Raw genomic sequence first — 144,179 nt, 5'->3', positions numbered from 1 at the left:
TTGGGGACATATGATGGGTCATGTAGGCTCACCAGTTGAAATAAATGTACCACCCTTGTGAGAAATGAGAGAAGTTAAGTGGAAATTTCTGTACCTTTCCCTCAAATTTACTGTGAACATAAAAATGTTCTGAAAAAAATTAAGTCTTCACAAAATAAGAAGAAGGAAGAGGAGGAGGGTGAGGGAGGAGGAAAAAGAAAGGAAGGAAGGAGGGAAGGACGAGAGGGAGGTGAGAGGAGGGGAGGGAAAAGTAGGAGAGGGGAGTGGTGGGGAGGAAGGAGACACAAATACATATTAACAAAAAATGAAAAAGCAAATATGTTTCAATTAACAACTGAGGAATGTAAAGGTTAATCATGAGTTCATAGTACTATTCTTGTAATTTTTCTGTAAGTCTGAAATTATTTGACAGTACAAAGTAAGTACTTTTAACTCTATACCCTTTTGCCTCTAGGACTTCTCACTTCATCTTTACTCCCCTGCTCTGCTACCTCACATTGAGTAAGAGTCTTCACTTTTGACCCTCATTAATCTGTCTCAAACACCATTGACTCCATGCTCAGAAGCTGGGGATAAGAGGACCTCTACGATGTACCAAGAAATTGGAGAGCAGTTTTCATTTGTGGAGTAAAGTTCATAGTAAGACAAGGGAACATGAGTCTTAATTTATGACCATATTTAGAAACTTCTTAGCTTCCTGAAAACTAATTCTTCATGATAATTCTACAAGTAAACTCCTTCAGCATTTGTCAACATTTGTTGTTGATGGAAAGCTAGAAGATCCACTCTCAGCAAAAAGGCTGGATGGGCCCATCTTGGACTTTCATTACAGAAGACAATAAAAGCACATATTAACCTGGGTTTTCTAGATACACTGAAGTCATGATATCTGATCTTTATGAAATGAGAACATCCTGGCAAATTTAATGAATGTAGATGGTTCACCCAGAGGCTGAAATGGCAAAAAGCAATAGCCCCCAACGGGATTTATGGACAGCACTGCAGAGCTGGACTACTTCATTTGTCAAAAAGAGGCAATCAGCATTCACTGAAGATATCCAGAGGTTTCATCATCTCCCCATTTTTTTTTTTAAGATGAAGCCAACTCTTCAATGTGCTCAGTCCTTACCATTCAAGAATTCTCTAGCACTTTCTCTGATTTCAGTCTTATGACTTTGATTCCTTGGAAACCGGTAGGAGTTTGAGGAGAAAAGAACCTATGCCATGATGCTATTTGACAGAGGACATAGCTTTGAGCTATCTGCTGCCCACCTCAGATCAAAAACCTTGCCAAGATAACTGATACTTACACTGGATGGCTTGAAAATCAGAGTATCCATTCCTCAGTATAGCTCATGCTTCATTTGTAGGTTAAGTAAGAGAGAGAATCAGAAATCTACGTTAGTTTGCAGAAAACTTCCCAGGCTCTCAGGACCCCTTTTACTAAATCAGACACTTGTATTATGCTTCAGTGTTCCCTGAAAATGCCACAAAAGTGGGGTTATTAAAGCCAGTATCATCTTTATTATAAAGCCATTGCTTCACACACTTCATGATACTTGGCTCCTATACCATGTAGAGCAAGAGATGGTAGCTTTCAGAACAAATGCCAGGAATATTTTATTTTTCTATGAAACTGGTACATGTTCGCTTTGTGGTCAAAGGGATGCATACAACTGAAGTTTTGTTCTGTTTTGTTTGTTTGTTTTTTTGCTTTGACCACTGGGAAGCTCAAAGCCAAATTTTCAGTTCAACTTTAACAATATAAGCATCAGTGAGGTTTCCTCTTTTGGGATCTTATATATTGCTCTTGTAATTTGTCTTTTCATTGGTTGTGATTTTTTTTTTATTCCTATGTTTCTAAGGAAGGAAAGGAGATAAGAGGCTGGGGAGAGGGAGGCAATTCATTTGTTGAAATGGGATTATACTGCTTAAGGAAACAAGAATGATCAGTGTGTCTTATTCCCCCACTTGACAACACTGGTAAACAAAGAAATTTGGTAAGAAAATTGGAAGGATTCCTGGGGTATCTGGATCAGGTCATGATTCCAGAGTCCTGGGATCGAGCCCCACATTGGGCTACTTGCTCAGTGAGGACACTGTTTCCACCTCTCCCTCTGCCTGCCACTACCCCCTCCTTGTGCTGTCTGTCAAATAAACAAACTCTTTTTTAAAAGTAGGAAGAAGTTCTCAGCACAAGCTACACGGCTTGTTTTCATCAAATGGTAACAGAGGGCTTCACCCATACCAAAGAGGAAATTTTAAATTAGATGACCAGGACAGGGGACCATGGCCAAAGAGACAGATGAGTTATTCAGTTTTAAGTAGAAGTAACTATGAAGCTCTTCATTTGGCATGCTTGAGAGACAAGTCATGGAAACAAAAAAACACTTTCACTCATTCTTAATTCTCAAGCTACCAGCTCACACACAAGCCATGGAGAGTGAGACAGCAACAGACCAGGCTACCATGTAGGGGACATCTTGAAGCTGCCTGCAACCCCCCACACAGGGGTTATCCTGGGTGCCTCGCTCCCACCCTGCCAAGAGCTTGTCCTTCTGGCCAATCCTCCACAATGTCCTCACAAGTTTAAATAAAAGCAACCGAACTAGAGTAGAGCATACTAAAACATAGATTTAGAAACATATTAGGGTAAATGAGACATTAGTAGGCTCCTGAGGGACATAAACAGAATAAATAGCATACTTTTCTTTTTCTTCTACTTTTTTTTTTTTCTTTCCCACAGAGCTGGGGTTGAGATGGGCATGAAAACCCCCATGGAATTCAAATAATATCCCTTTGCATGTAGGATTTCACGGGAACATACCCACAGTTGTTAGAGTTCTAGCCAGATTAGGAATGAGCTAATAAGTTATATTTTGAAAAAAGAAAAAGCACCCTAGTCGCCGGGTCCCGTTGTTGGCTACCATTTTGCAAAGGTGGCCCCAGCTGCAGGATGCAAATGCCAGGAGGAGAGTCCAACCCACAACAATGCTATTCCCCAGGGTCCGTACTTGCTTGTTCCTTCAGCTGGTGTGTTATCTTCCTCAGACAGGAACATAAATAAATGTTGCCTCAGACAGGAACTGCAGCAGCAAATATAAAAGCTGCGTATTTGCAATTAATTGTTTTCTGGAACAATTCCGTTTAAAAAAAAAAAAAAAAGACTTGCTTTCAGCTGAAGCATTTCCATGTAAAGCCAATTAAGCAAGAGAAGCAACAACTGGGCCAAGGTCAATAAAGGATGTTGGCTATTGTTCAGCAATGAGGCAGGCCGTGCTGGTCACCATCTGTGGAAGCAAGTTAGGACACCGTTTTCAATAAAGGTTGTCGGAACCTGCTGGAAGCAAGATAACAGGTGGAAAGAAATTACACCTTCAGAAGAAAATCTTCCCTTTCTCGTAGTCCTGTCCCCTTTATTCGTCAGCATCACCTCCGTTCTTACCTAGTCCTATTCTTGGGGGAAGAATTGACATTTTGACAGATGGACTTTATTCTGCTCAGGGATGGAGATCACTAAGCCAGATCATAAGGGCTTCCTTGAAGTATAATTTGCATAATTTTAGCATTCATTCACTTTAAATTGTACATTCTGTCATGGTAACATCACCACCACAGAGTCGAGGACATTTCCATTGGCCCCCAACAGTCCCCTATGTCCATTTGAGGTAGTTGATCCCATTCCCCAGCCCACTTCCTAGCACCAGGCAATGATTCATGTGTCTACATATTTATGTGACATTTTATACAAACACAATCATGCCAGGAAGGGAAGCAGCGGACAAATATTCAGCGAGTGCCAGGTACAGAAAAATCAAACTTATTAAAGATTTCTCCTTTCTCTTCTCCTTGAGTTGTTATGGATTTCATTTTTCATACTTAAATCTTGGGTCCATTTTAAAATTTATCCAGAGTAAAGTTTCATTTTTTTCTTTTTCCCAGATAGTGACTGCGTTGTTTCGATCCCAGGCTGTAAAGAGCCCACACTTCGCCCACTCTTGTGAGATGCTACCTGTATTACATAGTAAATTCTTACGAGGTCTTGCTTTTAGTTTCTTATTGTATTCTAGCTTTTCCCATTCCACCTATGACTTCCTATGCCATGAGCACACCTTTAAAATTACTTTCCTCTCTGACAGGAGATGGTCTCTACAGTTTGCTCTTCTTTTTTGAAAAAAATTCCTTGCCATTTTTGATTGCCTGTTCTTTCCCAACAAACTTTATCTTTGGTAGGAAAGACCTTTATAAATCCAACTCAAACTGCAGAAACAATTAAAAGATTGGCGCATTTGTCGACATGATAACAAGTTCTTCTGAATCACAAAACTAAAAAAAAGAAAAATCTGTAAGGGGACACAAAAGATAAATGACCAACTGGGGAACACATATTTGCAACTCATGTCACAGATAATGGGTTAATCTTTCTAATGTACAAGAAGTTCCTAGAAATAAAAAGACCAACGGCTCAAGAGACACAGGCAAAATATATCAATAATTCATGGGAAAGAGCTGTTGACAAGCCACTCAGTCCTACTCTCTTTCTTACCTGGAAGTGGCCCTGTAAGTGAGCAGAGTAAACAAATTCAACACCCTTTGGAGGAACACTTGTCCCCAAATTAAAACCAAGCTTTGGGGTCTCCTGGGTGGCTCAGCCAGTTAAGTGTGTGCCTTCTGCTCAGGTCATGATCCCAGGGTCCTAGGATCAAGACCCACATCAGGCTCCCTGCTCAGGGGAGAACCTGCTTCTCCCTCCTCCTCTGCCATCCCCCCTGCTTGTGCTCTCTTGTTCTCTGTCAAATAAATAAATGAAATCTTTTAAAAAATACTCTGTGTTGGCTAATTGAATTTAACTTAAAAACTAAGTGAATAAATAAAGAAATAAATAATAAAACTGAGCTTTGGAAGAAAAATGCTTCAAAAGGGAAGTAGAAAAGACAATATTGCTATTCTGGGGGTCCTTCAGAGTTATCGAAGCAAACACACAAAGACTACTAGGAAAATCCATGAATCACAAAAAATTAGGAAGAGAAATTAGGAAAAGAAAGTTATAGACGGGCTTTAGGACAGTTATTAAAGAAACCTGGGCAGGGACTGATCAGAACCTGTAAACTAAACCAATTTCTGGCACAGTCGGTGGTCTTATCTTTGGAACACATGGGTCCATACTGAGTCCTGGGAAAGTACTTTCTTACGGTCTAATCTCAGAACACACTGCTCCAAAGGAGCTGGTATTTGAACGACTTAAATTTTAATAGTTTTGTTGCACATCACCGTTTGAGATATTTTATCTGTTTGTGAGTTATAGAACAAGATTAGGAGTTGTGATTTTTCTATTTTCATTTCTCATGGTTTATATAGCATTTTGATATCCTCCATAACTAATCCATTAGGTATGTGCTATAATATTCATTTTATCAATGAGAAAATGTGCTATGATTTTAAGTATTTTGTCTAAATTCCCACAGTTATTAAGTGACAGAACTGAGTTTCAGAGTCAAGTTGTCTAACTGCAAAGCCTGGGCTTTGAACTTCTACTTCAAATGCCTCTGAAGCAGGGATTCTACACTTGGTGTGCATCAAAATAACTTCAAGAAGATTTTTAACCCCTGCAAACTGTATGCTAAATTTTGGATATATGTGTATTTGTGGGGAGAGAGAAGAAAATGCATCAGATCCTCCATGGGTAGGTAGGCGAACCAGCAAGATAAGTTAAAAATCTTAGCCCTAAAGGAATTGTCTCCTTAAACCAGGGATGTGTCAGTCTCACATTAAGGTGGAGAGAGGACATCTATTTATTTTAAAGATTTTATTTATTTGACAGAGAGAGATCACAAGTAGGCAGAGAGGCAGGCAGAGAGAGAGGAGGAAGCAGGCTCCCTGCCAAACAGAGAGCCCGACGCGGGGCTCGATCCCAGGACCCTAGGATCATGACCTGAGCTGAAAGCAGAGGCTTTAACCCACTGAGCCACCCAGGCGCCCCTACATCTATTTATTTTAAAAACAAAATGGGCAGGGTGACCTCTTTCGGAGCCATTACATGGATTGAGTTTCTCATCTGTAGCTTCTCTGGAATTTAAATAAAGAGCTAAAAGGAAGCAGACAATTACCTTGGATTGAGAACCCATGGAAAAGAGAATCCATGAGTTCTCTTTAGCCAGTGCAATTGCCTTGGAAAGTCAAGCAGGGCATCTGAAAGTCATCAAGTGCCTTGGGCTCTCTAAATCATGTCCATTTATTCCAGACAGTTCCAAGAGGCAAGTGATTTCAAAAGGATAACTCTATTCTCTACACAGTACATGCAAATTTGAAATAGAAATTAAGCTTTCAGTTTCTTCCCAATACAGCCTCATTCCAGAAGGGTTTAAAATCGAAAACTGAAACTTGATTCATAGCATAATAGGTAAGTTGTTTTTCTGAGAACAAGAAAATTTGCTCTAACTCGTTTGTTCACGAGACTGATTTTTCAAATACAGATAGTGAAGGAGTTTGGAAACGAACAAAACGTGATCATTCATTAAAAAAACAAAAAACAAAAAAACAGATAACAGAACAAAACAAAACTCTGTGAGTTTCTCCTTATGGCTTGTTGCAAACTATGCCCTCCAAAACAGATTGAATAAAATTTCTTTGAGAGTAAGATCATAAGCTAACAGCAAGAACAAAAATTCCTCTACAGACACAAGGATTTAGCATCATATTTTGAAAAGACACAGAGACAAAACAAGCAAGCAGCTCACAAGACACAGCCAAAGTGAATTGTGTCTACTTTATGGAGCCTGAGAATTTCATCTTTTTTGAGCACTTCACATTAGGCACTTTTATTTTTTGGATGCTTATCTTTTTTTTTTTTTTTTTTTTTTTAGTATGCTTATTCTATTACAGGCAACCTGCAGCTGTTATGCACATTTCTGAATAAACATTAATTTATAATAAGGTATTGTTTGTCACAGAAGACAAGGGGGAAATTGAACTCTTTCTGTCCATCTGGAGATGGTGAGCAGCTGGTTGAATCAGGGATCTGATGTATTTCTTTTTCTAGGTATCTCACCACCTTAACACACTAGCCCAGCCATAGCTGTTCCCTGGAATACATGTTGGTCTCTATCATCTAAACTTCCCCATTATTCTGTGGCCATCTGGCTGGGGGTTTGTTCTAAACCTTGGAAGTTTTGCCTTCTGTGAAACAAGTGTCTGAGAATTCATGAGAAGAGACTCTGTGCCACACTGGGGCAGAGGTTTCTCCATAGTCAGAGTCTGAAATTAACCATAACCAGGCTGCATGCATGCCTGAAGTCAAATTATTCATATTATAGGGGAAACACAACAGCAATTTTGTGGCTGAAAAAGATTTTCTCAATCACGCCTGTGGCAAAACCATTAAAACACATAAGAGACAAACAAACAGAAAAGGCAAACACAAATGTGCTTTATATCCCTCTGAATAGTCAGCTGGTGGAGGGTCACATCCAGATTATATGCCACGGAGAAACTCTGAAGTGGATCTTCACCAAAAGCTCTCTGTGAGGGCCAAGAAGTGAACCACTAACTTTAGAAGTGTGCAAATATGTGTCAAGTGAGAGCATTCTAAATCTTGCCAGAGGAAAACCATTAAACTGTACATCTATCTTCTCTTAAAGCTTTTTGACGTGTGCCTGGGTGGCTCAGTGGGTTAAGCCTCTGCCTTTGGCTCGGGTCAAGATCTCGATCCTGGGATCCAGCCCGGCATCGGGCTCTCTGCTCAGCAGGGAGCCTGCTTTCCCCTCCCCCCCACCTCTGCCTGCCTCTCTGCCTAATTGTGACCTCTGTCTGTCAAATACACAAATAAAATCTTTTTTTAAAAGAAAAAGCTTTTTGATACATAGTTCATTTATTTTAAATTACTGTTACACTAATATATGTAATTTACATTTTCCCTAGACCCACTAGCCGAGGCAACATAAAATTAGTGAATCTGGACATAAGGAGTAGTCACGGGTTGTTTCCTCAACATCAAAATTATTACATTGTTAGTCCATAAATTCCAAGTATTCAGAATTTAAAGTCATTTCTTCATGGTCGTTATGGGCTTCCTGATTTTTTTTTCTTTTCATATTAGGTTTGTGGTCCATGAAGTTATGAGACGCTGTAAAATGACTAAGAATCGTAGCCTCAGAGACCACAATCATACAAATATGACCAGACTTTGTAATTCTGGGAAGAATTACTAGACTATCATTCTAAGACTAGCTTACCAACTTCTGGCAAGTCTTAGAGTGAAAATAAAATCTCAGGGCATCATCCAGAATTAAGGTCAAACCAAAAATGGACTAGGCCTGGATCATAATAGACCATAATTGGATCATGATAATTGTCCAATGTCCTAACTGACCAACAGAAAGCTTAAATTCTGTAAGAAGTTTACATCGTCCAAGGCCTACAAAATAGTTCATAAGCAATTCCTAGCATTCAATCAAAAATTACTAAGCATGACAGGAACAACTGACAAAAACAGACAATAAAAACAGACTTACAAATGATGGGGTGATTATACTCATCAGACAAGGTGATTAAAAAAAAAGAAGAAGAAAAGAAAAAAGAAACTATAATGAATATATTAAGAAAATGAAGAAACAGATGCAGAATTTTATCAGGCAACTGAAATCTATTAAAAAGAATCCAAAAGAAATTTCAGAACTGAGAAAATGATTTCTTGAAATTAAGAGCTCAGAAGGTGAGTTTAACAGCAGAACAGAAAACTAGTGAATTGGAAAACAAATCAGTAGATAAATTAGATTGAAGCACAGAGAACGTGAAAGTGGGATATTTAAAATACAGTATTAAAAAATGTATGGGACATAGTAAAAAATTCTAATGTACATGTAATTAGAGAAGCCAAGAAAACGGAGGATAATGAGGTAGGATTTAAATAGATAACAGCTAAGAAAATTCTAAAATAGACATAAGACATCAAGTCATAGATTCAAGAAACTTCATAAAACAAAGGGGGATGAATTCAAAAAGACAACCAAACCTAGGAACTTTGTTGTAAGAGCTCTCAAACCAAAGACAAAGAGAAAATCTCAAAAGCAGCCTGATTACATGTTTCTATCAAGAAAACAAAACAAAAACAAAAACAAAAAACAAAACTACAGATATCATCAAACAGAAGGATCAGACTTCAGAATTTTCTTTAATAACATGAAAAACAAAATTAGACAACCCCATGTTTTCAGGTGTTTGGTAATTCCAAATTATTTCTTTAGGCCTATTATGGCTTTTGAGTTTGTATTTGTGTGTGTCTGTGCGCGCATGTTTTCACATTTGGGATATGGTCCAAGAAGAAGTTAGAATATCTAAAAGTCTCACCTCCGAATCCATAATGAATAAAAACACAAACAGATATTGTTACCAGCCATAAAAGTACAATAAGACAAAGAAATAAATTTGAAAAATTTGAAATTTGAAGAATTTGAAAAATTTGAAAAAAGTTAAAAGATTGAGATTTACTCTCCTTATTTAGAGGTTTTTGATTATATATATATACTCTTTTATATATATATCTTGTTTTGATTATATGTATATTTTTATATATAAATCTCTTATGTGTATAAATCTTATATTTGGAAAATCATGCATATATAAATAATAAATATTATCTATAAATCTAATACCAAATTATTAGACAATCTACTGGCAAAATATTAGAACAATTATAGTGGGTAAGATCAGTATGCAATTGATATAGAATATGCAAACTGATATATAAACTGATCAAATAACAACAAAATTTTTGTGAGGCTTGACAAACTGATACTTAAATTGATATGAAAAAACAAAGGCCAAATATCACTAATATAATTTTACAGAAGAAATACAATGTGTAGGAATCTGATAGCCCAATCTTAATTGACACTACAAAATATGATGATTAAAGTATGTGCCATCAATGAATTAAATATGGAAAAAATAGACAGTATTAAAACAAATCCATACACACATTAAAATTTGATATGTGATTGAAATTAAAGTAAGAAGGCAGAATGATAGCCTCCAGTTTCTAGAAAAAACCACTGTGAGAGGATCAGTTGGCCAGGAGACGGACTCTTGATTTCAGCACAGGTCATGGTATCAGGGTCTTGAGATGAAGCCCTGTGTTGGGTTCCTCACTCAGTGGGGCATCTGTTTGAGAGTCACTCTCTCCCTCTCCCTCTAACCCTCCCCCAACCTGTGCACCCTCTCTCTAAAATAAATAAATCTTTGTATCAAAAATTAAAAAAAAAATAAAAGTTTAAAACTTTTTACAAATGTGGTGGGAAAATAACCAAAAAATATGGAGACATGCATGTGTATATAACATACATACGCACCAGCATACACTCATATTTAAACAAATCACTTTATTCACAAGAAGGCAAACAAAACAAAACAAAATAAACAAGCAAACAACAACAATAACCAAACAATTCTTCAAAACCAAACATGTAGGAAAGGCAGAAATCCAAAAAGGCAGAAATCCAAAAAAGGCAAATAACTTCTGAATTTAGTTCTTCTGATGCAAGATTGATGAATCATAGCTGTCATCTCCACACTTATATGCAACATGGACAACAGGAGAATAAGCCCAGGTTTTCCCAAATATTGGCCGTCAATTACAAAATGTCTGCATAAATTTGGGATTCCTGAGACCTATCCCTTTAGTTTTTGGGTGAACAAGGGGAAAAAGTCATAAAGCAAAGAGGAGAGCAAGAAATGGGAGGAAAATAAAGCTTCTATAATTATTCTAAGTCTTTTTGGGAATATGCACATTTTATTTCTCCTAGGTAAATACCTAGTAGTGGAGGGGCACCTGAGTGGTTCAGCGGGTTAAAGCCTCTGCCTTCAGCTTGGGTCATGATCCCAGGCTCCTGGGATCGAGCCTTGCATCAGTCTGTCTGCTCAGCAGGAAGCCTGCTTCCCCCTCTCTCTGTCTCTGCCTGCCTCTCTGCCCACTTGAGATCTCTGTCTATCAAATAAATACATAAAATCTTAAAAAAAAAAAATACCTAATAGTGGAGTCATTAGGTAAGGGCATGTTTAAGTTTGAACTACCAAAACTTTTTTTCCCCTTCGTTTTTAGCTTTATTTTTTAATTAAAAAAAATTTATTGTGTTATGTTAATCACCATAGAGATACCGTTAGTGGTTTTTTTTTTTTAAGATTTTATTTATTTATTTGACAGAGAGAGATCACAAGTAGGCGGAGAGGCAGGCAGAGAGAGAGATAGAGGGAAGCAGGCTCCCTGCTGAGCAGAGAGCCCGATGCAGGACTCGAGCCCAGGACCCTGAGATCATGACCTGAGCCAAAGGCAGCCGCTTAACCCACTGAGCCACCCAGGCACCCCAAGATATCATTAGTTTTTGATGTAGTGTTCCATGATTCATTGTTTGCATATTACGCCCAGTGCTCCATGCAATCCATGCCCTCCTTAATATCCATCACTGGGTTCACCATTCCCCCATTACTATCAAAACTTTTTTAAAGTAGTAGTGTTTTCTATTCTCAACAGAACTTCATGAAAGTTACAGTTCTGTGAAATCTTATCAATAGTTTGAGTTTAAGTCTTTAATCATTCCAGGGGTTGAATTAAGAGTATCTTGTGGTTAGTTTGTATCTCCCTGATTCCTAAAGATATTAAGCCCATTTTCACATGCCTTTCAGTCTTTGTCTTCTTCTTAAGCCTTTTGGCCATTTTTAATTGGGTTATTTGTCTTTATTATTGAGTTGTAAGTGTTATTTATCTATTCCAGATACAAATCCTTTGTCAAATGTGCAGTGGTGAATAATTTCTCCTGGCCAATTCATGTTCTTAGTAATGCCTTTTGATAAAGAAAAATGTTCTAAGGTTGATAAAGTCCAATTTACCAATTAAAATAATTATTGTGAGTGCCTAAGGGTGTCTTAAGAAAGTTTTGCTCACATTGAAGTGGTAAAGATATTGTCCTGTGTTTTCATCTAGAAACTTTGTAGTCCTAAGTTTTACCTTTCAGTGTCTGACCCATCCCAAATTAACATATACCAATGCTATAAGAAATGAGTTGAGGTTGATTTCTTTTTTATATAAATATCTAGTTGTTATAGCAACACATGTTCAAAGGTTTTACTTTGCTGATCTTCATCAGCCACATTATCATTGTTGCCAAAAATATTTTGCTCATATCAGTGTGGTTCTATCTCTGAACTGTGTAATCTGTTCCACTGATCTATTTGTCTATCTTAATGCCAATACTAACCTGCTTCGATTAATATAGTTTTAGGTAAGTCTTGAAAATCAGTATTGTAAGTCCTGAACATTCTTCTTTTGGGGGGTTATTTGGACTATTATTGTTTCTTGTATATTAACATAATTTTTTTTTTCATTTTTTAAAGGTTAATTTATTTGAGGGAGAGAATGAGAGGGGGGAGGGGGCAAAGAAAGAGGGAGAGAATCTGAAGTGGGGTCCCCACTGAGTGCAGAGCCCCACATGGGGCTAGATCTCACGACCCTAAGATCATGACCGGAACTAAAATCGAGTCAGATGCTTAGCCAACTGAGCCACCCAAGCACCTCTCCATATAAATATTTTAATCAGTTTGTCAATTTCTACAGAAAAGCTTGCTGAAATTTTGATTAGGAGCATATTGAATCTCTAGATCCATTATAGGGAAAAGATTGTTAAAATGGCCATTCAAAATTATGGATTTGTCTGTTCTTCCCTTCAGCTCTGTCCCTTAAATTCTTTGCATTTTGAATCTTTAAAATTGAATGTTTATGTACAATTCCATTTCACTTCTTCTACTGGTTTCTACCTATATCAATGTGGGTTTCTTTTTTTTTTTTTAATTTGTTTATTTGCTTCCTTTTTTTGCAGTTACTCAGGGGATTACAGCTGTATCATTAACTTATCTTATTCCACACAGGATTAATGTTACATCCCTTCATATATAATATGAGACTCTCCTAACATACTTTCATTTACCACCTTCTGTCTTTTGTGCTATTTTTGTTCCATAATTTTTCTTTACATAGGTTATAAACACCATAATACTCAATAATCATTTTCACTTGAAATAGCAAAATGCCTCTTAAATAAATTAACAAAAAGAGTTTTTTAACATCTTTACCCACATATTAACAATTTCTCACACTCTTCATTTTTCATGTAGATATGAACTTATACTTGACATTATTTGGAACTTCCTTCAGCATTCTTTATAGCGCAAGCCTACTGGTGATAAAGTCTCAGTTTTTATGTCTCAAAATATCTTTCCTTCATATTTTTGTATTATAGGTTGACCATTCCCACTCACTCCCACAACATTAAGGAATCATTACTTTAGAGACTCCATTATGTTTTAAATGAAGTCTTTAGAATTTTTATTGACTTTCCCATATATTAATCTCTTCCATACCCCCTTACTCCCCACTCCCAGACTGCTTTTAAAAATTTCTCTTTATTTGTAGTTAAGGCAACTTGACTATATTTTAGCTACAAATTGTTTCTTGGAGTCTGTCCTTCTTGGTGTTTGTTGATTTTCTTGGATTTGTAGGTGGATATTCTTTTTTAAATCAAGTTTGGTGGGAAAATATGCTCCTATCTCTTCAAATATTATTTCTGCCCCAATTTACCTTCTCTTCCTCCAGGTCACCAGTATATCCTCTGATATATTTTCAGCATTTGTTTCTCTCTTTACTATACTTTGTATGGTTTTTGCTGTTCTTTATTCAAATTAATTGGTTTTTGATCTATAGTAGCCAATCTGTGTTGATTCCATCTAAAAATGGATATTGTATATATCAGTTATATTTCTGTTTGGTTCTTTTTTATGGATTCATTTTTTCTGACATTACTCCCCATATGTTCATTCATTGTATTTTCCCTTAAATTTCAAGCATATTGTAATTGTCCTAAAGCCTTTGCCTACTAATGCCAACCTATGTCTTGTATTTGAGCCTATTTCCACTCACCTGACTTTTCTTTTGGTTTTGGGTCACATTTTCTTGTTTCTTCTCATGTCTAGTAATTTTTCTTTGTATACTGGACATTGTGTATGTGAAGAAATTGAGATTCTGGATTTGACATCTTCTAAAAGAATGTTGAGTTTAATTCTGGCAGAGAGGCAGTTTTCTTCAAAGATAAGCTTGATCCAGTCATGGTTTCTTTTTAGGCCTTCTTGGTAGGATCCAGAGAAACCGTTTTCCTAGGCAACGTGTAACCATACTCAAAGGCAGGTTTTGTGGTGGTGACATCTCAGCTAATGACCTGGCTGAGATGTCCAGCTATTCAGAAACTTAACATCTCTCAATACTGTGGTGTGATCTCTAAAATCTTGGCTCAGCTTTTCTCCACCAGGATTCAAGAAATAGCATGTGCAGCTCAGTATTTGGACAAAACTTGAAGGAGTCCTCATGAAGATTTATGAAATCCCTTCTCTGAGAATATCTCTGCTCTGGTACCACACTCTTTACATTCCAGCCTCGTAGCTGCCCTCAACTCTAATCTTGGTTAATTCTACCCAGAAAAAACTTCTAACTCTGTTTCAGTTCCAATTCCCTGTGTGGTAGTTTGGAACATGCCCCAGGCAGAAATCCAGAGTCAATGTGGTGTTTCCTTGAGTGATTTCATTCTTTCAAAGAGTCAAGTCCTGCATTGCTGCTTGTTCAGTATCTGAACCATTTGCTTTATATATTTCATCTAGTTCTATAACAGCTTATGGTGGAAGCATAAGTCTTTTAACTCTCCCTCCATCAAAGCCAGAATAAGAAGTTTCTCTAATGTTTTTGCCTTTTCTACATTTACAGTTTATATTCATCTCTCACTGTTGTCCTTCCCATTATATCTGCTTTTCCTTGAACACCTTTTAATTTACTCTTTAAATCTGAGATGGATGTTATATTTTTCTTTTGTTTCTTTTCTGAGTTCTATCAACTCCTGTTTCATAGCTTCCCGTTTTTCATCTTTTCTATTCTGTGCCTCATACCCCTTCATATGTGCAGTGGCTCTTTTAATGATATTTAACTCACAATAGAGTGTTTTGTTGCAAAGTTCCTCATTTCATGACTTTTTTTCAGTATCTTCATCTGCCAAGGTTTTTGGTATTAATTTATGTTTTCTTCTTATAACAATATTGCACAGGTACTGACTTCTTATTTGTTATTGTAATTAATAGTATTGAATTTCCCCCCGATTCACAATAGCAAGAAATTCCATGTGGAGAGACACTTTTCTCTCTTCCAGGGAAAGGAAGCATAAGTATTGTCATTATTTAGAAGTCAAAATTTCCATATTCTGTTGCTATAGTAAATAACAGGGCTTTTCCCCCCTCTTTTGTTTTTCTTATTCTGTTTTTTAAAGATTTTACTTATTTATTTGAGAGAGTATGTGAGAGCATGATCTAGGTGACAGGCAGAGGGAGAAGCAGACTCTCCATTGAGCAGGGACCCCAACATAGGGCTTGATCCCAGGACTCCAGGATCATCTGAGCCAAAGGCAGTTGCCCAACCAACTCAGCCACCTAGAGGCCCCTGTTTTTCTTATTGTTAAAGGCTATTTTGTTTCAGTAAGTTCTTTATTTTGGACTAGTACCTTCATTATCCAATAAAGGTAGAACCCTAAAGAGACACCACTTATACACTATGTCTCCTTTTCCTCGAAAAGGGACCTTACCAGAACCTCCTTTTCCCTTTGACTTTCCATGGCTCTGATTCACTTGATCTAAAACCTTTTCACAACATTTGCCCAATCATGCCAAGACCATCCAAAAGGAAATTTTTAATTTTTGTAGTGAAGTACTCACATCAAAGATTTTTAAATATTGGCATTTTTTATATGACATTCCCAACCAAATCCATTAGCTTAGTGTTCAGTAAAGTTTTGATTGTTTGAAGTAGTATCAAATCTTAGACATTTTTTTCTGTAGAAGAATATGAGCACATTGCACTGAACAGTATTAAGAGACTTCCAGACTTCCTTCAAGTGAAAAACAGTGAGTAGAAATAAGAAAATGACATGGAGTGTTATATAGCACAAGTACGTGGAGACATTTTTCTATCAATGTGTTCTTGCTCCCTATCTCCACTACCATGAAGGAAATATAATTTGAGGTGGTTGAAGAAGTTGACATGTATGTTTTGAGATAAATAAAGCAGGGGTGGGGTAGCAAGGAAGGAATGAAGGAAGAATAAGAGGGAAGAAGGGAGGAAGGAAGGAAAGGGAGGAGAGAGGTGGAAGGAAAGGAGAGGGGAGGGAACAGAAAAAGGAGGAAGGAAGGAAAATACTCCCTGGATATTTCTGGAAAATTCTCAACCACTGGCATTATCATGAAAACAAACACCAAAATGGAAAGAATGGCAATTTAAAAAAAATTGTTTTTTTTTAAATTCAACTTAACATATAGTGTATTACTAGTTTCAGGGGTAGAATTTGGTGACTCATCAGTTGTATAAACATCCAGTGCTCATTACATCAAGTTCCCTCCTTAATGTCCATCACCCAGTTACTCCATCCTCCTACTCACCTCCCTTCCAGGAACCCTCAGTTTGTTTCCTAGAGTTAAGAGTTTCTTATGGTTTGCCTCTGTTTAAGTAACCCCAGAAACACACGGGGGGAGTTGGACATACATCAGTAGTTAGGGACCAGTCAGAGTTAGAGGAGAAACTGGATGATACTAGAGAGCAGGAGAGGTCTTGTGGGGCGGGGCAGTGGGTGGGGGCAGCTGATACACCAGAGGAGACAGAAAGGGAACCTGGAAATGCAGACAACACTCACCTGACAAGAAACTACATGTTCTTCTCCTTTTCCAGAAAACCAATGCCTGACCTCCCTTAGCTCAACTTGTCTTTGAACTAAAGGGAGTTACGTGCTCTAATGAGGGAGGCATGCTTAGCTTTTGGAAGAGTTCACAACCAACTGCTAGGGAAGTGGTGTTAATGCTTGATTATGAGGCACACAAGCAAACTGAGGGGGTCCAATGCAGAAGTGCAGCTTTGTAAAGGCCTTTGACATTCAGATATACACAGACTAGATGCACTAACTGGAGATCAATTAGGGTTAAAAAAAAAATAAGTCTCAGAGGTTTTGAAGTCCATGCCCAGGAAGAAAAGTTAGATGATCCTCCATGATCCACGAGGGCAGAACTAGCATTTCCAAAGGCGGCAGGCTTGGCTTTGACATAAGGATGGCCCTTCCAACAGGTGAAGGTGAACCAGCATAAATAAAACAGATATTCACAGGTAAAATGGCCACCTGGTGGGAATGTTGGAGAAGCAATTGAAACATGGAAGAAAAGTTAGATTCCAAGGCATCTCTCACTCCTCCTGGGATCCCACGACTTCATGTCGGAGGCAAAAATACCACGGTGAGTGAAATGGGCTTGTTCCAGCTTCTCCCACTCAACCTGAAACCTGGAGAAATGTCCTTAAGTACTTTCAGCCTAGTTTCCTCCACTGTGGATGGAACAATGATAGCCCTATCTCATAGGTTGTGAGCTTCTTTAACGAGATGATAAATGTCCCATGTTTATCCGGAGCACAGTCAGACCCTAATGGCATTTGCTGCTGCTATTATTGAGAATGAATGTGACACTGGGACACAGCACAGTTCATCTACTTTGCAGATTCAGACAAAGGAAGATTCAGCAGATATTCCAACAGGCCCTTGTGTGTGTGGACACAGCAAGGTCAAGGACAGAGAACAGAAAATCGTCAACAATGATACCACATGGCATGTGGTCTAGAAGAGGGGAAAATGTGTCAGTCAATGATCAGTTGATCATTGAGAGGAACAACTGCCAAGCCTGCCCCCCTAAGAGGTAACTATTTGCAAGAGGAATTAAATAGAAAAAGTGCCATCTTAAAAATAAGTATACAAAATATGATCCGGGAAGAAAACTTTCCTCATTGGCAGTCTTACGAAGAGAAGTCATGTGTTGGAATTCATGGAGAAGGAAAGAAGCAGAATAATGAACTTTTCCCTGGTATCATGACATGTCAGAAATGCAAAATAAACTGAAACTTGGAACTAGAGGCAGTGAGGACGTGATTTGGACCAGCACAAATGTATTTTAGACTTCTTTCTGCCACTGGGTATCATTATTTCTCAAGGAAATTGCCAGGAAGACACAGACTGTCTTAGATAACCCCTTGGAGTGTTCATTCATCTACTACAATGTAAAACAGTGCAACTGGACGGCCTCCTTGATCACTTAAACCTATAAACCACAGCATATCACCCTTAAGTTTCCGATTCTGCAGGAATCTCATTTCGCATGGAACAGCTTCTAAAATCCCAGCAAAGAAAGTGTGTTTCTTTCTGTCTCTGACATGAACGGTTGGCACTATCCTGGATACAGCAGGGGCAAAATATGTGTGAAATTGAATCATTCCAGTATGGGGAGTTAGATTATAGGAATATACCAAGAGGATTAAAAAGGAGTTGGATGCTGAGTAAAGAGCCTTCAATACTTCTCCCGAAATCTTGTCAATTGCCTGTAATTAAACATAAAATAATTTTTGTTTTATTTACATTTTCTCTTTTCAAATGCATAATAGATTCTATAACTTTGGCTGAACTGTCAAACCTGCTTCAAATTTAATTATACTATAAATAAAAATGCCAGAAAGAGGAGCTTTTACTTAAAAAAAAAAAATCTAGTATGACTTCATTCCTGGCTTCTGTTGTCATTTGTGACGTTCAAAGCTGTGACTGTTGAAGGAAATGTGCTGTGTCATGATCCTCTCTGGCCTCTTTAATTACTGGGATCACACCAATAATGAGGGCTGGTGGACCCCGAAATGAGACTCACCAGAGAGGGAAAGGAAATCATTGATTTAATTCTGCTGGAAGCATTAGGTGAGGCATTTTTGGTATTAGAAGTGTCTTTACCGCTTGGGCTGTGGTGGGTGCTATCCTGGGAGTGACGGGATTCGTATCTGAATGCCTGTTCCACCATTTAGCAGCTCTGGGTTAATGTGAAAGCCAGTTAACCTCAGTGAACCTATAATAATTAAACTGCAAAATCAGAATAATAATTCAGACTTCACAAAGTTGTCATGAATATTAAATGGGGATTTATACCAAAATGCTTGAATAATTATAAATCAGCTTATAAAATTAAAGTAACAGTATTATTTTGCATAAATTAATTTTGTTACTTTACATAATAAACAACGCAAAGAAGCACAAAGCCCTGCCTTCATTTCAAACTTCGGTTAGGAAGTTTATTTTATTCTTGATTCCAGAGATGCCGCATACACCTCATTTGAACTTTCTGGAAGGGACTTCTGTTGATTTCACTTGAGTCTCAACTTTAGGGATATGCCATTGAGAGGGTCACTTGTGGGAGTGGGACTAGGTAATCCATAAGGCCCTTTCCAGCACTGATTCCTGTGATCCAAAACCAAAAATGACCTTAACTATAAAATGTCATTTCTCCCTTTGCTTTTTTTCAGTCCTGCCCTTATATCACCCCTGGCTTGATTTTCCTGCAAGCCCAGAGGAAGGGAAGGTCATGGGAAGAGAAACAAGCCTGGCAGAAGCAGGACACCAACTGGATCCAAGAACCTTGCTCCTTGTCGTTACCCTCAGTCCATTCCCTGGGTCTCTCCATGTGTTCTGCACGTAAGAGCGCCAAAAACTTTAGTCGATGCAAATATACAGTATTGAGCTAGCAGGACTGTTCAGAAGGAGGGGCATCTGTGGAAAAGGAGGGGGCAGTATGCGTCAAGGTACGTTCATAGAAATAAAATGTAGACAAAGGTACCAGCTAAAAGAAACACACAACGCTGCAGAATTATGATATGCTTCATTTCAAGTGCAGGAGAGGAGAGTGCTGAGAACCCAGTGGGATCGTGATCAGGTAGCCTTAAGTTTGCTCTGTGGTCAGATGCTATTAGCCTCGCCATCTCACAATAGAAAAGGGGGGAACTATGGGGTTACTGGGTGGCTCAGTCAGTGAAGCATCTGCCTTCAGCTCAAGTCATGATCCCAGGACCCTGGGATCGAGCCCTGCAAAGGACTCCCTGCTCTGTGGGGAGCCCGCTTCTCTGGCTCCCTCTGCTGCTTCTCTGCCCCACCCAACCCCAGCTTGTGCTCTCTGGCTCTCTCTCTCTCTCTGTCAAATAAGTAAATAAAATAATTTTTTTAAAAAGAGAGGATAACCTACATGAAATTAAAGCAGCAGCACAGAACAGCATAAAGCTGGTCTTTCCTGATACATAGAGTTTTTCCTGGTTTGAAATTTTCACATCAATAAAGAACAGATACTTGTATCTATTCCTACATGGGCAGGTATTCCTATAGGATTAATTATTAGAAGCAAATTGCCAGATCCAAGGTCAAGTACATTTAGAATCTGAATAGAGTGTTATTCTGTCCCAGTCAATGGGCCAAATCAGATTTCCATAGGCCACAGGAGACTGCCCATTCTCCACATCCTCACCAGCCCTGTACCTTGTTTTAAAATATTTTGCTGGTATAACAAGCAGTATCACTTAAGTTGCATTTGTGCAATTGATAGCAGAGGTGAATATATATATATTTTTTGCAGGTTTCTTGGCCATTCTTATTTTCTCAGCTTGCCCATGGTATTTGCTCCTTTTCTCATGCAGCTGTTTGTCTTTTTCTCGTTGATCTATAGAAATTCTTTACTCCGAATGTGAATCTTTGTTTGTCATTTTTGGTGCTGATAAAAATATCTCAGCCATCAGTTTATCTCTCATCAATGAGGTTTTTTTCATCATATAAATGTTTTTGAGTTTTCGTGGTGGTAAAATCTTTTTATCTTTTTCTCTATACAATTTCATTTTTATTTTTTTCTTAGGAAAGCTTTTCCTACTCGAAACTGTTTCAAGAAAAATCATTTTTTTTCCTCCTTCTAGGATTGCTACTGCTGTTTGCTTATTTTTTTTTTTAAAGATTGTATTTGAAAATGAGCTAGATTAGGTTTTCATATGGCGTGGGGTATTTTTTGTCAATGGATAACGAATTGTCCCCAAAATATTTATATCAATTCAGGATTTTTCCTCCTAAGGCACAAATGCACAAATTCTTCTTATACATCGAATTCCCATAGACATATGGGTTTATCAGCCCTCTTGTGAGCCCTGGAGAAATTTGAAAGGGCACAGAAATTCGGCATGTAGCAATTACTTTATTCTACCATATTATTAAAACAACAATAATATCTACCTCATCTCCTGGAATTTTCTGTTTCCTCTAAGTCAATGAAATGTCCTTTAAATAACTTCGACCAGCCATAGAGAAGGCAGATTTCCTGGAGACAATTCAGCTGTGGCGTCCCAACCACCTAAGCCCCCCTGATGGAGTCAGCAGAGGAGAAACAGGTCCACAGGTAACTAAAAGGCTGTTGAGATATTTGTGTGGGGTTCAGTAAGGTCAGAAAGCTGCTTCTCACTCAAGCAGCCCGGAGCCAGGCAACTCATCTGAAGGTGCACGCCCCCCTTTTCCTTCTGGGTCTGCAGGTGCTGGCTGAAGCGGGCTCTTACAAGAGCGTGCTGAGGCTCTCCTGATAATACAGTTTTTCCAAGTGGGAATATTCCCAGCCAAAACTTTCAGATTCAGCTCTTCTAAACAGAGAACTGAGCCAACCGGGTTGCAGCCTCCTATATGATCCGAGGTACTGGGCTCTTTGACAGACGCAGAACAATGTGCCCTGGGAAAAAGACCCCTTGGGAAAGCAAAGCCCAGCCTCCAGCCCGGGCTTGCGCAGCCAAGGGGTTGCGGGAAAGGAGAGGGTGAATATTCTTTTTGACTTACCACCTACTGAGTTAGGCTCAGAGAGGGGCCAGGATTAGCAAGTACTGTATGGCCAACACAGATCTTTTTATGCTGCAAGATAAACACACACTCTTTCAGGTTATAGCACGTTAGTATCTCCTCCCTGTGTAGGGAACTCACCCGGTGAGGATCTGCCACTTCCTGGTGACTCAGGGGACCACAACAGCATACTTGGACTGAGGACAGTCTCCTTGAGCCAGAGGTGAGCGGGACCCTGTGCAGGGGGGAAACAGAGCTGAGGCTGAGCTTTCCCTGTTCAGCTGCAATAGGCATCACCTTGTGTCAGAGAAGACAGCAGAGCCCATTTGACAGGCGACAACCATCCTCCTCCTGCATTCAGACTAGTTTGGCTGGAAGACACCAACGTTGTGTGGATGCGTGTCGATCAGTGTATATCTTGAGTATGAAAAATGCAAAAATATCCCCTTTGATGGCTTTGACTTTCCTTTGCTTCCACACCCAAGCACTCACCTCCCCACCTCCACTCCGTGACGGTGGTGTTCCATCCATACCCCTCTAACTGAGTTCCCAGGCCGCACTGTCCAGCACAAAAGCCACATGAGGCTATTGGAACTTAAATTCAAAAGAATTAAAATTAAATAGAATTAAAAACTCTATTCCTCTGGCCACATTTCAAATACTCAATAGTTTGTGTCCACCATAACAGAGAGCACAGATTTAGAACATTTCCACGATTACAGAAGTTCTATGAATCTCACATAGTCCTTGCATACCCTCAGTCTTTCTATGTTTTCTTCTATGCTCTGCCTTCAAAGAGCATGGGACCCACTAAGGAAACAGACAAAAGCCAGTATTCTTGCAAAGGAATCAGCGGTCCCAGTTGGTGATAGGATATGAGGGAAGGTGCTGGGGGCTTGGAGAGAGGGCAGTGTGTGGTCCAAGACCTTCCGGGAGCGCCCCAGACTTCACTTCAAGCCGTCACTTTGAGAAGTGAAGTTTCAGTGGAGAAATGAAGAATCCACGGACGTGAGTGTGTACATATGGCATAGAGGTTGGAGCAGGTGTAAAGGTGTTCACCCTACAGAGACAGACAAGGGGAGAGAGCCAGAGGAGGAACAGATCCCAGAACGTCTCTGGTTTCCCTGCATTTGTTTTGTTTCCAAGCCCATAGAGATGCTGCGCTCTGATTTATTCTGTTTCCTTCTCTATCACCAGGCTCCCAATCAAAATTAGGTTCTACCCAAGGTACCTCAGCCTAAAAACAAGATAAGAACTTTCAATTCCTAAAATGCATATTAAAATTCCCACCCTTTGCACACCTGGTGGAAAAAGTCAGGCCCAGTTTGCACTGCCCCCCATCCAAGCTGAGCAAGAAAGGCCAAGTTTGCGCCACTGTGCTGGTGGCTCTTGGCGAACGTACATAGGGAATCGCCGAGTCAGCAGTGACTTAGAGCCCCTTGGAGGGAGGAAGGGGAGCATTCGGAAAACTCAGATTCCCTCAAAAAGAGGAAAGTTACAGGAGGCCAAGATGCAAGTGAAAATCATTAAGCAGAATATTTGTAATGTGGCTCTAAAATTAGGCTGAGCTGGCAGTTTTCATCTGAATATTATTTATGGAATTCTTTTATGACTTACATGCTTCCTCCTTAAACAGATGCTTCAAGAACAAAATTGTAAGGGAAAGCCAGCATTTAAAACAAAATTTCCAAATACTATGCTAGGTTGCCTAATTGAAGGAATAAATACAAGTGTGGAATCACGTGTCTGATTTTAATAAGCAAATAGCTCAAGTTGGAAAAGAGCTACTACTCAATGTCCCTTTCCAATGTAGCAGAATTAAAATGAACTTTAAGCTAGCTATTTTAATGATGGAAACAAAAGGACTGATTAAAAGGGGATTCCTAAAATAATCCAAACTTTGAATTATTGATTTAGGGAAGATTTACACATGGAATTATTGAGCAAGAAAACGAAGAAGGGAAACATGTATAATGTGAATTTTTGAAAAGCAAATATTGAGAAAACTCTTATATAAATATGGACAAAAATTTCAAAAGTTAGGTACCACTTCATGATAATATGTTAAATACAGATCCAGTGTCAGTAAAATCAAATAGAAGCCGTGTGTGTGTGTGTGTGTGTGTGTGTGTGTGTGTAACTGGCTTATAAGACTTTCAGTTCTCTTTTTTTTGCACGTCCCACATGGTGGTGGTTTTACCATGTTTAGTTAACCTCTTTCTTGAGACCAGGTTTCTGCTCTCAGCTGTGCATTCCTGGTGCCCTAGGACAGTCTCTGGTATGCATTAGGCATGAGATGAACTATTGTTGCATAAATGACACCAGATAGATCAAACAGCATAGTTGGTCGAGGATGCTTGGAAACAAGTAGAAAAGCACAAGAGTTGAGGTCAGAGAACTGTAGCCAAGGTATTTCCTGGGAGAGGCAGGCACATGAAACTTGAAGACTCTATGGACTTGGATTCTGCACCAAAGACATAACCTACTGATGTAGTTTGTGGAGCCCAGTGCAAAATAAAATTTCAGGGCCTCTCCCTTAAATAATTATTAAAGGGGGTCCTGGGTGGCTCAGTCAGTTAAGTGTCTGACTCTTGATTTTGGCTCAGGTCATAATTTCAGGATCATGAGATGGAGTCCCACCCAGGGCTCCTCGCCCAGCAGAGAGCCTGCTAGTTCCTCTCTCTTACCCACCGCTTTCTCCCTTTTTCCCCCACCCCTAACTCATGTACACATCTATGCACTTGCTCTCTCTCTCTCTCTCTCGAATAAATCAGTATAAATAAATAAATAATTAGTAGAAGAAAATAAAGATTTGTAAGAAGTTCAAGATTGTGACCACAGAGCATTAAACCCATCAGGGGGCTCTGTGCCCCTGCACGGTCACAGACCTGTGACACCAACCCCAATAAAGGTGATCAAGGGTCCTTGAGAGACGCATTTAAGAAAGATCTTTAAGCAGGATCACTACAGATGTAGTGGAGGCAACTGTTGGCAGAAGGTCTGGGGAAATTGCTTGGAAGAAAGGTGCACCAGCAGTGCAAGAGGAAGAGGAGGGCCTGAACAAAACAACCAGTGGCCGCAGGGTTGGAGAGGTGCGGACACTGTCCAAGAGGAAATGAAGGAACGGGGAACTACTATCCTGATTGCACTGGGGGTGTAGACTCCAGGTAAATGGAGCTGCAGCAGGTCCAGCCCGCCAGGACTCCAACATGCTTCTGAAAGTAATAGTAAACCAGAGAATGTGATAACAGTGATAGAGCTATGAAATAGTAGAAATAACCCACTAATGATCTCAGAGGAGACTGACATCATTTCCTTTATAGGACCTAGGAGAACAGGACCTGCTCCATATTAACACTGGCATGGGTGCTGCATCTCAAAATATTGTTCAGATGCCGGGGGAGCGGGGAACAGTCAGTTGACAGACTGCCTCCTGGTTTCAGCTCAGGTCATGATCTCAGGGTCATGAGATGGAGCCCCACGCTGGGCCCCGCACTCAGCACAGAGTCTTCTTCGGAATTCTGTCTCTCCCTCTCCACCAACCTCCCTCCCCAAAATAAATAAATAAGTTTTAAAATGTACATATTGTTAATTTTTGAATAAAAAGCAGCAGGGAGGAGAGTCCAAGAGTCCAGGAGTCCAGTCAAGTGAGTGAGGAGGATATATACAAGCAGCGTATAGACAAGGACCCCGTGATGTTTGGGATCACAGCACTTTTCTGAGCAAGTTGAGTCCTATTTACAGGTGATAAAAGGAGGTCACCTGGAAGCAAGGTGATACTTTCAAGGTTACAGCGAGAGCTAGAAAATTATGTCACCAGACTCCTTTTCCAGGGTTTTCTCCAACAGACCACACTTTCTTCCCCAAGACTCTTCTATGGTGTAGACTGTTAGTCACTGATTGGATTAGCAACATGGCAGATTCAGTGGAAGGCAGGATAGATGCCAGATGTTGCAACCACTAAGGATTTGAAGGGTAAATAATCAAACGGTTGGAAATGAGCTGGGCACCAGGGTTAACCCATTCAGGGTAACAACATGCTCCTGGCAAAGACTAGCTTCCTGATCTTTAGGATCAAGGCAAACTACTCAGCCAAATTCAGTGCACAAGTGCTCATGAAATGGCAGATTTGTTTTTTTTGCTTTTGTTTTTTGCTTTTCTTCAAGTTATGCTTGAATGCCCAGTATTGTCATGAGAAAGTGCTGGTTGGAACATTTGCTTCTCTCTTATTGATGGGCAGCTGTGGTTGACAGAAATATAAGACTCAGAAGTTTCAGTCCCTTGGCCCCATCCGTCCATTCTGGCTTAAGATGATTACACAGCTATTTTGTATAACAAGAGCCAGACAAAAGAGAGACAAATGGTTGTATTTCTCAAACCAGCTCCATCAAGGATTACTCAGAGCATGGTCTCCTTCGTCTTTGCAGACTTATACTCCCATTATGGCTTGGAAATGGTAAGTCATTTTTCACAAGGCTGATCTTTAACTAGTTAGCAGTGGAACTGTTAACATTGGTGCATCCTGCAATACTGGACCTTTGTTTTCTGACCCTTCTGGCTTCAGGTGTCCTGTACATTCCCATCCATCACAGCAACCTCTTGGATAGCCTGATTCTGCTCTTCCAGGGCCCTTCACAATGGGAGCCCAGAACCTGAAGAAGGGGAAATGGCCAAGGAAACAGCTTCCCAGAACCTTTCAGAAGGAGCCACAAAACCACTGTTCCTGAGAGAAGACCATGTAATATATCATCTCCTGGAATACTTTAGAAATTAAGAAATGTTTTATTATAAATTATATCAAGTCCACAGATATAAATCAATTGTAAGTGAGAAAAACTAAAACATATGTCACTCTTACCCTTATCAATGTAAATTACTAAGTAATTTAGTGAAGTAACTAAAGAGACCATTTCCATGATGGGCTACGGCTACGGGATTCCACAACCCAACCCTCTTCCTTTCCCATTAGGGATAACTCCAACAGTCACAGATCACCCAAAGGAAAACCCCGCATTACAGAAGACATAAGGGAATTACAGTTTTAGAAGGAGGAGAAAAATCAGGCAGAAATTACATGCATATGTACACAAAACAAAAAAAAAAATGTTCTCATTATTTTAGGGTCTTAGAAAACCTATGTGTCTCAATATGCCTGGTTGTCTTCATCAAAGAGCATTTATCAAGGGGGAATTCTCACATGCTCTGCTGTGTCATTCACAAAAGGAACTATACATCCCTTGCTCTGTCCCTTGAGGGTGGCATCCCTTGTGCACTGGGTCCATGAGGGGGAAATCATTTCCACAACTCACAAAATGTCCTAATTGAATGGTGAGAGGAGAGGCCATTTGAGGAGAACTAAAAGTAAAATGGTCTCAAGAGTGTCCCTGTGGATTTCTACAAAATCTTTTAATAAAAGCAGCTGGAATTTCATCCTGGCTCACTCGCTTTCGTTATGTGTCCCAAGTACTTCAATCTAATTTTTTTTTCTTTTTTCTTTTACTACTTGTGCCAAATATCAGAGTCTTGAAAATACTGGAAAGATTGTTTGCTTTTCATTTTGTTCCTTTCTCAGGTTCCTTTTGAAAATGGGTTTCGGGCTCAACATTCCTTAGACACATTTCTTTGCAGTGAGTTATTGAAATGAGTGTTTCCTTGTGGCAAAGTTTAGCTATGAGTGCCACTAGGCCATTAAGCTATAAGGCATAGTGCAGTCCCCCTGAGCATCCCTGCATTTCCTTACATACTGCAGATTCAGGGGAGGGAGAGAGGGGAACAGCCACATCCAAGGTGGCTGATACTTTGGACTCACTCAAGGCTTGCTCTCATCATATCTCCTAGAAAAACCCAGGCAGCCCCTAAAGCCCATCCCAATGTCCCCACAGTGTCCATATGCCAGGATTCTCTCAGCACCACTATTTGCCCGGTGAAGCCTATTGAGCACTATCCGTGAACATCAGCTGGCCCAAAGCTGACGTCTTTCTACAGACCATGAAGCAAATGGGAAAATAATGGGACTTGGCACCCACAACCTTGACGTTCAGTTCCAGTTCTATCTTTGGTAGTAATTAGTATCATAATTAGCTGAGAAGGTTGTTTAGATTCACTGAGTCTCTGGAGGGTTTTGTTTGTTTGTTTTCTAAAATGGGCTATTCATATAAAACTGTAGGGAAAACTAACCAAAAAAGGACATTACTTTCCATTAAAAAAATAAAAAATAAAACTAGATTTAAAAAAAAATACCTAAACTGCAGGTTTGGGTGGCTGGCAGAATGACTCTCTGGGGGACTTAGAAAAATGCTCAGTCTGGTCTTGATCAATCATTTGGGATTGATAAAGATGATAACTGAGTAGACCAAGACTTGGGAAAATCCAGATTTCTAGGCCCAACAATGTATGAGGCACACTAGCAGTCCCCACTAACCCTGCACCAGGGAAAGAGGTTTCAGAAATGGAGAGAAAAGAGGGAGGGACCATAAACTAATATCCACCTTGTAAAATTTCCAGGAAAAGAATTATATATTTCCAAGAAAGTTATTAATAAATTAAGTATAATTAGCATCTGTATGGTTCCTCACAATTAGTTTTCATATCCTTTTTAATCTTACTTAATTGTAGTTGATTCTACCTACCTGATCTCATTCAATTCTTACCACAACCCCAGTGGTATCAGAAGTGTTGTTAGGGAGACTCAAACCCAGGCCCCCACATACAGTTTCATTATATTGCAAGTAAGGTGGTATCTTTTGGCAGATTTGCCTACTCTTGATATACCCATTAACCTCTCCAACCTCATGGGAAAACTGGAATAATGGCACAAAATTAAAAGGAAAACCCCACAAGAAGTAAGAGTCCGTGGACTTGAACTTTGTCCATTTGCTTTCCCAAACCCACATGTAGTCTGCTTACGCTCTCCTTCTCTTTCCATCTCTGTTGGCCTATGTATCTAGCCAGACTGGGGCAGTTATCTCTGATCCTCATGTGAAATAGTGAGACCATGATTCAGAAAAAAATGCTTCTCTTTGGAAACACCCTCTGAAAATAAATCAGACATTTCTTCTTTTTTCAGTGAATGGCTTCATTTCCCACCCTTTTCTGTCTTCTAGAAGTATGAGTTCCATTTGGGGTGTGAAATCCACCATGGTTCCTTGGGCAATGCTCAGATGAGACTTAAGCTCCCTATCGTAAAATCTGCAAGAAACAAGAGGGCCTTCTGCATTCCCAAAGAGCTTCAGATCTGGATGGCACAGGAAGGCAAGCACCTAAACCTGTCATAATTGTGCCCAAATTGAAGACCTCTTGTCGATGACAGGAGGGATGCCACACGGTTTTTTAATGTCATCTAATTTGGCTGAGCTGCTAAAGAGAAGTTGCAAAAATGTACGTGCTTTCTGTCATCCAAAGGGACAGCATCAATGCCTTTGAACCAATAGGCTTTTCAGCTAAGAGAAAATTAAAAGCAAATAGCAAGGCTCTGTGTGCACCTGTGTCCTTGTCTAGCACATGGATGGTGAGTTCCAGCATGTTTGGGCCTGGCTTTGCCTTCTTATCGACAAGAGAAGGGGAAGGGGGTCAAGGACAAAGCTGACGGGCAGACTGCAGGACACTACTTGCTATAGTCCTTGCATTCGCCACCTTAACAGTCAAAGAAATTAATCTTATCTCAATGGATTTCAAGATTCCAGCATGGCTGGCTGGCCTGGTTGTGAGAGAAGCTGGATAAATACAAAAGTATCCCCCAAGTCAATTTTTCTCAAGAAACTCATTCTTTATCTGAGGTAATCAAAAAGCAGATAAATGGTAACTTGAGCAATAGGCTCCATTTTAGGCAAAGCAAATGATGTATACGAAAAATGAAAATAATTCCTCTGCAAAGAATAATCAGGGAAGGAGGGAGAGAGGGAGGGAGAAGCAAAGACAGGAAAAGAGAGAGACAGATTAGGTGTAATAACCACACACAGATAAAGTTTTTCCCTTAACTCTGTCCCCCTGCTGACTGCATGACCATTAGTATGTGTGGACGACTATGACTATGGGGGCATCTGAATGTATCAATGTATCTGTATGTCTGTGTGGACATGTGTGGACATGGCGGGAGGGAGAATGTGTATGGGCCTGAGGTATGTGCAGGGGGCAGGTGAGAGGGATGGGCACAGGCAAGCAGGTGTGTATCTTGAGATGTGGGCGGGGTACCTGGGGGGCTGCGAGCTTAGACATATTAGAGAACATGTATATGAGAGTATGTAGGTGATATGTGTAAGCTATAAGGGGGATTGTGTTTGTTAGGTGGTAAGTGGTGTGTTTGTGGACATCAGGTGGGCACTGTGTGCACAGAGCTGCGTGTATGTATGTACATACATACGTGTGAGGGTTGAGGGCGTGTGCATAGGGAGTGTGTGTGGATACGGTGTATTAGAGGAGGATGTGCATCTGTGCAATTAAAGTGAAGTATGGGACCCGATGAAAAGCCAACTGAGCTTTCCTTTTGCCTCAGCTGCCCCACCCATGGATCCTGGTGCAACACCTAGAGTGTCTTGTCCCAGAGATGTCTCCGCATGCTTCTTCAGTCCCCTGGAACTGCTTCAGAATCCAAACCACACTTGGAAGCCCACACCCATGTCTCCTTTGCTGCAACTCAGAAGACTGCCTTGCCATGATTTATGTGACAACAAAGCCTTTATTCCCCCACTGGACTGATTTGGGAAGAATACTTCTGGGCCACAATTCCTGCTAATAAATTGTCTTCCTCATCATGACCGCCATCACCATCGCCATCGCCATCATCCCCATGTGTGGCAAGGTGCTCAGTGGTGATGATGCATCATCATCTCCTTGCTCTGTTTCCTAAGTCAGCTAATGACACATTATCCTTTGTGAAACTTAATTCTGTGGTATGAAATACAGCTGGATTTGCTCATGACTCCATGTTACTAGAGGGAAAAAAAAAAATCTTTGAAACCCTAAGACTGGGGAAGCTTAGAGATCTTCAAATCAACATACAATCTCCATTTCTTGGCCAAAGCCTCAGTCCATCCAGACCCCTTCTTGTTTCTACCCCAACATGCAAATTCTCTCACTACAGCTCCAACTTCTGTACCCCTTCTACCACCTTCTAAAATACAAAATTAATAATCCATACTATTCCCATGGATGGTTGCATGGAGAAATATTCCTTTTGTGGCTATTGTCTGTACATGAATAGATGTGTCACAATACCGCTAGTGACAATGATGACAGCACTATTCCTCCATTTTCCTGCATGGAACTTCATGGAGAGCAGTTAGTTACAGCATTTGTCCTGGGGTAAGAGCATTTTCACAAGCCTCCATATTTCCATTTCACAAACACCCATTCCCAGAATAGTTGCCGAAGAATTTCTCAGAGACAGCACAACAGGTGCAGTGGCAGAGATATTGCAAGTGTGCCAAACTGTTGAAATTGAAGGCAGAGCTCAGTCTAGTTAGGAGAAAATAGCACCTGGTATTTTCTCCAAGGAAGGGAGAGAAGGAAAGAAATGCCAGGGAGGGATGCACCCTACCTCTATCCCGGCAATGAGATTTTCTCTGATTGCACTGGAGGGAACAGTGGAGAGGTTACTCAAACATGCAGAGAATTCAGTTCTCATTTTTCTGGCCCAGTGAGTTCTGTATCCTTCTGCATGAGGAAAAGAAGTGACAGTGTCCTCAGAACTTCTATCTGGATCCAGGCAGAAGGGAGAGTGTGTCCCATGCCTGGAGGCAAAGATCTGCAGCACCCCATGTGGCTGCTTGTCTAAGTTCTTCCGAAAGCCAGATGGTTGTTAGGTCTTCCAGAGACCCAGATGGCAGATCATGCCCTCGCTCTCCTCTGGCATCGACCTCAGGCCAAAACCAGGGAAAGCACAGATGTCCCAGCATCACCAAAATTGGGCTCCTCCCTGCCGTGGGACTGGGGCCGAGAATATTAGGACTTAATGGAGAATGTACATTCACTCAATTATAATGTCAGGCAACCTGCTGATGTATACTATTTTTCCCTGATGGAATTGTTTTGAAGACTGATTTAGACTTCAGAGAGTAATGATATTAGTTTCAAGTGTACAATATAGCGGTTCACCAATTCTATACATAGCTCAGTGCTCATCACGGCAGGTGCACTCCTTAATCCCCTTCACCAATGTCATCTACCTCCCAACCATCTCCTCTCTGCTAACCACCAGTTTGTTCTCTACCATTAAGAATCTGGGTTTTTTTGTTTTGGTTTGTTTTCGTTTTGCATTTGGTTTGTCTCTTTTTCTCTTTGCTCATTGGTTTGTTTTCTTAAATTCCACATGTGAGCAAAATCATAAGGTATTTGTTTTTCTCTGACCAGCTTATTTCACTTAACATTATACCCTGTAGCTCCATCCAAGTTGTTGCAAATGGTGATATTTCATTCTTCATTATGGCTGAGCAGTATTCCATTGTGTATAGATATACCACATCCACTTTACCCATTCACATAGACTAACAATAATCAGCTCATCCATGAACATGGTTACAAACATAATGTGGACACAAAATGTACCAAAGTCCATGTTTTAACAGCATCCATCCATTTATCTAGCCACTCACAAGCCTCTGTGGGAAGACTGCAATGGCCAAGCATAGGGCTTAGAGCTGAGCACACAGGGACAACTATCACAGACCCCACACACTCAAGAAATTCAAAGTCTGCAGACAATTCAACCAACAAAGAACAGACAGAGAGGTCAGTGCTTCAAACGCAGCTAAAGAACAGGGTGAAGGGACCCTGGGCAGAGTCTGGGTCGGGGTTAGGATTTCTTTTGAAGTCATGACACTTGAGCTGAATCATGAACGATAAGCAGGAGCTGTCTTGGGAGATGGGAGCAATACTCCATTTGCAGAGTAAGTGGTCCCAGATGATCCCCTTACGTGATCAGTAGAGGGAGCAGGAACTAGGAAATGTTAGGCCAAATGCTTCACCCAGGAATCAGTGAGACCTCAGAAGAAATCTGACTTCCCCATATTGTTCTATATAACTCATAGTAAACACCTTCTCTCTCTCTCTTTCTCTCACACATACACACACACACACACACACACACACACACACACACACACACCAGTCGTGTGTTTTACTCCCTCTTCCTAGAAAGCAGAGAGAGAATACTGTGGGAAACTTGAGGCAAGATTACAGTTTGTGCAGTTTGTTCTTTGGGCAGGAACTGGTAGATGGAACTTTTGGAGGGGAGGGGGATTGGTGTGTTAATGCCAATCTGAGGGCATATAGCTGCATAATTTATGTTGGGCTTCCCTGGGAAAGAAAATCACCTAAAGACTGTAAAATCTTGCCTTGTATTACTTTCCAAGGGATTAAGTACCATCCTGTTTACAGGGGCCTAAATCCCTCCCAGTCTCACACTTTGCATCTGTCCTTAAGCTAGCTACCCGGTGCCAGCTACAGTCCCGAGACACAGACCCACTTCAGATGTAATGTAGATGGAAGTACACACAACACCAAAATAGGCACAAAGTACGGAAAGGCAGAACTCTATGGGGATCCCACACCTGCCCTTCAGCAGGGTAGTTATCAAGTCTTCCATGCATGCTGACTATGTCATATAGATACGTACTGATTTTACAAGATAGCGACAATGTCAGCCTTCCCAGCTCTTGCTCCCAGCTAAAACCTCCCATCCATCAAGGCCAAGGCAACTTTTCAATGTTTCTAAAAAGTCATTAATTCTCTTTTCCCCCTAAATTCTACAGCAAACGAGGTGTGTCACACCGATTTAGCCCTGAATTATATTCTCTGCATTACCTTGACCTCTCAAGTAGATTTTAAGCTCTCTCAGGAACCAAAAAATAACAAGACCTTATAAGGCACCTGGACCCTCATACTATGACCACGGGTTGTCCCTTCCCCAGAAACCCCGGGTCTAATACCTGGTTTCTGCCTATTGGATTTCCCCAGGAGGATGGTCTATAAGAACCAGAACCTCAATACATGTGAAGGTAAAATCATCTTTCTGCCACAATAAAGTCAGCTTGTTGACTGTCCTCTATCTCTTTAAGCTCTGACTTTTCCTTGGGTTAACCTTCCACCAGCCATCTTTGGTATTACGACTCTCCTAACTTCTTCTGCCTTTCTGTTCCAAATCCAGTCTCCCATATGACTCAGTCAGATTAATTTTCCCACAGCATCACATGAATGGTCCCTCCTATGCTTCTCACTGTCTGCTTCATAAAAAAACAAAGACTTCTTGATGTAGTGTTCAAAACCCTCTAGATCCTGGCACCCATTTTGTCAGCTGCATATTTTACTACATCTTAGTCCATACCTTTTATTCTAACAAGGCCATGCTTGCTACCTGAACCTCCCTTGTGCCTCTCTAGCTCCACACCTTCACTCAAGTCACTAATTCACATTAAATGCTTTTTCCAGCTAGCATAATCTGGCTCTGTCTTTAAGGAATACTCAATGTGTATGAGATCTTTGTAAGTGAACCCATCAAGATTCAGGCATTGTGTTCTTTGCTGAGGGCATTTTCAAATTAAGTGACTTTACAATGCATCTGATACACTAAAGGCACTATGCTCAATGCTGGAGGATCAATCTAGATAGTCCTACTTCCATTTAGTAAGAGTTTTAAAACATAAAGACATGAAAAGAAGAGACTCATTAATCAATTAATAGCAGGAAAAAAAGTCCTTGATATGAAGAAAAACATGCCTCTTCATACTGCAAAAGCACACTGAATAACAAGTTCATGAATTTATAGATGACTCACATAAAATATATCTTAGTAAAATGTTGGAATTCCATTCCATGGATAGCAACAAAAGCATAACATTTTTTTCCTAAAGATTTTATTTATTTATTTGACAGACAGAGATCACAAGTAGGCAGAGAGGCAGGCAGAGAGAGGAGGAAGCAGGCTCCCCGCTGAGCAGAGAGCCCAATCCGGGGCTCGATCCCAGGACCCAGGACCCTGGGATCATGACCTGAGTCGAAGGCAGAGGCTTTAACCCACTGAGCCACCCAAGTGCCCCAAAAGCATAACATTTTTAAAGAAATGTACAGAGAACCCCTAGAAAAATCTACATTTTGCTTTTCATCAGCACCACTAGGCAATCACTACAAATCAGAAGCAATTATCTTTGAAGTTTCGAGGGTAAATTTTTGGACCCTAGTATTCTATACACTGTCTAATTAACACATCCATGCAAGGGTCAAAAGTATATATGTATTTTAAAAAGCATACACATATATATACACACACAAATAAAAGGCCAATAAATGAGGGAAACAAAAAAAGAACAGCGCATATAGAAAAAACACAGGGGCACCTCAGAGACACAGTCAGTTAAGCAGCTGCCTTTGGCTCAGGTCTGATCCCAGAGTCCTGAGATCAAGCTTTGCTTCAGACTCCTTACTCAGTAGGGAACCTGTTTCTCCATCTCCCTTGGCCTGCTGCTACACCTGCTTGTGTTCTCTCTCTGTCAAATAAATAAATAAAATCTTAAAAAAAAAAGAAAGAGAAAACATAAAATATGAAACCTGCGATATTAAATGTTAATGGCTTAAACTTTCTCATTAAGAAGTGATTATCAAAATAAATTTTTAAAATAAACAAAAATCTAGCATTATGGTACTAATGACAAGTCTAAAATAGGATGACATACAAACCTTAAAAATTTATAAAAATAGGAAGGGATGAACCATATAAAATAGGAAAACAAAATAGACACAGAGAAACTCTATGTGAGACAAAAGAAATACAAATCAAAACCACAATGAGATATCACCTCACACCAGTCAGAATGGCTAAAATAAACAAGTCAGGAAATGACAGATGCTGGCGAGGATGCAGAGAAAGGGGAACCCTCCTAAACTGTTGGTGGGAATGCAAGCTGGTGCAACCACTCTGGAAAACAGCATGGAGGTTCTTCAAAATGTTGAAAATAGAACTGCCCTATGACACAGCAATTGCACTATTGGGTATTTACCCTAAAGATACAAACGTAGTGATCCAAAGGGGCACCTGCACCCGAATGTTTATAGCAGCAATGTCCACAATAGCCAAACTATGGAAAGAACCTAGAGGTCCATCAACAGATGAATGGATCAAGAAGATGTGGTATATATACACAATGGAATACTATGCAGCCATCAAAAGAAATCTTGCCATTTGCGACAACATGGATGGAACTAGAGCGTATCATGTTTAGCGAAATAAGTCAAGCAGAGAAAGACAACTATCATATGATCTCCCTGATATGAGGAAGTGGTGATGCAACATGGGGGCTTAAGTGGGTAGGAGAAGAATCAATGAAACAAGATGGGATTGGGAGGGAGACAAACCATAAGTGACTCTTAATCTCACAAAACAAACTGAGGGTTGCTGGGGGGAGGGGGTTTGGGAGAAGGGAGTGGGATTATGGACATTGGGGAGGGTATGTGCTTTGGTGAGTGCTGTGAAGTGTGCAAACCTGGTGATTCACAGACCTGTACCCCTGGGGATTAAAATATATGTTTATATAAAAAAAAAGTGATACAAAGTCAAAAGCAAGAACTGAGGCAAAAAGAGAGATTCTATGACAATAAAATGTAAAATCAAAATGATGTTATAATATTCATGAACTTTATTTAACTAAAAATATAGAATCAAAATACCTAGGGCAAAAATTTGGAATTAAAATGGAACTGACAAATTCGGTTTCAGAAATTCTTCCCTTGGTAAAAATAGATTAAAATGAAAAAAAAATGAATAGACTTACAGGAAAATTTAATAACTCAGTAGACCTATGTCATCTGAAATTGTGTGTGTGTGTGTGTGTGCACATGTGTGATGGGAGACAATAGTTTGTAAAACTTTGTACTTAACAAAATATGCTTATTTTATAATACATATAAACATTCCAAAATCTTATGTATTAAGCCACGAAGAATTTTAAAAGTTCCAAAAGACTGCATTTACTGAATATAAAGCTAATAATAAAAAGGGATAACCAAAAATGTATCCAGTCTTCTAGAAATCAGAAAAATGAAAGAAACTTCCAATATGCTCTTTGATAAAACAGGAAGACAGGACTAAAATAATATATTTTGAAGTGAACAACAGTGAAAGCATCACATTTACAAACTTGTCAGATGTGCTTATTCAAAATAATAAGTGTAATCTTGAACATCTTATAAAACAAGTAATATTAAAGTAAGATTTACATATTAAACACCAGAAACTAGGAAATAAGCTGCAAATTGAACCCAAGGGAGGTATCAGAAATAAATAAATAATTATTAAAAATTTAACTTGATTTAGGTTATAAAACAAACACCTGATTAATAAAACCAAGAGTTGGGACGCCTGGGTGGCTCAGTTGGTTAGACGACTGCCTTTGGCTCAGGTCATGATCCCAGAGTCCCGGATCGAGTCCAGCATCGGGCTCCCAGCTCCACAGGGAGTCTGCTTCTCTCTCTGACCTTCTCCTCACTCATGCTCTCTCACACTGTCTCTCTCTCAAATAAATAAATGAAATCTTTAAAAAAAAATAAAACCAAGAGTTCATTCTTTGAAAAGGCCCTTCCTCCCCAAAAATGAATCAATCTTTGACATATACACTAAGTAAAAATGAGAGAAGATAAAATTAAAAGCATGAAACATGAGAAAAATACCATATACACTAAGTAAAAATGAGAGAAGATCAAATTAAAAGCATGAAACATGAGAAAAATACCATAAATAAATAAAACCTGAAGATATTTAAATTATAAGAAAATGGTAGGTACAATACTCCAACAATACACATAAAATATAAATTAAGTCAGCTATTTCCTAGGGAATATATGTTATATAATACTGATCTGGCATATTAGAAAACATGAGTGAACTTACACTCATATTTCTTAGAATACCATTATCATAGAAATTCTTCAGAAAAATAAAACTAAGACCAGAGTTTCAATACAAATTTGATAAAACCTGGAAGAAAGGAATAGTTCCAATATCACATAAGCAGATATAGTCTACTTTTTAGAAAAAGAAAAAAAAAGTCCTCAACTCTTTGAGTCCAGAAAAGCCCCTAATTTAAGAAAACCCCCAGAACAAATATACACAATAGTGGTCTTAAGTTAGGGAACAATCATCATAAGAACAAAAATAAAATGTATAATCTTCAAACTAGTAAAAGGAAATAAAATCTAGCCAATAGAAAAGAGAAAAGTATATATATAGAGAGAGACAGGGAGGGAGGGTAGGGGTGCAATAAATGGAGAATATGAAATAAAATGGCAGAAATAAACACTAACAAGGTTATTTATGAGAAGTATAAATAGGATAAACTTATCAACTAAAGACAGAGACTAATAAATTGGCTAATAAAAAAAGGTCAAAATATGTCTACAAGAGACACACTAGAAGCAAAAAACACATAGGTTCAAAAATACAAGGTCTCAATTAATTCCAAAGAATAGATATCATACATACTATGTCACTGATCTTATTCAGTAAAATTAAAAATAAGCAACAAACCAAAAGATAAAAGATCCTATACATTTAGTAACATAGTCACAATAACAAAATAATTCAAAAAGTTAACTAAGAAATATTTAGAAAAGAGTGTGAATACAAATGCCCAAAGAGCTAAATTACAGAGGGATTTATAGTTATAGATATCAGAAATTCACCTCCATACCTAAATGAGTACTGGAAACACGGAAACCACCTGTTTCTGAAGACTCAATTTAAAAAATCAATCCTCTATAAATTAATTTATCTATTCAAGGCAATCTCAATCATAATTCTCCCAAGGATTATTATTATGTAACTTCAGAAAAATTATTTCAATTTTTACCAATATGCGAATATCTCCTCAACATTTTCAAGTGATGAAAAGGGCTTTCCTCCATCAAGGGCCAAAGAATACTGAAAAGCCCTGGTAATTGAAACAATGTTGGGTAGGTTTCAGAAAAGACAAACCTACTTACCGTTATAACTTGGATTATTACTATTACATAAACTAGACCAGACAGAGAGAAAGTGGTCTTTACAGTTATCTTTTCACCTTTATATTCTCTTATAGCACTTTATATTTCAAAGAAATGTATTTAGATTTCCTTCTAATATTAGAAAAAAAGGGGCACATAGGTAGATCCGTCTGTTAAGCATCTGCCTTGGGTTCAGGTCATGATACCAGGGTCCTGGGACTGATCCTGCACTGGGCTCCCTGTTCATCAGGGACCCTGCTTCTTCCTCGCCCTCTGGCACTACCCCAGTTTGTGCTCTCTCTCTCTCTCTCTATCTCTATCTCACTCACTCAAATAAATAAATAAAATCTTAAACAAACAAACAAAAAAAGACAATTGTCCTGTGTTTGACTCCCTGCTCAGTGGGGAGCCTGTTTCTCCATCTCCATCTGTCCATCCCCCCCACTTGTGTGTGCTCTCTCATGCTCTGCTCTTTCACTCAAATAAATATTTAAAATCTTTTTTTTTATTTATATTTTTTTACAAAGATCACAAGTAGGCCGAGAGGCAGGCAGAGAGAGAGGAGGAAGCGGGCTCCCCGCTGAGCAGAGAGCCCAATACGGGACTCAATGCCAGGACCCTGAGACCATGACCTGAGCCGAAAGCAGAGGCTTTAACCCACTGAGCCACCCAGGTGCCCCTAAAATCTTTTTTAAAAAATTAAATTAAATCAAATTTAAAAAAAAAGAATTGTTACCAAAAGCTAATTAAAAACAATAAAAAGAAGATACTAAGAAGAGGCTATTCATATATTACTATAATTCATTTTTTTGAGTTGAACTTCTCCCAATGTGCTTGACAGAAATTTAGGGACTTTTAGTAATTGGAAAGATTGAAAGAATCTCTTATCCCAAAATAAAATAAGCAATAATCCTATTTCCCACCCAAACTTCTTAAGATGGGGGGATTTTAATAGATACCAGCTGACCAGCAGTGGGGAAGAAACATAACACACAGAATGGCATTTCATCTATGTTGTTTCAGATAAGCAATGGGAATAATTATGAGCAGCATCTTCTTTGCTAAACTGTCACTTTCAGAGCAGAAGTTAAAGACAGTGGGTTGACAATAATAGCCAATTGTCTTTGGAATCCCCCCCCCGCCAAAATGGCCCATGATGGACCTAATCGCTGACCATCACTGAAACTTTGTTTAGAAGAATTCTGAACATTACCAGAAGTCAGGAATTTTTGTTTTTAGTATCCATATCATTGTGAAACTGAACAAATTATGGCCCACAAGTTGCATAGTGCATGCAGTTATCTTAGAACTAAATCTTTCTTTGTATAGTCTCCCATTCAGTTATTCTTTGGCTTATCAATATTAATATCTCAAAGCCACCAGTCGCCAACCCATATATTTAAAACCCAGCTAGACGGTCATTGTAATATAAGTGAACCAGCCACAATGCATGGATATGGATTTTATGATGTGCAAATATTACTACAATGCATACAATACAATATATACAATCAACTGAAGGTAAATTCCGTTGAGCAAAGAAATCCGATGTACCTGCTCATGACCTGTTTAGGTAAAATAACAAAAATGTTAAAGAAGTCTAGCTCTTAGCACATACCATAAGAAGTGGAAGGAAGCTGGACATATCTAATCTAACTGGATCTAATCCAGTTAGATCCTGACTCAAGTATTTTGTGGATTCTTCATTAGTACACAGATTTAGTGGTTATTCCTGTCATTGTACAGAAATCATCTGAACTCTCAGTCAGGAGAAATAGAAAACTAGGCTTGATATTTCCTAGGCACGATTCTCTGGAGATTCTCCAAACAAGACTGTGAGACCATACGCAGGACCCTTCCAGAAAATTCTGTTCCATCTATTTATTCATCTGAGTTGATTCTAAAGCCGACATCATTTCTCTTTGTTTGGTCACTCTGGTTCCTTCACAGTTAATTAAGATAAGTTACCACGAAAGCCTGAAGAGCAGCAAAAGTGCTCATGGTAGAGACATGAAATAAGATTAGAAAAATGAACGTTCGAAATGGCCATTTAATCTTGAAGTTACACTACAGGGGAAATGTCTTTGATTCCCAAGTGATATTTCACAGATGTCTATGTGGGATAATGGATGGGGTAAAGAAGGCAGAAATGACTAAAATTAATGGAGTTGTTATCACAGAGAGCCAGCTCTTTGACTGCAGATATGATTTTTCTTTCCCTGTGGCATATGAGGCAAAGGCAACCGCACAGAGGGGAAGGAATGGAATTCGCAGTCAGAAGTTTGAGTTGTTGAGACTCTGAGCAGGACAGTTGTGCACTTCTTGTGCACTGGTCCTCTCCTGTGAAGCTCAGGCAGTGACACGACCTCAAAGGCAGTTGCACAAGGGATGCCTTGGTGGTGCAGTTGGGTAAGTATCTGACTCTTGGTTTTGAAGTAGGTCCGCCCTCAGGGTCCTTGGGATGGAGCCCCACATTGGACTCTACACTCAGTGCAGGGTCTGCTGGAGATTGTTTCTCTCTCTCTCTCTCTCTCTCAAATAAATAAATACTTTTTTTTTTTAAGCAGCTGTACAGATTGAACAAGGCAACAGGCAAAATCCTTCATCAATGGTGAAGTGTACCCCATTCACCACAAGGATCTGGTGAATCTAGGAAGAATTCTAATGGCACGAGCTGTTCCACGCTTGAGGCAATGATAAGTTAGACAGATGTTCATGCAGAAAGAACAGATGAGTGAGAAAAAGACCAACTTTGAGTCCCCTGCAAGCTGATGCAGTCTCTCTGGCAATGCAAGAAACAAGCCAGGCAGTCTAGCACATTCTGCCTTCAGAAGTCAGAAGCAAGGCCAGCAGAGACCTGTCTTCCTTCAACACACCCGGCCTTGGCCGGCAGTGTTCAACCTCACTGGTTCTTATTGATCCTTCCTTGGCCCAAATTCATTTCTCCCTTGTTTTCCCATTTCACATCTTACTGCTTTTCTGAATGATTTGATTGGTAAATTATTCAGTAAAGCAACCATCAATTATTCTATTTCATCAATTTCACAACCGCTGAAGGAAGCTGTTCAAAGCTTCTACATCTCGGTGGATGCTTGCTGTGTACCTCTACCAGAGCTCAACTTCACTAGGGGGTCGGCCATGCAGGAAGCCTCTGTTCGGCTCCAGCCAGTTATCAATATGATATGAACATCTAATCAGAAACCACATTTACTGTCTGCCTTGGCTAACAAACACGTCCTAGCTGTGTGACCTCGGCAAAGTTATGTAACCTTTCTTTGCCTCCATTTCCTTGTCTATAATACAAGGCTAATAATAGCACTTGTCTCCTAGAACTATTAAGGATTAAATCAATGTATACAATGAATAAAGCACCGAAAATAGTGCCTGCACACGGTAAGCACTGTATATATACTTATAAAGTAAAGAAATACATTATTTGTGGGAAAAATTATATATGAATCCAGAATAGCCATTTCCAGGTAAACATATAGCCACTTCCAGGTGAAGATGAACATATAATAATTTTTATGGTGAAACAATATTCCCTAGAAAGAAGATACTATGCATTTGACAAAACACATAGAACTTTATAGCACAGGGAAACCTTAATGCATGTAAATTTTTAAAAAATCATTTAGGAGGTCAGGGGATCCCAAGATGGAAGGCAGACTGTGGCAAGTGACTCTAAGTATATGATGAATGTATGAGATGACCTCAGCAAAGGGGACGAAAGATAGAGGTGAGCCAAGTAACTTTGGAAATGAATGAAATCAGAAGACTAAAGGCTAAAGAAACTATACATGGCCCCACATCTAGTAGATAAAGCCATTTTCCAAGAGAGAAGGTCTTGATCGTGCTCATACCGTTAGAAAGGGACAATTCAATAAGCACACAGGAGGGTGGGAACCAGGTTTCTCACTATTGAGTGAGATGTTGTAGACAAGCACAGAGAGGAGGTTCCAATGACCCATGTGCTAACAGACTGTAGCTGGAGATACAAGTATGAATGCAAATGTAACTTAACATCAATACAGATGATTACGTGCTGCCCTGTGTTTATACATACAAGTATCTCCTTGCTCTGTCCATGGAGAGGGCAGCCCAGTAACAATAAGGACACCGAGTGCCAAGATCAATATTTTTAATAATATTCTCGATTAAAGAACCAGGGATCCTTGAGAAATGGCTGATTCTAGGACTGAGGCAGAAAATGCTCAAAATGAACCTGGGCCATTTTTTAGTGCCAGAAAAGCAGGACATGGTTAAAGAGAAAAGAGCAAGAGAGGGCAAAACAAGTGGTAAAAGACAGAGGAAGAGAGAGAGAGAGAAGTTGCATATCAAAAGGACATCAAAACCAACTGAAAGCATTCTCAGAAACCAGTTAAAACAATTTGATTTGAGCAATAAAATAAAGTAGTATCAGGTGTGATCAGAGCAGGGGACATACCATGAGAGACTGTGGACTCTGAGAAACAAACTGAGGGCTTTTTTTGGGGGGTTGTGTGAACCCAGTGGTGAGTATTAAGGAAGGCATGTATTGCATGGAGCACTGGGTGTGGTGCATAAACAAGGAATTTGGGATCACTGAAAAAAATTTAATTTAACTTAATTTAATTTAATTTAAAAATAATAATAAATAAACTAGTATTGGATTATAACCTGAAGTATAAAATAAATATTCATGAGCTGATATAAATAAATGATTAAATAAATAAACAGAGGTGAGGAGAAGAGATAAATCTCCTGAAATGAACTCCAAATAGTCTATGTAGATGCTGTATGTCAAAGGGGTAGAATAAGGCCTCCTAGTCCTTACTAGTGGGCTCTACATCAGGACATCTTTCCAAAGCAGACAGCATGGAAAGGGAGGAAAAACAATAATCTTACAGTGAGAAATCTGAAAAACAAGACCTAGGCCAGTTCATCAAAGCCAACATCAATAGTGACGAGCCATGCTGACAGTACATACCTTTGATATCATGGGATGAAAATGACTTTACCTCTGTGGTCTTCCTCCCTAAAACCCACCACCCAGCTCCAGCCCAGGACCTCAACACTGTCAAAGTCATCAAACACAAGGAAAGTCTGAGAAACTACCATAGCCAGGAGGATCCTAAGGAGACATGATGACCAAATGTAGGTAGGATCCTGGAACAGAAGGGGAACATTAGGTTAAAACTAAGGAAAAGGGCAGGAAAGGGTAATGGGGGGAGGCAGGAGTGACCATTAACCATGATAATGGTGTGCTGTGGGTTGAGAAGAATGTTAACTCATCCCCCTGCCCCCGAGGCAACAAATCCAACAAACCAACTAACAACTAATGCTTGTAAAACTGAAAGGAAGTAACTGAAGAAGTTAGTTATGCTGAGAAGAGAAGCAAGAAGAAGGGGCAGTTATATCTAAGGTGACTGGCCTCCCTTGAAGGCAGCTTCCCTGGGGTCACCATGGGGCCACCAAGCAAGGAGCGAAGGCCGTGGGTGAGACCTCATTACATGCAGTCAGTCCTGGAGGGAGTGGCAGACGGGATTTACGTCATGGGTGGTGGGCCCACGCATCAGCATGTTTGAGGGGACCTCCAGGTGACAGTAAAATTCAGCCGTGGTTGAAAGCACACCATCGGACTGTTTCAAGACACTCAAGGGGGAATTTGTGAAGTTCTGTAGCTTTCAGCATTTGGAGTTTATGAGGTCTTGTGGCCACCAATCCCATCTATCTTGTCAGGCAAGAGGCCAACAACTCGGAAATAGATAAAAGAGAAGATGAAGAATAAAACACAAGGGCTGGGGGTTGAGGGGAGTAGAAAGAGAGAGAAAACGAACAGCCGGACTGTTTAATTATTTGTTATACTTGCAGCAAATCCCTCCAGAAGATGCCACGGATCCCAGTTTGGAAAATCATGGAACAGATCATACAGGTAACTGTTTACAGAAAAGCTGAGGAACCACCAAAGCCTCTCTGTTCTCTGGGTTAATTTCCTCCAAGAGTAGAGGAAAAAACAGCAGTAATGTTGGCCACCCTCCGGCGCCCACACTGAACAACTTAAAACCACTATCACAAAAGCAAGCCTTGGAAAATAATGAATTGTTCCTCGAACGGCTCAGACATCCAAAGTGGACCCTTGGTCCACGGGCTTCTCAAAAGGAGCCCCTTACTCTGGTTACAGTTGAAAACTACAAATTTGCTTTCAAGATGGCAGTCCAGATTAAAACTGGTCCCAGGCACGCACACCCTGGGACTAGGGACACTTTTATTTCAAGGGTGACCTGGTATGAGAAAATCTTTTAATAAGATTCTCCAAGGTTTTTTTTTTCTTTTCAGAGAGAAGTACTATAAATAAATAAGGTCATCTATTAATATAACACTTGACACAAGTAGATTAAAAAAGAAAAATATGATCTAAATATACATAATATCTGGCATAAGTGGATTAATGTTCCTAGTACAAGTAGGAAAAATGTTAAAAATTGGTGACATTCTTTTGATAAAATACTAAAATACAGGAATAGAGGAAAACTACTTTACTATAATAAAGTCCATATTTCAATCTAAGAGCTATATCTATGGTAAAATAAACGTGTCCGGTTTCACTGTTATTAATATTATAGATATACTGTTCACTGAAAGCAAAAGTGAGATAGCATGAAAGGTTAGATTATTGAAAAAGAAGTGATAAAACATGTGGGACAGTATGATTTTATTGTCAGATACCCCAAGAGAATAAGCTGAGAAACTGTTTTAATTAATAACATTTGATAGGTAACCTGGAAGAAGATACACACACACACACTACTTCCCATTGTGCAGCTGAAGTTGTAATGGGAAAGAAATCTCATTCACCTGAGAACTATGTGTGGTCTACATGAATAACTCTGCAATATTTTAATAAAAGACACAAAGACTTGACAGTGAAAAAGAGCAGGTGGGAGATAATATATTTTAAAAGGACCAATTTTCCCAAATCATTTACATCTCATATAAATTGAATCTGAATCCCAACATGCCTTTTTTCTTGAAAAATTGCTTTAAATGTCACCAGGAAGGAAAGATTACAGAGTATATATAATTTTGAAAATGTATAATGAAGAAGGAACAATCTTTTCAGAAAGCAATGCATATTACAGAAAAACAGTACTAAAAATTGATACTGATACAAACTGGATGAAAGAGTCACTTTGTAGCAAAGAGAAATGGTTAACAATTCACACACACACATTTTGTCCATAAGAGGTTTTCAGACTGATAACAATGTGGAGAAATAGACTTTCAAGTCATGCTTAGACCAAAATAAATATAACACTATACTCAAAACATAGTCAACACTCAATATTTAATAATTGTAAGACCTACAGACAAAATTGAAAATGGCATTAAATAAAAGGATTTTATATACAGTTATCTATCAGATCTCTGGAAAGGGATAATTCTCTACCCTAGAAGAAAAGAAGAGATGGACGGATCTCCTAGGAACAGAAGCAACATAGTGATAGGGTTTAGGTCATACCTATTTCTGGCTTTCTCTCTGTCCTCAGTGAATGTTTGTTAAACTGAATCAGCCTTGGATAGCATGACAGCAGTGAAAATAGCAAAGGGCCACGGAAGGTGAAGCAGGCATCATAGGGAAATCATGAACATGAACTTCTTCTAGGTTAAGCCTTATGCCAACTGCGGCTGGTCTGGCTAAGCAGGGCATGCCTGGGCCTTGAAGATGTGACTGCTAGGACACAGGACCACTGCTGTGGAGTCTCAGCTTGGCTACTGGTTGCAAGAGAACTCGGGCCACCAGCTAGTCACATTCCTCTTGCCAATGACTGGCCAGAGGCCCTTCCTTAGCCATTTACTTCTGTTCACATTTACTTCTGTTCACAGCAAGGTTTCCACCACTAATAATAAAAGTCACGATGCTAGTTCTTTAGAACAAGACAATATTTTGCAGTTTATAAAGTGCTTTGATATGAAACAGCTCATTTAATATTCACTCTAACCTTGCCAAGTATTGTCACTATCATTCATCCTTAATAAGCCTGAGGGGACTGACAACTGTGGTCTCCTGAAAACCATGCCCAGTCCTTGGTACAATCACACGTCATGGCCCAGGTCAGACTGCATGTCTTCCCCTCATTCATTGCTCCCCCTTTTTTTTTTTTTAAGATTTTATTTATTTATTTGTCAGAGAGAAAGAGAGAAAGAGCACACAAGCAGGGGGAGCAGCGGCAGGCAGGAGGAGAAGCAGGCTCCCTGCTGAGCAAGGAGACTGATGCAGGCAGGTCTTGATTACTGGACCCTGGGATCCTGACCAGAGTCAAAGGCAGACACTTAACCAAATGAGCCACCCAGGCATCCCTCATTCATTGCTTTCAAAAGAGTCATGGGAAACAGTGTAGTCAACTGAACCAAATGTGTCATTCAAAGAACTAGTGCATGGTGGCCCAAGAAAGAGCACAGGCAGATGCCCTAAGACATAGTTCTACCTCTCCTCATTCAAGAGAGTTAACATATATATTTAAAAATTGCAGTGCTGGCAATGCACAAAAAGCAGTCTCCACTGCTGTGAATGGGATCTACCTCTTAGATTTCAATTACCAGTGGATAAAACAGGCATTGCATCACAGAAAAGGGACATGTCTGTAAGAGCACATGAACATATGTGTTTCCTGAAATGAGGCTGCCCCACTGTCTCTGACAAATGAGCTTTCATTGATTCCCACTCTCATCCTTTGGCAAGTATCTATTGGGACAATGGCAGTGTGGCACACACTGGGCAGCCTCTCCATTGTGCCCATAGCTCCACAAAGTTCACAGACTCCAGTTTAAGAACCTTTACCTAGAAGGTGCAAGTATCTTGTCCTCACTGAAGTGATAGAAGAGAGGATTAACTAAGCCCTGACGTTAGGTAACAGCCTCAGACATTAACACATGGGCTTCTCGGTAGACAGTCTAAACATCTGGCATCAGTTGATTTACATAAGTGATTCTGAACTGAATTAGCTAAGGAGCCCCCTTGCAGGGTTATGATGGAACCGATTCCAGGTCAGGTACAGTATGTAGAAGGAAGGAATTAATTCAATTGCTATTCCTATGACTCGGTGCTGATGCATAACCACCAAATTGGATCCTTAACATACCTGCCTCTCCCACAGGAGAACATCAGTTCTCTTTGGTTAAGGTATCCCAAGTACCACCATCTGAAATCACAACCTGACACTCTAGCGATCCGGGTTCAAAATTGCTTACTGACAAATGTTTGGTCTCCCATCGCTAATCATCAGCAGACGCAAAATAATGGCTCTTACCAAGTGGGATTGTCTGTCCTTGTATTTCACCTTCAGGACTTGTCATTGCTAACATTGAAAAGCAAACCCTGCATTGCAGACTTCCTCCAAAAGTGTCCTTGAGACCATTGCCACCTGACCCCTGCCCTATGAACTTTTCCCAAAATTGATGGGCCTGGGGGGGCAAATTTGGAAGGAGTGAGCCTGGGGGGTTGCTGACTAGAAGTCAAGCAAGAAAGAAAAATAAACCCAAGGGAACCTAGGAGTCAGGATGCAGGTGGGAGCAGAGCAATTCCCAGGATTCACCTGAGTACAAGGGGACAGACCAGAATCCCTACAGGGGTGGATTAGGGGAGCAACTGGTAGAGAAGCTCTAGTCCCATGAGCCTGATGGAGAAGTGGTAACGGAAGTCTGGGGCTCACCATTGGCGACCAACCTGTTCTGAGTGTGGCTCAGCCTGAACCAGGAAGAGGTGGGGGGAAGTGACAGAGATATGGAAATGAAGGTCAGTCCATCCCAAGATGAGGACAGAATGTAGATAAAATTAAGACTGCCTTCCACTGAGATTAATTAGAGAGAGAGAAAGAGAGAGAGGAGATGTGTTGGAAAAGACTGGATTTAGAAGTTAAACCAGAGGCTCTGGCATGAAAGAATCACTTTTTAAGATCTAGCCGAGTGGACGCAATTGCCCTTTGAATCTAGTTGGTTACGATTTATGATCTGACAAATATTAAGCTGGAATGAACGGGCTTTGTTCATTCAAGACAAATGCACAGAGAGAATGGCTCCCGTTGCTTCATGCAAAGTCTCAGATTTGGTACAAAAATATACCAAGCGTTCATTAAATATTTATTAATTAATTTTTATATCTGTTAGAAAGGACCTGTCTGTCCAAATGATTTTTACCTTATGGTGATCTGACTCTCTCCTATTTAGATATCAGATAGGAAGGGAATAAAAATTAAATCTATGTCTCTTTTATATTTTGACCTATCTAGTTTATATTTTGTTTCGTCTTTCTTCTTCTAATTTTTTCATTGATAACGTGGCATGCCACCTCATTTCAGACATATCCAAATTATCCTTTTTTAGAAATTATAGATCAAAATATTCACATCCCCAACATCCCTTGCCGGTCAGGGTGATCATGTCCCTCAGGTAAATGCAGGGGAAATTTCTGGGGGTGGTGAAAGGCTATACCATTCTTGAGCCCTGGACTGCCACCTAGTTCTGGCTTTCTGACAGCATGAGAAACATTGACCCATTTGCTAATGTGCCTCATTGTCAGGGTGTCTATACTTCTCAGCTCGGGGTATCCCCAACTGTTACAGATAGCGTCTTAATCAGCTCAGGCTGCCCTAGCAAAACATCACAAAGTAGGTGGCTTAAACAACAGAGATGTAGTGTCTTGCACTTTTGGAGGCCAGAAGGCCAAGATCAGAGAGTGCCAGCATGGTACAGCTCTGGTGAGGGGCCTCCTCCTGGTTTGCAGATGGCTTCCTTCTCACTGTGTACTTATGTGTCTTATAGAGAGAAAGAGAGTCTTGGTATCTTCTCTTATAAGTACAATAATTCCATCATGACCCTATCTAAACCTAAAAACTTCCCAAAGACCCCATCCCCAATAGCACCCCACTGGGGATTAGGACTTCAACAAGTAAATTTGAGGGAAACAAATATTCAGCCTATAACATTCACTTCTTATGGCTAATTATGTGTGTCAAACTGGACTGGGCCATGAGGTACCTAGACCTTTACAAAACATTATTCTGTGTGTGTCTGTAAGGGTGTTTCTGGATGAGAATAATACTATGGACTGAGTAAAGCATTTTAGCAGAGTCCCCTCATTAGTAACAAGCTAAATAGAATCTCTAATACTTGTTCATTTTATATCCACATAGTAGCCATGATGTTACCATTCTTTTAAAAAAATATCCTTTAATAAGGATATGTATGCTATTTCATTCATCTTTGCATTCCCTATGCCTATCCTAAAATAAGATGTGTAGTCAACGTTCATCAAATAGGGGTGCCTGGGTGGCTCAGTTGGTTAAACCTTGTACTCTTGATTTCAGCTCAGGTCATGATCTCAGGGTCCTGGGATAGAGCCCCCCCATCGGGCTCTCTGCTCAGCGGGGAGCCTGCTTCCCCCTCTCCCTCTGCCTGCCTCTCTGCCTACTTGTGATGTCTCTCTCTGTCAAATAAGTAAATAAAATATTTTTAAAAATATTCGTCAAGTAGAACTGACACTGGATTTAAAATATGTGGGGAGTTCGAGAGAAGGGATCTTGCAATCTGAGATGAAATTAGAACTTGATCTACCTATTGAAGATCTTAATAGAGCAATAAAGAAGGCTGAGTACCAGTGTAAAGTCAGCAGTATTTTGTCTGCGGGAGGCACCTGTGGCCTTATGCATTAATACCCAGACCCCAGCTGATTTTTGCTTAGGAGGAAATGCAACTACTTCGTGGCTACAAAGCCAGGAGCAATTTTCACCATTTACAGGATGCTCAGGAGGCTTTCATTTCAGGTGGTTTATTATTAGCGTTAGTAATCCTTAATGCACGTCTACTAGCTCCCCCAGATAGTCGGAGAGCTCATGTGCTCTCCAAAGGCCAATGTGAAATGCTTCAGACCACTTTTTAGATTCAGACCAATCTAGGTTGAAATTTCAGTATGTACTGGCCACATGACCTTGGGACTGGGGACGGTTATTTGCATGGAAAGCTGGGACTAGTGCACAGCAGGACTCAAAAAAGAGTAACACTTCCATTGCAATCACTGGACAAATGAGACAGAGTTCTTTTTTTTAAAGGAATATTTTATTTATTTGACAGAGAGCGAGAGTGCACAAGCAGGTGGAATGGGAGAGGGAGAAGCAGGCTCCCTGCTGAGAAGGGAGCCCCATGTGGGGCTCAACCCCAGCACCCTGAGATCATGGCCTGAGCCAAAGGCAGATGCTTAACCGATGAGCACCCAATCTCCCCCAAAGTTCTCAATTTCTGATGACTCAGAAATCCCAAGGAAATTCGAAAGAGAAGACAAGATAGAGTGTAACTGGTTTATTTGAATGCATATTCTAAAACTGGTTTCATTCATTGCTGTAGTAGTTTAATGTTCATTCGGGCCCCTGCCTCCCATTTCCTACTGGAAAGCTGATGCCATGAGGGGTCAGGGAGGGGCTTTTCCAGCATGGCATGGTGAGTGAATGGCAGCGGAGACATCAGAACTTAGTGCCCCAGCCTCTGCTCTAGATCTCCTTCTGAAATATGGCATCGGCTTCCAAGTCCCATATGGAGGGCAGCAGAGCAGCTCTCTGCTTTAAACACCCATCAGAACACACAACACTCCTCTTAAAAAAATAAATAAATAAATAAAAATAAAAACACAATGCAAGCAGATAGGAAGATGTAGGTGTCACTATAGTGTACCTGAGACCAGCATTCTGGATCTGAAGTCCCTAAAATTCTGTACAAGGCCACTGTCTGTGATGGCCTCAAGAAGCTGACCTCTTCTCTCTTTGTCAATTACAGCAACTACTTTTTTTATAAATTTATTAATGGAACAATGATTCTACACCATCATGTTCAGTAAAATGAGGGAATCAAGCTCACCCAGTTCATTCCAGGATTCAGGCTGCACTTTTTTTTTTAAGGTTTTTTTTTTTTAAGTTTTTAATTAAAATATAATGTATTATTAGCCCCAGGGGTACAGGTCTGTGAATTGCCAGGTTTACACACTTCATAGCACTCACCATAACAGATACCTTACCCAATGTCCATAACCCCACCACCGTCTCCCTACCCCCCTGACCCCTGCAACCCCTCAGTTTGTTTGGTGAGATTAAGAGTCTCTTATGGTTTGTCTCCCTCCTGATCCCATCTTGTTTCATTTATTCTTTTCCTACCCTCCAAACCCCCCACGTCGCCTCTCAACTTCCTCATATCAGGGATCTCATATGATAATTGTTTTTCTCTGATTGACTTATTTCACTAAGCATAATACCCTCCAGTTCCATCCACATAGTTGCAAATGGCAAGATTTCATTTCTTTTGAAGGCTGCATAGTATTCCATTGTGTGTGTATATATATATATATTGTGTATATATATATATATATATATAGTGTGTATATATATATATTGTGTGTATATATATATATATATATATACATACATACATACATACATCTTTCATTCATTCATCTGTTGACAGGCATCTAGGTTCTTTCCATAGTTTGGCTATTGTGGACATTTGCTGCTGGACATTTGGGTGCATGTGTCCCTTTGGATCACTGCATTTGTATCTTAGGGTAAATATCCATTAGTGTGATTGCTGGGTCATAGGGTAGCTCTATTTTCAACTTTTTGAGGAATCTCCATGCTGTTTCAGGCTGCAATTTTAATGCCATTTCTACTAGGGGTGTGTGTGTGTGTGTGTGTGTGTGTGTGTGTCTGCACACACATGTGCATTTCAAACTTCTCTTTTCAACATTACAGTAGGTATTTGGGGAATAAAACAGAAGGGAAAGACTTCCAACCCCTATGAACTAAAGACCTAATAAAGAAACACCTTTGTCCACAAAAAGGTCTGTTCAAACAGGTTTATAGCAACTTTATTGATAACAGCCTCAAACTGGAAATTGTCAGGTGTCTGTCAACAGACTGGATAAACATATCAGTTTATATCAGTCATATAACAGAATATGACTCAGCAACAAAAGGACAAATGACTGACACAGAGGAGAATGGGTGAAACCCAAAAGAACCCTTCACACAAAGAGTGTAAATATATTATCCAATTTATTTGGAGTTCTAGAATAAACAGAACTAATTTGTGATGGACAAACTGCTGGAACTGAGTAACCTGTGTGTGTGTGTCTAAGACAGGGAAGCATCAACTGGAGAGAGACAGGAATTATGGAGGGTGAAGATAATGTCTTATATCATGGTTGCCCAGATGTACTTATTAATCAAAACTCAGTGAATTTACACTTAAGATTTGTAACTTGAATATATATAAGATTTATATTGAAAGAAAAAAATCTAGCTAAACTAAAAGGAACTCTAATTAGAAGTATGCATGGGGGGGGGAGTATAAGAATGTCTGCAGTTTACTTTGAAATGTGTCCCAACTTTAACAGATTGGTGGAAGAGAGAGATACAGAGTTGTATAGATATGTAACAAAATGTCTGATGGAATCTAGCTGGTAGATATACAGGTTTTCATGGTTTTACAGGTTTGTTGTATGTTTGAAATTTATCATAATAAAAATATTGAAAAAAAAAACCCAGTGAATTTAAGGAACTTAGAGGGAATGAGCCTTATCACCATCATCACTATCATCACTACTATATCCAAATACTCAATTTGTTAGGAATCCACTTTGGTTCAGATACCTTCAAAATATTTATTAACCAAAAATGAATCTTGGGCTGTAGATAGTATTTCCAACTCACATAGAAGGGAAATTAATTTGCTTTAAGTCACCGACTACCAATGGCTGACCTTGAGCTTATAATCTATACCACGTTTGTTTTATTTGCCTATTAGCTTATTGTTGCTTTTGCTCTCCTTAGGGCCATCCTACTTCCCAAGTGTGGGTCCAAAAACAACTCAAATATCAGCTTCTACAGACTCAAATTTGAAGTTTCGTTGTTCAGATTATAGGATACATTGGATTAACAGAAAAAGGAATTATTAACTTGTATACTAATGGATAGTATACAAGTTAATAGATGGATAAATTAGCAAAGAGAGCTAATTTGAATTGGAAGTTCACATGACTGATCTTATTTGTTCTGCAAATGGCTCTCGAAGTGTGAAGTCAACCAGAGGACAGGAGCTGCTAAGCTGGATTTGGGAGGCACGGGAAGACTGTTAGTCAAAGATAACTTCGATATATTGCAATTACCCACTGGAGTATAATATAGAGAGCCTGTCATTTTTAGAGAAAACTTTTGATAATACATTTGCACCTTTGTCAGGCTGATAGATGAAAGATACGTAAGGGTGTTTTGGATCATGAGTCATATCTTTGCTAGCTTGCCAGTTACCTTGGAAGGCAAATTTGCTCAGTGACTTCATGCTTGATGACTTCACTTCCCAGAACTTTAGGTTCTATGAATCTAGAATGCAATGAGTTCTTGTCCAAGTGCCTTGAGGAAGAAATCAGCATGTACTTGGTATAGTTCAAAGAGAATGAGGAGCAGTGTCCTGACCTAGAAATTTTGCTAAGTGTCATTGATACCTGGGAATTTGCTGGGTTGATATTCAGAGTTGTAAGCCCTGTGTGAAGTTTTTTTTTTAAGATTTTTTTTTATATATTTGACACAGTGAGAGAGATCACAAGTAGGCAGTCAGAGAGAGAGGGGGAAGCTCAGCAGAGAGCCTCATGTGGGGCTCAATCCCAGGACCCTGAGATCATGACCTAAGCTAAAGGCAGAGGCTTAACCCACTGAGCCACTCAGGTGCCCCAAGCACCTGTGTGAAGTTTTAAATATCATCTCTACTTATGCAAAGGTACTATTTAGTACTGAGGCAAAGACTGATTAAGATTCAAGCACTGGGCTCATAAAGGCTTATACTTAATGCAAGTAGGCTGTTCCTCAGAATAAGATGTCACAGGTGGTCTAAGTCGCTGCCTCTTTGCAGTCACTAGAATTGATCAACTCAGAGAATCAATACTGATGATGTCATGGTTATGAGCCCTCTGACTGCATGCTAATGAAGTTTTTGTAAGAGGGCTGGACCAGCTTATCAGAGCTGCCAACAAGATATTTATTGTAAACAAATCAAAAACAATAGTTATACAGTGAACTTTTGGGGTGAAAATACTAAGAACCTTTGTTCTGGTCCAATCGGTCTTCAGAAAATTGACTGCCTGAAAAATGACACTATAATCTGATGAAGAACTAAGTTATGAACTCAGATATCCTGAGTCCTTGTATATTTTGCTATAATTAAAATATTTTTAGTATGTTTCTTTTCTCATAGAGAATATATGCTATGCAAGTCACTGAGAGGCTATATGTTTGAGATCCAAATATTTACACCATGTGAACTCAGCTTCTGGCCATGATGAAATAAAATAAACTAGTTTTACCCTCCCACAGCTAAAAGAGAAAAAATACAACCAATATATATGTGCCAATGGTTTTCACGCATTAGACAACTGATAGCACAGTACTGCAATCCCAGAGAAAAGGGACAAAAATGAGGTAAGGTCGGTGATTGCCCTAACTTACTCTCTGGAGAATTTCCAGTCCACAGCCTGGGGATGGGGAGACCAAGCAGAGCCCGGTGGCTTTTCTTAGTTGAGGAAAGAGTAGGGAGACCAAAGTAGCCATAATTTGTGTGCATTGAGGGAGCAGTATACAGAGGAAAGATCTTCATACAGAGAGACAGGAAGAGAGGAGAGATACAGAAATCTACAAAGGATTCCCCTCAGGTGTTGAGCTGAATGCTAATTAGCTCACGTGTACAAGGAAACCACCAAGATCAGGAAAGAATCACTGGAAAATGCAGGTGAAACAGTCCCTCAAGTTCATGCTGGGCCATAAATAGTTCAAGTTTCCATAAGACAGTAAGGCAAGATTTCCTAATACAAGGGTTAAGATCCTTAGAGAGTTTAACCCCAGATGAGAGATTGTTCCATATCTACCCAACAAAGCTTAAAAACAACCCTCAAGAGAAGCAAACTATTTCCAAGCAAACTTAATCTGCATTCCAGAAAAAAAGATCCCAAAAGTTTAAATGAATAATCATTTAAAAAATTCAGCACCCAGCAACATAAAGTTTATATTGCATAGCATTTTATCAAGGTTGACAAGGCAGGCAGGGAAGCAGGAAAAATGACCCATGGCAAGTAGGGAATAATGAGTGAATAGAAAAAAAAAAAACAACCTAGAAGCAAAACAAATGACAAGAATAAGTAGACAAGAAAGATAAGCAGTATATCAATAAATCCCCTACATTTAACAAAGTGGAAGAGAGGATGAGCAGAAAGGAAAAATAAAAGATACACAAAGAACCAAAATCAAAATTTTCAAATTGAAAAATTAAATGTCTGTTGAAAAAAACCATTCAATAGGATTAATAGCAGGTAAGATATTGGAGGGAGAAATTAATTAACTTGACCACATAGAATGAAAAACACGGAAAATAGAAGCCTAAAGAAGGGGAAAAAATGAGCAGAGCATTTGTGAACTCTGGGGACAACTTTAAGTGGCCTCACATATATATGTGTGTGTATTACTATATATGTGTATTATACATGATTATATTAATTGTATATACATATAGTTCTCAAACTGAAAAAAACAGGGTCATAAAATATATGAAGAAAGTATGTTTGAAAATTTTATCTTAATCAAATTCAATGTAAACCACAAACTCACAGGTTCAAGAACCCTCAACATTTTCTTCATCACACACTTACTGTGTGTGGTAATTAGGCATGCTAGGAGGTCTCTAGATTTATAACCCTGGCCTCCTGGTGTTCATGTTCTTGTGTAATCCTCTCTCCCTGCATATGTGATGAATTTATTGGTTTGCATCTAATAAGTAGAATATGGCAGAAGTGGTAAGATCTCATTTCTAAGATGAAGTTACAAAAACAATGGTGGCTCTATCTGGGTCTCTTCCACTCTCTCTTTGATCACCGTGGCCATAACATGGGAGTGCATGGGCCACCTATGGAGGAGCTCATATGGTGAGGAATTATGGTCTCCCAACAACCATTTGAGTGAGTTTTGAAGCAGATTCTCCAGCCCCATTGGAACCTTGAGATGACTGAGACCTCACGTGAGATGCTGAGCCAGATACATCCATCCTAGCCACACCAGGACTCCTGCTCCACAGAAACTCTGACATTAGGGCACCTGGGTGGCTCAGTGGGTTAAAGCCTCTGCCTTTGGCTCAGGTCATGATCCCAGGGTCCTGGGATGGAGCCCCTCATTGGGCTCTCTGCTCAGCAGGGAGCCTCCTTCCTCCTCTCTCTGCCTGCCTCTCTGCCTACTTGTGATCTCTGTCTGTCAAATAAATAAATAAAATCTTAAAAAAAAAAGGAAAAGAAACTCTGACAACATAAATGCTTGCTGCTTTGAGCCATTCAGTTTTTAAGTAATTTGTTACGTATCAAGAGTAAGTAAATAACTCATTGATTATATGCATGAATTTCAAACAAAAAATCTTATATTCTAGTTTATGCTTGAATCGAGGTTTTCCAGAAACATTTGCAAAACAAATGAATGCATGAAACACAAGACAGGTACCCCAAAAATGGTTTCATAAAGGCAAAAGCAATTGTTCTTGATTAAATCTTTATAAGATTGGCAAGGATATTGATATGAGAGTTCTTGGGAGGAGGGACTTCTCCTGTTTGAGAAAAGAGGGGATTCTTTTAGGAGGAGACAGTATTTGGGACCTTGAGGGAATAGAATTTGACTACACTTTGCTGACAATGAATCTAGGCACTTGGAGTGAAAGAATCAGTCAGGACTGATGGGAAACCAAGAGGTACATAGAGGAAACCATGAGCAGGATGTAACATGAGAAAACAAGAGAAAAGATACCAAGGGAAAAAATGCTACTCTTACAGACAGATCTTTGTAACTTTTGTTTTGAACTCATGTTATGGAGATATTGCATATTAACATAAAACATTGATTTTTGCAAATAACTCTCTTATCATTATACTTTCCTTAGTCACATTGAACATATGGTATCTTCCTGAGTTGAAATTCTAGGCAGGACCTAATGAGCTTTCTTATTTTTAGAGAATAATAGATAAGGCACAATATTAGGCTAGTAATCTCTTCATTAGAGTGTGTCTGCATTTCAAAAAGTTGTAGTGACAGGTACACCTCAAGATAAATGTGATCACAAGGAAGAAAAATCCATTTTCTTGTCTGACTAACATTACTCCTATACCTAGTATGAACTTTGATTTTACGGAGCACCTTTTACTTATTGTCTATATTATTTATCTTCACACTTTGATTTTCTTGCCCTGATGGTTCATAGTAGTTTTCCCTTGCCAATTTAAGTTTTAGCTTGCTTCTCTATATTGTTCATTGATCACTCAATTTCTCATTTTTAATTTCTGCCCTTTAGAGTCCAGTCCCACTTCATATGGTGCTGCTAATGCTGTCCTTTATTCTCCAATCATATTTCATCATTAAGTGACCATGGAAGTTTCCAGCTTGTTGGGGACACAAACTTCCTCGAGCACACCTTGCTAAAATGTATACTTCAGAGCTGTATAAAACATGAGCAGGAAACAGCACAATGGTCCTATATACATTTTAAATATTTTATTTATTTGTTTGAGAGAGAGAAAGAGAGAGCACATAAGCAGGGGGAGGAGCAGAGGGAGAGAGAGAATCTCAAGCAGATTGTGCTGAGCAGGGATCCTGACTTGGGGCTTGCTCTCTGAATCCTGAGATCATGACCTGAGCCAAAACCAAGAGTCAGACGCTTAACTACGCCACTCCCACATCCCCTACTCCCTGACACGCATTTGAAATACAAGGCGCCTGGGTGGCTAAAGGTAGTGTCTGCCTTTAGCTCAGGTCATGATCCCAGGGACCTGGGATCGAGCTGTAAGTCAGGCTCCCTACTTGGCGGGAAGCCTGCTTCTCCCTCTCCCACTTCCCCTGCTTGTGCCCCTCTCTCACTGTGTCTCTCTCCATCAAATAAATAAATGAAATCTTAAAACAAACAAACAAACAAAACAACGCTGGTTCTCTGAGGCCACTCCTTCTGACTCGATTTGCAGCTCTCTTTAATTTAACAAAATTGACATTTATGGTATATACCAAAATACGGTTTGTTCAGGTGAAATAACATGTTAGGATTTGCTTAGAGAATCAGAAAAGTGATTAGTTTTTATTCCCTGGGAAGAAATATAGAGCCTGTAAGAAATGAAGCAAATGTAAGCCTGTAAGCAATGACACAAAACTTAACAAAGGCCCAGGGTGTTTTAATCACTTCTATGGTCATAGAGCTTGAACTCCTGCCTTAGGTTTAGGAATTCCTAATCATGTTTTACCACTGAGTGTGTGTGGTAAACCATACTCAGTTTGATATACAAGGCTTGGGTTTTTGAATGAGAGTTACTGAAGTGGAACTCCATTTTACAAATTCATCAAGTAGGGACTAGTTTCACAAAACCCATCAGGAATGAGGAGAAAAGTCACAAACTCATTTCGAGGGTGGGTGCAAAGATCATTTAAAAGGTTCAAACTATAACCAAATTTGTTTGTCATTGAATCAGCTGAGAAATTCTCTTTCCTTTATAATCTAAAGTATATTTTGCATTTCACTGAAAAGATTTTTATCCCTCCCATTCTTCATTTTCAAATCAGCCTAGCAGGAAGTTCAAACTACCAAGCCAAGCTATTTTTTTTTTTTAAAGAATAATCTCTTAGCAGAATGTAAAAATTTTGAGAATATAGTTCAATATAAGGAGTTCCCTAATAAGAAAAAAAGGTTGAGCACATATATACTGGGAATTAAGAAGTTCATTTAGCATTAAGGTCATACTTCTTACTATTTTATTCTCTATTTTGGGCCCAGATTTTCTCAGGAAGATACAATAGTCATTATAAATATAAACCTAAAAAAATCAGTAAAGCTGGTGTTTACCAAGTCAGCTTGAAAATATTACTATGCACTTAATAAAGCCCCATGTATTTCCTGACTACTTTTCAATCCATTAATTAGTGATTCTGTATTTTCTTTGTAGGGCATCATTACAGCCCGAAATTGGAGGCTCAATGAGTGAAAACTTATTCAAATTATATGTCCCAGCACTCAGAAATATAGGCTGGAGACTACCAGTCCCAAATTTGTTGATGCCCTCAACTAAAAGTGTTATTATTTCTTTCCATGTATCTATATTTTAATTTTCTGATTACTCGAGTAATAATACTTGAGTAACAATACTCGAGTAACTGGAAATATTGCTAGATGGGTCTGGCTTCATTTCCTGACTTGATCTCTTGCTGGTTGAGCCTGTGTTCCTTGCAGTGACTCAGTCATGAGGATCTCTTCTCTCAGCCCTTGGGGCTGTGCAGAGTCACTGTGTTTGCTAATTCCCTTGTATATTTCCTGCCTGGGCTCCAGCATCTGACTCTGTACTTAACTTTCTGGACCCTGCAGGTGCTGCAACTAGTCTCATCCTTCTGACATGCTGTTGTGTTTATTTGTCTCCATGGTTTCCCCCTTCAACAAACTGTGAGCCCCTGGGGGGCAGAAGCAATCTTATTTATGTATACCCACTGTGTTTACTCAGAGCTTGACACATTGTTGGTCAGGGAACAGGAACAGCCATCTGATGTCTAGCCACCTGCCTTGTCTGGCCAGAACAGAGTTAATAAATGAATTTGAATGCCTTTAGGTGGCCAGTGTGTAGAAGTCTCTTTTTTTTTTTTTTTTTTTTTTTTTTTTTTTGGACAGTCACACATACATTTCATCAGCCTGGCCCCTGATCATCCTAGTCTGTGGTCCTTCTTGAGCTACTCAATATATGTTATTGTTTTGTGAGCGAATGTGTCAACAAATGTACATCTAATTGCACAGAAAATTATTATTCCAATAGTTTGGTTCTGGAAATTCCTTTAGTTTCATCTCAGACTTAAAACAGTAAAGGTAGAAAAATAAAAATGTGTTAAACAATGTACCAAAAAGCACTGTTGAGGTGGGCCTCTCTGAGCATTCTAGTAATCAAATCAGAAAGGAAAACCAATTCAGTTGTGCTGTTTGCAGAATTCAGGGGATGCAAACAAACCCATCGTGTAGAAGAGCCTAGGTTTGCATTCTGGAGAGGACCAACAATTTCTACATTGGATCATCTTAAAACAAGCACCAGGATTTTAAGAACAAGAACCCTGGCCAATATTCCAGGTGCAGATTCAACAATCCATTTCTCAAGACCAATTCCAAGATGCTTTAAACTACGGTAACGACAGCACACAAGAGAACAACCCTACAAAGTGATTCTGTGTGGGGCCACAGTGATGCTGTACTGTTGAAATGCTCTCTTGCTCTGGTTTAATCTGGGGGAAAAGCTTAAGCATGAGCTCACCAGATGGAATTCAAAACCAGACATAAAATATTGATGATGATGAAGTAGTCTTGAGAAAGGTTAAGCTTTACCTGAAAAAGTAAGTTTGGGTCTGCTTTAATTATCTGATAAATGGGGGACCAAGGTTCTAAGATTTACCCTACCACATCTTCAATAATTTTAACTTTTTTTAAAAGGCAAAAGATTTATGCAATCTGAAGAGAAACCAGAGTATAATTTTAACTTTCTAAAAGCAACTATTACGAGATGTTCATCTTGGGCATAAAAATTTTCACCCTTGAAAACTATAATGTCTATGAAAATGTAACTTTGAGCAACTTACTACCTGCGAACACTTCCAATTAATTAGCTTGTGTTAAATACATGACTGGATATTTGAAATAATTTGTTACATAGGCTTATTATTAATAACACAACTAACTGTTGGTGTTGGTTTCCAAAGAAAGATTTTATAACAACTCTTACTTCTGAGCAATTAGAAAGGAAGACTCCTTTTCTGTTAGGGCCACTCCCTTTGTTCAAGAAACTGAAACCCTACCAACCACTGCTTTTTAAATTTTTTTTTCTGACCAACTGCAGGAAAGCATGTAGTTAGTTAAATGACAGAATTAGGAGTGAGTCACTAAGTGTGGTCTCTCTACACCAACAAAAGGGGATATGTTTTCTATAAACTCTCAGGACAATTATATGGTAGGAAGAAACCAAACTGAGCAAATATAATAACAAAGACGGATCGTGTGAACAATACAAAGAATACCGTTTTCTCAAGGCCACGTAGCAAAGTCCATATGCTTCCTTATGGCACACACTAAACATTGGCCACTTGGATAGTGGATTAAATTTCGCCTTAACCACAACATGGATTTCACCTCCTGAAAGGTCTAGATCTCTGTATTTATATCTCAATTGTTTTCCTACTTCAGCTTTTTTTGCCCCAGTAATAACAAGAAGCACCGATGAAGGCAAATGTGAGGGATGCTAGGTATCAAGCTTTTATGTCCCTGTTAGCAGAGCTCACAAACTTTTTTCTGGGGCACCCAAGGGGTTCGTCCTCCCAAGATGATCTCTGAGTCCTCTGATCGGAGCTGGACTGGATTGATTCTCTGCACTTACAGACAGGAAAACCTCCTTTAACTCCATGGGCAGAGAGCCTAGGTGACTACAGCCGCCGAACTTGTCCTATTTAAATTACTCTTGCAATTCAGACAGGCACTGCGACATTGCTAACATACTTCCACGCAGCACTTCGGATACATGACAGGCGACATCAGCTGCGGTGGCAAAGGAGCACGTGGGATCTGTAGAAGACACATCCGCCATTCCAAATGGAAAAGAACAGTGAAATTATTACGTCGCCATGCAACCCAGCATATGTTGTCTAGCATCGAAGAGCAATTGTATCTGGCAAGAGTCTAATCTAAATGTGGACAGTGAGAAATCCCTGCCTCAAAGGTCATATTCTCAATAGAGTTCTTTCTTCAAAGGCTACATATCTTGATGTTCATGTGAATTACGACGGCAAGACTGAGTAGAAAAGAGATTCTATTTTATTTTTTCAGAAAAGTCACCATTACAGCATCATGGACAGTGCCTATAAAACTTGGTTCAGACTTGCTTATGTCAAGAAATTCAATGTCACAACAGTGTATTTTGAATTTATCTGCCACATATGTGAGTCTAGCAGCTGTTCTAAGTGCTTCTTGTGGTTACAGAATGAAGTCAAGTTGGTTAAAGCAATGATATAATTTCCTGGATGGAACATACTAGAAAGAGGCAGGCAATATATTTGAACAAGTAAAAAAAAAAAAAAAGAAAGAAAAAGCAACGAAAAAAAAACTTCAAGGAAGCTTGACAGAAGAGTATATTGTGGTGAGAGATGGGGAGGTATGACCTTAGATTTCTGTCTCTTCAGATGTTTCACTTTCTGCAGCATTTAATGATTGAAAAATGCTGTTAGTCATTTTCAGCCTGTGGTTGAGCTACAGGAACCACAGAACAGGAACCCCATTGTGGCAGGGGTTGGAAGCAAAAAGCTTTTATGTGTGGGTTCACTTACTATTTTAATTCTGTTGTATTATTAGTGGCCTTCAATGCTATGGTTACTTTCCCTATTTACTGTTCTTTCCCTTCTTCCCGTGTCCTTTATGTCCCCATTTTCCCCCATTACCTTCCCTCCCTGAGGAAGGGGATACAGCCTGCAGGGCCACCATGGGAAAAGCCAGATTCCCCTAGGCTCAGGTGACTCTGCTCTGCCTGCTAGGAACGTGGTTCATACCTTCAAGGCCGATGATTTCATGGATCTGAGGCTAATTTTCCTCATCTTCAACCAGGGAAATTATGAACTGTTTCACAGGTTTGTGAAAATTAAATAGGATCGCGTATTGTAGGCGGAGCCCCCAAATCAGAGAGCGGTGAGCCCTTCTGTTCATTCACTGGGAGCCACTACTGAATGCCTTCTTTGCGTGAAGACTACACCTCTGCTTCCAACCAAGTTCTCTTGTGTTCTAAATGTTCTCCCTCCTGGCCCACAACAGTTCTTACCATGCTGTTATTCTAATTAGCCAACGCTTCATAAGCGTGGATCCCTGGGCCATGGACACTGTGGTTAAGTACTTTACCTAAAACACTTAAGTATTTCTCAGAATCTATACAATAGCTGTTATTTGAATCCCCATTTATTAAAGTGGGAATTCAGAGGCATTAAGTGAACTCTTGGGTTTATACCATCAGTTGCCAAGGCAGGACTTGGTGAGGTCTTTCTGACTCGGAGCCCAGGCTCTTAACCACCAATTACAACAATTAAATTCTCCAGTTGACAGGCCACCCACTCCCATCACCTATAGAACGCCAGGTCTGTCCCACACTCTCTTATATCTAATTCCTGCTCTTCCAAGGGGGTGGCCGGGTGTGAAGTTCTGACATCCTGGAGGCAGGGATCTGGCCCGTTTCCTCCCTAACCACCAAGTGTCTTGCAAGGCCGACTCAGCACAAGGAAGACATGGGCTCCTAGGTCGAGTGGAAAAGAAACCGCCAGGCGGAGATCAAGAGTAAATAAAAGTGCAAGAAGAGCACGGCAGGAAAAGGAGAGGAAGGAGGAAGAAAGTTCATGGGAAAGGAACCAAGGACAAATATTTGCTGAACGCTTTAGGGCCAGTCATGGGACCCAAGGATCTCTAAGGGTCTCCGAGTAGGAGTACTCAGCGCGCTGGGCACGGAAATCGGCCCAATCTCTCCAGACCAGGAGCCAAGGCTCAGCAAATAAAGAGCTTAGCGCGTCTGCGTGGCCGAACTTGCAGCCGCCGTCTTGCAAACATGGCGGGGCTTAATGGGGTGCCTGGTTCTGGTACCTCCTGCCCGGGTCAGGGTGGTAAAAACGCAGCTTGCTCTCCCCACTGATCCCTTCGGGAGCGACGGCCCCAAGCACTCCTCTGAGTATCCGCGGAGACACGTTACTCAGCCATTACAAGTTTGCAAGTCACACTTGCTCTCTTTCCTCACTTTGAACACAGACTGCTGGGGCGCATCTTCCTTTTTTGGCGAGCGAAGCCGTACCAGTGCGTTAAGAGCGATCTCTTCCTCTTCGCCCCACCGGGGCCCAGGGGCAGCCGCCGGCGGAGTCACCGGCCGCCGCGCGACCGCGCTTGGGGGGGCGTTCGCTCCAAGGTGACGCGCGGCCGCCTCCGCCCCCTGGAGGCGGGGCTGGCGGGAGGGGGTCTAAGAAGTGGGACGGCGCGAGACGTGCCCCCGCCCCCGGCGCGTCCCGGCAGTTTCTGCGCGTGCGAGCGGCGGCCGCGGCGGGTCCCGGCAGGTGAGGGGCGCGCCGGCTCCTGGGCAGCCCCCGGGACGCGGCCTCGGACAGGGGAGGGCGGGGTCGGGCTCACCTGGCAGCGCGCGCTGCGGGGACGCGGGGGCCGCCGCCGGCTCTCTTCCGGGGCGGGCGCCTGCTCGCCACCGAGGTGAGGCGTTGGGGACCCTGAGGGTTCGGGCTGGGAATTCAGCGGAGCTCCTTCCCGGGAGCCGCGGCTCCCGGAATAAGGTGTGCGAAGGAGGGAGGCCGAAATCCGAGGGGGGCAGTCCCGGAGAGCGCACGAAGGGCAGGCGGCTTGCCCCAGGAATTCGTGGCTTTTTAAAGGACACACCGTTGGTCCCCTCGGGGCGCAGTGGAGTTAGTCACCGCCACCGCCTGGGCTCTTTCTGCGGAGGTTAGCCCCTCGTTTGTGTGGGATTTCATGCGCTCCCTTCGTGGAGACCCGGAGGTTCAACTCTGGTTGCCAGCGCAGGCATTGGCGCAGCTGCCCAGGAGAAGAAAGCCTTAGGATAAGTGTGTGGGGGTTCGAGTCTTGCACATTAAAAACAAAAATACCAGAAAACCAAAAAACCCAATACGGTGATGGTGGTGGTGAACTTGAGAGGCGATTGCTTCCGCAGTGAGTTCCTCAGCGCGCGGTCCATCTGTCAAGCAAATGGGGCGCCGAAGGCTTTTAGTCGTGGTTGGGTTTCCATAAACGGGTTAGAACGTCTGAAGGAAATTCTGTGCGGTGTCTGAAGGTTTCAGCGGCGTGTAGGTAGGTACTTACCAAGTGCGGACTGGAAGTGACATTGACAGGAGTGACTTAAGAGTTACCAAGCAGCTTCCAGGTGAACCTTGGAACTTTACAAAAACCTGCTTCCCAACGCACTGAGTGGCAAACAGGTCTATGGGTTGTGATTCCTATTAGCATCCATTTTCGCTTGGGTCGGCAGCATTTAATTCAGTACGTATTTGTTGTATGTCTTTTAAGGAGGAACCTCTGCGAGAGCCAGGTTGGCGTAGCACAGGTAGCTTTGGTAGCACAGGTGTTGATACACAGGGGCCACTTAGGGCCCTCATTCTGCGCAGCTGGGGGCTCAGAAAGAGCAGGGGCTTGGGCCCGCATTTCTTTAATCTCTGGTACTAAGCGTTTGAATGCAGGGAGAATGCAGATCTTTGAAGAAGTCTGACATCCCAGCTGACAAGGACTATGAAAAACCATCCTCAAAATAAGGTTATTGGGCACTTTATCTTGTTGTGTAAAATACACGAGGTAGATATTATTCCCCCTTTTCAGGTGAGAAACCCAGGCAGGGAGGAATCTAGCAGTTTGTTGAAAGTAATTAGTGGACCTGAGAGCCAAGGGGGATATTTCTGAATGCAAAAGCTGTGCTTTTTCACTATTCCATGGTTCTCGGACATTTAGTGTAAATCTGGCAGATTTAATGGAAAATAATTCAAATTTATTTTCCTAAAACAATCCATGTCAGTTGAAGAGACCGTTATGAATAAATGAGTATTGCTTTCAGTCTCTTTGTGTGGTTAAACTATAACCAGTCTGGGCCAAGAAGATGAATGGCAGTTTTTAAAATACAAAGTTTATTATGCGTCTTTGTTAACATATTTTTAAGGACCAAATATGTCCAAGAGGGACAAATATGGTAAAACTCTGTAGGTATTCCTTGTGGATTACACATTGAAGTAACAGTTAATTTTCTTATTATTCATATCCTTTAACACAGGTCAGCTTGATTCCATATCTTTCAGAAGAATAGAAATCACTGTTTTCACCTAGAGAGGACTTTGTGTGTGTGTGTGTTTAAATCTATAATCATATATGAATATATGTAACATTTATTTTAAAAGGTGTATCTGTTTTTCCTTAAATTTATCTCTAGAAGTATAGAGAGTACTGCCGTGCACTTATGTGGGAAGGAATCCTAATATTCCCAGTTTAGCCTTTGAGTGAATGATCCATTACAACTTGTAATTTCTTCAAATTCCTGTCAACCACAAAAATGATTTTCAAACTGCAATTATTAGGCTGTAGATGAGAATGAAAATAATGTAATAATTTTAATACGTTATAATAAATAAAATTTAATACATTTACATTTAATAATGTAAATGTAAACCACGAAAGTGATTTTCAAACTGCAGTTACTAGGCTGTAGATGAGAATGAAAATAGTCCTTAGACTTTTAAAAACATTTTTTAGAAGTTTTTATTTATTTGTTTGTCAGAGAGAGAGAGAGAGCACAGCAGGCAGAGTGGCAGGCAGAGAGAGAAGCAGGTGCCCTGCCGAGCAAGGAGCCTGATGCCAGACTCGATCCCATGACCCTGGGATCATGATCTGAGCTGAAGGCAGCCGCTTAACCGAGTGAGCCACCCAGTTATCCCTAGTCCTTAGAATTTTAAATAATATTCCCGACACAGAGAGCACTTGCTTTATTAAACTCTTCCTTATCATTGTTAGTAATTATACAGAGATATTGAGGGGTTTTGTAATTAAATTATCTTAAGGTGTTGAAAATAAGTGTCTTTTTGGGGGTGAGGTGGAGAAGAGAGTCTTTGCCTGTGTTGGGAGGATCACGTAGGCTATATTCTGCCCGAGTTGTGCTTGGCACAATTTTTATTTTTGTTTTCATTTGACAGTGAAATCAACAACGCACCTTGAACTCCTCTCTAGGAATATTTGAAATCCTGACTAGAATGTGTTTGTAGACGTGTGCTTGGCTTGGTTAAGATTCTCTCATGGAGGGGCCAAGAGTGATGAATTAGAGAACTTTCCAGAAGACCAAAAGGGCCAGGGAGCAGAGTATGCATGAGATGTGAAGTGGGCAGATCTAGATTTTGTGACACCTGAAAGGCAAGTGACTTGGGGATCTTTAAAAAAATAATGTAAAATTAGTTATGAAAGTGAATGCTTATTTAGAATGGAAAAAGATATGATCACCATTTGCTGGAAGTTTCTTTTTCTTTCAGCTGAGAACTTTGGGCAATTTACCAGAAATGCTTACATAAAAATGCTTCCTGATTGCAGCCCTCTCTCCCTGAGAACACTGAGCATCTCCTAGCAGCCTGTAGCCCTCATAGGGACCTCTGCCAGCGAGAGGCCGGAAGCTGAAGCGCCATTACCATCAAAAAGTAAGAGGGCCAACTGTGGTTGTAGGCAAAGGACTCATGGTTCACTGAGCAGGATGAAGGCTGGTCGCTGGGGTGGGAGGTATACTCAGCTTATTGGGGACTCAGGGCATTTCATATCTAGTAAACAGCCTGGAGGTAAGACTCAGAGCTGATTTTTAGGACCTTCTACTTTGCTTGGCTCTCCAGGGAGGCCTTTGGCTATTGGCTCTCTCAGTGCTCATTCTACCACTCATCGTTAATGGAGGCTTTTCTATATCCCAGGCACGGAGTATGGCAAGGTCCTATTTACCGGGGAGCTCCTACCCTCATGGAGCTGATTTCACTCTGACAGCACAGGGTCCTAGGGGCTGGCCTGGAGCCTGGGGGGCTCCTGATGGCTTGAGCTGAATTTGGAATTGTTGGTGGAGTTACCAAGATGGAAGAGTCCAGGGAGGGCATTCTAGGTGGGTGGAGGGCTGGAGACAGCCAGAGGTTCGGACCCCCGTACTCTCCTCCATGGATGCAGTGAGGCCCCTTTGGTCAGGGGTTCTCCGCATGTCCTTTCAGACCAGCTGCACCCACACAACTGGTTTTAACTTACTAGAGATGCATGTTCTCAGCCCCCATCCCAGACCCTCTGCATTGGAAACTCTGTGTCTGGGGCATAGTGATCTGCATTTTGAGAAGCCCTCCTGATGACTGCGGTGCGTGCTAAAGTTTGAGACCCGGTGCTCTTGGTATTTCACGGAACTGGTTGGGCATAGACTCCCCTGTGGAGATGGTAAGAGGGGAGTGGGATTCATGCCAACACTAATATGCTGTGACTGTGATATGAGTATCATTTATGTTACGGTCACTGGCATTTTTGGAGTACCTGGACTGTACTCAGGCGTTGTGCTAAGAAATAGGAACTCTTTTAATCATGAATATAACCCCACAAAGCTGGGCTGTTGTCACTTACATTGAATGTGAGAAAACTGCAGCCCAAGGAGACAAGGGGATTGTCCCCCGGCACACAGCTGGAAAGCATTTCAGCCAGGATTCAGGCACTTTCCCTCTCTTCTGCCTGGGATAGTTTTCATCTGTGTCTTTGTTGCGTGTGGGTCTTGTAGGGGAGGCTGGAAGGGAGACTTGAGACTACGTGGACTGGCCCTTTTTAACAATCATTGTCATTTGCTGACCATGTGGGTTTAACAGCTTTTTCTTTAGGGACAAATCGCCAGATGAGATAGGTACTATTTTGTCATTCCCTCCTTGGGGGAATTTCTAAAGTTTCGAAAGCAAATGGACACAAGTGCATATACGTAATTGAGCAACATGGATGTTTCCTCCTTCCCTGGTATGCTCATGTGCATTCCCTCCATGGGTAGAAGGTAGCCTTGTTTTGTAATGTGGGTTTCTTCTGGGTATGGGCATGGGGACTTTCTTCTAAAGCCCAGCTCCCTGTCCAGGACACAGATGTCTTGAAAATGATGGTGTGTTTGTCTATGAGGTCCTGGAAGGTACCTAGAAGAGCTATGCTTTGCATTTTCACATTTTTTTTCTTTCTGAAAACGATTGTTCTCCACAACTCTCTATATTTTGTCATGGAATACCTCCATCATTTCAGGAGGCATGAAATAGAACACAGGTGGGGTACCTGGGTAGCTCAGTGGGTTAAAGCCCTGCCTTTAGCTCAGTTCACCATCCCAGGGTCCTGGGATCAAGCCCCACATCAGGCTCTCTGCTCAACAGGGAGCCTGCTTCCTCCTCTCTCTGTCTGCTTCTCTGCCTACTTGTGATCTTTGTCTGTCAAATAAATAAGATCTTTAAAAAAAAAAAAAAAGAAGAACACAGGTGTAGATGTGAGGACATGTGTGAGTGTGCCAAATGGTGGTTTGCCTTTGGGTGTGGACCTCAGGTTACTGAGCCTTCGCTTCTCCGCACGCAGATGTTGAGACAAACGTTAATTTGAGTGCAGGGCAGGCAGCAGAACTTAATTCTGGGAGTGCTGGCTATCTCAGCCATGCCTTCATGCATTCACATAGTCATTTGTCGCCTGCCTGGTTGTGCTGAGTCTTAATGTCAGGCACCAGAAGAAGATACAATGGTGGCTGGACAGATGTGATCCGTACAAAGTCCTGAGGACAAACTTACCCGCTGTGCTATGGCTGAATGGAGCCAGATGCCCTAATTCCTGCCGTGAGTCATCTGGAAAGGAGTTAAGAAGTTATCTTAGTTCAGGAGAGAGGCTGTAGGGCTTGGCTTAAGGCAACCGGGAAGCAGAGGTGTGTGAGGGTTTGAGAGATGATCTGGGAGATTGCGTAGGTGATAGGGGGTTGTAGGAGGTTGTGGGTCGGGGTTTGTGCCTTGGGCCCCTGGGTGGGTGCTAGGACCACAAGTCAGGACGGAGTTGTTTTGAACAAATAAAAATGAGTTTTGTGGACATTGTGAGTTTGAAATGTCCGCATGACTCCAAGGTAGAGGTTTGGGTACATTGAATAATGCAGCAGAGAACCCAACTGAATAATTCAGCAGGTTGAGTAATATCAACAAATGAATGATGCCATCTCCCAAGGAGAGGGTGGAAGCGAGAAGCAGTTCACAAAGGAAACGCGGGCATTTCCCCTGGAATTGGCAGGGTAGGCACAGATTCCAAGTCCTTTGATGGAAAAGGTGAAAAGAGTCTACTTCCACTTGTTCTTGAGAGGGTGGAGATAAATTCTCTGGCCCTTTTGCATGGTTGATAGCCTGCGATCTGGCCCGTGGGAGGAGGGTGGCAATGTGGAACAGCAAACAAGGGCTGGCTGGAGCAGAGGGGCAAGGGGCTCATTGAAAGCTCATTTGCAGCGTTTCAGCTCATATAATTGTCGTAAGGTAAAATGCTTGCCATCTGTCCTCTTTTTTTTTTTTAATGATTTTATTTATTTATTTGACAGAGAGAGATCACAAGTAGATGGAGAGGCAGGCAGAGAGAGAGGGAAGCAGGCTGCCTGCTGAGCAGAGAGCCTGATGCGGGACTCGATCCCAGGACCCTGAGATCATGACCTGAGCCGAAGGCAGCGGTTTAACCCACTGAGCCACTCAGGCGCCCGCCATCTGTCCTCTTAATGGGTTATTTTCTCTTGTTAAAAGTACTCACTATACAGGTGCCTGGCTCAGTGGCTTGAGGCTTCTGCCTTCGGCTCTTGTCATGTCTCCAGGGTCCTGGGATCGAGCCCCGTATCAGGCTTTCTGCTCGGCAGGGAGCCTGCTTCCACAACCACCCTCCCCCCTGCCTGCCTCTCTGCCTCCTTGTGATCAGTGTCTGTCAAATAAATAAATAAAAATGTTTAAAAAAAATACTCACTATAAATATCTATCATAAATATTTGTATTTATGATAGATATTTATATATCATATCTGATATATCATATTTATTGTATATCATATTTATTATAAATTAACTATCTGGATCATTTTGTAGCTCATACAGATCAGCCAGTGCTGTTTTGTAGGCACTGCTGATACCAATACTACTAAATTAATTTTTGTGTAGAATATTAGGTTTCCATAGGTGGTCAGAGTTGAGTCGAAGGCTTGTTTAAAAATTGTGTTAGAAGGTGGCTGAATAAATGAAACAAGATGGGATTGGGAGGGAGACAAACCATAAGGGACACTTAATCTTACAAAACAAACTGAGGGTTGCTGGGGGGAGGGGGATTGGGAGAGGGGGGTGGGGTTATGGACATAGGGGAGGGTATGTGCTATGGTGAGTGCTGTGAAGTGTGTAAACCTGGCAATTCACAGACCTGTACCCCTGGGGATAAAAATATATTATATTTTTATTTTAAAAAAAAACTGGAAAAAAAAAGAAAGTGGCTGAAATAAATAAATACACGTTCCTTTGTCCAAAAAACTATTAATTGAGCATGCATTATACGGAGTTTTAGTTGTGAATCATCTCCCTGTCCCCTGAGAGCTTACAGCCAAGATGGGAAGTCGGACAGTTTTACAGATACCTGCAAGAAAGTGTGCTGTTTGCTAGGGTAAGGGGCAAGGTGCCATGGGAGCCAAGCGGTGAGGGGCTGGGCTGCTTGCACTTAGTAGGACTGGGCAGCTGGAGTGAGCCAGCGGTGGGCAGGGATCCCTCTGTAGCATGAAGCAACATTTGGAAAGAACAAACAGGTTTTCAGAATTTGCTGGATGGATGCTTTTGAGGAACTGAAAGTTTATGATCAACTTTGTCCATTAAAAGTCAGATATAGGGGGGCGCCTGCGTGGTTCAGTGGGTTAAGCCACTGCCTTCAGCTCAGGTCCTGATCTCAGGGTCTGGAATTGAGTCCTGCATCCAGCTCCTTGCTCAGCAGGGGGCCTACTTCTTTCTCTGCACCTGCCTACCATTCTGTCTCCTTGTGCTCTGTCTCTCCCCGACAAATAAATAAATAAATACATACATACATACAAAAGACATATTCACAAGAGGTTGTGATCTGGTCAGGAAACCTAGAAAAGAAAGTACTAAACTTATCTGCATGACTGTCCCCACATTCAGAGCCAAGAGGTGACTGAGGGGATGGTACAAAAATGAAGCAAACCCCACTCAGACCAGAAACAAGTAAAAATAATGATTGTGATGATTGTATGATAATTTGTGTTTTGGGTGGTAGCAGGGAGGGAGCTATTGGGAAAGATGTTGGTGTTTAGTTTGAGAACTTCTTAGAAAAGGATACTATATTATTATGTAATGTCATATAATGTATATATACATTATAATGTATATATATAATATATATAATGTGTATAATGTATATAGTGTAATTGTATATAACCAATATCATTATGATTAACAGTCTTACCAAGTGTAAAACATCACATAATTATTACATATATAGGTTTCTAGTCTGAAAATGGCCTTGGGGGTCAGTGCTTCCACCTCCTGTTGCTCTTTCCTGAATGAGGTGGGGTCCAGTGGTGCTGCAGGCTTGCTTACCTTCCCCTGGTCAGTCTGTCTGGTGAATGAGTCTGTCGCCGTTTGTCCTCTGGCAATGTGTCTCACTTGAGCGAGAATTCTTGTCTGTTAATGAACTGTCTCCATCTTCTCCCAGTCTTTGTGTCACCCTCTTTTAAAGATTTTATTTATTGATTTGACAGTGTGAGAGACAGAGAAGGAACCCAGGCATGAGCAGGGGAAAGAGCAGAGAGAAAGGGAGAAGCAGATGCCTTGCTGAGCAGGGAGCCTGACACGGGGCTCGATCCTGGGACCCTGGGATCATGACCTGAGACGAAGGCAGACGCTGAACCAACTGAGCCACCCAGGCGCCCCTGGTGTCACCCTTCTAACTTAACTTCCTCTCTGCTGTGGTTGTCACGCACTTTGTTACATAGTCGAGTGTTTTGGATATTATAAGAATCTTTGGCGGAAGTCGCTTTCAGTGTTTTAGACCTGCCTAAACAGGCAGAATTTCTCTGATGTTTCTTTCTTTCTCTTAAATCTGTTTGATTTGCGCTGGCACAGAAACGTTTGGCTTCAGCAAGGGATGAGAAAGAAGGTTCTCAGGAAGTTTCAAACTCTGTTAATATTTGAACCAGAAGACATGGCAGACCTGAGAAGGTACATGATACATCGTTTCTAAACATCATGAACTCTTTATGTGATTAAAAAGAAAAAGTTTGAACAGGTTGGTGCCGCCCTGCTCATTAATAACCGATTGGCATTTACTTGCTTTGTTAACGACTTCCTTTCCAAATTCCGGCTTTGTGTCCACTTCTGCCTTTGTCACCGTGAGCTCAAGATTATAAATCAATAATTGAGTGCTTAGTTTTTGTGTTCCTTGCCAATATGTGCCTTTTCATGGATGTTTTTCTCTTTTGGTGGAAGAAGCTTTTTGTTTTCCCTGGTTTATAGGGCATGTGGATTCAGCTGGCATATATTTCATGTCACGTGCCCACTCCTGGGATTATGGAGGTTCTGCTAGGTAGCAGCATCCTCTTATTCTCAGGAACCGTGCTGGATAGGAGTCATACCCATTTTATAGAAGAGAACACTGAGACCCAGAGAAGCCATGTGAGTTGTACAGGGTCAGCCCATTGGATGGAATTTTACTTCCAACCCCCACCCCCCACTATTCCATCCTAAGCCTGGGCTATTTTAACAACTCCGTTCTGACTTATTTTCCGGTGACGTGGTTTAGCCCCCAAACTAGGGAGTCTAAAATGACAGCTAAAATGCCAGGTATTTCTTTGGCTCGTGGATTTGGAAGCAGCTGCTCTGTGCATTCCCGGGCTGAATGCAGAGTTGAAACCCTTCACCGCAGAGGCTGCTTTAAAAGCCACATCGATAAAGCTTTGGATTCCTGCTAACCCCTATTCTGGAGATGGATTTGGCAGGATCTTGATAAACACATCACGTTAGAACAATTTTCTGCCAGAAGCTTGTGAATATGTGAAATTAGATGCTCTGAAAAGGTCTCTCTTTCCTATCTGACCCAAGCGAGGATTTAAAACACGAAATTGTTATAATAAATTTGTGTAGCAAAGCAAGCAGTCAGTAACTGTAAAACTCATGGCTCGTTCCACATGAGAACAACCCCAAGAGAACAACTTAACTGTGTGGTTTTTTTTGTTTTTTAAACAGATGTCAGCTTTTAAGGAGATTCAGATGTTGACATTTTAAAATCCAGATATAATTCTTGTGGTGCTGTTGATTGGATCTGAGTGCTTTTTTGCTGTTCATTCATTTATAAATATCAAGACCAAATGAGATGTTTTAAGGGTCCACAGTGTACAGATGGGGTTGGTATTCTGGTTGATGTGATCTTGGAGAAGCTAAGAGTTAACTTCTGCTGAATGTTCTGCTTATCCCCATGGGGACTTCTGAGGTACCTCTTGGGAACCTTTCTTTAATCTAGATAGTCTGTTCACTGAGAACACGGAAGGAAATTGAGAATACATATTTCAAGCTCTATTCATTACACTTCCTTTAGGACTGCATTTTACCTTTCTGTTGAGGCTGATGTGGTGTCTATGGGAAGCAGCAGGATATGACCAAAATGGCCCAGCATCTGTCCTCATGTCCTACCCATCATAACTTCATGCGCCTTTGAATAAAGCCCTCATCAGTGTTGTCTCTATCCATTCCAATTAGAAGTCGGTTTCTTTCAGGGGCGCCTGGATAGCTCAGTCAGTTAAGTGTCTGACTTGTGGTTTCAGCTCAGGTCATGATCTTAGCGTCATGAGATCGAGCCCCATGTTGGGGCTCCCCACTCAGAGGGAAGTTGGTTTGAGATTCTCCCCTTTTGCCCCACACCCCATTCACACCCCACCCCCCCAAATAAATACATCTTTAAAAAAAAAAAAAGGAAGTCGGTTCTTTCATGATATGCAATGAATGATGAGTTTGTTGTTGTTAAACTATTTTTAATGTAAATTTTGCTGAGCAGTTCTGGCTGTCTTGTTGGTATAATTTTGGTAGTGTCTCTGGTTTGTAGTAATAACCTTGGTCTAGCTGGATTGAAAACCAGCCCTTGCTATGAGATTTTTTTGGTTGTTTTATTGTTATTTTTTCTCTAGTGGCTCTGGTTGAGAGCTGTCTTAGTGCTTAAAAATCATTGATTTTACAGCTGCTTTTTTTTTTTTTTAAAGATTTTATTTATTTATTTGACAGAGAGAGAGATTGAGCAAGCACAGGCAGGCAGAGACAGAGGGAGAAGCAGGCTCCCCACTAAGCAAGGAGCCCGATGCGGGATTCGATCCTAGGACACTGGGATCATGACCTGAGCCAGAGGTAGCTGCTTAACTGACTGAGCCACTCACCCTTACAGCTGCTTTTAAGATTACATAGAAAGCATGAATGGAATAGTGTAGAGCAGGACCTCTTTACACACACACATATATTCACACTATGTGCTGGTGCATCAGTACATTTGTTTTCTGTTAATAAGCACTAGAAATATACTAGTGGTTCCCTTATGGAGACCTCTAGTCTGGGCTGAGTCACTTCTCACTGCGTGCCTCTCTGCACAATTACAATTTCCTAAAGGCATACCTTGACAAAACATTGCCAGGGCCAATTTGATTCTGGGATAACAGGCCTTTTTCTGTAGTCTTTAAATGTCACTTAAACAAACTCTTCCTCAGACATGAGACTCTTAAAAAGACTCTGCATTTGTTTAACTTGTTAAAGCTCCTAAAAAAGTCTTGGTATTTATTTCCAGATTTTATCAGCCAAACATCTCCATTTGCGATCAGGAGAACCAGTCCTCCAGTGCGTGCTGCTTGAAATGATTACAGGGAGGAAAGTGTCCTGAGTATTTCTGTCTACTCAGTAAGCATTTCTGGAGGTCACTGCAGATGGGGTGGGCAGGGAGTGGGACCAGAGAAGACAATTCTTCTCCAGTAGGGCATTGATGGAGCCTCACACTGTGGCTTCCTTGTCTCACCATGACTGAGTTACTGGGAAGAGCCCCAAGTCTGGACAAACCCTGGGCTCAAATATCAGTTCTGCTACTTGTAAGACTTCAGTGGCTCCAAAATTCTGGTTTCTTTTTTGTAAAACAGAGTTTGCGACTATTCACCTGGGCGTGCTGTGAATATTAGTGGTAATCCCTGCAGAGTGCTTTGTGTGTAACACGTACTTTATAAATGCCTGTTATTCCAGGAAAAGTGGGAGTCTGGCTCCTTTGCCATATCCACACTTTGGAGAACTGAGTGGCCAACCATGTTAAGGCAGCTTTTCCCCTTGGATCAGACTCCTCTTCACTGTTGGTGTTTGGCTCTATGTTGCCTTCTAACCAGAAGAATGAGAAGAGAGAGGGCAGAAAGCAGGAGTAGGACCTGGTACTAAATTGCATAATTTCAGTTCAAAAATTAACTGGAGACAGATTTTTTTCTTTTTTGAGACACATTTGAGGGAGCAATAAAAATTATCTAAATTCAGTCCATTTTACCCCAGTGGAGGTTCTTATCTTTAGAGTTGAGACACTATCTCTTCCTTTTTTTCCTTTAGATTTTTTCCTTTTGCATTTTTAAGTAAGTCTTGACATTAGAAAGCTGATACTGGACATGCACGCATTGATCGTGTGCTGAATTTAGCATTTTCTTGGTGATTATAGTATAATTTGATGAAAGCCCAGCCACTCCTCAGGGAAATCAGACAGTGTTTCCTAAATATATGTGGACGAATTAATACCTTGGAAGTTTGACTTTGGAAGGTGACACCAAATGGTTTCATTGGGTTCACAGCCTACATTTCTGATGGCTGAAAAAGAGAAGGGGAAAAAAAGTATTGATTAGCTAAGGATTTCATGTTTAAATGGAACAACAGGGAAAACAGAAGCAGTTTCTGATTTCAAAATGCACATCTCCTTGGAGAGTCAAGATAGATCTTCCTGAAAAGATGATTAGAGGAACCCTCTTGGGAGCAGAGAGGATTGTAAAGATAGGCGAGTTCTGTTTGGACCGAGAAGTGGAGGGAAAATGTGACTTGAATCTGGAAGGCTGGCGAGTAAGTGACCCTCAAAGTCTTGTAGAGGTCGCCGGGAGTCATCGGGATTTTTTATTTTTCCAAAGTTTTCATTTTTTAGAGAAAGCTTGCAAACTAGAGTAGTGGAAGGAGCTCAGCAGACTCTGCCCTCAGCGCAGAGCACCATGGGGGACTCGATCCCATGACCCGGGACCATGACCTGAGCTGAAACAGAGAGTTGGACGCTTAACCCACTGAGCCACCCAGGTGCCCAAGATTGGCGCTCTATGTTCCTCTCATACTGCATGACCTTGTGCAGTTTTTGTGATAGTTTCTTCACAGTGCTGGCCCTTTCAGGAATGTTGACGCTGAGCAGGAGTTAGGTGAAAAAGACAGAGGGACAAAGTGTCACAAAGAACAAGGATATACAGCTGGGCCGCTAGGCTCACAGGTGGCTCTGCAGAATTTTCAGTGTGTGATGTTGGGCAAGTAACTTAAGCCTTCTGTGCCTCTGTTTTCCCATCAGTAAAATGAGGCTTTGATGGTGGGAGGCTCGTATTAGCTTTGAAGAACTACCATGTGTCACGTTCACTGGTCCTAACAGAACCTAGCGATTCCATCCTATTTAAAACCTCATTTGCAGCATTTTAGCTCAGTGGGGAGATTTGTTTTGGAGGTTTTGGGATCGCTTCCAGCCTTTTTGTAGCTGACAGTCTATGACATGAGTTGCAGAGTGCATGCCCTGCGAGACTGTAGAACATTGGGGAAGTTCATTTGGGAATTACCAACTGAAGCTGTCATAGGATCGTGTCTACTTCACCGAGCTGGCACTGGCATTGATGGAATCTGAGAAGCAGGGGGCGGGGGGATCGATATAACCTTTTTAAAAGATACATGGTTTTAATATTGATAATCGTGTTCTTTACCTTTCCATTTGATTTCATTTGTAACGGAACGCCACATAAATGCTAGGGCGTGCTGACTGCCTTGCGATAGTGAGTCACCCCTTCAGGTATAGACACAGAAAGTTCAATGATCTGGACAGATGTCACTTTAATGCATCACTAACAGGCTGAGAGGTACAGTCTTCAAATAAACTGTCCTTCACATGACTGTAGGAAATACCCTTTCATCTGCATTTTAAAAATCTTCCTTCAACCATAGACGAGGAAAGTCTTGGTTGTGCATGTCTCTGACTCGTTTTGGTTCACCTGTGGCAGTTTTCCGCGTTTGATTCAGATGTTTGGATTCTTTCGGAGGTGACTGAGCACGTGTCCTTCTGTTCCTCAGGTGTGTGCCTTGGAGACCTCACCTGTTGCCTTTTCTCCTGTTGGGACACCCGCTGTCTCAAGACTGGAAAAGGATCTCAGCTTACTGAAATCCAAATGTTGATGGGAGGAGGGAAGCGTGGCTGGCCTCATAGGCTTGCAGTCATGCCCGGGTCGAGGACCCCTCGGCCCTTGGTGGATAGTTTCAGAGACCCCCCAGTTCGGTGGCCTTCTTCTATGCTGGAGTGCAAGGACTTCTCTGGCAACTTGTTGACCGTGATTTTATAAAGGTGATAAGAAAAGTAGATCATTCTACTGATGAAATGTTTTGGGGAAATCCAGATGGGAGGCGTGTAACCACAGCAGGTTACACCCAGACCTCTAGGAAGGCTGTGTCATCATTATTGATGTGATGTGCTGGACCCAGTGCATGAAGCTGCTCCCACACCTTATCAGAGAGCAATCCGTAGATTGCCCATCAATAGTTATTCAATGATGAAGCATTTACGGGAAAGCTCACCAATTGTGAAACTTTTTAGGTTGTTGGGAGGTGCTGGTCTCTATGCAGGCTCGGAGTTCTGATGAGTATTCAGTCAGGATTGTAGTAGAGGGAATTGCCCTCTGAATGAGTTCATTCATTCCTTCAGTCTAAACTCAACCGCTGTGTGCCAGGTACTGTTCTGGGTGCTGAAGTGCAGGGGTGAACTGGGCAAATACCATCTCCTCTCCTTAGAGGACTTAATTATTGTGGGGGGATGGGAGTGGATAGGAGAGTCCAAATAAACCAACTCATGGGACAGTTTTGATCATGAAGGCCATGCTGAATGTCAGGTGTGACAGATTATAGTGCAAACATGTGCTTTCATACTAAAGGGTCAAGGTCAGGGTGAGGGTTAAGGTTAAGGCACTTGGGGTGCCTGGGTGGCTCAGTCAGTTAAGCATCCAACTCTTGATTTTGGCTCAGGTCGTGATCACAGGGTCTTGAGATCAAGCCCCATGTTGGGCTCTGTGCTGGGTGTGGAGCCTTCTTAAGATTCTCCATCTCCCTTTAATTCTGTGCCTGCCCAGCCCTGCATTCAGGCTCTCCTCTCCCTCAAGAAGAAAAGAAAAGAAAAAAGAAAGGTAAGGCTCCCTAAGGAGGTGATGCTTGGTCTAAACCTGAGGTGAGAGAGCTAGGTGTTTGATCTGTATGGAGAACAGATTCTATTGTTAACAGCCTGAACCAACAAAACAAAATCCCTAGGTCTTCCCTCCAAAAGTTTGCTGCACCCACTTTTCCCCTCGGTGGGGGAGGGGGTGCTCCTTTCTCCTTCATGCAGAATTTACTGTCAGACTTGGTAGCACTGAACATCAAGGAAAGGAGGGCCGCTCCAGGCTGAGGTCTTTGCTGTGGGTTCAGTGAGCCTTCCCCCTTGTATACAACCCAAGTTGACCGAACTTTGCATCTGGCAATAGCTTCTGTTTTCACTTGCTTACGATACTGGCTGGTCAGGTGAGCCCAGAGCTGTGGCTAGGCTTGCTTTAACTTCCCTTTCATGGTTAAAACATATGTAAACTTGTGTGATGCTTTTAGCTTTCTGCAAAGGACACACTGTCCTCTTCTCACTTTGTCAAGATTCTGTTCATTTGTGTCAAGACACCTGCTGGAACTAAGAGCTTCCTCTTCCTTTAAGTCTGACTCTTTTCAACTATGGATTATTTTTAGCCTTTTTCTGTCAATTATGAAGCTTGAATTGTATTGAGTATTTATAGAAAATGAATTAAAGCAGCCAGTGAGGCTTTGCAAAGGTGTGCAAGTTTCTGACTCAAAACCCCTTTATGCTCTGTCACCGGAAACTCACTCCGCAGTGTAGACTGGGTCATCATGGGTTGACTTGGTTTTTTGGATTTGTTGCCTAAGTATAGAATAGTATAATTTGGTCCTTAGAATAGAAAATAATTGTATTACATCACTACTACTTTATAGGAAAGCAGAAATTTACTAAATGACGTTATTAAACCCAAACCTAGATGCTCTTTGAACATTTGTGTAGATATTTATACAGGTTGTTTTCCCTCTGGAAGTTTCTGTTCTGTATGGAGACAGTAAGTGTGAAAACCTTTCACTGCAAATAAATAAGAATTCTACCAACCGAATAACAGATCCGATTAAATAAATGGCTGTTGTAATCATCCGACACTTTTGCTCCAGGCCAATGAAGTGACTGCATTGAGTTTTAAGAATTTATTTCTGGAATATTAATTAATTAATTAATTAATAAAAAACCCCATACCTGGACTTTTCCCCTTTGGCTGTCAGATCAGAACTAAATTAGCTATGTCGCGTTTTTTTTGAGTTGTAGAGGCCTCTTGAGTTGATTATTCTACGGAAAATCATAGAATACATTAGGTCCTCAGACAGGATCTGTGTTTCTGATATTAGGAGCTGAACAGAGATAGCCTCTGACTGGTCTGGAGCCACTGTTCCCTTTTCTGAAGCCTGGGGCAGATTTTCAGGCTGATAACATCAGGTTTCCCACTGAGCCTCAGAATCATTTGCAGTAATCTCTCTCCAGGCATCTGCCTTCCATTTATCACACCCGATCCTCAGAAATGTACTTGTCATCCAAGATGAGTTTGGATTGAACTTTTCCTTTCTGTTGGAGGAAAGCACACAAAGACATACATATATAAAATACCAATGCACAGGGACGCCTGGGTGGCTCAGTTGGTTAAGCAGCTGCCTTTGGCTCAGGTCATGATGCCAGCTTCCTTGCTCGAGTCCCACATCGGGCTCCTTGCTTGGCAGGGAGCCTGCTTCTTCCTCTGCCTCTGCCTGCCACTCTCTCTACCTGTGTTCACTCTCTCTCCCTCTCTCTCTAACAAACAAATAAATACCAACACGCACATCAATTTTTGTTTTCATATGTATTCTTTGCACAAAGTGCCATGTCAATACTAAAGGGCATAACATTTTTAGAATTAGAAAGAAAGCCAATAGTCTCTGCTTTGAAAAAACCAGTCGTTGTTCCCATCAATCTAGTTCATACTTATACATCATTATGCAGTGCCGTAAGCATAGTTTAGGTACCATTTTTATAATTTGCGTGTCTTGCATTTAAAATTATAAATCATTTTCCAGGCAGCTACTGGCATCAGAGAAACAAATTTTCATGGCTGAGTTAATGAAGATTTGTGGTTCATTCTGTCCACAATGTGTGTATCTCTACAAATATATCTCTGGGATAGTATGCATTCTGTGCTAGATATTCTAGGCTTGTAGTACGTTTACATTTTACATTAACCTAATTGTCATCTTGTACAACTGTGCAGAAACTGCCTGTTCTTCAGCTGTGATCACGGACTAATTTAAAATTTCACATGATGGGGTTGTACTGGGAGTTAGTATAGAAGCCTATGAATCATGTGTTTTGGTGTGGATTTTCTTTAATATATTCAAAGTCTGAAAACACATTAAGGTAAATCACTGGGCTCTCCAAGGAACTAACACCATAGAATAACCTTGAAAACAACTTTATCTAAGCACCTAAGTGAATTTATACCTCACAATGGGGGAGCGGCGAGTTGTATATTTTTCCTTTTATTAACTCAGTAAGGGTCTTTGTATCTCGGTTGTTTAATTGCCGTGACATCCACAAGGGGAAATCACTCAGAGAACAGCCCTAAAGTTAAGGGAAAAATGGCCTCAAATAATACATTTTGACTTTTATGCTTATTTATTGAATTCAGTGCAGAGGGACGAAGAGAGCACAACCGACAGCAGAGCCCGACAACGCTGGTACAAAAATGATCCATTCTGGGGAAAAAAGCTGTCTCTGTTGTGTTATTAAATGTGAATTGCTCTTGAGTGTTTATAGAGTGAGAAGCAGCAGAAAAATGTTCTCATAGTCAAGTTTTAGCAAACATTTTATCCAAATGAAAAGCCATATGTTGATATTTATGTAATGACATAGAAGGATGCCTATGGAAAATGATTTGAAAGTAGTGATACTCCGACTGCCAGGATATAAAACGCTGGAAATTTCACATACATGTTTAGGCTGGAAGTATCTCTTGAAAAACCAGCACAGCTCCAGCCCTGTGCCTTATCCCTCGTGCCTCAGCCCCCGCCACAGCTCAGCCTACCTAGGTCTTCTTGTTCCTTTCTTGGCACATGTGGTCACCTGAGGTTTTGACCCAGCTATAGTAACATCTATCTTATTATTTTACCTAATAAATAAATTAAAAAAGAGGTTGTATTAGGTAAAATTGTTTAAAAAGAGGCTTCTTTTTAAACAATTTTACCTAATACAACCTCTTTTTTTTTTTCTGAAGAGTTGTTTATTTATTTTATTGGGGGAGGGGTTCGTGACAGAGGGAGAGAGAATCTTAAGCAGGCTCCACACTGAGCACGGAGCCTGATGTGGGGCTCGATCTCATGACCTTGAGATCATGACCTGAGCCAGAACCAAAAGCCGGACTGTTAACTGCCTGAGTCACCCAGGTACCAGGTACTTCTCATATGACCTCTTCAAGGTACCACTTTATAAATCTATCTATTCACTCCAGCTTGGCTTAAAAATTGGTTTTCTAACTTATGTACATTTTATTTTAAACATTGGTAAAATACACCTAGAATTTACCATCTTACCCGTTTTCTGAGAGTGAAGTTCAATGGTGGTGAAGTCCATTCACGTTATTGTGCAAGTATCACCGCCAACCATCTCCAGAGCTGTTCTCATCTTGCAGAACTGAAACTCTGTACCCAAAACAACCATTTCTCCTCTTTCCCTACCCCCAACCCCTGGAGACCACCATTCTATTCTCTGTCCCCATGAATTTGACTACTCTCATGTAGTAAAGTCATATAGCATTGGTCCTTTTGTGACAGCCTTATTTCACTTACCGTGATATTATCAAGGTCCATCCATGTTCTAGCATGTGTCAGTTTCCTTATAAGGTAGAGTAATATTCTTTTATATGTATGTACCACATTTGGCTTATCCATTCATCCAGCGATGGACACCAGTATGGCTTTCATCTTTGGCTGAATGTGAATAATGCTACTATGAATATGGGTGTATAAATAGCTCTTCAAGTCTCTTCTTTCACTTCTTTTGGGTATATACCCAGAAGAAGAATTACTGCAATATAGCATGATCCTATGTTTAATTTTTTGAGGTGCCGTTATCCTGTTTTCCCAGAGGCTGCACCTTACATTCCCACTAACAGTGCATAAGAATTCCAGTTTCTCTAGATCCTCACCAACACTTTCTATTTTCTGATTTTCTTAAGATTTTATTTATTATTTGAGAAAGAATGCATGGGGGGAGGGGCAGAGGGAGAGAGAGAATCTCAAAGAGACTCTTCACTGAGCATGGAGCCCAACGTGGGGCTAGATCTCATGACGCTGAGTTCATGATCTGAGTCGAAATCAAGAGTTGGATGATTAACCCAACTGAGCCACCCAGGACCCCCCTGTTTTTCTTAATGTTAGCCACCCCAATGGGTATGAGGTGGTATTTTATTGTGGTTTTGATCTGCATTTCCCTAATGATTAATGATATTGCATATGCCTTCTTTTTAAAAAGTTTACTGTAAGTGTAAGGACATAATATTTTGCCTTGTCATTGAAAGAAAATTACCTGGCAAGTCAAAAGATCTGGGTTTTAGCCATAGCTCTATCCTAATTAGACATTTGAACTTCAGTTCTATTTAACAAATGTTATTTAGACTTCTGCCATCCACATAAGACATGAAAATTGTAACTTAGAGGGAAAAGTCAATTGTGAATTTTTTGAAGGGGGTATCTATGATTAAAACCTGAGTTTTGCCTATTTACAGTGTGTACTTAGTTTGCTTTTACATGTCTTCCTTTAGGACTTTAATTTTTAAAACTTAGCCTATCTTAATGAAGTGACACTGTTCATTTATTGTATCTTCACTGGTGTATGCTTAGAGAGTATCTCTTTCCTCCTCACAGCAGAGCCTCCTGAAAGGGTGTCTCTTGTCATATCTTTGCTTCTTGCCTTCCCAATTTTCTGCCTTCCAGATCCTGTATCTCCAAAGTCTCTGCAGCCCTCCCAGTAGCCTAAAGCTGTGGATGCACCTCTGCCTTCCTCAGCCCACTTCTTTGAAGTGTTGAGATGGTTGCTTACTCCCTCATTGAAACTTCTGCTTTCAGCTTCCTTGATCCTCGTTCCTTTTCCTCCCTGAGGAAACGGAGGTCCCCCTGGCGAGTCCTTAGTTTTCATGAAGACTTCCCTTTTGGGGCTTCTGGATGGCTCAGTGGGTTAAAGCTTCTGCCTTCGGTTCGGTCAGGTCATGATCCCAGGGTCCTGGGATCGAGCCCCACATCAGGCTCTCTGCTCAGCAGGGAGCCTGCTTCTCCTCTCTCTCTCTCTCTCTCTGCCTGCCTCTCTGCCTACTTGTGATCTCTCTTCCTGTCAAATAAATAAATAAAATCTTCAAAAAAAGAAAAAAGACTTCCCTTTTCTCTGTGCTTCCACTAAGTCTGTGATCCCTATCGTTCTGTCCTTATCTTATTTTCTTTTCACTTTACCCCCTTGCTTGGGGAGGGGGTGGTGGTTCTGTCTTCTTCAGTTCTATCCCACACCTTGTTCCTAAACTTTAAACCTGAATATCCAGTCGGGCTACAGTTAGCCTTGACTTTGTTAATTTATCAGTTTTTGAGCTGAACACATTCAACATGGAGGTTATCTTGCCTTTTGTAAATAATTCTTGCTCTTATTTCCCTGTGTTAATTGCTAGTTCCATTGGATTCCTTACTGCCCAAGAAGCCTTAGACATTTGCCTTGGCCTCACCCCTACCCTCCCAACACATATGATAATGGATTACATAATTCACCTTCTCCATCAGTCCCCTAAACTTCATTGTAATTACTCTTTCCTTGGTCCAAGTTCTTGCTGTGCTAGGTGGATGCATCTCCTGTGTGTTCCATTAGCTTCTCATTCTTAATACCTCATAGGTCATACCAGCTTGTATTGGTGTTGTTTTGTTATCTGCCTCTCCTACTGAACTCCGAGTGCCTTGGGAGAAGGAATAGTGTGCATTTTGCTCCTTGAGCCTAGGAGGAGAAAACACATCCCTTCATTCCCATTGCACTCCATTTTTTTTTTTTTAACTCATAAAAAATAGGAGCAGTTTATAGTCCCTTGCCTTTTCATGTTACAGTTCTTATTCTATTGTACTATTCATGTAATTATAATCAGTAAAGTCCAAAGATGGAAAAAGAATGTTTTCTCACCAGCTTAAAAAAAATTTGGTAGTATTCTAATTCAGTGGTGGACTGAAACCAACATCTGCTTTTAACTCTTTTTTTATGCTCTGGAGCACACCGTTTACTTTCCCCTTCAGTGACTCGGATTTTAAACTGTATGAATCAAGGTTGCACGTGCGTGGACAGGAGGTTGGAGCTGGGTGACATGTAGAAAACTTTGAATACCTCGATGATGGATTAGTGTCTTCTTCTTCTTTTTTCTTGGATTAGTGTTTTCTTCATAGGGTTTGGGTCTTCTTTTAATGCTTTTTTAAATTGCTTCCATTTATTATAGCTACTTATTTCATAGGATAGTTAAATCCTATCCTTTTTTAACTAGCCTTTGTAATTTTCTGTACTGTTTCCCACTGTAATGCACCAATAATTATAATATCCGTGGTATCTCTTTGGGTTTTTTAATTCTTAATTTAGAATTATGACTGACTTACCCAGAGAAGAGATTTGATGAGCCCCATTTAGGGATGACAATGCAGTCTATAGGACTAAGCACAGATTTTGTGATTTTAGAGAGAAACTGTTCAAATCTTCACACTGCCACATATTAGCAGACAAGATGCTTAATATTTATAATCTTTGATTTCTTCTCATGTTCATTTGTTTTTTGGGGGGGGCAATGGGGGGGATGGGAAGAAAGAAAATTCATAGACAAAGAGTTCAATGCAGTGCTTACCCATAGTCACTACACAACAAAGGGTCACAAGCCAAATTACCAAATTATCCACTTGATTTGGGAAATTTAACAAATGTGTCCTGTGTGATTTCCTTCTCTCTCTTTCTCTCTTTAAAGATTTTATTTATTTATTTGACAGAGAGAGTGAGAGAGCACAAGCAGGGTGCACAGTGGAGAGAGAGAGAGAGAAGTGGACTGCCTGCTGAGCAGGGAACCCGATGCGGGGCTTGATCTCAGGACCCTGGGATCATAGCCTGAGCCGAAGGCAGATGCCCAACCATCTAAGCCACCCAGGCACTCCCCATGTGTGATTTCTTAATGATTTTGTATGTGGGTAAAATTGAGGTTAACACAACTCAACTATATACATTTTTTTTTAATTTATTAATTTAACAGAAAGACACAGTGAGAGAGGGAACACAAGCAGGGGAAGTGGGAGAGGGAAAAGCAGGCTTCCCGCTGAGCAGGGAGCCCAGTGCGGGGCTAAATCCCAGGACCCTGGGATCATGACCTGAGCCGAAGGCAGACGCTGAATGACTGAGCCACCCAGGTGCCCCTCAATTATATAAATATTAAGAAAACACAGATTTTATATTCTGATAAATACTAAGTTACAGATATATTTATTGGATGAACAAATGAATTTAAACTGTCTTGCTTGCCCTTATGAGAGTAAGCTTTATTTTGCCATTAATCACAGCCTTAAATGATTGATGATTCTTTATTTAGAAATGAATGACTCTGCCAGAGAGAATTTCCAACTCTGTTGCATTGCTTGTAACTTCAATAATGTCACTGAATTATTTCTCTAAGGCTTGTAGTTTTCAGAAGAGCTTAATTTGACATTTTTATTAAAAAAAATGTGTTATGGGGGCACCTGGGTGGCTCAGTGGCTTAAAGCCTCTGCCTTCAGCTCAGGTCATGGTCCCGGGGTCCTGGGATCGAGCACCGCATTGGGCTCTCTGCTCAGCGGGGAGCCTGCTTCCCTCTCTCTCTCTCTGCCTGCCTCTCTGCCTCTCTGCCTACTTGTGGTCTCTCTCTGTCAAATAAAAAATAAAAAATCTTTAAAAAATTCCCAACCATCTGGGAATGGCCAGTGAATATGGTGCCAGGCTTGGCCAAACAGGGATTTATAGACATACAACTTTTTAGAAGTCTCTCTTTGGGACATCAGACACATGGTTCCTTTTTTTTCCCTAAAGACAATATTCAGTAGATTATATTGATCAGTACTTTCACAACTAGTTCCTAACGCTTTGATCTTGCAGCTATGCACTCATTTTCTTGGTGAGATAATCTAGTCAGGACTGTTGACAGAAATTAATCAAATATATCTTTAGGGAAGATGTCTAAGTATGAAGTTTGGTCAGGCCTGTGCTTTAGAGACCTAGGAGTAAAAAAAGGAAGATCTCTTTAGAATTGTTACTGTATTTAGTAGAGAGCTGGCATTCATCTCTACAACAGAGATCTTTGGTATCAGCATCCTTTTAGTTTAGTTTAGCTTAGGTGAAGAGGGCTAAAAAGTTAAATTTTTTTTAGCAATTTTGTTTTTGCCAAGGCACATCTCATCATTGAGACAGTAAATATTTTAATAATTGATTATTTTATTTGTACCTGTTTTTGCCAAGTAGTGAGAAATCCCATTTGGACAAACACCCTTAAGAATGGAAAGTGCTCCCCATGGGGAATCCTGGAGTACATTGGGAGGAAGGAGTGGAGAAGGGCTCTGGGCTAATGGAGGATAGTATTTTTTTTTTTTTAAGATTTTATATATTTGAGAGAGAGAGAGAGACAGACAGATTGAGCAAGCACGAACAGGGAGGAGGGGCAGAGGGGGAGGGAGAAGCAGACTCCTTGCTGAGCAAGGAGCTTAATGGAGGGCTCGATCCCAGGACCCTGTAATCACGATCTGAGCTGAAGGCAAATGCTTAACCCACTGAGCCACCCAGGCGCTCCTTGCAGGATAGGTTTAAGTAAGGACCAGGCAAAGCTGGGACCACCTCTGTACTGGGTGCTGTTCTGAAGCACCTGTTGTGTATCCCAGTCATCTGTGTTCAGGAGGCAGAAAGAATACAGTGGTTTTGGGAAGAACTGGTCTGAAAGAAATCATTGCTCAAAAGTAGTTGTTGGGAAGCCCCAACATGATTTCAGGGGAAAATGCTTTCTGCTGACGTGCAACTGGGCTTCACTGTGTATATTAGTGGTCCCACTATTTTTGGTCAGGATGACTTTTATTTTCTCAGATGTCCCGAGAAGTCTTTACTTTCTTTCTCCCGAGCTACACTGCTGTGTCCAAAACATTTACGGACATATGGTAGGAATAAAATAAACACTGTCCTCCCCTACCACCCCATGTCTGTGGAATGAGTAACAGCTCCTACTGACGACACACAGGACTGCCCTGAAGCTGTTCCTCTACACAATATGGGCTTCCTTTGAGACAGAAATGAAAATCCCAGTAAATACATGCAGAAGTTTGCATGGTGTTGTTTAGGTTGGGAGGCTGTGATGATGTCACTGGTGAGTTTTAGGAAGGCAGCCTGTCTCAGGGATGAATGACTTTTCTGAGAGTGTGATTCGCAGCGAAGTAAAGGCCCTCTTTGAAAGGAAGCATAACCTTCAGTTTTCTTCTTTCCTGAATAAATGAAACAGGAAGTGTGACGTAAAATGTGATATAGAACTGGCCTTTCCAGCAGTGTTGCGGATCCACTATTATTGACATCTGGATAGCCAGAAAGCTAAAAAGAGAAAAAGCAAATAGCAAATGAAAGACCCTTTGATCCTTTACTTCTACGTGGTCTCCTTCAGCTGTTGTTCTGATTGGGACAGGTTCTCCACAGCAGCCGTTGTGATCCCTTAGAAGCATACAACAAGTCAGATCCTTCCTGTGACCAAGCCTCACCTTTCCAAGACCTCCCTACCCTAGGTCTTGGGGTGCCTGGGTGGCTCAGGTGGTTAAACACCTGACTCTTGATTGCGGCTCCGGTCATTATCTCAGAGTCCTGGGATGGAGTCCTGCATCAGGTTCTGTGCTCAGTGGGGAATATGCTTCTTTCCCTCTCTGTCTGCCCCTCCCCACCTCCCTTTCAAAATAAACAGATCTTAAAAAAAAAAAAAAAATCTAAAGTCTTTGCTGGTCCCAGGTCCCTCTCTGATGTCTTCTCTTCCTACTGCCTGCTAGATCATGTAGTCTGGGTATATGGACCCTTGCTATTCCTAGGACACAGGGATCATGCTCCTGGCTGTGGGGCTTTGCATGGACTCTTCCCTCTGTCTAGAATCCTCTTCCCCAAGTAGCCAGGTTTTTCCTTGTCACTTAGGCATCCACTCCTGTGTTACTGCTTCCTCTGTGAAATGACTTTATTTGCCTTTCCAGACATACATACCCCAACAGGAACATGAGCTTCAAGGGAGCGGGTGTTCTGTCCGATCTGGCCACTGAACTGAGCTGTAAATAAGTGGTCAAGTCACACATGGAAAGCTGAGCCTGGGCGTTAATTCAAAAGAGGAACTTTCAGAATTTGTGATCGATCAGACCAAATTCAACCTCATCTCCCATACATTTTGCTTCTGTAACAGCGGTGTATATTAACTACAATGACCTGGAAGCATTCCAAACGAAGGTGATTTTGTTTTTGAGAACAGCACCATGGAAAGGATACTTCCAGTCTTCTCTGCATATTGGCCTTTCCTTGTGCTCCAGGGCCATGAGGGTTTCCCTGTGTGTAAGTCACAGTTAAAGCAAGGCTTCCACTGACCGGATTTCATAACTATGGTTAATGGATTTATTTTAATGTTGTGACTTTAATTTTCTGCTCTAATTATGAGTGACTTCTCTCTCAGAGGAGATGCAAATCTTTTTTTCCTACCTCTGCCCCATCACCTGGGTCCACAGAAAGGCACCTGTGTCTACTTCTGAAATTGCAAATGATATGAATGCTTTGGAGGAAGCAAAAGGAAACAGTGCATAATGTAGTTTGTAATGTTAGAGTAAACTTGAGACAAATGAGATCATTTGTTGAAATTAGTGCTCGGTGGATTTCCCTAGAGAAACTCCGTTAACAGAGGTGACAGCAGCATTTACCTATTTACTGAAAACCCTATTTGTATCACACTTACTTTTTTTTTTTTTTTTAAACAAGCATCTTGTGTATTTAACCTTGTCTGGTTTGTTTTATGTTGGTTACCTGATCTTTTTTTTCACAAAGAAGAAACACAGTTCCAAAAATAGTTTTTGCCTGAAGGGGAAAAGCAAATTCTTTTCTTAGTATTATTGTACGGTTTTGTTTTTGTTTTTGTTTTTTGTTTTTCAGCAGATTAAAGGATTTAATTGTTCAGGTGCTCTAAAAATGTTGTGTTCTTTTGATCATAAGCCTATGAGGAGATATTTTTTGAGTAGCCACACCCAATCTAAGTTTATATATTTGCTTATAAATTATGTACATGTATTATTAAACACTCACCAAAATAGAAATTAAATGGACACATTAGACCCGTCTGAATGACAGTTCAGTATTTTCTTTGCCTGTGCCAGGGTTGTCCTGGACACTCCCTACGGCATGCTTCTGGCAGCCTGCCCTCCCTACCACCACAGCCTAGAGCACTTCACAGGGTTTGCTGGATCTCGGTAGAAATGCAGCATGAAAAGATGTCCAAAATCTGCATAGAGAGCCTGGAAGGAGCATCATTTGCTGAAGGTTCTGAAATAAGCTCACTGAACTCTTAATTCTCCATCTTCAGAGAGAACTCAGGAGGGCGGTGGGGTTGGGAAGCAGAAGCTGATGTAGAAACACTTCGGACGCTATTTTGTCTATCCCCTTCCGAGCGAGCCTTGGTATGTTTCGTTATGGGGGTGTGACGCCAGCACTGGTTAGGTGGTTATGTAACATACAATGCGTGCTCTCCAAAATCTCCAATTCAGAATTCCAACAAAGAAACCTGGCCCAAGATTTTCACAGAAGGGATGGCATCACTACGCTCTAACTTTTCCTTCGAAGCCTGGATTGCTCTGTGGTTGAAACTCTTGCTGGAAGATGATTTTGTAAAGGGTGTGGCTTCTGGAAGGTCGTGATGATTTATAAGGGCTTACTCGGGTCTCTGCTCTACAAAAGAGTCTATCTGCCCTGATTTGGTCCCTTGTACCAGTATTTCCATTTATACTTTGTGATTGGGTGGAACCATGGATGATTCTAGTCTAACCCTCATGCACCATAATGCCCTCCTCACTGCTACATAATTGCTCTTTCCACATTCGGTGTATTTGATGAGTTGCTGTCTAATCTCCCTGTTCTTTATCTTACTAAAACCCCTGCTCTTCTCCCTTTGGCCAGTCACCAGCTAGGTCATTTGCTTTAAACCCAAGACTATTATGAAAAGATTCTACCTCCACTTCCAACTCTGTTCTTCTGAGCGTCCAGCTTCCATACCGATCATCTCTGTTTGTTCTACTCACAGAACATTGACATCTTCCTCCTGGGGATTCTGGCCCCTGAGCATCTCCATGGAGAGATTAAATCTGTGCAAAATTCCTCTCCAGCCCCGAATCAAACAAGACCTCCTCCAGTGTGGTGTATTCAATTCCAGAATGCTCTCCTGTCTCTTTGCCATATCTCCCTTGTCCACCCCCTGAGACCAGGCCCACGCAGCATGCCTGCTGTTCAGCAGTGGGCACCATCTCTTGATGAGAGGGCACCTCCTTCAAGGACAAGCTGGCTTGCTGTCCAGAGTGACAGCTCCAAGCCTCCTTTTCCTCCTGACCTCCCACCTCTCATCACAGATGGAATGGCGGGACCTGTAGGTGGTGGCAGATAGTCAGTGGGGTTTCAAATGCATAAAGGACTTTCAGTCCTTTCCTGCAGACAATACAGGAACCATTCGAGGGGATCGCATCCCTGCCTTGTCAATGCCCTTGCTCTGGTGGGGTGGAAGGGAGATTGCCAGGGGAGAAGGTTGAGAGGAGAGTCAAGAGGCTTCAAGGAGTCAGCTCTCAGCTGCCCTTGGAATTAATATCTCATTCCAGTTTCTAAACGGTAATTTGATTGACAATGTTGCCATTTGAATAGTGGAGCAGAGAGTCTGGCAGAGTGGAAAGCTCAAAGGTCCTGAGCTAGACAACTGTGACTTTTCATGACAGCTCTGCTACCAAAACCAAGCTGGTGACACAAGGCTAAGTTCACTTTAGTTCCTTCATCTGTAGAGATTTTTTTTTTTTAATGTCATCATCCCTGCAGGACTTTAAGAGTATTATATAAATCAAATTTGTGACCTGTAACTCAGTATGAGGGACATAGTACATGCTCAGTGAATTTTATTCACTGTTTTCTATCACCCCTGCCATGAGATATTTGTGCTGAGGTCCGGCTTTGTGACACCCAAGGTGTATGAAGGCGATTCTGACAGTATTGCAAATAGTGCCTCTGTTAAGGGATGTAGATCATTTTGGATGGATTGTGTTAATAAAAGAAAAAGTTTTCCTAACGGTATTCGAGGCTAAAATCCCTGCGTGACTAGTGTTTCTGTCCTTCCAGAATGAATTCGTGCCATGGTGTAAAAATAGTGTTAAGTTTGTTTCCCATTATATGCAACTTTGGATGGAACATTCTAGTTAAATCAGTGTGGTTAATGTGAGGTTGTGTTTATTAGAGACTATTTTTATTTCAGGACTTTCGAAAAACATTATAATGATTTTATGTTATATATATTTCCTGTATATACCGGTGAATTTAATAAGGCAGCTACTTAATTACTTTTGGGACACTTCTAAGTCAATGCTTTGTTTCCTTCCCCTCTAATTATTGTCATTATGCATTTTATTTCAATAATATAATCCACTGTATTCTTTTATTCAGATAATGTTGCTTATTTTAAAAGTTAAAAAATAAACTATGCTTAAAAGGTTTTTAGTTGCCATCACCTAAATAATTATAGGACCAGGAAAGGAAATGAAATTGTAATATTTGTATTGTACAATTATCATTAAATATGTTACTGCAGTGTACCTTTTCATATATATATATTAAGTGAGGTTCATTTGAAAAGAATTGTTGGAATGTCGTAGTTTTAATTAGCGTGACTTTTGTGTGTGTGTGCATGTGTGTGTGTTTCCTAATCTGTCTTTCCACTCCTAGTAACATGAACTGTTCTTTTGCGTGATCCCTAGGAAACTAATGGAAACATATTGGCCTAGCGTCACTTATTAAGATCAATGGCCTCTAAACTTACTCTTTATTTGGACTTTAATTGTGAATGCGAATGACTGCAAGATTTATGGGAGTCATAGCTGCAGTGTTTATGTGCTCAGTTTAGCATGCATTTAAAATATTTATTGTTCCTCAAAGCACATTATTATTTTATTTATTTTTAAAGATTTTATTTATTTATTTGAGAGAGAGTGTGCATACACACAAGCGGGAGGTGGGTAGGGAGGGGGAGAGGGAGAGGGATTCTCAAGCAGACTCCCCATCGAGCGTGGAGTCCAGTGGGGAGCTGGATCTCAGCACCCTGAGATCTTGACCTGAGCCAAAATCCGGAGTCAGATGCTTAACCAACTGAACCACCCAGGCGTCCCACATATTATTATTTTAGTTGTAAAATGAATTGGGCATAAATTTCCATTATGAAAATAATTTCTAGGTTGTTATTTCATCTTTATAGTGCAAAATAGACTCTTGACATAAATCTTTGTGACCACTGTTTTTTTTTAAATCATTTTATTACTTTTTTAATTTTTAAAAAATTTTTTATAAACATATAATGTATTATTAGCCCCAGGGGTACAGGTCTGTGAATTGCCAGGTTTACACACTTCACAGCACTCACCATAGCACATACCCTCCCCAATGTCCATAACTCCACCACCCTCTTCCTTCCCCCCTCCCCCCAGCAACCCTCAGTTTGTTCTGTGAGATTAAGAGTCTGTTATGGTTTGTCTCCCTCCCGATCCCATCTTATTCCATTTATTCTTTTCCTACCCCCAAAACCCCCCACATTGCATCTCCACTTCTTCATATCAGGGAGATCATATGATAGTTGTCTTTCTTCGACTGACTTATCTCGCTAAGCATAATACCCTCTAGTTCCATCCACGTCATTGCAAATGGCAAGATTTCATTTCTTTTGATGGCTGCATAGTATTCCATTGTATGTATATGTGTGTTTGTATATATATATATATACACACACACCACATATTTATCCATTCATCTGTTGATAGACAGCTAGGTTCTTTCCATAGTTTGGCTATTGTGGACATCGTTGCTGTAAACATTCGGGTGTACGTGCCCCTTCGGTTCACTATATTTGTATCTTTAGGGTAAAAACCCAGTAGTGCAATTGCTGGGTCATCGGGTAGCTCTATTTTCAACTTTCTGAGCAACCTCCATGCTGTTTTCCAGAGTGGCCGCACCAGCTTGCATTCCCACTGACAGTGTAGGAGGGTTCCCCTTTCTCCGCATCCTGGCCAGCATCTGTCATTTCCTGACTTGTTAATTTTAGCCATTCTGATTGGTGTGAGGTCATAAACCTGTTTCTTAAGCAGGAAAGGACCTATGATGCACTTGGATTTCTGGCTGAATTCTGACCAGACAAAATGTCTATTTTCTAACACAGAATTGCTTGTTGTTATTCACAGTAGTTATGATTCCCAAAGTCACCAGGAACTTTGAATGAGTACTTCTAAAGGAAATACAGAGTTAGGTTCTTGCGAAACTCTGGTCATCTTTTTGTCACCCTATTAATAAATAACCTTGTTTTATGTGCATTTCTGTTTAAAGTCACCTTTATTTCATGTATATAGCTGGTTCACTAACATGGAACTCAACCAACAGCTCCATAACTCACACCTGAGCAATGTTGATCGAACATGCGTATTTTCTTCATAACACACGTCACAGCCTTCTTGTATCTAGAACACCAGATAGCACTTTAGCGCTGTGTGTGTGGGCCATTATAAACAGCAAAATTCATGAGAAATAGCAAAGAAACTGCAAGCAAGTGGCATTAGATCTCCAGAAGGACGCTTGGTTACAGTGTAAGCGCTGAAACAAGGAAGCTGAGCCTTGCTCTCCTCAGCCGACGTTAGGACGGTGTCCGCGGGGCCACTCAGATTTGTTGCCACTTCGCACATGTTTGTGAATGACTGGGAAAGTGCTGCTGGGGTTGCATACATACATACACTTTTGTATGTACATACATATGTACAAATGTACATCATACATTTTTGTACGTGGGATTCACACACGTGGGTTATGTGAACAAGGAGGATTGGCTACACTTAGAAGAAAGTGATTCTGAGGCCATGTATGCCTCGCGTTACCGGCGGACCAGTTACACTATTCCTTTACAAGAGCTGAAGCCGGGAGAAGTGACTGGTAGGTCCCAGATCTCCTACCTAGAAAGGTGCAGTCCTCTTCCCTCGTGCTAACACTTGAGACCTCTTTTAGGTCACAGTCCCTCCTTCTGCTTGCATAAGGATGTCACTTAGGCCACCTCTCTGTGACCCTCCAGTTAGCTTTGCTAGCCTGTCCCATACTCTGAGTTGGGAGACATTACAAGAAAGCAGCCTGTGGGTTCTGTTGGCCTGGGTTCAAATCTTGCCTCTGCTGCTTAGTAGCTGCCTGCCCTTGGGCATGCTGTTCAAACGCCTGTACATTGCTTTCTCATCTATCCAATGGCTGTCACAACATTGCCTGTTGTGTCGTGTTAGTGACTGATGAGAAAATACGCATTTCAGGTATGGCAGACGTTTAAGACAGCACGTTAGCCCTCAAATATGAGCTCTTAATCTACTCAGTTATCCATCTCAATGTTCCTTTCTGTTTTTCTTAAGGATTTGATTATGCATCACCAACAAAACCAAAACCAAAAATAAAATTGAGGAAAAGAAGGGCATCTTGGTGGCTCAGTAGGTTAAATGTTGGACTTCGGATTTTGGCTGGCGTCATGATCTCATGACGTCATGGTTGTGGGATTGAGCCCCACATAGGGCTCCACAGTCAGTGTGGAGTTTGCTTGGGATTCCCTGTCCTTCTCCCTCTGCCTCTCTCCTTGCTCACACATGCTCTTTCTCTCTCAACCTAAGTAAATAAAATAAAAATTAAGGAAAAGAATTAAGGTGAAAGATACTCAAGTATGAAAAGATGAAGCAGAGATGATTTAGAAAAAGCTATTAGGGAGAGAGAAACTCTCACATTGGCCTTGTGTTCTGACCAGTTTCAAAAAAGAAAGACAAGTCTAACCGGGTTTTGGATAAAAGCAATTGTTTAGGAAATACACGGCTAATTTTAGAAGGGAGCAGTTTTTCTCTTGGTTCTTCTTGGAGCACCTTGCTATTCAGATGTCTGTTATACTGATTTGTCACTTATGTGTGTGTGTATGTGTATGTGTGTGTGTGTACGTGTCTCTCTTTCACCCTGGAGTCTTGGAGTTTGAATGTTAACTCATCGGTCTTCAGGCCTAGGGTCCAGACACTGATTCTGCTAAGGATTACCCCCTTGTAAAATGATGGCCAGAACACTTGTTTGTTCTTCTTCCAATGTTATCATGGATCCCAGAGACACAACTAAGTGTGGAGAAAGGTACTGAGTGTTGTGTCAACATAGCAAAGGCATTGGAGAGTCTGATAAAGGAACCAAGTGCAGTGTGGCTTGTGCAAAGGGGTTTAATGTTTATATGGACTTGGGGGACATTGTGATGGGGACCCTAAAGCCATAGTCTCCATGCTTTTGGACCATGCCTGTCTTAGCAAATAGTCTGAGATACATAGGTCACGTGTATGCATTTATTTACCTGTAGATTCTACATACTTAGTTTGGAACTACTATAACACGTACATTGTAATTTGCATTTAAGGAGATATTGGAAAGGAAGGATGATTGTCTAAAAGTAGATGGTGGTGATAGCTGCCTAACTCAGGAGGGTGACTAAATATTACTTAGTAACACAGGTAAAACGGGTGAATTTTATTGTATATAAATTATGCCTTTGAAGTAGCTTGAAAGAAAGGATGACACCAAGTTGAAATTAGAAGGGTGTAAACATGTAGAATCTTTTGTAAGTATGAAAAAGCTATTGCTCTCACCCATTGTATTAACAGATCTGCACTTTAGGATCAGACATGCCAAGCTTAACTTTTTTTTTTTTTTTTTTTCAAGCTTAACATTTTTAATCACTTAATTTTTTACGAAAAGCTCATTCTCGGGGTATAGTTACTGCTCTTTAATACTTTTGCCTGTGCTATGTTTTATCTTTAAGATTTTATTTATTTATTTGATAGAGGAAGAGATCCCAAGTAGGCAGAGAGGCAGGCAGAGGGGGAGGGGGAAGCAGGCTCCCCGCTGAGCAGAGAGCCCAATGTGGGGCTCGATCCCAGGACCCTGAGATCATGACCTGAACCGAAGGCAGAGGCTTAACCCACTGTTACACCCAGGTGCCCCTTGCCTGTGCTATGTTATTAGCATTTTCTTCACCTCACTGTTTCTCAGCAAGAAGCTTTCTCAGTGACTAGGTAGCCTCTGTCAATCTCTTTGGTCAGGTGTGCAGGTGGGCATAGGTACACACACACACACAAACACACACACACACACACACACACTAGAGTCTATCCAGATGCCTCACACAGGAGGATCCTGGCAGCATGTGGCCCGCGAACTACTTCTCTGTACCGTGAAACCTGCATTTTTCCCTCAGGGCAGCTCCCAGTGGGCCCAGAGCATTGACTGATTCTTGGCACAAATTCTTGGCTCGATAAATACTGTCCAACAAGCAAATCAATCTGTGTCCTAAATTTTAGCGACACTGATTTTTACTCAGCTTTGAGGTGAAGGTCAATATATGTAGAAGATCTATTATTAAGTTCCTGCCTACACAGAGGTATTCACTCTGGAGACCTGTCAGTGAGCGGAATGTGAACGGTGTAGAGGGAGTTGGAGAGTATGGAGGCAAGGTGACAGAGCATGTGTTTCTTGGAGAGACCAGATTCCCTCTTTGAGCATCTGTTCTGTGGGACAGACCCATCTTACCACTCTCCCCTTACAAACGGAAAGGACAGAAAGAATCTAATCAGAAAACAGAACAGGTAAATGTAATACCTTTCCAAAACAGTGTAAGGGATTTTGGAAATACTGTGCAAAAGGCAGCTGCTGGTGATGTTTGAGGGATTTGTAAAATTCGAAGGGTGACATTGTGACACAGGACTTTTCCACATTGGCAGGACTGGCAAGAACCAGGAAGTACTCGGGTGAATTGTATCTTTTCAGTTTGTTTTGTGGAACTGCTTTGTAACTTGATTGAAATCCAGTTTTTTTTTTCTTTTTTTTTTCCCCAAGATCTGATTTCCTGAGATACAATTTACATACTAGAGTTTCCTTGTTTAGGAAATAGTTGTCCAAACTTGAGACAGAGATAAGGGACCATTATCATGATATAAAAGGTTTCTGTCACTCCTCTGAAGTTCTCCTGTCCTTTCTGTATCCCATTGGCTGTCCCTAACAACCATTGATCTTATTTCTGTCCTTCTAGTTTTCCCTTCTCCAAAATGTTATTACAGTATTTAGCTTTCTGCTTTTGACTTCTTGCGGGAATGTACTGTTTATATTCTTCCATGAAATTTCATATATTATTTCATTCCTTTTTATTTCCGAGCGGTATGCCATTGTATGCACATGTGCCATGTCTTTCAAATCCATTCCTTAATAGTTAGTGGAAAGTGGGATGCTTTACGTTTTTGATGATTTTGAACAAAGTTTCCATAAACATATATGTGCAGGTCTTCATATGCAAATCCGTTTGAATTTCTCTTGAGTAAATACTGCTAAGTGGGATTTCTGAGCTGTGTGGTCATTGCAATTTTAATTGTATGAAAACCATCGAATGGTTGTCCTGAGTGTCTGTGCCACTTTGCATTCCTGCCAGCAATTTATGAGAGGGGAGGTAGGGGCAGAGGGAGAGAGGGAAGCAGACTGCTGAGCAGGGAGCCTGACACAGTGCTGGATCCCAGGACCCTGAGATCATCACCTGAACTGAAGGCAGACACTTAACTGACAGAGCCACCCAGGCACTCCTCATGAAGCCCTTCTATATTGATTTTCTGGGGGTAAGAAAACATAGAATCAACCCAGAAAATACAACTATTTTTTTTAAGATTATTTATTTATTTGACAGAGAGAGAGATCCCAAGTAGGCAGAAAGGCAGGCAGAGACAGAGGGAGAAGCAGGCTCCCCGCCGAGCAGAGATGTGAGGCTCGATCCCAGGACCCAGGATCATGATCTGAGCTGAAGGCAGAGACTTTAACACACTGAGCTACTCAGGCACCCCTGAAAAAACCATTATTAAAAACAAAAACCAAACCTCTTATTTTTATACCTTTTGTTTTAAGATGTTATTGGTAGATTTTTTAGGACTTAAGAATAGCATGTTTGCCAGGTTTCCAGTCCTGAATTGAGGATCAAATGGTGGAACACTGTCATTAACATTATTGTTTAAGCTAATAATATAAGGACTTTTTAATTATTCCAGCTACATTACTCTGTCTTCTTCATGTAGAATCAAGTGCTATTTCTAAAGCACCCATTGAAATGTCTTTTATTGCAGCAATTAGGCTTGGTTGGGCTTGGTTTCAAATTCTGCCAATTTTGAAGCTCTGTTTTTCAGCTGTAAGCATAATTAATGTTTTAGACACATAATAATATAGATTTGTCTCTGCAACTTTGGTTATCTTGAGTCACATCTTTTCACAGATTGCATTATGAAGATTTAGGCTTGGTTTCAAATTCTGCTAATTTTCAAGCTCTGATCAAATTCATTTGCAGGCATAATTGATATCTTGGGCAGATAATAATACAGATTGATGCTTACAACACTGAGAATATTGAGTCATATCTTTGTCAATGACTGCCTTATAAAGACGTATTAAAAACTGATGTCTCAGTATTAATTTTCAGTGTTTATATAAGCAGTCTCATGGGATATAATAGTTTGGAAGGACAGAATGGATCAGACTCACATGCATATGATTATACATCTCTTTGGACAGCTTTTTCCTAGTAGTTCTTGTCAGTTTTTCCTCAAGCACATTTTAATAGACCTAGCATTCCGAAGAAAATCTTCTCACCTGAGTATTTTGCTCAGAGCCCATTATATCCTCAGGTCTACAAGCCATTGTTTTATTACTCCAAGGTCTCTCAAGGCTCAACTCTGAACCTGAAGAATATTATGTTGTTCTCTGGCCTGGCTGTGTTCCAACGGTGATAGTTGACAGTGATACTGTTTTAGAACTTGAAAAAAGGGAGGAGGTCTACAACAAATGGTTTCCGTGGAGAAAATAGTCAACTTTAAAAAGCGTTTCACTCATCCATCCATCCATCTGTCTTTCTTTTTTAAAAAAATTTTAATGCACCCACCTATCTTATGAATTTTGTTTCAATCGCCCATTTTCAGCTAGCAGGATAAAACACAGGAGAGAGAGCAGGGTGATGGAGTGGGCAGGGATGGCACAGCGGGTCTAGCTAGTGGAAGTAGTGTCCCTCTGGGGTTACCTTTGAAAATGTGTATGTTTTTGAGGGTGGCGGTGACAAGGGGCATTGCTAGTGTATGGGAGATTGAGGTTGGGGTTGGTGACTCTCATCCTATAGTGTGTAGGACAGTCCCATACAACAAAGAATGATCCTATTCTAAATGCCAGTAGTGGTTCCTGTTGAGCAATGCTGAGATAAGCCTGGGTTTCATTTTCCAGCTATAAACCTGAAAAAGTTGCATTTTCCTCATCAGTGAATTTTGAGTGAAAATATGTACTTAAAAGATCATTCTGAGCATTGCTGACAGTGAACACAGGACCAGATATGTAGTAGGAACTAGTAAAGAATCATTGGCATCATTTTTCACCTTCTAGTGGCTTCTCAACCCAGTCGAGTAAAACACAGCGTCCTCACACTGGCATACAAGGACCTGCCTGATCTGATCCCTGCTCCCCTCTGAACACACTTTCTCCCAGTTCCTCCCCTGGCTCTGCTCCAGGCCTGGCCTCCTTCCTGTTTGTCAGTCTTCCAGATAGCTGTGCCCTGCTCTGGACCTGCGCACTTCCTTGTCTGTTTTCTGTGTGGGAGGTGCTTCCCTTTCAAGCATCCACTTGGCTGTCTCCCTCACTGCTTTCGTTCTCTGCTCATCTTATCTGAGGGGGCTTTCCTGACTCATGATGTAAAGATGGCTGCCTGGCTGTCTGCCTGCAGCCACCCCTTCCCCTCAGCTCTCACTCCTTTTGCCATCACGTGACCAACATAGTCAATGTATGTTTGCTTGTTGTCTATCTCTTCCAAGTAGAACATAAGTTGGATGAAAGGAAGGACTCTGTGTTGTTCACTGATGTATCCCCAGTGGCTGTAATGCCATAGAGCCTAGATACCAGCAAATATTTATTGAATAAATTAATGACTAAAAACAGCAAAGGAAAAGGTTGTGTTGTGGTTGACAATGTTCGGTGTAAACAGAGGCTGTTTGTGTATATCATAAAGTTATACTTTCTGCTAGTTCTGTCATTTTTACACCAGATGATGGAATTGTTTACTAGAATCTCCCTATCTAAACAATGTTGACAGATGTTCCAAGAGAGAGTGCCTGCCTGGTTGTCTAAGAATTGGATTTCTCTGTTCTCCTCCATCACTTTTTTTTTTCCTGTGTTCCAAAATTCATTGTTTATGCACCACACCTAGTGCTTCATGTAATACATGTCCTCCATAATACCCATCACCAGACTTACCCAACCCTCAACGCTTCTATCCTCCAAAACCCCCAGTTTGTTTCTCAGAGTCCACAGTCTCTCATGTTCATCTCCCCCTTGATTTCCCCCAACTCAACTTGTCCTCTTCAGCTCCCAGTGTCCTCCGTGTTACTCCTTATGCTCCACAAGTAAATGAAACCATGTGATAATCAACTCTCTCTGTTTGACTTATTTCACTCAGCATAATCTCCAGCAACTTCTTTCAAGACATGTCTCCAAAAACAAAGGAAACAAAAGTGAAAATGAATTTTTGGGACTTAATCAAGATCAAAAGCTTCTGCACAGCAAAGGAAACAGCAAAACAAAGAGGCAACACATGGAATGGGAGAAGATATTTGCAAATGACACTACAACGGGCTGATACCCAAGATCTACAAGGAACTCCTCAAACTCAACATACACAAAACAGATAATCACGTCAAAAAATGGGCAGAAGACATGAACAGACTTCTCCAAAGAAGACATACAAATGGCTAACAGACACATGAAAAAATGTTCTTCATCACTAGCCATCAGGGAGATTCAAAGTAAAACCACACCGGGATATCTATCACCTTACACCAGTTAGAATGGCCAAAATTAATGAGACAGGAAACAAGTGTTGGAGAGGATGTGGAGAAGGGGACCCTCTTAGACTGTTGGTGGGAATGCAAGTTGGTGCAGCCGTTTTGGAAAACAGTGTGGAGATTCCTTAAGAAATTAAAAATAGAACTTCCCTATGACCCTGCCATTGCACTACTGGGTATTTACCCCAAAGATACAGATGTAGTGAAAAGAAGGGCCATCTGTACCCCAGTGTTCATAGTAGCAATGGCCACAGTCACCATACTGTGGGAAGAGCCAAGATGCCCTTCAACAGATGAATGGATAAAGAAGATATGGTCCATATATGCAATGAATATTATGCCTCCATCAGAAAGGAGGAATACCCAAGTTTTATATCAACATGGATGGGGCTGGAGGAGATTATGCTGAGTGAAATGACTCCTCCATCACTTTTAATTGAGGAAAGCATGAAAATATTATTTTTATGTCAGGTGGCCTTATGGGTAGGAAGATGTGATTTTCTTTGAGTATATGTTTTTAAATTGGTTGCAAATGTGGAGAAGTCATCAATAAAATTGTCCATAGCATTTTAGAATTATTGAGTTGTCCTGTCTTCTTTGAGAAAGCATAATCATTCTTCAGAGAAACAATTAGTGTTTGCTGCTTTCGTTGACATAGGCTTCACTTGGGCTTGGGGAGTGCTTTGGAAGTTTCTGTTGTAAAATAAACCACTGGCTTGGGGTTTTGAAAGTAGGGCAATGATAAACTATGTGTGATGTTTATTTGAAAGGTAGGTATTTGTGTGTAAAAGTTTCTTCTTGTTTTTGATAGGCAGAGCCATATTTCTGAAAGATTTTGCTTTGTATTCTGAAATATTTATATTGATTTGGTAACTGATGGGTATGCACAGTTTGTTTAACTCGTTCTGTTTCACACCAGAAACGGCGTAGGAAGATGTGTCTAAGGATTCTTTTGTTCTAAATTAATGTCTGTCTTTGGGCTTACCTTTTAGTCACACTTTTATATCCTAAGATGGCTTCTATAACATGCCATTTACTCAAGAGGGATACGATTTTTAGTGGAAATTATCATCTTTCCCTAATTCCATCCCTCTGCCAGTAAGGTTCTAAAGATACTTCCAAGTGTTCTGCTTCTGCAGGTAGTTTCCTAGAAGAAGTGTCTTTAAATGTGATAATCATGTTCAGCAGGACATTTGAGGTTTGGCAGTTCTGCAATGTAGACACTGGTTTAGAGGTCAGTGTGTGTGGTTTAATAGGAGGCCATTAAACTCAAGTGTGCGAAGAAGTAAATTACTTTCTATTACACTTGATATGTATTGTTAGGGGTGTGCATTTGTTTATTGGACAGTGCTTGATTTTCAAAATTTAGGTCTGTAGTTCCATGACAGATAAGAAATATTCCAATAAGGAATCAAGAAAATTGAGTGTCTGTGTGTTTACGGGTGTGTGTGTGTGTGCGTGTGTGTGTGTGCACATGCATATATGCACTGGCAAGTGGTGGGGAGCAATTTTGTCAAGAGATAATCATTCATTGAACACTGTAGCCAGAAAAACATATACCTTTAGCAAGATATTACATCTGTCTACCTCTTACCATGATCAAGTGTTCTCAGCTTGATCTACATCCTTCCCATTCAGCCTAATTTTATCTTTTGTCTTCAGTTTTTCCTTTCCCACACCCTTCAAAATTTACCCCAGTCAGGTTTTTTTTTTCCGTTTCTGCCCCCACAATAAGATTACCAAGAAGCTCCATTGCACCAGTGGGAGCTCTCAGGACTGGTGTTATCTACAAGCAGGTCTTGAAGCTCTTGACCACTTCCTCTATACAGTGCCCTTCCCTTGTTATCTCTGTTTTGGTTTCTAGTTGTCATAAGGTGACACCTCACTTTTTTTCATCCTCTCTGGCTATATCATCTTAATGTCCTTCGCAAATTTATCCTGCTCTAACAGACTGCTCAGTGCTGGAGGTCCTTGAGGCTCATGCCATCTTTCCATTTCATACTCTTCTTGGCAAGGTCATCCATTATTATGCCTACAGTGACCATAATCTGAACGCCAATCTCTACAAACTCTTTTTTCTAGACCTGATCTGTCAGCTCTATAGTCATGTACTCAGCTACCCAAATGGCTTCTCCAGCTGAACTTCTGAAATACAGAGAAACCAAGACTGATCCCACAATCAGTGAGTGAATAGCTCTAGTATTTTTTAATTGGGCTCAGCTCAATCCTGACATCCTCCTCCCTCTCATTCCTTTTATTGAGTCCTGTTAACTCAATATCATTACTGTTGTTCAGTACCTCCCTTCTTTACTGATAAAACAATAAAAGAGCAGAATCAGAAGAACATAGGTCTAAGCAACACAATTGGCTTCAAATAGTTGACATACATAGAACCCAAGAATTGCAGATAGGCCATAAGGTGGATCATAAAGAAAGCCTCCATTTGCAGAGGAATGAAAACATACGGATTTTCCCTTCTGACTCAATTCTTAGGAATTAAGCTAGAAGTCAATAACATGAAGATAACTGGGTAATCCCATTTATGTTTTAGAATTAAGCACTATACCTCTAAAAAAATCAAACAAACAAAACCACCACCAACAAAAACTCTCCTATAGAAGAACTTAAAATGGAAATTAGGACATATTTTGAGTTATGTGGTAATGAAAACATGACATGCCAAAACTTGTTTGATGCAGCTCATTTAGTGCTTAGAGGGAAATTTGTAGCATTAAATGGATAAATAAGAGACTGGTAGAGTCCAAAAATCAGTATCTAATTTTCTATTTCAAGAATTTAAAAAAAAGGCAACAAAAAATGGCAAATCAAACACAAAGGGTACAGAAAGAATGAATGAGGTTTTTTTTTTTTTTTCCTGTCCAATCCCTTTATTACCATGAATGTGGATTTGTAAACTTACACTCACAGTGGAAGCTTGTCTTCAGAAAGCTGTTTGGAATATTACTCAGCAACAATAATTAATGTACTATCAAGCCACAAAAAGGTATGAAGGAAATGTAAATAAATATTACCAAGTGCAAGAAGCTAGTTTGAAAAGTCTGTGTAATATATGTTTCCCCTCATCTTGATCAGTTTCTATTACCCAGAACCATACCAAATAAATATACAATCTACACACCAGTAGTTTTCTAGGCAAGTACAACTTTAAGATTCTTCCCCTAAGATACCACTTCCAGGTGAATTACAGCCTTCAGTCCTTCCCCATGTAGAAATTCTAGAGTCCACATTCACACACACTCATGGCTTGTGTCTACCAAAACTAATTTAAAAACATATTAAAAATTGGAATGATGGGGACACCTGTGTGGCTTAGTCATTTGAGTGTCCAACTCTTAGTTTTGTCTTAGGTCATGGTCTCTGGGTCATGGGATCAAACCCCACATCAGGAATCAATACATAAAATCAACAAAGGAAAGTTAGCTTTAGAAAAGTTAATAAACTAATAAAGCCTTTGAGAGCCTGATCAGGAAAAACAATATAGAAAATATTACCAATATTCTGTTACTTATTGAATTGGAAGCCCCATTCAGTGCAGAAAGGAAAAAGCATAGGTATTTTAGAAAAGATGAAAGAAAATCGTTATCATTTGAAAATAATTTAGTGGTCTACATTGAAAACTAAAGTTATAATTTACAGAAAAAGTATTAGAATTAATAAATGACCTCAACAAGATGTTAGTAATTAGAATCCATGTATAAAAGTCAATTGTTTTCCTCTGTAGTAGCTACTGAAAATGAAAATATAATACAAATATCAATTACTGTAAAACCATGAAGTACCTAGAAATTAATTTGACAAAATATGTGCAAGTTGCCTATTATGAAAATGTATACATATGTAACTGATGATCAGTTAAAGACTGTTAAGAGTTATATACCATATAATTTAGTGATCGTGCTACTTGATCTTTACCCAGATCAGCTGAAAACTTATGTTTGCACAAAAATTTATGCACAAAAATTTATAACAACTTTATTCATAATTACCATTCAAATTTATTGAAGCAACCAAAATATCCTTCAACAGCTGAATGGATAAACAAATTGTGGCAAATCCATACAATGGAATATTATTCAGCAACAAAAATACGTGAGCTATCTATCAGGCCACAAAAAGTATGAAGGAAATGTAAATAAATATTATTAAGTGCAAGAAGCCAGTTTGAAAAGTCTGTGTAATGTGTGTTTCCAACTATATGACATTCTGGAAAAAGCAAAAACTATAGAGATAGTAAAAAGATCAGTGGTTGCCAGGGGTTGGGGGAGGGGAGGAGGAATGTATAGGTCAAGCAGAGGAAATTTTTAAGGGAGTAGAAACTATTCTGTATGATACTGTAACGGTGGATTCATGACATTATACACATGTCCAAACTCAGAAACGTATACTACAGAGAGCGAACCCTCAGGTACATTATGAACTTTAGTTAATTATAATATATCAGTAATACTTCATCAGTTCTAACAAATATATCCCATTAATGACAGATGGCAATCATTGGAGAAATGTTTTTGGGCAGAAGAAGGGATATATGGGAACATAGTTACTTTTGTGCAATTATTGTATATATCTAATATTGCTCTAAAAATAAAGTCTATTACCAAAAAAAAAAAGACATAGAAAATAACCATATTCATGGCTAGGAAGATAACAGTATCTTGAAGCTGTCCTCAGATTAATTTGTAAAGCAACTGCCAACTAAAATATTTACTACTTTTATTTGGGGTGGCAGTATTAGGCAAATATACACAGATCTAAAATTTATATGGAAGAGCAGAGAAAAAGGAAACCAATCAGAAGAACCACAAGAAGATGGGACCTTATGCAGCTGGATATCAAACCTGTAGTGATTAACTATGTGATATTGGCACAAGTATCAATAACTAGGTATGGACCTTATATATGGAAATTATATACCTAGTAAAGATGGCCTAATACATCACTGAGAGGTAGGGTAGATTTTATTTGAAATTCAATTGTGTACACAGATGGAAAACCAAAATCTCACCCCCCCCCCACAAAACCACACATAAACAATTTAGGATAGAACAAATAACTGTGAAATGCAAAACTTCAGAGCTTTACCAAGAAAATAAATGAAAATATATTAGTGATCCTGAGGATTTTTACCCACCATATACATGCCACACACATGAACATAACATGCAAAGAAAAAAAAATACTGGTAAATTGAAGTCATCAAATTTTTTCAGATGTGGATCTTGACACCTAATTTTTTTAAAAAGCTATACATAGGGTGGAGAGTTTTTCAGCTGAAAGTACTAAGGAAGCATTATCAAAATTTTGAAAGTACTATATCAGATAAGAGAAAACAAAGTGATCAACCAATAGAATAATGGGTCCACTTTCACAATTTCAGATTGGCAAATATTAAAAAAAAATCTTGCAATAGTAGTAACAGGCAAAGAGATTGCACAACAGAACTTATTGGCTGATGTTAAGTATATTAATTAATATATCTACTTTGGAAAACAGTTTGGCAATACCTAGCTAGTCAAGTTTAGGACACACATAACTTACAAGTCAACAATTCAACTCCGAGACAGGGTGTTTCTCAATGAGGTCTTATTGTTAATTTGGGCAGGACACGTGTCTCTTGTAAGATACCTTTCGTAATTCTGATTTGCTCCCACTGTGTATAAGTTATGCCCCCAGCTTTGGTCATTAAAACAACCATTCCTTGCATGTTTCTAACCACTTTTAGTGGGACAGTCCAGAGATGATGGAAAAAACTCTAGGGAAAAACTAACATTAGCACCAGAAGAAAGTCGAAGAATAGTTTTTATAAAGTCTGCTTACCTCTGTTTTTAGTAGTGAAATGGAGTACCTTCAGAATCCAGCTGCAGGAAAATTAATAATTAAATTATAGCATCTTCTCACAACAGAATATTATACCATGAACTACGAAAACAAAATATAGGAGTCAGTATTGGAAGCAGACTGAGAGAGAACCAAGAGACACCCTCTAGTTCTGGCCCAAGGAATAGAAAAGAGAAGCCCTAAAGTACAGAGAGAAGGGAGAAATCCCTCATTGAGCAAAGGAGAGGAGAATGATTGAAAAATACCGAACAGAGACCCTTGGACTGTTGGGCGATTACAGAAGGCATTTTGTTTATGTTATTGGAGCCCCAGAAGGAAAGGAAAAAGAATGTGACTAAGAAGTATTCCAAGAAATAAGGGCTGGAAACTTGCCAAGTTTGACAAAAGTTATAACTTTACAGATTCAAGAAGCTAAGCTACCCCAAACAAGATAAACCCAAAGAAATACATACCCAGGCATATCATAACTGCTTAAAACTGAGGACAAAATCTTGAAAGCAATCAGAGAAAAAGTGACACCTTATCTATAGGAGACAGAGATTCAAATGAAAAATTTCTCAGCAGAAATCATGGAGCCCAGAGGAAATGTCTTACCATTTTTAAAGTGCTGAAATAAATAAAAGTGCAGAGCCCAGAATTCAGTGAAAATATCCTTGAATGTGAAATGAGGATCTTCTCATTTCAGGTAAAATCGAGAGAATTTGGAGTCAACAGACCTGCTGTAAAATAGCAGGTTAAAGAAATGTCTTAGGCTATGGGAATTGATATGAGAAATTTGGAATATTAAGAGTAGAGGAAATAGTAAATATAATAAGCTGATCTCTTCCTGAATTAGTTAAAATATGGTTTGTGAATGAAATCAAAGTAAAACCTTGTCTGACAGGAATTTTATAAAGTCAAAATCACAATTGAATTAAAATGAACACTAAAAAAAGTGAAGGAAGGAAAAACAGGAAACGGAAACAGAAGAATAAAAAACAGTGGAAACAGTTACATTGGGAAACCTTCATATAATACAAACATATAAATTATTATGTTAAATTTAAATTCTCTACAAACCAAATAAGAGTCTGTCAAAATGGATTTAAACAGCAAGATGATATACAGTTGTAAACATGTATACAAATAACAAAACTTCAAAATACAGAAGTAAAACCTGACAGAACTAAAGGAGAAATATACAAATTCACACTTATGATTGAGAGACTCAGCATTCCTCTCTAGGTAATACTAGTAGAAAGAAAATCACCAAGAGTATAGAAGAATTGAACCATTCACATACTAGATCTAATAAACATTTATATAACTCTCCACTAAATGCTAATTGACTAAAATATTTCTAAATGAATATAGAAGAAATTCTTTTTAGCATATTTGCAAGTTAAGCTATGAGAGGTGAATTAAATAATCTATTTGTGTCTTGCTAATGTGAACTACAAGTTTATGTTTAGAACAACATTTTACAAAGCAGGAAAAAGTGGTGAAATATTTTCAAAGCTAGAATGGCTCAGCGTGAAATAAGTGATATAATAATTTAAAAACTAGCTAACATTATCTTAAGTATTTACTCTGTGCCAAGCACCGTTCTTCTCTTTATATAGACGAATTCATTCAGTCCTCACAAGAGGCCATCGAGGTAGTTACGTATACAAATAACAATGAGAAAGAGAGCTCTTTAATAAATCAAGATGTCAAAATTGGAAATTATAACAACAGTATCAGTAATTTAAAAAGCTTTTCTTGACTAAATACTTTTTCTGCATTTGACACTGGGCCTTAAACCTTGTCTCAACTGTTTTGCACACTATGATGACTTGCCGCTAATGGTACATCTAAGTAAAATGTGACACAGCAAAATTCCAAATCATGGAGTTTGTCTCTGGAACCCAAGTTCTTCATCCCTGCATTACCTTCTGAAGATGCCCATTTCATCCTGGAAGAAGCTGTTGCCTGTCCTGGTGGTCATCCAGTGATCCAGCACTCATAGTCCTGCTCTTCCAAAGGCAGTGACTTCCCAATGACTAAATATCCTGCCTAGAGTAAGATAGGGCTGGGTACGAACACTTGTCCTTGATATTCGAAAATGTATTTTCTTGTGGCTCTAGGCCTATTTTATCCTCAGCCAAACATGGCAATGTAAATACAGGCCAGATCAGAATTACCTGACTCTGCTGTTCTTTTTCATACTGAAAGGATTTATTATGAGCTACTTGACACATAGAATAAGGTTTATTTCTCCAAAGTTGATTTTTTTTTGGATTAAACCCCTAAGACCTTCAGATAATTTTCTCTTTTTTTAATTTATTAGTTTTCATTATGATAAATGTACTCTTTAATCCCTTTCCCCTATTTACCCCATCTACAACCCATAATAACTATCAGTTTGTTCTCTTGGTTTCTATCTCCCTCTCGTTCCTTTGATCATTTATTTCTCAAATTGCACATATGAATGAGGTCATATGGTATTTGTCTTTTTCTGACATATTTCAATTAGCATTTTTCTTTTTAACTCTACCCATGTTGCAAATGGCAAGATTTCCTTCTTTATGGCTGAGTAGTTAATTTGTTTGTGTGTGTGTGTGTGTGTGTGTGTGTGTGTATCTTTATCCATTCATCTCTTGATGAATGTTTAGGCTGCTTCCATAGAGTTTGGCTATTATAAATAATGCTGCAATAAACATGTAATACTTTGAGTTAGTATTTTTTTATTCTTGAGGTAAATACGCAGTAGTGCAATTCCTGGATCAAAGGGTAGAACTATTTTGATTTTTTAGAAGCTTCCATGCTATTTTCCAAAGTGGCTGCATCAATTTGCATCCCTACCAATAGTACATGAGGGTTCTTTTTTTTCTCCACATCTTTGCCAATATTTGTATTTTCTTGTGTTTTTGATTTTAGCCATTCTGACAGGTGTGAGGTAATATATCATTGTGGTTTTGATTTGCATTTCTCTGCTGATAAGTGGTATTGAGCATCTTTTCATGTGTCTGTTGGCCATCTGGGTATCTTTGGAGAAGTGGCTCTTCATGTCTTCTGCCCATTTTCAATTGGATTATATGTTTTCTGGGTGATGATTTATATAAATTCTTTATATATTTTGGATTCTAACCTTTTATCAGATATGTCATTTTCAAATATCTTCCCCCATTCAGCAGGTTGCCTTTTCATTTTGTTGATTGTTTCCTTCACTGTGCAGAAGATTTTTATTTTGACATAGTACCAATAGGTTATTTTTTGTTTTACTTCCCTTGCCTCAGGTGATATAGCTAGAAAAATGATGCTATGTCCAATGTCAAAAAGATTACTGCCTGTGTTCTCTTCAGGGTTTTTATGGTTTCAGGTCTCACATTCAGTTCTTTAATCCATTTTGAGCTTATTTTTGTGGATGGTGAAGAAAGTGGTCAATTTCATTCTTTTTCATCAAGATTTGATTTTGACTTGATCCCTAATGAGTCCAACCTGTAATATGTCAAGTCACCTCTTTTCCTGCATAGTATTTACCACTCTGTATAATTACATGTTATTTGTGAAGCGTTCCTGTAATTCACACCTAACTGTTTGTGGGAAATACTTTCAATCATATATTCTGAAGCTAAAGCTCTGAAGCTTGCATTTCTTGAGATTTCCCTTATAGTTTTGTCAATTTTTCTGACTTGGTACATTGGAACAAGAACAGGCCTCTTACTTCTATAAATGCTTTTCTCTTTAGTCAACCTTATTTTTACTATAAAGTTTTAAGATTATCAGGTGGAATTTTTGTCAACATGAGTATGTGTGTATACTTCAAAATGCACCTATCTTGGTGGAAAGGAAGATGGTAACTTTAAAGCAGGGATTGGCCAACTACACTCTGCTGCATTTATGTAAATAAAGTTTCATTGGAACACAGCCACACTCATTTAGGTGTTGTCCATGTCTCCTTGGGTGCCAAACAGCAGAACTGAGTAATCGTGATACACCATGTGTCCTATAAAGTCTTAAATATTTACTGACTGATTTCATACAGAGAATCTTTGTCTACCCTGGTTCAAACACTAAAAGGTACTGGTTATTTGATAATATTGATTAAAGATGCTGTTATTGTGGTAGCAAATTTTGGCTCTGCTTTCCCCTGGGGCAACATAAGAAAGTAGTCTTTTAGTTATGAAACAAATATTTTATGTGTAGAAATTATGTGTGTGTGTGTGTGTGTTTAGGGTAGACAACATGAGTTAATTACATGTATTGTGAGATGAGTACCACAATCAAGTTAATTAACATATTAACTTGTTAATTTGTAAATTTCACCTCACATATTTAGAACTTTTGTGCATGTGTGGTGAGATCACAGAAGATGTATTCTCTTAGCAAACTTCAACTCTACATGGCATTATTAAAAAAAAAAAACGATATGAGATCACAAGTTCTGGTGAGGATGTGGAAGACAGAGAGCCCTTGTGCACTGTTGTCGGAAGGTAAACTGATACAGACACATGGAGAACAATATGGAGGTTCCTCAATAAACTGAAACTAGAAGTATTATATGACTCTGGGTATATATATCCTCCCAAACTAAAATCAGCATTTCCTCACTCTCTTGTTCACCTTAGCATTATTCACAGTTGCCAAGATGAGGAAAACAATCTAAGTGGTTATTGAGGGGTGAATGGATAAAAAAACGTGAGACACATTGAGATATGAGTTAGGCATCTGGAGAGAAGGAAATCCTGCCATTTTCAACAACATGGCTGAACTGGGAGGGAGGACATTAAATGCAGTGAACTAAGTCAGAGAAAGCAGTCTTCTTATGAAACATTCTTTTCACATCAACCTCACAGTTCCATTCATGACTAGAATTTTTCTATGGTTCCTCTGACAAAAATGTTAAAAATTCAGTGTCTTAAAAATGCTTTAAGGGGGGCGCCTGGGTGGCTCAGTGGGTTACAGCCTCTACCTTCAGCTCAGGTCATGATCCCAGGGTCCTGGGATCAAGCCCCACATCAGGCTCTCTGCTCAGGAGGGAGCCTTCTTCCTCCTCTCTCTTTCTCTGCCTGCCTCTCTGCCTACTTGTGATCTCTGTCAAATAAATAAAGAAAATCTTTTAAAAAAATGCTTTAAAAATATTTGTAAACATTACCAACCAAATGTGTCCATCTCAGTCCCTTAGTGGAACGTGTGAGATTTTCCAGTCACATCTTACACTTCAATGTGCTTAGATACTACCGAGAAGGCTCATTTGTGTTCTCTCTCCTCACATGGTGTTTTCTAGGAGCCGCTGCGGTTGTTTCCCACACAGAGGAGCTCTCTCATGGAGTGACTTCCTGGGTCTTCAGGCAGCCATGGAGGATAAACCGTCTGTCTGGGGCTCTTTGAAACAGCAGGCCAGGCCTTTGTTAATCAACCTGAGCAAGAGGAGGGTGAAAAAGAACCCAAACAAGCCCCTAGACCTACGGGCAAGGCGTTCCCTGGACCGCCGCCTCAGCCTCTCTGTCCCTGACCTCTTGGAGGCTGAGGCCTTGGCCCCAGAGGGCAGGTCTTAACTCTGGGCCCCAATCATCGTACACCTCGGTGCCCAGCAGCCTGTCAACGGCGGGGATCTTGCCCAAGAGCATCAGTAGCTCATTGAAACAGTCTGTGGAGGAATTGGACTGGAGCCAGGAAGAAGCCGGATATCTCTGTGTGGTGGAAACGGACTCCGAGGAGGCCTATGCCTCTCCCGCCGAGGACAGGAGGCCTTCTAGCAATGGCATCCTGGATCTGCTGCAGAAGACGCCGGCTGGAGACGAGGCCCTGGAAGAGCCAGAGGTGAGACCAGGGCTGGGCACTTTCCTGCTCCTTCTTCTGTTTTTCTCCTTTCTATGTGTACTCCTTGCCCTTGGAAGATTTGGTTTGGAGTTATTTTTGTGGTTCGCTTGGATGGAGAGAATGTCATTTATAAGAATTTAAATTCAGGTAATATTGATTGCACCCACTGTTCCCATTCGTTTTAGGGTTGACCTCTATGTATTTTAAAACTATTACAAATAACCTCTCTGGGATACTTTAAGGCATTAAAAGCCCTATTGGATGAGTTTTCCTTTTCCCATGTTCCTGGGAAAGAAATTAAGAGCATAACTTTTCCTCGAACTTTTTTTTGCTTTAAGTGTGTGTGTGTGTGTGTGTGTCTCCACCACTGCTCAGTGTTATGATAGACAAAAATGCATGTTAATATTCCTTTAAAAAGAAGATGAACCATGAAAGACTGTGGACTCTGAAAAACAATCTGAGGGTTTTGGAGGGGCGGGAGGTTGGGTGAGCCTGGTGGTGGGTATTACGAAGGTCACGTATTGCATGGAGCACTGGGTGTGGTGCATAAACAATGAATTCTGGAACACTGAAAAGAAATTTTAAAATTAAAAAAATAATTAAATAAAATAGATGAAACGTGTTCCCCAAATGTGGAAGAGGGAGGTTGAAGACGTGTAGTCAAAGTACAATTTTTGGATGTCTTCTTGTTGGCTTTGAAGGTAAATGAAGGACACATGAACCATCGAGTACGGGTGGCTCTAAGGCTAGGATAGAAAAGAAAACATAGTTTCCTCAGACTTCCAGAATGAACTCTTCTGTGCAGACAGTGATTTTAGCTCATGGAGACCTATTTCAGATTTCTGACTTCAAAAACTATCAGAGAATAAACTGATTTGTTTAAGAAAAAAAGATTTTATTTATTTATTTGAAAGAGAGAGAATGAGCAGAGAGAGGGGGAGAAGCAGACTCGCCTGCTGGGCAGGGAACCTGACATGGGACCTGATCCCAGGACCGTGGGATCACGACCTGAGCCGAAGGCAGTCGCTTAACTGACTGAGCCACCCAGGGACCCCTGCATATTCATCTTCCTAAGAAATGTATGAATGTGTGTCTCTGTTTGACTGTTAGAGGGTTTGAACTTGCTCCAGTCTCACTTGTATGTGTGTGCATTTGTGTGTGCTTGTGAACATGTGTGCATGTTTGCCTGTGGACAGTTTCATTTGCATTCTCTAAAAAAATAAACTGAAGGATTCAAATTCTTATGGTTTCATTGATTTTTTAATGCTTTAGTATTTTGATGAGATAAAATAGCCAAATACAATTTTGAGAAAATCTTGTATATCTAGAACACATTTAATATAAATTCAGTCCCCAGGTAAGTAAATCATGGTGACTGGTTTAATCAGTTTTTTTTTTGTTTGTTTTGTTTTGTTTTTTGTTTTTTTTTTAGTTCCCCATCAATGACACTAAAGTAGGTTGCAGCTTTGAGGGAAGAAGTGAATTTTTTTGTGGAGACTCTAGGTTTCTGTTATAATTGCATACAAACCTGGATCTTCAACTGGGATTTTTGTTATTCAACCAAATTTTTTTATTTAACGAAAGACTGTCATATATTGGGGTATCATATATTTATATTTAATTGTGTCATATATTTGGGTGTCATTATGGAATGGATGTTGGATATCTGGAGTACATTGCGACCAGATTCCTTTGGAAACTTGATGATAAGTCATGATTAACCATTCAATGACTTAACTATCTTTTTCCTTACCACTTAGTTTTATGAAATTCTTTTTGTAACTGTGTTACAGTTGTTACCATTGTTTATAAACTTGAAATATGTTTTTCCAGTAATCAAAATATAAATCAAGTGAATTATTAAACATAATTCATAATTCATAGTTTGGTGTGAAGGAGGTAATTATATCCAATGTAGAATTGGATACTGTAGTTTATCTTCTTGTTACATTATTCACTGTGTGGGTTTTTTGGGTTTGATAGGCTAACACTCTTGGATTAGAATTCTTCTTTTAAGATTATTCTTTTTAAAAGATTTTATTTATTTATTTGACAGACAAAGATCACAAGTAGGCAGAGAGGCAGGTAGAGAGAGAGAGGGGGAAGCAGGCTCCCTGCTGAGCAGAGAGGCTGAAGCAGGGCTTGATCCCAGGACCCTGAGATCATGACCTGAGCCAAAGGCAGAGGCTTTAACCCACTGAGCCACCCAGGCGCCCATGATTACTTTTTTAAAAAAGATTTTATTTTTATTTATGGGCGAGAGAGAGAGAAAGCAGGAGCATGGAGGGAGGAGCGGGGGGGAGAGGGACTAGCATACTCCCGCTGAGTGGGGAGCCTGACGGGGGGATCAATCCTAGAACCCTGAGATCAGGCCCTGAGCTGAAACCAAGAAACAGACACTTAACTGAGCCACCCAGGTGGCCCCAGAATAATTTTTTTTTTTTTAGGTTAATGCCGTGAAGTTTTTTTGCTGACTATAAATATTCGAGTACCTACTCTAACTCAGGCACCATAAAGGTTGTGACTAGAAATAGAGATGGATAGGAAAGTGACCCTGCCTTTAAGTTACGAGGTATTAAGAGACAGCTTTGTGTAGCTCTAAAGAAAGCATAAGAGGCAAGAAGATATTGGAACTGTCTGTGCAAAACATCTAAGCCTTGCCTCTTGGCAGCCTGGTGGTTGGAGGATATCAGTGCATTGGGACAGACAGGCATTGTGACAGGACGTGAGGGCTTGCGCAAGTTGGCGTAGATTTGATAGGTGAGGAAATATGGTGGACACAACCTGAAGTGTGAGTGGGGTGGTTAGGAGGTGGTAAGCATTTTGCTGCCCCTGACATAGGTGTTTGAGGAACTTTCTGGTGTGATATGTGCTAGGAAGGGTGGTCTTTGTTGAGGGGCTGTTTATGGATGGTAAATGGATGGTTGGTAGTGGTTAACTTTCTCTTTTCTGGGCTAAATGCAAAACTCTTGGAATAATTTATGAAGAGAAAGCAAACTTCTTTTAATATTTTATTTTGAAGTCATCTGTGCCCTGAATCTGAGGTTCAAACCCACAACCCTGAGATTAAGAGTTACGTGCTTCATCAGCTGAGTCAGCCAGGTGTCTCTAAACCTCTTTTTTGAATACAAATCTTCTGCTTCTATTTTCCTGTCCTAGGACGTGCAAAGTAGAAACTGAGACTGATCCTCCCATGGTCACTTGAGTGCTACGTATCTGCTTGGTTTGCAGAGGATGGCGGGACTGGGCTATAGCTAATCAGGCCTATGGGATCACATGTGGTCAAGTGCATTGCTCTGCCTATCCCCCTTTTATCTCCTTCCACCATATTGGGGTACCACAAAGACAATAAGATGTTTGCTGAGTATTCGTGGTGTGGCTGATATTATTTGTAGGTTTCCAGAGTGGGGAGGGGTAAAGCAAGGAGCATCTGTGGTTCAAGTACCCATTGATGTTTGTCTCCCATGTTTTATGTCCAAGGGCAACTTCAAGGCTGAACCTGCAGCAGTGGGATAACACCCCAGATAATGATGTTGGCTGAGTGTCTTCCAGTTTTTTCCCCACTCCTGTCAGGGTCAGCAATGAAGTGAGGCGCGGGCTTACATTTAGGGGAAATGGAATGAGAAAGCAAAGAATAAAATTAAGAGGGAAGAGGAAAAAGGGATGTGAGAATGTAGAGGCCACATGGAAGTCTGAAATAATCAAGTATGGAACAGTCTCACTGTCGTGCTCAACCATCCCTAAGACCAAAGTGGAAGAAAGTCATTTTAGAATAAAGGATGCATTTGCTGGAAGAGGATTCTCTAGACTTTTCTCTTGGGTCCCAGATTCATACCACACTGGATAGTCCACAGAAACCTGATCACAACTGGTTCTGGCAGAATTCTGTCTCTCTGAAGTGCTCTCACAGATACAAACATTTGTTTCTTGGCAACATCACCATTATGCACCGGGTGGCACCCGTGAAATGACATGAAATGATGTTAGACTGTTCCCCTTTCCTTGCTTCTCATGGTCTCTGTAATCTTCAGAGACCCATCTCACATCTGTCTTCTCCTCTCACATAAATTCTCTCAGTCCTTCAAAGCCCAGCTGAAAATTTCTTTTCCTTGTCTGGGTTTCCTGACTATATAATCTGTATCTTCCCCCTACCTTTGTTTACACAGCATGTCACTTTTGCTGTCATGGAACACTAACCTCATTCTGCTTTCTCTAGAAATCTGTAGAGGGAGAAAGGGTTTGGAGCAAATAGAGGGAGTAGGGAAGGGAAGGCAAATGGGTAGTCGGCAAAGGTGTCACTGAGTAAGACCCTGAGAAGATCATTAGCTTCCAAGACCTGTATTAACTGTCCACTGGCCATCTGGCTCAGAGTACCACCTCATGATAACCCAATACCCATGAGACTGAGCTAGAAATTACAAATGGTGACTCATATGCAATGAGAATGAAATACTATGTAGACTCTCATATTTATTTTGATATAAACAGCTCACTGTGTCATTATTGTCAAGTTATTTGGGAAGTCAAATCATAATGAGCATCAACTTCATTAAAGGGGAGTGAGCAATAATTATATCAGGGCCTAGAAATACTTTGGAGAGCCTGTTGGGTGTATTGGCTCCCTGAAGTCAGCCTGCATTACAAGTCACATAGAATCAGGAGACTGTTTTGTGGACTCAAATCCCTGAGAAGAGAATGGGTAGGTTCTGCACTGAATGGTGTAGATAGCCATCCATCTCCCAATAGCGTTTGAATTCCAAATGAGGACTTGACATACTCACATTTTGTTGGCTTGGGCCAATGACATGATGCCCACATGCCAACCTGCCTAGGCCATGAGGCCAAGGTTCTTAGAGTCCTGTGGGCTGGGCTCTCTCTTCCCTCCATAGGGTTCAGGAGTAAGTACAAACTTTTATCCAGGTCTTCTTGCATGACCTTGTCCTCTTTTGGATTGACACACTATTTGATTAGCTGTGTAATTATCACTTTCAGTCAGGCTGAGAACCTCACATGGTTGCCCGGCAACCAGATTGTCTCCTTTACATGACTTTGTATGTCTGGCTTCTGATGGATGAAAGGTGGTCTTACAGTTTGATCCTGCTTGCTGTCATCACCAAAACTTGGGGATAGGAGGTGGCAAAGGGCACCTTTTTTATTGCCAAACCCCTCCACCATTTTGTATTTTCATTGGTTGTTTAGAAGTTGGCATCTCTCTCTCTCTCTCTTTTTTTTTAAGATTTTTAAAAAATTTATTTGACATGCAGAGATCACAAGTAGGCAAAGAGGCAGGCAGAGAGAGAGGAGGAAGTAGGCTTCGCTGAGCAGAGAGCCTGATGCGGCCTCAATCCCAGGACCCTAGGATCATGACCTGAGCCAAAGGCAGAAGCTTTAACCCACAGAGCCACCCAGGCGCCCCTTGAAGTTGGCATCTCTTATTAGACTGGGAGCTCCTGAGGAACAGACACCTTTTTTTCTTTCCATTCCAGCTTTCTGCACATCTCATTTATGTGGGGGGAAAAATATATATATATATATATATGTATATATATATACACACACACACACACACACACACACACATTTTAAAATAATCATTTAAGTGGTGGAAGAAGGAGAGGGAGAGCAAGAATCTCAAGCCAATTCTGTATGTTGAGCATGGAGCCCTGCGTGGGGTTCAGTGTCACGACTCTGAGATCATGACCTGAGCTAAAACCAAGAGCTGGACACTCAACGAACTGAGCCACCCACAGGCCCTTATGTGAAATATATTGACTCATGTTTCTCCACAGCTGATGTTCAAGCCACAGGCCATGCTAGGTACTGTGGGGCTGCATGAATTTCCGCTGGGTTGGGGAAGGTGGTGATACATGGAGGCCTGGGGGAAGGAGGGCGGGCTCTAAAGGAATTCCTAAATGTCAGGTTAAATACAGTTAAGGAGACCCAGGGGTAGAGTAGCTTCTTTTTTCTTCTTTTTTTTTCCCCCTTTCCTTTGTTCTTCTCACTTCCTTCCCTGGTACTCATTTTATAAGATACTCTCTTCTGCTTTATAAAGTCAGGTATTTAGAAAATACAGAAAGTTGCCACTGGTTCCCCTCCTTGGTGTTGATGGTGGAGTTGAGCATAGGCCCAGATTTCACAAAGACAATGACGAAGATCTGAGGTGGTCCCGGCCCCTGAGCTGTGCTGGATCACTGGGCAAGGTGAATGGGGAGGAGTCATGTAGCAGGTGGTCAGGAAAGGGCCTGAAGAGGGAGGGCATATCCGCTCCAACTCAGGCAGGGAATAAGCCAAGTTGCTGAGTTTCATGCAAAATTTTAAGGCCAAAAAAAAAAAAAAAAAAAAATGAAAAGCTCTTAGCTCAAATAGGTTGAGGGCACAAGCACCTGACATGGTTTGCATATTATGTTTGTATTTATTAGTTATTATAGTGGTTTCTACCATTACATTTCCCAGAATGAAATGAGGGCCCGGAAGGTTTAATGACTTATTTAACATCATCAAGCTGGTGTTAGAGCCAGGAGCTAAATCCAGGACTGTCTGAATCCAATTGCAAAACTCTATGTACATCAGGAGTTTGGAAATGAGACAACTCAGAGCCGCTGATCTAAAAAAGTTGGTAGTCAAAGGGAGGTTTTTCTTTTTTAAGATTTATTTATTTTAGAGAGAGAGCTCACACAAGCAGGGGGAAGGGAAGATGGAGAGAGAGAGAGAGAAGCTCCAGGAGACTCCATGCTGAGTGCGGAACCCCCAATGCGGGGTTTGATCCCAGCACCCTGAGACCATGTCCTGAGCCAAAATCGAGAGCCGGGTGGGCGCTCAGTCGACTGAGCCACCCAGGTGCCCCTCGAAGGAAGGTAGTTATTTTTGTGTGTCCACTGTGCCCTTTTACAGGTGAGTCTAATTATAGTGGTTGAATGGCCTTATTGTGCTCAGCGACTAATACTCCTGAATGAAAGGATTATTGCCTCCTACCACCACATTGTCCATGTAGTCACCCACTGGGGATTTCCTGACATTTTATTTGGCAGTTGAAGTTTTAAATAACTAGCTTTGGTGCTAGCTTATGCAGATGAGTTGAGTGGTTTAGAGAAGTACCTTACCTTATTGGGAGGTTTCCAGAAACACTACTAGGCAACCACAGAGCTTCAGTTTTGTGACCACAGAGAAACACAGTGACAAAGCAGTACAGAGGAACTAGCTTACAGCTGGCACAACTGAACAGGTACATTAATTTCTCTACCTCTCAGTTACATGTTCTGTACTGTTAGTGATTTATCTCCAGAATCATTCCTCACCATCACCATGTCCACAAGACAGGCACGTCAGCCGTGTTCCAGGGTCTTTTGTGGGGTTGGCCTCTTTCTTCTTCTTTCCTCCCTCCTTTCTCCTCTGTTGAGTGCCTACTACGTGCAGATGCTGCTGTAGACACCAGGAACACAACCGTCAACCGAAGAAACATCCACTATCTCGTGGAGATCTCATCCTGGTCCCAATGGGGGCAGGCTACAGATATGTTCAGAGAGGGCCAGGTGTAATAGAGAAAAACAAAGCAGAGAAGGTGATTGGGAGTGCTTGAATAGAGAAGTCCGGAAAGACCTCTTCTGGGTTGGTCGCATTTACCCAAAGACCTAGTGGAGGCAAGGAATTCAGGTGTGTTGGTGCCTGGAGAAAGAGCTTCTCTAGAGGAGAGAAGAGTAAGTGTACAGGCTCCAGGAAGGCAGAGGAGTGCCTGGTGTGATTCAGGAATAGCAGGGCAGCAGTGTGAGGGGACAGTGGTTGGGGATGTGAGTTACTTTGGAGGCTGTGTGTGTCATGTGGGCTTTCCTTTTCTGTTGGGCAAGCTTGCGAGACCATAGGGCTACCTGGGGGTACCAAAGAATGGGCTAAGAAGGATCCCTTTGGGCTCAATAATGGTGTTGCTCACAGGCAGGGGTAAGTAGTATACAGGTGGTGCTTATAACACCTGCTCTAGACCCTGGGAATAGCAGTAAGTAGAAGCTTTGCCTTGGAGAAGAGCCATGGAGGAAGCATGCACAGGTCAATGAGCTGTGCTTGGAAGGGGTGGGGGCACTGTCCTGAGACTTCATTACCAGCCCTCTAGCTCTGTTGTGATGAAAGTATCAGAGGGAAAGGGATGGTTGGAATGAAGGAAGGGACTTGGTTGGCTGACCACCTTCATTGAGCTTTTTCCTCCAGTCTTCCTAAACACATCCCCCACCTTAATAACAATCATACTAGTAAGACAGCAATACTAACAGAAAGGCCACACCAGTATCGCTTTCTGAGAGGTTACATATAAGGACCTGTGCTTGGTACAATATAAGACCATATAAGATGTGGTCATGGGACCACATCTGTTTGGTTCCCTCTACATACAAGCAGCCTAGTAGTGTCTGGCCCAGAGACAGCTTTTCAATGAATTAATTTTTCTCCAAATAATCTGTAAAGTAAGTATCTTTTTTGGCCCTTTTGGAGATGTTCTCATGTCTTGAATTTTAAGTAAATTGTGCAAGAACCCAAAGATAGGTAGTAGAACAAGTAGGATTCGAAATCAGGTCTTTCTGACTCCCAAGTCTCGTCTACTCCGCACAGAGCTGGGCATTCTAATTTTGAATTCTCCTGGATCTGGGCACCGTGAAAAGAGTGGAGGATCCAGGACACTCCAATAAAAGTCTAACTCTTTAATCTCCCTTCAGCAGCCAATTATCCTGTTCACATCGGCTTCCTTATTCCTACATCGGTGATACTGATGACAGCTTGTGGGCCCCTTAACAGGAGAATGTGTGTATTTGTAAATTACAAAGTGCTAAGAAAGTGTAATGGGGACCATTATTCTTTTAAGCTACCTGCTGGTAACAAGCGTGAAAAGAGTGCATGCAAGGTGAGTGGACAGATATTACTAAGCGTGAAAATAAAGGTTGATCATACCAGGGGTTGGCAAACTTTTTCCACAAAGGGCCAGATAATAAATATGTCTATCTTTGTGGCCCACAAGCCTCTGTTGCAACATCCCAGCCCCGATAGGGTATCGTGAGATCAGCCATAGATAAACATGTCAATGAGTAGATAGGACTGTGTTCGAAAGTTTAAACCTAATCTGTAGAAGCAGGTGGTGGGTTGGACGTTGCTGACCAGTGCTTTAAACTGACATGTGATTGAATAGAGCATATTTGTATGCACACATGCACGCACACACACACACACACACACACATGCATGCATGTGTGACTTCTAGTTTGCATCTCGGTATCCCGGGGTAATCACTTACAGAGAACAATCTTGGGAGTGTGTGGGGGGGAACTAACTAGGTAGCTGACGACTGTACAGTAAATAGCTCCTTGAAAAGTTGTGTACAAATTTAATAGGCATGAACTCAGCCATTTGGTAGACCTGGATTTTTCTCAACTGAATTCTTAATTTTGTCCTCCCATCGCCACGTGTGTTGTTTTGATTCTGTCACTGTATCCAGGCTCTGCGTTGGGGTTTGTCCATCTCCTTCATGCATTTTGCTACTTCTTTGTTTGGTAGGTGTTTGTGTGTATGAACGCTGCCATCCAGAGTGTCCCGATTCTCGGGAACCTAGATGCGGATACGGTCGTTAAGTAAATCTGTATCCATGTACTGTTCGCTATAGTGACGTACTCTTGAGTGTTGTTCAGACACTGTAGAAGTGCTCTTCTCAGCCAGCGTTTTATTCACTTAGCTTTTCGGGATGTGGGTTTATGACTCCTTGTATTGAGGTTTAAAGGCCCAGCGATTGTTTACATGGTTTATAATTTGGCTTCCTGTGTGTGCTTCATGGTGAGAGCGTTCGATGAGCCCCATGGGAGGGGGTATTTGTACAAGATCACGCTTTGCTCACACAAAAGGAAGATGTTTACTCTCAATTGTGTTTTGCTCTTAAGATCCTTGGTGAGTGAGTAGGGGAGATTTTCTTTTTATATCATTGGCCCATCCATGCTCATTTCTTCCCATATCCTGCTGAATTTTAATAAACCTGCATTCTTGCAGATAGAGGACTCTCAACTAAAGAGAATGCAAAATATAGTACCTTCCCACCAATTTCTATTTAGGTAGAAAGGAAATACCAATGCAAAGTCTGTGTCTTTAAAAACCAAACCAAACCAAAAGCACAAAACCACTCACCCAAAAAGCAGCACTGAGAGTTGTGTTAGAGCTGGCTAACCTTATACTAGTTTTTATGCTAAAATGTTGGTGCTATATTTTTTTAATGTTTCTATGTAATTAGACTGTTTTGTCATAGTAAACTTTTTTATTTTTTCTTTCTTTTTTTCTTTTCTTTTTTTTTTTTTTGAGAGAGAGAGAGAGAATGCATAAGTGGTGAGGTGGGATGGAACAGAGGGAGAAGAAGAGAAAGAATCATAAACAGACTCCATGCCCTGTTCAGAGCCTGATGTGAGGCTCAGTTTCACAACCCTGAGATCATGACCTGAGCTGAAATCAACAGCTGGACACTTAACCTACTGAACCCCCAAAGTGCCCCTGTCATAGTAAACTGTTTAGTGCTCATGGTATTCAAAATTATTTATCTTTCCCTGAGTCCTTGGAAATCATTTGGTTGAAAGGTTTGAAAACCACACTTGTTGGATAAATTACGACTCATGTATTCAGTGGAATACGATTCAACAATGAAAAAGGTTTAATTTAAATGATTTATGCAGAGGACCACGTGGATGGGTTTCAAAGGCATTGTGTTGAGTGAAATATGTCAGATGTCATGTTTGCATACGGTATGAATCCATGTGCAGGATATTCTGGAAAAGGTGAAACTACATGGGGAAGACAGGCTGAACCCCAGTGGGCTTGAATGAATGAGTGCTATCAGGGAACAGAACTGTTCTGTCCTGATTGTTGTCATGGTCCCACAAGTCTATACGTGGCTTAAAAATTGTAATGCTGTACACAACAATTTTTGTGTGTTAACTTTTCAAAAGTCAAATAAAAAACAGAGTGCTTGATTATGCTTGTTGAGAACATCAACAATATATCCTCGTGATTGTGGGATACCAGGGATTCCTATGAGGAAAGTCATAACTGTGCTCTTTTTAAAGAAGAACTCATTGATGCAGTTACTAGGTTTACAAACAAGTGAAATCATTTAACTTCTACTCAGTGGATAATACCTTTGTCTCTATGAAGAATGGAAGGGAATAGTCAAGGTTATGTGTCCTCCAGCGGCCGTAACTTGGTCCTCAGTGCCTATGTAGCATTTCTGCTCTTCTTTATGTGATCACTTTCCTTCGTTGGTGTGTATATATGGTGTGTGACAGTTACGGTGGCTGTGGGAACCATAACTTTAAGTTCTGTGACTTTTCTGTGAGTAAAACCAGCCATAATATTGAATTAATGTCATTCTTCACATTTAATTTCCATGTTGTTGTAAGTGGAAGACTTGTCACATATTTGAGTAAGAGCTCTGTGCTCATGTTTGATAGCGTGTAAGTGACGGTGGTTGTGTGGACTCATTTTGTCCCTTAATTAATGTTATCATTAAGCACAGAGAGGCCAGTTTGGGGCAGAGCATGTTGGGTGTGCCTTCTGAGGGTGATGCTTTAAAGCCCCTATCCGTCCACCACCGTCTGACTTGTGCTTGGCCGTCCCTGATGAGCATTGTGGATTAGAAGGCCCAGTGAGTGACCACAGTGCTCCTGGTCCTCAGAGTGTCTACCCTCAAAGGTTCATGGTCATCAAAGCTGTCTTTGCAGGTTGACTGCCTGCCTCAGTTTTCTTGACACTTTGGAGTTACCCAGCCTTGTTTGGAGGGAGAAATCCCATGTTTCTCACACAAGAAATCAGCCCTGGCTAAGGCACCAGCCCAGCAGGAACATATCCAAAATGCGGGAAGACCATTAACTCATGTCCCTTACACTCTGCCTTTCTGTGCTGACAGCTGTCCTTATCTCCAGCCCAGAACACCTCAAGGGGTCCAAGAGCTCTCCTGGACCCTGAATCTGCATCTGAAACCTGCACAGTGGATATGTTTACTGTATCCCACACTAACTACCGACTGTTTCCTTGCCCTGTGGGATCATTTCATAGGTACCTTCAGTAGGGAAACCCACACCCCTCCCATTCTGAGCTTTCGTTCAGAATTCCATTTTTTACCTTTTGCTTGGGGATTGTACAGACTCTGGAAGATAAGGTGGGAGGAAGGTCTTCCAGATCACATTTGAAATGTTCCCACCTGTGCGATGAGCCCAGGTCTCCGCCATATGATCTGCCTACTTCTCCTTGGTGGCAGAGGACCAGGGAGGCCCGCGGTGGGAGGGACCTGGTGGGAGGGCTCAGGTGCTCCCAATTCATGCTGCCTGCCCACTAGAGCCTGGTTGAATGAAAGATGGCAGAGCAGCCTGGTGGTAGAGCAGAGTCAGCCTTGTCCGTCCTCCGATCGAGAACTAAGTTGGCAGAGGCTGTAGCCAGAGGGCCTCTACTGAATCCAACTGTTATCGCCAACCCTGGCCACGTCTGTGGGAAGGCAGCCTGCGCACTTGAAATTGACCATGCAGATGGCAGACTCAAAGCGAATGACCTAATAAAGTCTATCTATCCCTGTAGGCTGATACCATTTTGCCTTTTGAAAGCGGGATTTTTTTTCTTTTTTTACAGAAGCTATGTGAAAATGGTGATCTGAATGCTTCTCTGACATCCCAACAATCTGTGAGTGACGTTCCTTAAAAACAAACACTGGAGTAAACATGATTTCTTAGCAAATGTGTGGATCTGTATTTCTTTGCCTGTTTTTGAAGCACGCCGAAGCAGATCCACCTACAAAGGCAGGCCTTGCACTTTATGGCTGGGAAGATTAATTCAGGGTGAATTGATCTGTCAGACTGGGACCGATTTTTCTAAAAATACAGAGCAGCTAGGCAGTTGAGTGGGATGGTAAAGGAGACAAAGCGGTTCGGAAGTGCTTTGAAACCTGGATGGGCGAAAGTTTCAAAAGAAGGCTGTCAAGGGAGACCCAGCCACAAAATTGATTAATTGAATGTCCAATAAATGAACGATAAATTACTTTATCTGTCCTTTCTCTTTGGAAAGACAAAAATTTGAGCTAGAGTGTAAAGTTCTAGTTCAACACTTTAGTTGGATTCATTGAATAAATATTCAGAAATGGACTTGGAGTCGACCTTGTGGCCGGTAGGAGTTGATGAATTCCTGGACAGGGAAGTGAGCCATGTTGAGGGGAAGCAAGACTGAGGGTAAGTGGAGGAGACACCACAGTGGAGGCAGGGAATGGAGGACAATTAGCAAAAGGGTGAGCACTCAAAGTGTGTCACATGTGGACACGGGAGGGGTATGTACCCAACCGATGTGTGGGCTCCGGGTTGATGGTGGAGTGGTCGTGAACAGAAATGTGGAGGAGGTGTGCCAGGGTGGAAAGGTTTGGTGGGAAGCGAGAGAAAATGAGGAAGCCGCTTTGCATCTGAGTCTGGACCCATGTCTGTGGGACACATGTGGAATCCACATGTGCTACTCCCTCCCTCTGGGCTGCCCCTTGAGTTCCAGAAGAAAGAATCCTACCAGAAATCACTGAGCTTTAAGGGTATGGCAGATACTGGCTTACCACGTGTGTGATTATGTTGGGACAGAGTTAAGATTGCAAAGATATGATCAGGAATTTTGGTAAAAAATCCCACTGGGGAGAAACATGAAGGATGTGCTAATAAATCATTGTAGCCAGGCCATCAAGCATGGGGTGTGGGAGATGCAGCTTGACGATTTGCCTATGTAGTGAGTTTTGCTTCAGCTCTGAAATTCTCTCCCTCGATCGCCGAACAGCAGACTTAACCTACTTCTCTGTGTAGATGTTTGGGGAAGCCAGTGATGGCTTGAGTAACCTGCCCAGTCCTTTTGCCTACCTCCTCACCATCCACCTGAAGGAAGGCCGGAACCTGGTCATCCGGGACAGCTGTGGTAAGCCTGGCACACCTGCGTCTGTACTCTTATATCTACGTGATTAGGCAACAGAGTGGAGCTCAAATCTACACCTCTTAGGTATCAAGGCCTTTGCAGCAAAGTATTTAAATCCCCTGAATCTTACTGTCTTTTACTGTTATTAAATTAATAACAATAATGATAATAGTAATAATCACATAAAGTTGTTTTAAATGAGATGAGACGACGGTAATAGCTTTATGCCTGGCATATAGCAACTGCTCAAGAAAATGTTCCTATGATTCTACTTTTTTATTTTTTTATTGCTCACCTCCTGTGGGGTGGCCTCTTATTTTATTTTATTTTGTTTTGTTTTATTTTATTTTACTAATTCAAGGCATTTAAAAATGTATTATGGATAAGATATATCCATAACCATGGGGTTATAGGTAATGCAAGTATTTTCTTCCACCTGGTGACTTGCTTTTTCCTTTTCTCAGTGGTTTTTTTTTTTTACAAAATGTGCTTTGGGGGTGGGGGGGAAAGGTGGGGGAGGCGGAGGGGGACATCTGGGTGGCTCACTTTTTTTTTTTTAAAGATTTTATTTATTTGAGAGAAAAACAGAAAGCAAAAGCCAGGGTGAAGGGTAGAGGGAGAGGAAGAAGCAGATCCCCGCTGGGGCTAGATCCCAGGACCCGGGATCATGACCTGGGCCAAACGCAGCGGCTTAACAGACTGAGCCACCCAGGCATCCCTCATACCTGCAAGATTCTTTTATTTATTTATGTATTTGTTTATTTATTTATTTTTTTGACAGAGAGATAGAGAGCACAAGTAAGCAGAGAAGCAGGCAGAGGGAGAGAGAGAAGCAGGCTCTCTGCTGAGCAGGAAGCCCGATGTGGGGCTTGATCCCAGGACCCTGGAACCATGGCCTGAGCCGAAGGCAGCTGCTTAACCAACTGAGCCATGCAGGCGCCCCTGCAGGATTCTTAATCCATCTGGGACCTCGAGGTATCAACTGAGCTTACGACCTATGTAGGGGAGCTGGGAATGGAAGATTGAACAGTGGCAGAGAAGAAGGCCAGAGGCACAGAGAAAGGAGGGTCCTGAGCAGGAGGAGTATTTCAAGATTACCGGCTAGGGGCTCCTGGGTGGCTTAGTTGGTAGAGTGTGTGGCTCTTGGTTTCAGCTCAGGTCATGTCAGGCTTTTAGGATCAGGTCTCATGTTAGGCTCCACACGTAATGGGGAATCTGCTTGAGCTTCTCTCCCTCTGCCCCTTCCCCCACTCATTCTCTCTTTCTAAAATAAATAAATAAATCTTAAAAAAAGAAAAAAAAAAAAAAAAAGCAAACTCCATGCTTCCCCCTTCAGCTCCTCCTCCCGACACACCCCCAGAAATGCAATGGTGTTACCAGGAAACGAAAGCACAGCATGGCCACCATGGAAAGCTTTGATTTCTTCCCCTTTTAAGGCTGCTTCCCTCTCCTTGGGACTTGTGCTAAGAACTTGGACTGTACAATTCGTATCATTTAAGAGAGAAGGGGTATTAGGGAGCTGAAGGGGCAGCCACATGGCAAACACAAAAGGCTGCTCCAAGACATCTTTATAAGCTCCATTCCCATTGGGGTCCTTCTCAGAGCCACCTCCCTGCAGAGCTAACTGAGGCTTCAAGACCCAGCCTGCGTATGCCCTGCCCTTCAACACGGGGCTTTATTTTATCCTGCGATTGCTAGGGAGAGCTACAGACAGCAACTAGCGACAGCGATAGATAGCATTGCCTCTTCTCATTGTCATTTTCGGTTTCATTTAGGTTCGGCTGCCTTAAGCCCTGGAAAATCTTTCTTAAAAGACTGGGCTCTGCCTTTCCAGGTTTATCAAAATAAAGCAGAAGTCGAGCTGGCTAGTTTTAAGGGCACAAAGGAAAACACGGTTTGGGGACGGGAGGTTTTGAATTGCAGGAGGCAAATATAGCAGGCTCCTGCATAAGACTTTAAACATCCAAATATTTAAAATAACTGCCCCCACGGCCTCCATCTGAATTCTCCTGCCTTTGTTATCAACAGAAAGTGAGCAGCTCAGCAGCAGGTCTTTCTCAATTCCAAGGATTAAACTGCACAGATTGCCTTTGCAATTCAACGGCACATTCTAGAATGAAGAGTGTTTTTGTACCAATGCCTTTCCTTTGGGGTATTTGTAGAACAGCTCTCAGTTTTTGAGATTTTAATTTGGAAATGATAATAGTTATTTACTGAGGGCTTTAATGTGCAAGGTAGGGACCTTTCAAGGACTTTATATATAAGATCATTAAACTCTGACAAAACCGTGTAAGATACATAGGATGAAGAAATTGAGACTCCGATAATTTGCCAAAAATCAAAGAACTAGTGAGTAACGGCGATGCAGAATATAAGAAAGAAAGTGTATTAGAGATTCAAGGGGCTGGTGGATCTTCCACATTCCAAGTCATGCCTTGTCCATCAGGCCTCACCTCTGATGCATGTGAAATAAATATAGCCATATTTTTCCAAGTTTAGGATGGTATTGATGGTAAGATGCTCCTTTGAGTAGCTCAAAGGGGAAAACCGTCTGTGGCTTAAACTGACGATTAATTCCAAGACATGTTCGGACTTCAGAGATATAGAAACATAGGGGGAAAGTACCTTTTAATATTCATGAAGAATGATCCTTTATAAGCCAGTCAGTCTGAAATGCAAGGAACAGAATCGTTAAGTGCTGGCCCAACTTGGGGGTAACCTGGAGGGAGCCCAGGCATATCCTGGGTCCCATCTGGGTTTCCCCAAAGCACAGGATAAAATTCAGGCGGTAATTCAGGATCGTACCTGCAGGAGGCAGTACAGGCCACCAGATCTGGCCTTTGGTCTTCCCCAGCAGGGTTTCAGAGGGACCCCCTGGCCAGAGGTGAGAAACAGGTTCCCAGAAGTTCAATTTTTGTTCACCCTTCTGTGCTGTTCCAAACCTCGGGGTCTTTTGCGTTTCCTTTTGCTCCTGTCTGGTATCTTCTTTCTCTACATTACTCTTTCTCTGCCCACATTTCCGAAGTCCAAAAACAGGTAGACTCCTGTGAGAACAAATGTGTCCTTCCTATTCGCCCAGAATCAAATCAGAAGTTTGGGAGTTAGCCAATGAGGAGGAAGCTAGTGTCTTGTTTTCCTATTAGTCTATGATGTTTGGGTGCCCTGATTATATACCTCTGGGGAATATCCTAGATATAACCTCAAGATAGAGATTATTCAAGGGCGTCTGGGTGGCTCAGTGCCTGAGGAATCCAGTTCTTGCTTTGGGTTCAGGTCATGATCTCAGGGTCCGGGATCGAGTCCTGCATCTGAGCTTGTCCCTCTTCCTCCTCCTCCCCCATGTGTGCGCAGGAGGGCTCTCTGTCTGTCTCTCTCTCTCTCTGTCTCGCTCTCTCTCTCTCAAATAAATAAATAAATAAATAAATAAAATATTTTTAAAAAGATAAAAATGATCCTACCTAGAGAACATTTCTCAGGTAGGTCTTCCTATCTCAAATGTAGCTGGTAATCATCAGTCATATCACTCTCTTCCTGGAATCTCTTTTTTTTTTTTTTTAAACAGAGAAAGTAACAGAGGAACTAAGGAACAACAGGCAGAGAAACAGGAAGAAACAGCCTTCAAACTGAGCAAGGAGTCCTATGTGGGGCTCCATCCCAGGACCCTGGTATCATGACTTGAGCCTAAGACATACGCTTAACTGACTGAACCACCCAGGAGCGCCGTCCTCCTGGAATCTTGAAACACTTCCCCTGGTTCTAGACAACTTCTGCCGCCTCCTCGCATACCACCTACCCCAGGCTCCAGGTAACTGAGAACACCTGTGAACACATCCTGTGTCCATTCCTAGCTCCAGGCCTCTCCTCCATATGTTCTTCCCCTAAGTCTCTGCCCATAAAAAAATCCTCATTCTTCAAAATTAAGTTTGAGTTCATTAATGAAGTCTTTGCTCACTTAAAACTCATTGACCTCCACAAGAGCTTTTTTTTTTTTTCTTCAAGATTTTATTTATTTAACAGAGAGAGAGAGAGAAAACACAGACAGAGGGAGAAGCAGGCTTCCTGCTGAACAGGGATTTGGATGTTCGGCTCAATCCCAGGACCCCAGGATCGTGACATGAGCCGAAAGCAGATGCTTAACCAACTAAGCCATCCAAGGGCCCCCCACTCACAGCTCTTAATAGCTCTCTGTAAATCATTGGTATGCCAGCCACCTCCTTAGTTATCAAAGTGACAATCTGCCTTTTTCTGTTGATTTATATCCATATCCCTAACACCCCACACAAGGCTCAGGTTATAGTGGAAACTCAATTGATATTTACTGAATGAACAAAAAATTAAATGTCCTTTTTCTAAAATATACCAGAACTGACAGGGAAATTGTTTTTAACAATTGTTAAATTGTTTTTAACTTTTGCACTTTTAAAGCTCCTGATGTCCAGACACCGCACCCAAAGCAGTGAAATATCAGAACTTCTCAACTGAGGCTTGGGTTCACCCCAGGCATCGGTGTTTTGCAAAGCTTCCCAGGTGATCTCAAGGTACAACCAAGGTTGAGAATCTGACAATTGCCTCGACGGCAATAGTTCTCAGCGTGGTCCTAGGTCCAGCATTAGAATATCGCTGTCATCTTATTTGAAATGAAAATTCTTAGGACCCACCCCAAACTGTAGAATCAGAAATGGCAGGGCTGTGGGGATGGGGGAAGTGGACAAAAATCTGTGTTTTAACAAGACCTTCCATGATACAAAGTCAAGTTTGAGAAGCACTGCCTTAGAAGTTTACTTTAAATAAGTCTATACAGACTATGTAAATAAGGCCCTCCCATCTTCTTCTGATTCCTGTCTGGCCCCTATTTCTTCATACGGCTGTGTGTACACACAAGCACAAGCCCCTTTTAGCTGAAGTTTTTTTTCCCCCAATCTAGTTTGGTCTTACAGTCAACACCAACTTATAGTAAAATAGCTTAAGAAGATACTTTATGTGGGTTTCTTTTTCTATCTTTAAAACAACCAAGGAAGTATTCTCCTGGGTATTTTTTGAATCATGGAAAAGAAATGGACAAAACCCAACGTACATGGGATTTGTCCCCCATGTTATGTCTGATGTGAAGTGTCCCATCGTCTTACAATAAATCGAAGACATCCATCCCACAAAGGACGAGAGAAAGGCTGGAGAAAAAAATGATGAGTGCCCGGGGGCACAGCAGAGATCTGACCCCTGATCTGTCCTACCATTGGGGCGTTCTCAGGATTTTCATGACCCCCATTTTGTTATTTTTGCCCATCATCCGATAGTTTTTGTAAAGAAAATCTGCTGCTCTCAGGAATTCCTGGCTATCTCTTGAAGGGAAGTGTTCACTTTGAGAGCATTAAATACTCAATGCTGTTTCCTACTCATTCGCAGTGGTATACACTCAGAGCTTTCTTTTTCTTTAAGACCTTGGGAAAAGGGATGGCTTCAATGCCTCTAAGTTTAGAGGGGCAGTTTTCTTCTAAAATGTCTGCTTCTCTGAAATTCATATGCTTTGTTCCAAATCTATGGTCTGAATTCTTAGATTTGTTATTAACATGGCTCCTTTTTGAATCACGAATCTTATAAAAGTTGTACAGGGTCTAAGCTAGGCTCTGTGAGGGATCAGCAGTGAGAAAGATAGACCCCACTTGCTCATCTCCAAGAAAAACCGTATCTATAAAACTAACCAATGAAGGAGTGCCTGGGTGGCTCATGGGTTAAAGCCTCTGCTTTCAGCTCAGGTCATGGCCCAGGGTCCTGGGATCGAGCCCCACATCGGGCTGTCTGCTCAGTAGGGAGCCTGCTTCCCTCTCCCTCTCTATTTCTCTGCCTACTGTGATCTGTCAAATAAATAAATAAAATCTTTAAAAAAATATTTTAAACTAACCAATGAAGATCCAAATTCTAGATGTTAGAACTATTATCCAGGACAGTAAGATAGGGAGAGGACCTCCAGGAATTCAACTATAGTGTGCATGTGTGTGTCTGTTTTCTTAAGAGGTCTTTCTTTCTTTTTTAAGAGGTCTTTCTGATAGAAAGATCTTTGAACCTATACTTCTCTATTTTAATTTTGTTGGAGAACGGGTGTGGACGGTATTTATTTGGGAAACAGAGGAAATATTCCCAAGTTTGGAATAGTCAGCTTATCAGAAGATGCAAAACCACCATTCTGTTCCTAAAACAATCATCAAACCTCTTTCTTTGGGGAATGGCCAGCAAGCGTCTTCAGCAATTATACCAGTCAGAGGACAAATTCCCATGAGACATCCATGAGCGGTAAAGAATCTGATGCCGTTGGCAAACTGGAAGGCGTTTCCAGCAAAGGTGGCTTCACATACAGAAGCAGCAGTACTGAGGGTCACAAGCACGTGGCAAACACCAGGCCCTTCTGTTCCCCACTCTGCTCAGTGAAGCTCATTCACCCGCAAGACTAACCCTAATTCTCAGATCCAAGCTGTGGGGCAAAGAGGGCACCAGGAGGGGACGTCCTGTGAACCTGAGCACACACACACCCATTGCACCTGCAAACAGGTGAAAGAGCCTGAAAAGGCTTTGGGGTTTTGTTGTTGCTGTTGTTGTTGTTGTTTTGTTTTTAAGTCTTTAAGTAATGAGAAAGCTTATCAGACAGGGAGGAATTGCTAATCCAATATGGCAAAAAAACTACTTATGCAGGTAGGTACATATACTGGGAAGAAAGGTTTGCCCTGATGGTATTTGTGAAGCCCAGAATATTTTAGATTTCCTTCTGACACCTAATGGGCCAAAGGGGATAGAAATGATAGGCTTGGCGAGGTCTTTTTTTTTTTTTTTTTTTTTACAGTAATGGAACTGTTCTAAGTTCATTGTGATAGTTGTATAATTCTATATATGCTGATAATTGTGGAATTGTACACTTAAAATGGATAAATTGTGTGATAGGTAAATTGGATCTCAATAAAAGTGGGGGTTCTTCAAATGATGGGTGTTACACCAATACAACACAGGTTGAGTTCCACAGAAAGTTGACTACAACATGCGTACTCTCTACACTTTTTGCTCAATTTTTCTGTAAATCTAAAATTACTCTTAAGAAATGGTCTAATGAAAAAAAAAAAAAAGAAAGAAAGAAATGGTCTAATGAAAAGAAGAAAAGAACCCAGTCTCTCTGTAGGCATTTGGCCCTTTCCTGCCCGCACCACCAGCGGGGCCAGAGCCTCTGTCCTCTCCCATGCAGCCCCTGTGGTCTGAACGTTAACAGTCTTCAGGACCCCCAGCATGGCCTCACCTGGCAGTTCTCTTGTTTCTCCATCAGATAAAGGGACTAAGGACAAGTTGCTCCTGAGGGAGGCCAAGTAGATGGACAAGGAGGTTCTGAGCTGTGTCTGCCAGAGAGATGTCTGGGGAGTGAGACAGGGTTTAATGAAATAGAAGGTGGCAAACTGAGCCCAAAAAAGGACCTGCCCTCTCCCCAGAGGCCCGCTTCTGGAAATGACTTTGTGGACCAGAGACCCTCCTGGGGGCCATCTTGGGGATGATGGGCTAAAGATGGAGAACCACATGGACCACTGCAGTCACCCCTAGAACAGAGTTAATCCCTTCCAAATATTCTTGGACATGCTGGCTCCACAGAAAATTCATGAATTCATGAGACTCTGCCAGCTCCAGCTGATTTCTACTGACTTGCTAGAATTAGGATCCATGTGTCTTAATTAATACCTTTGGGGAGACCCTTTCACTCTTGGGAAGCTGCCTGCCCAGAGTGGCTGAGGGAGACAGATCCCTGAGACTTTGGAGGACAGTGCCAGGCTTCTCTGATGCAGAAGGAAGCTTTAAATCAGGAGAATGAACCTCACTCATAGGTGGGGGCCCTGAGAGAATGGTCAAGGTCTGGCCCTGTTTTGAACCATAGGTTTCCTGTCGGGTCACGTGGGCCTTGAGTGGCTGGACACAAGTCTACAATCAGTGCTTTCCACCTCCCCCCATGCCTGTAGAAGTGAGATCACTTTTTATTTCAGGGCAAAGTTAGAGGGCAACTGTGTCCTAGAATCTGGCTGGCCTCCCCATCCCCCAATGCAACTGCTGTGCCCTGGTTGTCAGGCAAATGTTTACCTTAGAGGTAGAGCACCCCCCTAGGTTCTGAGCCTTCAGTTGAGACCCAGAGAACACTGGCCTTTGGAGGCAGAGCTGGGGAGCTCTCCACAGCCATGGATGGCCTCCTGCCTGCCATAGATCCACTTTCCAGTTGGTCCCTAACCACCTGTGCGGTCCTCCACTGGTGATTTCTGAAAGCTAGAGACACGTTTCAGGTCTCTGTGGATTTCCCTGGGAGATCCTGGTATAAACTGTGATACTGGTTTTGCCAGTGAAGAAACAACACATTTTAGAGAAGTGTGAAGGTGTCAGGCAAAAGGTGATTCAACCACGCTGAAGACTGTGGAAAAGGCAGTGAGAATATGGAACCCCTGACACAAGCTGATGATGCCCGAGGTCTGCCTGAGGTGGAGGCCAGACTTCTCACCTTAAAATCCTCGTGCTTATCAGCAATAAATACAAACAACTGTAGGCGATCTCTTCAGAATACTCTTGACTTTCTGAAAAAGTTACTGAAGGGCCAGCCTCCTAAATCGTCTCAAGAGACTGGTGACAGACCCATCTTCAAAGCCTCAGAGAAGAATGGAGAAGAGCTTTGGAAGAAAACCCTGGGTGATTTAAATGGAAACCCTTCTGATCTACAGAGTGCAGAACGGCTCACCCAAGAAACTGCGAGATGGAAGCAGAGACTCCAAGAAATGGAGCAGGAGAAAGAAAGGCTAGAATAGTCAAACGCAGGATTCCAACAGGCCCTGAACGAGAAAGTCCGCCAGTTAGTACCGGTGGGTGAAAACCTGCTGAAGAACTTCCCCAGGCCCACTCACCTTGGAGATCATTTGGGTCATGTCAACTGTGAGGTCAAGGAAAAGAGGGAAACAGAAAATGATGATGGCCCCATCCACGGGTCAGAGGGTGATCTGAAGGGTGTCATTGATGATGCTGATTCCAATGTGTCCCTTCAAAGTGCTGAAGTGAAAAAGCAGGAACTAGCCAGACAATTGCAGGAAGGAAAGCAAATGAATGAGGAGCTTATGGGACAAATAACAGATCTTCAAGCCAAGGAGGCCTCTTTGCAGCGTGAAAATTCACAGCTTGAAGAGGAGATTCAGCAGCTGAAACAGAAGCTTCAAACTCTGCCTCAATTATATCAAGAATGCATCAGCCCCGTTGAGAGAAAATGGTCTGAGGCAGAAGAGCAGTGTGCAGACATTAAGTGGAATCTTTCCTGCACACGTAGAAACATCAAGGCCATGTCTCAGACTCGAGACTTCTACAAGACACCAGGAGAGAATTGGAGGAAAATAGCTTGCACTATCAAAAGGGAATCCTCTTCCATGCAAAGAGAGCTCAGGAAATCTGGATGGCAGCTAAAGAGATGGGAGCTAAAGAAAGAAAGTGATCACAACAGGCAAATGTTCCAGCTTTTCCCAAGAGGCCCTTTTACTCCTGCTCCTCCACCAGCTGCCCACAGAGGCCCAGAAGTGTCAGAGAACCCCTGGATCATCAGCACCCCCAGGAAGGAGAAGAGCCAGGACTTGAGAGCCCAGGAAGCTGGGCCACACCACCAGGGACTCCTGCGGATTTGACTGAGCTCACAGCAGGCTGGTCCTGAACTCCCACAACCACAGCATAACATCTGCATGTGTTTTCTGTCTTTAAAGTTATTTGGACTTATTACTTTTTAGTTTAGGTATTATTTAGATAGTTAGTTAGATGGTTATTTAATTGATATTACAATAACTTTTATTCAAGTTGATTTAGCATTATAGTTTTCAGATAGTATTTTTCCATTAAAGTGTCATTTCCTGTAATTTTTACAGATGTATTATTTTCACCAGACCCTCTAGAACTAGAAAATATTAAGTAAAAGATTTAAGTTAAAGATCTCCAGTTACTTTAATAATTATCAAAATTTGGCAATAATACAAACATTTAAAATAATCAACATTTTTTAAGAACATTTTTCTACGGCATGAACATTTTTGTGTGCTGTTTTCATACACATAAGCTTGTATTAGACATCTGCACAAGTAAATTAATATGTATCTGAATAAATTTTGATTTGAAAAACTGGAGAAAAGAAAACCCTAAACAACAATTCCCTATTCCAACTTCATAAAATTTTGTTTAGACTAAGCTTAAATTCATAAATTATCTTAGCAGAGCTTAAAGTACAACTTATTCTCCCTTTGTTAACTTCTTAAACTTTTTTTTCCTTTTGTTTAAGATATTCTTTGCTAAATGTTTAGACATTTCTCAATTTTATGTAGCAAAAATAAAAGTTTTTCCGTGATGGCAAGCAAACAGACCTCCCCCTTGCAGTTTACAAGGCACTTTTAGTCAGTTTGGCGGTAACAGAGACTAATAGAACAGAAAAGAAAGCTGCCCATTTTTAAAACAATTTTAAAGAGAGAAAGAAATAAATGATGTTCACACAATTTGTATAATATGCAAAATATACCTAGCTCATATATACACAAAAGGAGAATTGCCCAAAGTATCAGAGAGATGCTCTGTTCCTCGAAGCTGTCAAAGCAGAAAGCAAGGCAAAAAGCAGAGGGAGACTCCCAGATGCTAACAACAGGGGGAGCTGTTCGCACTCTTGGGCCTGCCTGGAGGGAGGAGGGGGAAAGTGCTGCCATCAGGGCCCAGGGCAGGCAGATTTAGTTCCAGGCCACCACAATAATGCAAATGTCACCATAAAGCACATAATTCATTAATTAATATTTTTATGGAAATCATTTTTTTTCACGTTTCCCAGTGCATATAAAAGGTGTTTATCCCACGACACTGCAGCCTTGTGAGTGTGCAATAGCATTATCTCTAAAAAAATAAAAATTAAGCCTTGTTTAAAAAATATGTTTTGTTAAGATTTTTTATTTATTTAAGAGAGAGAGTGAGAGAGAGCATGAGATGGGAGAGGAACAGAGGGAGAAGCGACTACTCATGGATCGGGGAGCCCCATGCGGGACTCGATCCCAGGACTCTGGGATCATGACCCGAGCTGAAGGCCGTTGCTTTGCCAATGGAGTCCCCCAGGCATCCAAATTAAAAAATATTTTCTTGCTGAAAACTGCTAACCATCATCTGAGCTATTAGCAAGCTGTAATCTTTTAGCTGGGAGGAGGGTCTCGTTTCAGTATTGATGCACGTTGATCAGGGTGGTGGTTGATACAAAACTGTGGCAATTTCTTCAAAGACAACGACTATAGCAATTTCTTCAAAGACAACGACTACCAAGGTTGCCACATCAGCCTACCCTTCCTGTCACGAAGACGTCTGGTAGCGGGCAGGGCTGTGGAGGGACATGAACAAATTGGAGCGCGGTTGGGTGGGAATGTGAAACAGTGCAGCTGCTGTGGAACATGGTGCGAAGTTTCCTCCAAAAATTAATACTCTATGATCTGTTAATCCCACTTCTGTATTGCGGAAAACTGAAATCAGGATCTGAAAGGGGTTTCTACATTTCTAGGTTCATAGGGCAATATTCCCAGTAGTCCATGAGAAAAAGCCATCCAAAGGCCCACCAATGGATGGATGGATGGGCTGAGAGAATGTGGTGTGAATGAGTAAATAAAATGTAATATTATTCTTTAAAAAGAAGGAAATTCTGTCACATGCTACAATATTGATGAAACTTAAGGATATCGCGTTACACAAAATAAGCCAGTCACACACACAAACACACACACACCAGATATTCTGAGTCTCCTCATATGAGATCACTAAAGTGGTCGAAAAATAAAATAAAATAGGTGCACCTGGGGGGCCCTATTTAATGTACATGGTACATTCCATGTCATGCGTTTTTTGCCTCAATTAGAAAAAAAAAGATATGAATATGAGTTTTAGGATTTGAGTGGTGGGGAATTAGGCTTGAGCTAAGTCTCACACCAATGACTTCACCTCTCTACATGACAGTTAATAAGTTAATCTAATTAATTAATTAATTAATACGTTGATTAAATAATTTTTAAAGGTTCTGTTCTAACCGCATTGTAATTATAAAGAGAATATCTTAGTCCTCCACTCTAAGACAAAGTCCTTTACGGTACAAAATGCTGACCTTCTTATAGTCCAAAAATTCCCTCTGTTACACCTCGTCAGTTAGATCAGAGGGACAGTCAGCTCACATTGGATGCTCGGAGATCAGCATCTCCCTAAAGTAATTCATGCTAAGAACATGATAACGTAGAAAAGGGCAAGGTTTACCCCACCCAAGCCAAAGGAGTACCTGATTCTTAAATATTCATATAATGTTCATTATATTTTTGATGACTAATCTTTACTGGATGTGTATGAGAAAGGTGAGAACAAAAGTCATTAGAAGAAAGGTAATTATCTCAGAAATGACCCTGCTGTCAGGGGAGATGGACTGAATGCAGGGAGCGATAGGGGAATGGAAAGGAAGGGCCAGAGGTAAGACAGGTTGCACACGGGACTTGGTGGGGGTCAGATGTAGCAAAGGATCAGGGGTGCTTCTCAGGCTTCGCTATGGAGGGATCAGGAGAATGGTGATGCACGCAATGTTTGTAGAAAGGATGCTGTGCGTGTCGAAACACACAGGAGGGAGATGGGTCCAGGGGTGAAGAGGCATCATGGTGAGACCTGGTACTTTCCCAGAGTGTTTTAATCCAGAGAAGAGCCGTGAGCCTCAGGCGGATCCTTGGGGCACAGCTGCAGTTGGCCAAAATCCTCCCTCTTGGAACAGGTGCCTTATGTGTTCCACTGTATAATGAATAAGAACGCTTCTGAGAAAAGGAAGAGGCCCAGACAGGGGTGTAAACAAGGAGGAGGAAGTAGCCAAGACAGAGAAATGAAGCCCAAGGGGCCGAGGGCGAGACAGAGAGCATCCTGGGACTAAGTCAGAGGAAAGGGCTGGGGCGGGGAGGTGCTGGCTAGCGGGATCTTTGCTGCAGAAAGTTATGGGAAGGAGGACATCCAACGTGAGAAGATTCCCGAAAAGGCAGGAAGGGAAAGATTTCTAGGCGCAGGTGAGAGAATTCGGTTTGGAAACCAAGGAGGGAAAGGTGAAAGATGAGTGCCGAAAGAAAGGTGATTTGCTGGAATTTATTGCTACAAGCCACAGCGAAAGAACTTTGCTAACTCAAGTAAAAAGGAATGTTATCTGCAAGGCTTTGGGGCAAACTCCCAAAATTCAGAAGTAGACCAGGTAACCAGACTCAGCAACACGGCTGAAACAAGGGAGACGGGGCGTGAAAAAGACAGGAAATCTCAAAACACGGCATGAGCTCTGGTGAGGCCCCGCTGCTGGTCCGGCTGCCGCTGGATATGCAGTCGGATGTGATCTGGCTTCAGCTATGGTCCCCACAAAGCTGTAGAGCCCCCACCTGTTCTCCCGAGATTCAAATGCCTGGTGTCAGGTGTCGTCTTAGCAAACCCTCCAACATCTGTCCACTATCCACCTCCAGGACTTCTCTCACACTTTTTTTTTTTTTTTAAGATTTTATTTATTTAATTGACAGAGACAGCGAGAGAAGGATCTCAAGCAGGGGGAGTGGGAGAGGGAGACGTAGGCTTCCCGCTGAGCAAGAAGCCCAGAGCAGGGCTCGATCACGGGATCGTGGGATCATGATGGGCTCCTGACCTGAGCCAAAGGCAGATGCTTAAGGACTGAGCCACCCAGGTGCCCCCACCACCATGACTTCTAAGAGGACCTGACGATCCTGCAATGCGAGACATACTTGATGTCCCCACAGGATACCCAGGGCAGACATTGTTTCAAAAAATGAGGCTCTTACAAAAAATAAAAATAAAAATAAGGCTCTTACAAAAACAAAACAAAAAAAAGTCTGACAGTCAAGAGCAGCCACATAGGAGACCCTAATCTACCCCTCCCCAGCTCTCCATTTCCCACACCTGCATTTCAAAACCAAAACCAAACAACGCATATGACGAAAAAGGCTCTGCCTCACATGAAAACAGGCAGCCTTGGCACTACTGAAAACACCCTATTTCCCAAACCAGCCCATTAAAATCTCTCCAGGCTGTCCAAGCTCCGCCCCAAGACCCCTGACTGACATCTGTTTCTTTGGTTTTCATTCTCCAGCAAGCTTGTTCTGCTATTTTGTAAGCCACAGAGTCAAGACAAAGTCAGAGGACACTAATGCATATGTACACTTGGTGGAAAAAGATTGAAAAGAAGGAAGTTGAAACACTGACACGATACAATACGGAAGGAAGCTCTGGGTCATGGCTCTAGTGCTCTCTGCGGTAGGTCTCTGCTGTGGGTCATGCTGACGGCTTCCCTAGACCACAGCCCACTCTGCTTTGCCTTCTTCAGTCAGCCCTTGGGCGGCTGGGGGCCCTGCATCACTGGGGTGCCCCTCATGTCACACAGGAAGAGTTCAGCTCTGGGTCCTCTTGTGGCCTTTCAGAACTGCCTTTCACTAATTTTCTGTTTCTTTTTAAAGCATAACTTTAGTTTGGGGCATCTGGGTGGCTCAGTTGTTAAGCGTCTACCTTCAGCTCAGGTCATGATCCCAGAGTCCTGGGATGGAGCCCCACATCAGGTTCTCTGCTCAGCGGGAAGCCTGCTTCTCCCTCTCCCACTCCCCCTGCTTGTGTTCCCTCTCTTGCTGTGTCTCTCTCTGTCAAATAAATAAAATCTTTAAAAACTGTTTTTAAAAAAAACCCATACTTTGGTTTTTTATTGGGTAAGAGCAAATATGATTTGATAGTAAATCAATCCTACCCTATAATTACAAAATGATGCTCTTTACCACATTGTAAGATTTCAATTCTCAGCCAGCCTATTTCTGATGTCTTCATGGGAACTCATGTGATATAATAATAAAATGGCTGTATCCCCACCAGATTATTCAAATCCCCACTTAAATCCTACACAAGGGGTGCCTGGGTGGCTCGGTGGGTTACAGCCTCTGGCTTCGGCTCAGATCATGATCGGAGGGTCCTGGGATCGAGCCCTGCATCGGGCTGTTTACTTGGTGGGAAGCATGCTTCCCCCTTTCTCTCTCTGCCTACTTGTGAACTCTGTCAATCAAATAAATAAATATAAAAAATCTTAAAAAAAAATCCTACACAAGTGGCCCCAACTTTTCTCTTATCAAAATAAAGACTTTAAGACACAAGATGGTTTAAGAAAAAATGGGAACTCCATAGCTTTAAACCAAACAATCTGAGGGTTTTGAAGGGGTGGTGGTTGGGGGGTTGGGGGAACCAGGTGGTGGGTGTTAGAGAGGGCACGGATTGCATGGAGCACTGGGTGTGGTGCAAAAACAATGAATACTGTTACTCTGGAAAGAAATTAAAAAAATAAAGCTAAGAGATGACAAGTGTCTATTTAATTAAAGTGAAAGTAAAGAGAGAGATATAAATGGAGTCAAAAGAGGGAAAATTCTTTGTGAAGCTATGGAGATAAGAGAGTCCAGACAAGGAGGGAGGGAGCTAGATGGGGGTGAGGGGTAGAGCAGAAGAAATGAAAGAAATCCCCCATGACAGGGGAGGAAAGGCCCAAGGGGCAAAGTGGAGAGAGGGTTTTGAGGGGAGGCTAA

General features: G+C 41.1%; 1 pseudogene; it reads left to right on the top strand.

The window, feature by feature from the left end:
- Positions 1 to 67,271: 67,271 nt before the first annotated feature.
- LOC123389286 lies at positions 67,272 to 135,391 on the top strand (annotated as a pseudogene).
- Positions 135,392 to 144,179: the final 8,788 nt, after the last annotated feature.

Source organism: Mustela putorius, unplaced genomic scaffold, assembly GCF_011764305.1.
Source record: "Mustela putorius furo isolate JIRA1106 unplaced genomic scaffold, ASM1176430v1.1 tig00003972_pilon_pilon_pilon, whole genome shotgun sequence".
NCBI lineage: Eukaryota > Metazoa > Chordata > Mammalia > Carnivora > Mustelidae > Mustela > Mustela putorius.
Note: the sequence above shows the minus strand (reverse complement) of the source record. Positions and strands in the feature narration are given on the sequence as shown.